Source organism: Bos indicus x Bos taurus, chromosome 18 (assembly GCF_003369695.1).
Source record: "Bos indicus x Bos taurus breed Angus x Brahman F1 hybrid chromosome 18, Bos_hybrid_MaternalHap_v2.0, whole genome shotgun sequence".
NCBI lineage: Eukaryota > Metazoa > Chordata > Mammalia > Artiodactyla > Bovidae > Bos > Bos indicus x Bos taurus.
The window spans coordinates 47958310-48102488 of record NC_040093.1 but is presented as its reverse complement, the minus strand read 5'-3'; the positions used below and the strand labels follow the sequence as shown (position 1 = coordinate 48102488).

Here is a 144179-nt window from a genome sequence, read left to right as displayed (position 1 = left end):
CCTTCAATCTCAGTTTACAGGGCATCTCCTTCTTTTACCCACTTTTTCTGGAGGTTAAGTGTCCTTGTCTGAGCTTGTTGAACACAATGTGAGAACTTTGCTTTCATCTCAATGTCTCCAACTAAATCACATGAGCTTTTTAAGAAGAGTGAGTCTTTATCTTGATGTTTTTATACCCTTAACAATAGCATGGAGCCTGGCATGTAGCAAATGTTTAATAAGTTAGTGGCATGCATGCATGAACTGAGTGAATAAGAGACAGCTGTGTAGTAGTTAAAGAGTTTGGACTTTGAGCCAGGCTGCCTGGGTTCATATCCTGATTATGCCACTTAATAATAAACTTTGATAAATTCCATTATCTTCTCTATACCTCAGCTTCCTCCCCTATAAAATAGGTACAATAATAGAGGCTGTTGTAACAGTTAATTGAGCTAAAATATAAAGAAGAAGAAAGTGTTAGTCGTTCAGTCATGTCTGACTCTTTGGTACCCCAAGGACTGTAGCCTTTTAGGCTCCTCTGTCCATTGGTTTTTCCAAGCAAGGATACTGGAGGGGTTTGCCATTGCCTCCTCCAGGGGATCTTCCTGACCCAGGGATCAAACCCATATCTCCTGTGTCTCTTGCACTGCAGACAGATTCTTATAGGTAAAAGGTTAAAAAGTGGATAGTACATAGTAAGCACTCAACTCACATTAGCCATGAGTCCAGATCCATTCCCATTTGAGCATAGTCAGTGATTCTGAAGACCTCTCTACTAAGTCAATGCCACAAAAGAAGAAGCAAAAAGGGACTCTACTTGCCCTTTGGGTCCTGTAACAATCCCTCTTCTGTGGCCCCTTCGTCTAGGCTGAGTGGACTTATTTACAAGGGTCTAGTTAATCATGTCCATCTGTAATGTAAATGTGCTTCTCATTATGCTAATGCAAGCACTAGACATGCAAATCCATAAGCATTTGCATGCCTAATGCAACAGTTCTTGTCCATCCTGTTCTGTTGCTATTTACTATCTAGTTTTTATGACTTATGGATTTCCAACCCTTTAAATTTATATCAGCACCGTGACATATCTGCAAGCAGAGACAGTTTTACGAGCACTAAAAAAGCTGCAACACACCGCCACTAAATACTAATGACATAAATGGTAGCTGTAATGGCCTCTATTTTTATTACAATACCAAACCTCAATATATTGCAATTACCTCTACACTCAAGCCAGACCCAGCCACACTGTACAGGAGCCAGCCCAGGGAGAGAGATGTGACCCCAGTAGAGTTCCCGGGTCAAGCCTGTCTGTGGCGCTGAGGAGGTACAGTGGCAGGAAATGTCCTCTGAGGGTTTACTGGGGATCAGAGATCCTCATCAGGAAGAGATGCGCCTGGATTCTGAGGTGGGTCTCACAAACCTCAGGGATTGCTTGGAGATGGTTCACAGGTTTTAGCCCTGCCACTTCCTGTCTTCCCCATGAAAAAGAAAAGAACAGAGGAAAAGCTATCAGTACTACCAGGTCCCAGTCTCAACTGAGCCAACAACTTGCTGTGTGACCCTGAGCAATCCCTGCCCTCTCTGGGCCTCAGTTCCCCATTGGGAGGGGAGGAACTAAATATCTCTAAGGATGTTTCCAACTCCAACATTCTGGGACTGACTCTGTGGAAAATTCAAGCCCAAGACATAGACATTAATTTTCTCCAGAACGAAAATACATCCATCAGGACATTTTTATGCCCGATTTTATAAGTTCTGATTTTACACCTTAAAATAATAACACCTTGAATTTATTTTATGGCATTTTCCATCTGAAACACTTTTCTGTCTGTTACGGCATTCATTCTGTGTCCCGGGAGAGTGAGCCAGACAACTATTCTTTCCATTGTGCAGGTAGAGAAACTGAGGTGTGGAAAGAAGACAGTTATATAATACACCCATGCCAACATATCTAAAACCCATATTTTGTGGATGGCCTTCTACAAAGCCATTTCTCCACGCTTCCAGTGGCATCCCTGACAAAATTTGTAAGAATGACACCTTAGTACAGTGAGAAGGAAGACAGAAAGGATCCTTGAACCAGCCCGTCAGCAATGCCTTCAACTCTACCAGTGGGTTGTTTGTTTTTTTTTTTGGCTCCTGCGCTGTGTTCCTAGGAGAGGTAGTTCACCAGTTATCCATCACTACCCTCTCAGTGTGGACTAGTATACAGGATCACTTTTCCTGGGGATAGATAGTCAAGGGCAAGCTTGGGGGACAGCTGTAGGGTATATCAGTTAGTAAGTTACATTGGTTCTGTCCATGGGGGCACTTTTTGGGAGTAGGAGGCCTGAATGGAAGGTAGTGTATGGCCAGAAAATAGCAGGAGTGGAACAGGCCAGAGAGAGAAGGTCAGTGAGGACAAACCACCCAGTCGAAGGCCAGTTGTCCTTTTGTTTGTGCTCCAGGTCATGATCTATCCTCAGGGTGAGAGGAGGGCCCCACTGGCTCAGCAGAGTAGCTGGTACAGAGAAGGTGCTCAGCCAATGTTCACTGAGTGGAAGAACTTCTCCTGATCACCACTCAACTAAGACAATTAATTAAAATCTATCTGAAATGAAAAGAAATTGCCAGGACTGGCTGAAAAGTGGTGTTATAGACTGAGTTATGTCCTGCAAAATTCATGTCGAAGCTCTAACTCCCAAAATGACTATGTTTGGCACTAGGGCCTTTAATGACATGGTTAAGGTAAAATGAGGGCTCCCCTGGTTGCTCAGACTGTAAAGAATTCACCTGCAATGCAGGAGACCCAGATTCAATCTCTGGGTTGGGAAGATCCCCTGCAGAAGGGAATGGCTACCCACTCCAGTATTCTTGCCTGGAGAATTCCATGGACAGAGGAGTCTGGCAGGCTACAGTCCATGGAGTTGCAAAGAGTCAGACATGACTGAGTGATATTCACTTTTACTTTAAGGTAAAATGAGGTCATAAAGGCAGAGTTCTAATCCGATATGAGTGTTTTCCTTTTAAGAAGAGAAAGGTGCTGGGGAGGCAACCACAGAGGGAAGAATTGTGAGCACACAGCCAGAAGGTGCTTAGCTGCAAGAAAAGGAGAGAGGCCTCAGTTCAGTCACTCAGTCATGTCCAACTCTCTGTGATCCCACAGACTACAGCACACCAGGCTTCCCTGTCCTTCACCAACTCCCAGAGCTTGCTCAAATTCATGTCTGTCGAGTCAGTGATACCATCCAACCATCTCATCCTCTGTCATCCCCTTCTCCTCCTGCCTGCAATCTTTCCCAGCTTGGGGTCTTTTCAAATGAGTCAGTTCTTCGAATCAGGTGGCCAACGTATTGGAGCTCCAGCTTCAACATCAGTCCTTCCAATGAACTTTCAGGACTGATTTCCTTTAGGATTGACTGGTTTGAACTCCTTGTGTCCAAGGGACTCTCAAGAGTCTTCAACAACATAGGTCAAAAGCATCAGTTCTTCAGCACTCAGCTTTCCTTATGGTCCAACTCTCACATCCATATATGACTACCGGAAATACCATAGCTTTGGCTAAACAGACCTTTGTTGGCAAAGTAACGTCTCTGCTTTTTAATATGCCGTCTAGGTTTGTCATAGCTTTTTTTCCAAAGAGCAAGTGTCTTCTAATTTCATGGCTTCAGTCACCACCTGCAGTGATTTTTGAGCCTAAGAAAATAAAGTCTCTCACTGTTTCCATTGTTTGCCCATCTATTTGCCATGAAGTGATCAGACCAGATGCCATGATCTTAGCTTTCTGAATGCTGAATTTTAAGCCAGCTTTTTCACACTCCTCTTTCACTTTCATCAAGAGGCTCTTTAGTTCCTCTTTGCTTTCTGTCATTAGGGTGGTGTCATCTGCATTTCTGAGGTTATTGATATTTCTCCCAGCAAAAGAGAGGCCTCAGGAGAAACTAAACCTGCCCACACCTTGATCTTAGACTTCCAGCCTCCAGAATTGCATGAAAATAAGCTTTTGTTTAATGCACTGAGTCTGTAGGTAGCTCCTTATGGCTGTGGTTGGCTCCCTCAGAGTAAAAGCTGCAGCAATAACCTTCACCCCACACTGTCAGGAAGATCCCCTGTAGAAGGAAACGGCACTCCACTCCAGTATTCCTGCCTGGGAAATCCCATGGATAGAGGAGCCTGGCAGGCTACAATCAATGGGGTTGTAAAAAAGTCAGACATGACTAGTGACTAAACAGCAGCAACAGATGGAGATACGTCTTGAGAGGGTGAGGATATAAAATGACAGGGAGAGGCAGACTTATCTTCAAGAAGACATCTTAGACATCTCAAAATCTAACTCATGAATGAATAGGATATGGGGAGACTGTCCAGTAAACTGTAGGTAAAGAGCAGATAATAAAGAGGTGAAGACCCCCAATATACAACAAGTACTTGCCCCAGTACCACATACTGGGAAGTAGTTACCCGGATATAGGCATGTATTTTGTGGGACTTATTTTTTCAAGGGGTGGGGGACTTCCCTGGTGGACCAGTGGCTAAGACTCCGCACTCCCAATGCAGGGGGCTGGATTCAATACCTGGTTGGGGAACTAGATCACATAGTCTGCAACTAAGAGTTCTCATCCCACAACTAAAGATCCTGCAGGCCACAATGAAGATCAAAGATCTCGTGCGCCGCAGCTAAGACCTAGAGCAGCTAATAAATGATTTTTTTCAATGTTGCATCTCCCCTATGGGGTCTGAAATTAATGGTCCATCTCTTTAGTAAGGCATTGTACTCTGGCATCAAAACAGTTGATTGACTGAAGGTTTCTATATCACTTAGGGTTTGAGGTAGAGGTCATAAGCAGCAGAAGTAATCCCTGCCCACATGGCTTAAACAATATGAGAATCCTGTAGCAAAAGGATCCTGTCCACAAGTCTGTTTTCAGCAGGGCTGGAAGCAGAAGCTTAAACCATATCACCAGGATGTGGTTTTCCACTGTGCTATCCTCTCAAATCCATTTTCCTCTTTGTCAATGTGGTTGTCTCCTTTCTGAGCCCAGAATGCCTGCTAGTAGCTCCAGAACACATTTTTTTTTTCTCACATGTCATTGGCTAAAGTGGGATCACCGGAATATCCCTGAACCAACCCCCCAAAATTTGAGACTCTGACTAGTCAGACCAGAGTCACATGTATGCCTGGAGTCCAAGGAGGAATCTGCTTCACCTAAAGCATACAGATTACTGCAGGAGGAGGGGAAATGGGGTTTATCTCTAACTGAAAAATGAGCACTGTTACAGAAGCCTGGCGTGTTGCAGTCCACAGGGTTGCAAAGAGTTGGACACAACTTAGCGACTAAACAAGAACAGAAGACAAAGCGAATGAATGGTTGGGTGATGAAAACACAACTAACGTCCACTCTTTTATGACTTTCACAGGGGAATTCCTGGTGACAACTCCCCAGATGAAAGCGGAAAGTAGAGGAAGACGAGTCTGGGTGAATCCAGGTGCTCTCAGTTGCTTGTAACCAATCAGCTGCACTGTTGGGAAAATCATCCTTGTCTTTCAGGATCCAGCTCAACAGCCACCAGGAAACTTCTGGTTTCAGGTCTGATGTGGGAAGATCTTAGGAATCATCACTCTCATCCTTATAATAAGAAAAAGCTAGACAAGCTGAAGATATATTTTCCTGCATCCCTTAGGGAATATTGTTAAGATTGCAGGGCAAATGGACATCTCAAAATCTGAGGAGACGGGTAACAGTGAAAGTCAAATCATTGGGGTACACGTGTCTCTTTCCCTTCTGGTTTCCTCAGTGTGTATGCCCAGCAGTGGGATTGCTGGATCATAAGGCAGTTCTATAATAGCCAGGACATGGAAGCAACCTAGATGTCCATCAGCAGATGAATGGATAAGAAAGCTATGGTACATATACACAATGGAGTATTACTCAACCATTAAAAAGAAAACATTTGCATCAGTTCTAATGAGGTGGATGAAACTGGAGCCTATTATACAGAGTGAAGTAAGCCAGAAAGAAAAACACCAATACAGTATACTAACTCATATATATGGAATTTAGAAAGATGGTAACAATAACCCTGTGTACGAGACAGCAAAAGAGACACTGAGGTATAGAACAGTCTTATGGACTCTATGGGAGAGGGAGAGGGTGGGAAGATTTGGGAGAATGACATCGAAACATGTAAAATATCATGTATGAAACGAGTTGCCAGTCCAGGTTCGATGCATGATACTGGGTGCTTGGGGCTAGTGCACTGGGACGACCCAGAGGGATGGTATGGGGAGGGAGGAGGGAGGAGGGTTCAGGATGGGGAACACATGTATACCTGTGGTGGATTCATTTTGATATTTGGCAAAACTAATACAATTATGTAAAGTTTAAAAATAAAATAAAATTTAAAAAAAAAAAAGAGTCAAATCAGCTTCCTTGAAGCAGAAGCCATTGGAGCCATAAGTTTTGTAGGACATGTAAATGATAATTTTGGTGACTTGCTGAAGAAAAGTGTGGACTAGTTTGAGAGTAAGAAAATCATGGGGCCAGGAGTTTACAGAGGTCCACACATTCTCACGGACTTTAAGTGCAAGAACCCCAACAGATCTTCACTGTGAAGAGTGAAGGCAAATCCCTCTTATTCCTGGCAAAGAGAAGGAAATGTAACATTCTGATATGTGCCCAGTGTGTTCTCCGTAACAAAGGCCTACTCTCTAGTTAAAAGAACTTTGAAAGTGAAAGTCGCTCAGTTGTGTTCAACTCTGCGACCCCACGGACTATACAGTCCATTTTACCAGAGCCTTATCTCACAAAGGCAAGCAGGTGATTACTCAACTACTGCCCCATGTATCTGTGGCTCACATATAGGGAAGGAGAGAAAAAGAAAGACACCAAATCCTTGTGAAGATCACAGGCCAGAGACACAGGCTCACATAACAGTGGATTCAACCATAAAACTATAAAACACCTCCCTTCCCCGTACCTTACCACCGCAGTTAACAGGGCTCTAGTGAAATAATAGTGGGTTATATCAATAGCTGAAAGACCCACAAGGCTCAGATTCTACTTAAGAAGATTTTAGGAAAACACCAAGAAAACAGGAGAGGCGAAAAACAAGGATACTAGAGGAACTTGAAGTCCTTGGTACCTATGTAAACACTAAACCTAGACAAACACTTCGCCAGGTTAATACAAAACCTCAACAGTGATAAAGGCCTCCGTTTCTATTTTCTAGCATATAATGTCTGGACTTCAAGAAAAAACTACAAAACATTGTAAAAGGCAGGAGGAACACAGTCTGAAGAAACAAAGCAAGCATCAGTACCAGACTCAGATATGACACAGATTTTGGAGTTATCAGACAGGAAATTTAAAAGAATTATAACCAATAGGTTAAGATCACAAATCAAAAAAGTAGGCAGCATGCAAGAACAAATGGGTAGTATAAGCAGAAAGATGTAAACTCTAAGAATAAAACTCACAAAAGGAGAAACAGATTATCTGAACAGACCTATATTTACTAAAAAAAAAAATTTATCAATTAATAACATTTCAGAAAGAAAGAAGCAGGCCCAGATAGTTTCACAAGTGAATTCTACCAAAGATTGACAAAATGTAAAGAAAAATCCCAGATCTCTATAATCTCTTCCAGGAAATGAAATGCTGCTGCTGCTGCTAAGTCGCTTCAGTCGTGTCTGACTCTGTGCGACCCCATAGACGGCAGCCCACCAGGCTCCGCCATCCCTGGGATTCTCCAGGCAAGAACACTGGAGTGGCTTGCCATTTCCTTCTCCAATGCATGAAAGTGAAAAGTGAAAGTGAAGTCACTCAGTTGTGTCCGACCCTCAGCAACCCCATGGACTGCAGCCTACCAGGCTTCTCCATCCATGGGATTTTCCAGGCAAGAGAACTGGAGTGGGTTGCCATTGCCTTCTCCAAGGAAATGAAATAGAGGGAATATTTTCTGACATTATACGAGCAGAGCTATTGTTGTCGTTCAGTCGTTAACACGTCTGACTCTTTGCAACCACATGGACTGTGGAATAGGTGGCAAGAATACACAGAAGAACTATGTAAAATGACCTTAATGACCCAGATAACCATCATGGTGTGATCACTCACCTACAGCCGGACATCTTAGAGTGCAAAGTCAAGTGGGCCTTAGGAAGCATCGATATTACCAAAGCAAGTGAAGGTGAAGGAATTCCAGCTGAGCTATTTCATATCCTAAAAGACGATGCTGTGAAAGTGCTGCACTCAATATGCCAGCAAATATGGAAAGCTCAGCAGTGGCCACAGGACTAGAAAAGGTCAGTTTTCATTTCAATTCCAAAGAAAAGCAATGCCAAAGAATGTTCAAACCACTGCACAATTGCACTCATTTCACATGCTAGCAAAGTAATGTTCTAAATTCTCTAAGCTAGCCAGGCTTCAATAGTACATGAACCAAGAACTTCAGATGTTCAAGCTGGATTTAGAAAAGACAGAGGAACCAGAGATCAAATTGTCAATATCTGTTGGATCATAGCAAAAACAACAGAATTCCAGAAAAATATGTACTGCTTCATTGTCCATGCTAAAGCCTTTGACTGTGTGATCACAACAAACAGTGGAAATTTCTTAAAGAGATGGGAATACCAGACCACCTTACCTGCCTCTTGAGAAATCTGTATGCAGGTCAAGAAGCACAGTTAAAACTGGGCATGGAACTACAGGTTGGTTCCAAATTGGGAAAGGAGTATGTCAAGGCTGTATATTGCCACCCTGCTTATTTAATTTAAATGCAGAGTATATCATGCAAAAATTGGGCTGGATGAAGCACAAGCTGGAAACAGGATTGTCAGGAGAAATATCAATAACCTAAGATATGCAAATGACACCAACTTCATGGCCAAAAGTGAAGAGGAACTCAGGAGCCTCTTGATAAAGGTGAAAGAGGATAGTGAAAAAGCTGGGTTGAAACTTAATGTTCAAAAAACAAAGATCATGGCATCCTATTCCATTACTTCAAGACAAATAGAAGGGAAAAAATGGAAACAGTCACAGACTTTATTTTATTAGTCTCCAAAAATCACTGCAGATGGTAATTGCAGCCACAAAATTAAAAGATGCTTGCTCCTTGGGAAAAAAAGCTCTGACAAACTTAGACAATGGATTAAAAAGCAGAGACATTACTTTACAAACAAAGTTCTGTATAAGTCAAAGCTATGGTTTTTCCGGTAGTCATAGATGGAATTGAGAGTTGGACCATAAACAAGGCTGAACACCAAAAAATGGATCCTTTTGAACTGTGGTATTGGAGAAGACTCTTGAGAGTCCCTTAGACTGTATGGAGATCAAACCAGTAAATCCTAAAAGAAATCAGTCCTGAGTATTCATTGGAAGGACTGATGCTGAAGACAAAACTCCAATACTTGGGCCACCTGATGTGAAGAGTCAACTCATTAGAAAAGACCCTGATGCTGAAAAAAATTGAAGGCAGGAGGAGAAGGGGATGACAGAGGACGAGATGGTTGGATGGCATCACTGACTCAATGGACATCAGTTTGATCAACCTTCAGGAGATGATGAAGGACAGGGAAGCCTAGCCTACTGCAGTCCATGAGGTCACAGAGTCAGACACACCTGGGTGACTGAACAACAGCAATGGACTGTGGCACACCATGCTCCTCTGTCCTCCACTACCTCCTGGAGTTTGTTCAAATTCATCTCCATTGAATCGGTGATGTCATCCAACCATCTCATCCTCTGCTGCCTTCTCCTTTTGCCTTCAATCTTTCCCAGCATCAAAGGTCTTTTCCAATGAGTCGGCTCTTCACATCAGATGGCCAAAGTATTGGAGTTTCAGCTTCAGCATCAGTCCTTCCAATGAATATCCAAGGTTGATTTCCTTTAGGATTGATTGGTTTGATCTCCTTGCAATTCAAAGGACTCTCAAGAGTCTTTTTCAGCATCACAATTTGAAAGCATCAGTGCTTCGGTGCTCAGACTTCTTTATGGTCCAGTTCTCATATCCTTACACAACTACTGGGAAAACCATAGCTTTAACTATCCAGACTTTTGTCAGCAAAATTATGTCTCTGCTTTTTAATACACTCTCTAGGTTTGTCATAGCTTTCCTTCCAAGGAGCAAGCATCTTAATTTCATGGCTGCAGTTACCATCCACAGTGATTCTGGAGCCCAAGAAAATAAAATCTGTCACTGCTTCCACTTTTTCCCCTTCTATTTCCCGTGACATGATGGGTCCAGATGCCATGATCGTAGTTTTTTTGAATGTTGAGTTTCAAGCCAGCTTTTTAACTATTACTTTAATGCTAAAACCCAAGAAAGACATTACAAGAAAGATCAAAGACCAAGATCATGAGCATAGATAAAAAATCCTTAACAAAATATTAGCAAATCAAATCCAACAATGTATAAAAAGAATTGTAGACCAGGGTGAGTTCAGTTCAGTCACTCAGTCATGTCCAACTCTTTGCAACCCCATGAACCGCAGCACTCCAGAACTCCTGTCCATCACCAACTCCTGGAGTTGCTCATTGAGTCGGTGATGCCATCCAACCATCTCATCCTCTGTCATCCCCTTCTCCTCCTGCCTTCAATCTTTCCCAGCATCAGGCTCTTTTCAGATTAGTCAGCTCTTCACCTCAAGTGGCCAAAATATTGGAGTGTCAGCTTCAACATCAGTCCTTCCAATGAACACCCAGGACTGATCTCCTTTAGAATGGACTGGTTGGATCTCCTTGCAGTCCAAGGGACTCCCAAGAGTCTTCTCCAACACCACAGTTCAAAAGCATCAATTCTTGGGCACTCAGCTTTCTTTGTAGTCCAACTCTCACATCCATACATGACTACTGGAAAAACCATAGCCTTGACTAGACCAGGGTCAAGCAACATTTATTCCAGGTGTGCAAGCTGTTTCAACATTCAAAAGTGAATTAAAATAATCCATCACTTCAATAGGTTAAAGAAAAATTATATACCTGTATCAATTGATCCAAAATAAACAATTAACAAATCCAACACCCATTCACAATAAAAACTCTCAGCACACTGGGAATAAAGGGGAACTTTCTCAATTTGATAGAGAATACTTACAAAAATTCTACAGTTAACATCATATATAGTAGTGAGAAATTGGATGTTTTCCCACAAAGACTGAGGCCAAGGCAAGTACATTCCTTCTCACCACTTCTACTCAATATTTTACTGGTAGTCCTAGCAAATTAAATAAGACTAGAATGAAAAGTAAAAGGTGTGAAGATTGGAAAATAGACTTTGTTTTCCAATATGATTTTTTATGTAGAAAATTGCAAAGAATCAATACAAAGACCACTGAAACTCATAAGGTTGGAGGTTACAAGGTTAATGTTCAAAAATCAGTTGCTTTCCCTACACTAACAATGAATAGAATTTAAAGCTAAAAACATGCTGCTGCTGTGCTCAGTCATTTCAGATTCTTTGTGACCCCATGGACTGTAGCCCACCAGGCTTCTCTGTTCATGGAATTTTCCAGGCAAGAATACTGGAGTGGGTTACCACTTCCTTTTCCAGGGCATCTTTCCTACCCAGGGATTGAACCTGGATCTCTTATATCTCCTGCATTGGTAGGTGGATTCTTTATCACTGAGCCAAGTGGGAAGCCCATGTTAAAACCATAATACCATTTTTAAAGCGGTCAAAAAAGACTTGAGTATAAATCTAATAAAACATAGGTAGTATCTATGTATAAAACTATAAAATTCTGATGAAAGAAATCAAAGATCTAAATAAATGAATATTCCGGTACATGGATTGAAAAACTCAGTATTATTAAGATATTAATTCTTCCCAACATTATCTACATATTCAATGAATGAAATCTCATTCAAAATTTCAGCAAGTATTTTGTAGATATTGATAAGCTGCTTCTACATGAGCAGGCAAAAGATCCAGAAGAGCCAACATAATGCTGGAAAGAACAAAGTTGGAGAACTGACACTACCCAAATTCAAGAGCTACTATAAAGCTACAAAAGTGAAGGCGATGTGGTATTGGTGAGTGAATAGACACATAGATTAACGGGACAGAATAAAGAGCCCAGAAATAGACAGACACAAATATAGCCAACCATTCTTTATAAAAGGAGTAAAGCCAAGTCAGTAAAGAGAGTCTTTTCAACAAATGGTCCTGGAACAATTCAACATCCAGATGCAAAAAAAAAAAAAAAAAAAAAATCTAGACATAGACTTTATACCTGTTTCAAAATGGATTATAGACCTAAATATAAAGCGTAAAAATTATAAAATTTCCACAAAAAAGAAACCACAGAGAAGAAAATCTAAGTGACCATAGGTTTGGTGATGAGTTTTTAAACATAGCTCCTAAAGCACAATCCATAAAAGAAAAAGATGGTAAGTTGGATTTCATTAAAGTCTAAAACTTATGCTCTACAAAACATATTATTAACAAAATGAAAGGACAAGCCACAGACTGGGAGAAAATATTTTCAACAAATATCTGATAAAGACCTTGTAACCAAAATACATAAAGTTTTTAAACTTAACAATAATGCAACAAATAAGCTAAACTTGAAATGGGCAAATTATCTGAATAGATACCTCGTTAAAGAAAACATGAAACCAAAGTTCCAACTAGTTCTTAAACAACCATTGACAGGAGGACACTGGAACCCACCAAAAAAAAAAAAAAAAAAGATACTCCACATCCAAAGACAAAAGAGAAGCTGCAATGAGATGGTAGGAGGGGCACAAATCACGATAAAATGAAAACCCATACCCTCCAGGTAGGCAACCCACAAACTGGATAAAAACACCAAAGAAGAAGAATACCCCACATCAGGCTTCCCAGCCTGGAGATCCAGCAAAGAGACCAGGAATCCCCAGGGAATCTGACTTTGAAGACCTGTGGGATTTGATTACAGGACTTCCACAGGACTGGGGGAAACCAAGACTCTACTCTTGGAGGGGACAAACAAAATCTTGTGCAAACCAGGACCCAGGGGAAAAGAGTAGTAGTCCCATAGGAGACTGAAAAAACAGAGATGAGCAATGCACTAGAAGGAATCAATAGCAAACACCCTCTTCCAACAACACAAGAGGAGACTACACATGGACATCACCAGATGGTCAATACCAAAAGCAGATTGATTATATTCTTTGCAGTCAAAGATGGAGAAGCTCTACACAGACAGCAAAAATAAGACCAGGATCTGACTGTGGCTCAGATCATGAACTCCTTAATGCCAAATTCAGACTTAAATTTAAGAAAGTAGGGAAAACCACTAGACCATTCAAGGATGACCTAAATCAAATCCCTTATGATTATACAGTGGAAGTGACTAATAGATTCAAGGGATTAGATCTGATAGAGTGCCTGAAGAACTAAAGATGGAGGTTCATGACATTGTATAAGAGGCAGTAATCATGACCATCCCCAAGAAAAAGAAATGCAAAAAGTAAAAAAATGGCTGCTGAGGAGGCCATACAAATAGCTGCGAAAAGAAGAGAAGTGAAAGGCAAAGGAGAAAAGGAAAGATACACCCATTTGAATGCAGAGATCCAAAGAATAGCAAAGAGAGCTAAGAAAGACTTCCTCAGTGATCAATGCAAAGAAATATAGGAAAATAATAGAATGGGAAAGACTAGCGATCTCTTCAAGAAAATTAGAGATACCAAGGGAACATTTCATGCAAAGATGGGCTCAATAAAGGACAGAAATGGTATGGACCTAACAGAAGTAGAAGATATTAAGAAGAGGTGGCAAGAACATACAGAAGAACTATTCAAAAAAGATCTTCATGAACCTATATAATCATGATGGTGTGATCACTCACCTAGAGCTAGACATCATGGAATGTGAAGTCAAGTGGGCCTTAGGAAGCATCACTACGAACAAAGCTAGTGGAGGTGATGGAATTCCAGTAGAGCTATTTCAAATCCTAAAAGATGATGGTGTGAAAGTGCTGCACTCAGTACGCCAGCAAATATGGAAACTTCAGCAGTGGCCACAGGACTGGAAAAGGTCAGTTTTCATTCCAATCTCAAAGAAAGGCAGTGCCAAAGAATGCTCAAACTACCACACAACTGTACTCATCTCACACACTAGTAAAGTAATGCTCAAAATTCTCCAAGCCAGGCTTCAACATGGTATGTGAACCATGAACTTCCAGATGTTCAAGGGAGATTTAGAAAAGGCATAGGAACCAGAGATCAAATTGCCAACATCTGTTGGATCATCAAAAGAGCAAGAGAGTTGCAGAAAAACATCTACTTCTACTTTATTGACTATGCTAAACCCTTTCTCTGTGTGGATCACAACAAACTGAGGAAAATTCTTAAAGAGATGGGAATACCAGACCACCTGACCTGCCTCCTGAGAAATCTGTATGCAGGTCAAGAAGCAACAGTTAGAACTGGACTAGGAACACCAGACTGGTTCCAAATCAGGAAAGGAGTCCGTCAAGGCTGTATATTGTCACCCTGCTTATTTAACTTCTATGCAGAGTACATCATGAGAAACGCTGGGCTGGAGGAAGCACAAGCTGCAATCAAGATTGCTGGGAGAAATATCAATAACCTCAGATATGTAGATGGCACCACCCTTATGGCAGAAAGCAAAAAAGAACTAAAGAGCTGCTTGATGAAAGTGAAAGAGGAGAGTGAAAAAGTTGGCTTAAAACTCAATATTCGGAAAACTAAGATCATGGCATCCGGTCCCATCACTTCATGGCAAATAGATGGGGAAACAATGGTAAATGACAGACTTTATTTTGGGGGACTCCAAAATCACTGCAGATGGTGACTGCAGCCATTAAATTAAAAGACTCTTGCTCCCTGGAAGAAAAGCTATGACCAACCTAGGCAGTATATTAAAAAACCTAGGCAGTATATTAAAAAAGCAGAGACATTACTTTGCCAACAAAGGTCTGTCTAGTCAAAGCTATGGTTTTTCCAATAGTCATGTATGGATGTGAGAGTTGTACTACAAAGAAAGCTAAGCGCTGAAGAATTGATGCTTTTGAACTGTGGTGTTGGAGAAGACTCTTGAGAGTCCCTTGGACTGACAGGAGATCCAACCAGTTAATCCTAAAGGAAATCAGTCCTGAATATTCATTGGAAGGACTGATGCTGAAGCTGAAGCTCCAATAGTTTGGCCACCTGATGTGAAGAACTGACTCATTTGAAAAGACCCTGATGCTGGAAGAGATTGAAGGTGGGATGAGAAGTGGACAACAGAGGATAAGATGATTGGATGGCATTACCAACTCAATGGACATGAATGTGAGTAAGCCCCAGCAGTTGGTGATGGACAGGGAAGCCTGGTATGCTGCAGTCCATGGGTCGCAAAGAGTTGGACACGACTGAGTGACTGAATTGACTGAGCAGAATAACAGATGCAGAAGAACAGGTAAGGGACCTGGAGGACAGAATGGATCACTGCCGCAGAACAGAATCTAGAAAAAAGAATGGAAAAAAAAAAAGACAACCTAAGAGACCTCTGGGACAACATTAAAAATATCAACATTTGCATTTTAGGGGTCCCAGAAAGCGAATAGAGAGAGAGAAATGACAAGAGAAAATATTTGAAGAAATAATAGCTGGAAACTACCTTAACATGGAACAAAATAGTCAGCCAAGTCCAGGAAGCACAGAGTCCCAGGCAGGATAAATTCAAGGAGAAATACACCAGTGAAAATGGAAACCGCTCAGTCATGTCTGACTCTTTGTGACCCCAAGGACTATACAGTCCATGGAATTCTCTGGGCCAGAATACTGAATTGGATAGACTTTTCTTTCTCCAGGGGATCTTCCCAACCCAGGGATTGAGCCCAGGCCCCCAGCATTGCAGCCAGATTCTTTACCAGCTGAGCCACAATGGAAGCCCAAGAATACTGGAGTGGGTAGCCTATCCCTTCTCCAGCAGATCTTCTGACTCAGGAATTGAACTGGGGTCTCCCACATTGCAGGTGGATTCTTTACCAACTAACACATAGTAATCAAACTGACAAAAATGAAAGACAAAGATGAAATACCAAAAGCAACAAGGAAAAAACAACAGATAACATACAAGGAAACTTGTATAAGGTTATCAGCTGATTTCTCAACAGAATCTCTACAACCCAGAAGGAAATGGCATTATATGTTCAACCTAATAAAAGGGAAGAACCTATAACCAAGAATATTCTAGCCAAGAAGACTCTAATTCATATTTGATGGAGAAATCAAAAGCTTTCCAGACAAGCAAAAGTTAAGATAGCACCATCAAACCAGCTTTATAACAAATACTAAATGAACTTCTCTTGGCAGAAAACACAAGTGAAGGAAAACACCTACACAAAATAAACCAAAAACAATTAAGAAAGTGGTCATAGAATCATACATATCAATAATTATCTTAAATGTAAATGTAAACCCAAAGGCCAGAGAAGGCAGTGGCACCCCACTCCAGTACTCTTGCCTGGAAAATCCCATGGACAGAGGAGCCTGGTAGGCTGCAGTCCATGGGGTGGTGAAGAGTCGGACACGACTGAGCGACTTCACTTTCACTTTCATGTACTGGAGAAGGCAATGGCAACCCACTCCAGTGTTCTTGCCTGGAGAATCCCAGGGATGGGGGAGCCTGGTGGGCTGCCATCTATGGGGTCGCACAGAGTCGGACACGACTGACGTGACTTAGCAGCAGCACAAGCAGCAAACCCAAAGGCATAGACTGGATGGATGAGTAAAAACATGTGAATATATGCACTTTCACTTACACATCACCATACTTAACCCCCACCCCAAGTTGTATGCAATTATATTGTTAGGTTAATTATGTTTCCACATAGCTTGCAACTGTATCTTGGGGGTCTAGCTATTGATTGTGTAAACTGATAAACATCTTTTACTATTGTGATTATGCAACTGTGCTATGCTGTGCTTAGTCGCTCAGTCATGTCTGACTCTCTACATCTCCATGCACTGTAGTCTGTCAGGCTCCTCTTTCCATGTAACTATTATTGTTTTAATACCATTGTATCATGATTTGCTTACAGAAAATAATAGGATTCTATATCACTAAAACTACCACTTAATAGAAAAATCTGTAATCACGTTTTAAAATTCAGATGTATATTAAAACATCTGACAAACCTAGACAGCATTTTAAAAAGCAAAGACATTACTTTGCCAATAAAAGTCTGTATAAGTCAAAGTTACGGTTTTTCCAGTAGCCAAGGATGGAATTGAGAGTTGGACCAAAGAAGGCTGAGTGCTGAAGAATTGGTGCTTTTCAACTGTGGTCTTGGAGAAAACTCTTGAGAGTCCCCTTGGACTGCAGGGAGATTAAACCAGTCAATCCTAAAGGAAATCAGTCCTGAATATTCATTGGAAGGACTGATGCTGAAGCTGAAACTCCAATACTTTGGCCACCTGCTGCAAAGAGCCAACTCATTAGAAAAGACCCTGATGCTGGGAAAGATTGAAGGCAGCAGGAGAAGGGAATGACAGAGGATGAGATGGTTGGATGGCATCACTGACTCAAAGGACATAAGTTTGAGCAAGCTTGGGGAGATGATGAAGGACAGGGACGCCTGGCATGCTGCAGTCCAAGGGGTTGCAAAGAGTCAGACATGACTCAGTGACCAAACAACATTAGAATTATCTTGGAATTTTTTGAAGAATACAAATGCCCAGGTATTGTTTTTTTGTTTTTGTTTTTGTTTTGCCAAAGCTCCAGATGTGATTCTAATGAGGAACCTTGTTTAAAACAACTGGACTACATGATGATCTTTTACTTATATCTAGTTTGTTTCACTTTTTCTATTTTATATTCAGGACTCCCATTTCATTTAGTTTGTTTTCCAATTTTTCCATCTCTTTTTTTTTCTGTTTTTCTTTCTCAAGCCTTTTTCAAGTTTAGTAGAAATGTTTATGTATACATACAGACAGACATATATATAGTACGTGTGTGTGTCACTCAGTCATGTCCAACTCTTTGCAACCCCATGGACTATAGCCCACCAGGCTCCTCTGTCCATGGAATTCTCCAGGCAAGAATACTGGTGCGGTTTGCCATTCCCTTCTCCAAGGGATCTTCCCAAGCTAGGGATCGAACCCAGGTCTCCTGCATTCAAGCAAATTCTTTACTATCGGAGCCACCAGGGAATTTTATATAGTACGTAAAATATATACATTTTAGAAAACTTACGCATTTTTACTTAGCTAAAAATTTATGACATTTTAGTTCCACTTGTTTGACTAAGTATGAATAGAATGCTAGATTTCTAATTTATACTCAACTGAAAACTTGATATAGTTCCATTTATTCTGGCATCTAGTATTACTGCTAGAAGTCTAGAATGCTTATTTTAGTGATTTTTTTTTTAAATTGAATGAGTCTTGAAACTTTTAATCCAATTCTGAGAATATGAATAAATGTAAAAAAGAACAAGAAATTAATATGTGATACAGTACAATTAATTAAAGTAAGATTTTGTTCAAACTTCACAAAATTTTATGCTAGTATCCATTATTTGTTTTCATACCTTATTCAAGATTCCACATTGAATTTAGTTGCATTGACCAGCTTCACCTGCGTGCAACAAATTCTGATAAATTCTCTTTTTATTTATTTTTTTCTGTTACAAGTGTTTTCTAATTTCCCTTGTGTGGCTTCTTAGATACACACATCTTTTTTTAAATTAATTAATTTATTTTAATTGGAGGCGAATTACTTTACATTATTGTGGTGGTTTTGCATACATCGACATGAATCAGCCACAGGTATACATGTGTCCTCCCATCCTGAACCCCCACACACACATCCTTCCCCACCCTGTCCTTCTGAGTTGTGCCAGATCACTGGCTTTGAGTCCCCTGCTTCATGCATCGAACTTGCACTGGTCATCTATATCACATATGGTAATATACATGTTTCAATGCTATTCTCTGAAATCATCCCACCCTCGCCTTCTCCCACAGAGTCCAAAAGTCTGTTCTTTACATCTGTGTCTCTTTTGCTGCCTTGCAAACAGGATCATCGTTATCGTCTCTCTAAATTCCATATATATGCGTTAATGTACTGTATTGGTGTTTCTCTGACTTACTTCACTCTGTGTAATAGGCTCCAGTTTCATCCACCTCATTAGAACTGACTCAAATGCATTCTTTTTTTATTGCTGAGTAATATTCTATTGTGTATATGTACCACAACTTCCTTATCCATTTGTCTGCCGAAGGACATCGAGGTTGCTTCCAGGTCCTAGCTATTGTAAACAGTGATATAGATACACCCATCTTTTAAAAGTGAACATTTAATTTCCAAATACATGGGGTTCTTAAAGTATCTTTGATATTAATCTCTCATTTTGATATTAATTTCTCATTCAAATACTTTAATTTCTCATTCAAATACTTTCTTCTCTGTAATCACCCTTTGTGTTTTTTCAGTCTTTTAATTTTTTTTTTTTAATATACAGCAAAAGAGACACAGATGTATAGAACAGTCTTTTGGACTCTGTGGGAGAGGGAGAGGGTGGGATGATTTGGGAGAATGGCATTGAAGCATGTATAATATCATATACGAAACGAATCGCCAGTCCAAGTTCAATGCATGATATTGGTTGCTTGGGGCTGGTGCACTGGGATGACTCAGTCTTTTAATTTTATTGAGGCTTCCAATAGCTAAGTCAAAGATCTGTCTTGGTAAATGTCACATTGCACTTGAAAATATATGGGTTATTTTCAAATATTATTCGATATTGATTTCTAACATAATTCCACAGTGTTAAGAGAAGAGACTCTGTATGATTTCAGTACCTTTAAACCATAAAATTTTTGCATCTCAGTTTATGTCTCTGGATATGTTCCAGTGTCTCCTGATTTATAGTCTATGGGAACTTGAATTGAATTTATATCCTGCTATTGTGTGAAAAATGTATACATTTTAATTGTGTTGAATTGGTTCATAGTGCTTTTCAGGTCTACTATATACGTCTACTTTCCTGCTCATTCATTCTATTAATTTTTGAGAACTTGATATTGAAATGCCAACTAAAAACTTTATCTACTTAAAAAATAATTATAATATATAGTGGTGCTACCTGTAACTTTGTTCTGTATTTTCCAAGTCTCTTGCAAATGTATTATTACACTTTCATAATTTAAAAACTAAAAATTTAAAGACAAATAAATACATCCTCAATGGAAAACTATGCAGCCACAAGAAAGATGAAACTTCGCTGAATTTCACAAAATGCTAGACTTAGAATGTGTAGTATGGTCACAGTATAAGTCAGAAGCAGAAGGCAAATATCTATTATTTAAATGGTGTGGTGGATGACTTTTTTTAAAAAAAGAAAAAGATAAGCTAAAACTTTTATGAAGTAATAAAAGTAAAAAAATATTTAAGTTTCCTAGAGATAACTGTAATTCTACTGGGAAGATTCTCAAAGGACACGCCCCCATAAGAAATGGAGAAAAATAGTATGACATCAGAAAGAAATAAACTTTTCTTATGAGCATGTGTATGAAAAAGAAATTCCAATAAAATGTTCAACAAATGGAAAAAAAGAACACATACAAATGACAAATAAGCATATTAAAAAAAATGTTCAACATCATTTCCCATTATGGAATAGCAAATTAAAACAATAGCACCAAGCTTCCTGTATCCTGCATCGAACATGGACTGGTGATTCGTTTCTTTCATTACAAAACTCTTAGGATGTCTAAAATCCAAAAAACTAGCAACACCGAGGATTAGTAATGATGCAGAGCAGTAAGAACTCTTTCATTGTTGGTGAGAATGCAAAATGGTGCAGCCCCTTTAGGAGAAAGCTTAGCAGTTTCTTACAAGACTAAACATGATCTTACCATATGATCTGTCAATTGCCCTCCTGGATATTTACCCAACTAATTTGAAAACTTAAATCAACACAAAAACCTGCATATGAGTGTATACAGCCACTTTATTCATAACTGCCAAAAACTAAAAACAACCAAGATGCCCTTTTGTAGATGAAGAGAGAAACTGATACATCCATGCAGTGAAGTATTTTATTCATCAATAAAAAGAAATGGGCTATTAAGCATGAAGAGACATGGAATCTTAAAAACATATTGTTCAGTGAAAGAAATCAGTCTGAAAAGGCCACAAACTGTATGATTCCAATTTTATAATGTTTTGTAAATGACAAAACTATAGAAATAGAAAAAGGGTCAATGTTTGCCAGGGTTTAAGGGAGAGTAGAGGGGAATGAATTAATATACAATGCACAGTAGATTTTTAGAGCAGTAGAACTATTCTGTGTCATACTTTAATGCTGGATACATGACATCATGCATTTTTTAAAAAACCCATAGAAATTTACAGCACAAAGAATGAACCTTAATATATGCAATTTTTTTTTAATCAGGAGGTTAGGGGAGCATGGGATGGAATATAGAGTTTTTAAATACACAAGCCATAAAAGGAAAAAAAAAAGGTAAGTTGGACTTTATTAAAGTTTAAAACTTATGCTCTGCAAAAGATGCTATTAACAGAATGAAAAGACAGGGAGATTCTCTCTTGTTTTCTACGTATATTATAAATGGATAGCACAATCTTGGGAAAGAGGGTGGAGAGAAAAGGTGCTGACCTAGTGCACCTGTAAAACGAAAGGCAAAAGGAACTTCACATAAGCACTTGACTCAATAAAGTTACTTCTTATAGGAGTGTTGGAAGTTAATAATTCTGAAGCCACTATAAATGTATACTGGGATTGAACAAGTCAGAATATAGATGTTGGGAGCCAGATTTCACTCTGTTAGAGTGGGAATTTACAGGGAGGAGGCCACAGTAATCCATGTGGTAATGAGTTAGAGCTGGAGATGTCAGTATGAACTCATCTTTAGTTTAATATAGATATAGATACAGATGGTTACATATAGAAATACTTACAGATGTCTGTATATATAGGAGCTAGCATACCTCATACATTTTCTTGTTCTATCAGCCAAGAGGCCCTAGAAGCAGTGACCACCACCCCCACCCACTGCCCGCACCAGTAGCACTGAGCACATGTAGTACTAGATCTTGGTTTGGATACCATTTTCCAACAGAAGAAACCAGCATTCCTTAAAGGAATGTCTCATTCTAGGACTGAGGCAAGTAGTGTCCAAGAGCATCTGTAGTGCCAAAAAATCAAGGAAGTTAAAAAAAAAAAGGAAAAAACTACATTAAAGAGGTTATATCAAAGAGATAGGAGCCAACTGAAAGGGTTTCTAACGTCTAGAGCTGAAACAATTCTGGCAACAACAAAAGTAGTATTGGATTATAACCCAAACTACAACATAAGTACCCATGAGTCCATCAGTTCAGTTCAGTCGCTCAGTTGTGTCTGACTTTTTGCGACCCCATGGACTGCAGCACGCCAGGCCTCCCTGTCCATCACCAACTCCCGGAGTTCACTCAAACTCATGTCCATCGAGTCGGTGATGCCATCCAGCCATCTCATCCTCTGTCGTCCCCTTCTCCTCCCACCTTCAATCTTTCCCAGCATCAGGGTCTTTTCAAATGAGTCAGCTCTGCGCATCAGGTGACCAAAGTATTGGAGTTTCAGCTTCAATATCAGTCCTTCCAATGAACATTCAGGACTGATCTCCTTTAGGATGGATATGAGTCCATAGTGATACACATAAATGACTGAATAAGTGAATGAAGGAAATCTCCATGTCAGAGGAATTTCAAAATATGTATGTAGATACTGAGCTCTCAAGGCGAGGAAGAATAACTCCCACCCCTTCAATGTGGGCTGCACATGTTGACTTCCTTCCAAAGAATGCAGTGTGGCACAGGGAGCAGGAAGAGCAACTTTACCACGGAGAAGCCTGACAAACTCCGCCTCAGCAAGCCTACTCAGGTCGGTACCAACAGTGACAAATCAAGCTGATGGTACGCATCCTTGATATAACGTGAGGAAAAAGTTGCTTTACTTCTCCCCAAAACCCACAACTCTACTCCAATCATGAGAAAAACACCAGACAAATTCTGGATTAAGGACATTCTACAAAATACCTCACCAATACTCCTAAAAACTCTCAAGATCATCAGGAACAAGGAAAGTCTGAGACACTATTGTAGCAGGAGAAGACTAAGAAAACATGACTACTGAATATATGTAATGTGTCATTCTGGATGAGACCCTGACATTAGGTAGATACTAAGGAAATCTGAGTGAAACACGGACATTAGTTCGTAATAATGTGTGAATATCAGTTTGTTAATTGTAATAAATGTACCACACTAATGTAAGATGTTAGTAATAGTGGAAAGTGGACAAGGGCATATGGAGGGATTCTCTGTACTATATTCTCAATTTTTCTCTAGATCTGTGGGCCCATGGATTGTAGCCCACCAGGCTCCTCTGCCCATGGAGTTTTCCAGGCAAGAATACTGGAGTGGGGTGCCATTTCCTACTGCAGGAGATCTTCCTGACCCAGGGATCAAACCCACATGTCTTGCATCTCCTGCATTGGTAGGCGGATTCCTGACCACAGTGCCACCTGAGAAGCCCCAGATCTAAAGCTGTTCTAAAAAATCAAGTCTATCTGGTTTACTTCACTCTGTATAATCGGCTCCAGTTTCATCCACTTCATTAGAACTGATTCAAATGTATTCTTTTTTTTTTAATTTTATTTTATTTTTAAACTTTACGTAATTGTATTAGTTTTGCCAAATATCAAAATGAATCTGCCGCAGGTATACATGTGTTCCCCATCCTGAACCCTCCTCCCTCCTCCCTCCTCCCTCCTCCCTCCTCCCTCCTCCCTCCTCCCTCCTCCCTCCTCCCTCCTCCCTCCTCCCTCCTCCCTCCTCCCTCCTCCCTCCTCCCTCCTCCCTCCTCCCTCCTCCCTCCCCATACCATCCCTCTGCGTCGTCCCAGTGCACTAGCCCCAAGCATCCAGTATCGTGCATCGAACCTGGACTGGCAACTCGTTTCATACATGATATTTTACATGTTTCAATGCCATTCTTCGAAATCTTCCCACCCTCTCCCTCTCCCACAGAGTCCATAAGACTGTTCTATACATCAGTGTCTCTTTTGCTGTCTCATACACAGGGTTATTGTTACCATCTTTCTAAATTCCATATATATGCGTTAGTATAATGTATTGGTGTTTTTCTTTCTGGCTTACTTCACTCTGTATAATAGGCTCCAGTTTCATCCACCTCATTAGAACTGATTCAAATGTATTCTTTTTAATGGCTGAGTAATACTCCATTGTGTACATGTACCATAGCTTTCTTATCCATTCATCTGCTGATAGACATCTAGGTTGCTTCCATGTCCTGGCTATTATAAACAGTGCTACGATGAACATTGGGGTACACGTGTCTCTTGGAGAACAGTGTGGAGATTCCTTAAAAAACTGGAAATAGAACTGCCTTATGATCCAGCAATCCCACTGCTGGGCATACACACTGAGGAAAATGTATTCTTTTTAATGGCTGTGTAATACTCCATTGTGTATATGTACCACAGCTTTCTTATCCATTCATCTGCTGATGGACATCTAGGTTGTTTCCATGTCCTGGCTATTATAAACAGTGCTGCGATGAACATTGGGGGATGATTTGGGAGAATGGCATTGAAACATGTATACTATCATATAAGAAATGAATCACCAGTCCAGGTTCGATGCAGGATACAGGAAGCTTGGGGCTGGTGCACTGGGATGACCCAGAGGGATGGTATGAGGAGGGAGATGGGAGGGGGGCTCAGGATGGGGAACACGTGTACACCGTGGCAGATTCATGTTGATGTATGGCAAAACCAATACAATATTGTAAAGTAATTGGCCTCTAGTTAAAATAAATAAATTTAAATTTAAAAAAAGAAAAAAAAATCAAGTCTAATAAAAACAAACTTACCTCTTCCCTGAAGCCCTGTGCTTCCTCCAAGATCCAATGGGACTTGGTACCTCCCCGTCCATGGCCCTGAGGGCATTTCCCCATGCCTATCCCCCACCAGACCCTAAATCTCTCCACAGCACACCAACCCTGCAGTTCTCAACTTTGTAACCCTCAGATCCCCTGAGAAGGGGAGTTGCATCTTCTAGAAACTCTTTGGAGACAACCAGCTGTGCTTGTACACAGATGTTTTGATCTGTTCCAGAAAAAACCTGCCCTAGGGCCCTTCTCTGGAGACTGCTGTCTGCAATAAGTCTCCTTGTATTCTGTGGTCTGGGGTCTCTTTTCAGAGGCAGAGAACAGTTTGATCACTCCAGACAAAGCTCCAGGCCCATAATCCAGTTATGCACCCCCACTCCTGTCCAATTCCTTCTCTGGGGCTCAGGGGGCCCTCTGCCTCAGTGGGGATCAGCTACTTAGAATCAGGAAGGTTGGCTTTTAGTTGTTTGCCCGCCTGAAGCAGTGAAGCCATCCTATTTTTAAAGCCCTTGGTTTCTCAGTGTCTTGCTCAGAAGGTGGCTGCTGCTCCAGGACTCTGCTCGGGATAAATGCTCTGTCTTTTGCTCTTCCCCCTGTCCTCCACTTTTATGCCATCGCCAATACTGTGTCCTCCCCCTGGCGCTGTCAGGGCAAGCTGTGCTTGTAATTCTTCCAGGGAAGGCTTTAGAAAGAAAGAAATTAAGCCCAATCAAAGTGTCAGGTCTGAGTTGTGTGTATGTTGGGGTGTAGGTGAGAGGAGCTTAACACAACTCCCTTCTGTGCCTCTGTTGTCTCCCTCCCCTCTCCCCCGCCCCCCACCTCATCATAACGTAGAGGCTTGTGGGTCTTAAGCTTTATTAGGTGACAACAGGAGCTAATCATGGAGAAGGAGATGGCAACCCACTCCAGTGTTCTCGCCTAGAAAATCCCAGAGATGGAGGAGCCTGGTGGGCTGCCCTCTGTGTGGTCACATAGTCAGACATGACTAAAGCGACTTAGCAGCAGCAGCAGGTGAAGCCCACCCAACCAGAAGCCAATCATAGTAGCAGCCTTGTCAGGTGAGATTTGGCTGCAGGTACACACACACACACACACACACACACACACACAGAGCAATGGTTGAAGTCTTTGTAACATGCCAGCATTTCCTCAGAGCTTTCCCTGCACTGTCTGCGTGCTTCCCTTCAACTTGTTCATCTCAGGGCTCTTGACCTTCTTCAATGCCTATGAGGCCCAAGTTTATGCCTCCAGCTCAGACTTGTCCTTTGACCTCCAGACCCTCCTATCTAGCTGTCTGTTTGACCTGGACACATGCTATCTCAAAGGAACCTCCAGAGCAACACATCCCATGTTAACGCTCACAGCCTTCCTGTCCCCAGATCTCACTCTCCAGGAGTGGTGATGCTGCCTATCCTACTATAGAATCACCAGAAATCCTGCAGAAATCAGAAACCACCCTTGATGGTCTATCCTTCACCTCTGTGTCCTGATCCATCACTAAATCCTAAGCCCTTAACTCCAAAATACCCCTTTAAAAAAAAAATTGAGACTAAAATTGCTTTACAATATTGTGTTGGTTTCTGCTGTACAATGATATGAATTAGCTGTGTGTATACATATATCCCCTCCCTTTGAGCCTCCCACCCGCCCAGCCCCATCCCACCTCTCTAGGTCACCATAGAGCACCGAACTAAGCTCCCTGTGCTATACAGCGGTTTTGCACTAGCTAACTATTTTACACATGTTAGTGTTGGTTGCTCAGTCATGTCTGACTCTTTGCAACCTCATGGACTGTAGCCCACCAGGCTTCTCTGTCTATGGAATTCTCCAGGCAAGAATACTGGAGTGGGTAGCCATTCCCTTCTCCCAGGGATCTTCCTAACCCAGGGATCAAACCTGGGTTTCCTGTATTTCAGGCGGATTCTTTACTGTTTGAGCCACGATGGTAGCGTATACATGTCGATCCCAATCTCCCAATTTACCCCACCCACCCCACCATGTCCACCCATCTATTCTCTGCATCTGCATCTCTATTTCTGCCTTGCAAATAGGTTCATCCATACCATTTTTCTAGATTCCACATATACGTATGTGTGCTAAGTTGCATTAGTTGTGTTGGACCATTTGCAACCCCATGGACTGCAGTCTGCCAGTCTCCTCTGTCCGTAATCCCTCTTAAATCCATCTACTGGTCTCCAACCTTGCTGTCCCTGCTATAGTCCTAGCTGCCTTTATCCCTAAGCCCCATAGCTGTTGCAGCCTTGTTACTGGACTGCTGCATCCTCTCCTACCGCCTTCCAGGCTTTCTCCTCCCAGCAGCCAACCCGATGTTCTGAAAATATAAAAACAGTTGTGATTAAGTCTTTTAAGAAGGACCCATCAGTCTCAGAATGAAGGCCTGAATCCCCTGAATCCTCGCCCTGAACTATCAGGCCTCACAGGATCTGGCCCCTCAGCTCGCCAGCCTCCCACCTCGATCCCCCATCCTTCCCTTAATGAGGGTGGCATTGACCCTTCCTCAACCCCCAGATGCATGCTTCCCACTGTGGGGTTCTACACATGTGATTCCTCTGCTTGGAATGCTTTCCCCTCCCCCAACTTTGGCCTAGCTCATTCCTGGTCAAACTTCAGTTCTCAGCTCAAAGTCAGATCCCCCTCACAGCTCACGGCTCCCTGAGTAGGCAGTTTCTCCAGAGCCCTTATTACTCTGTAATTATGCAACTCTGAATGATGCTCGGACTCAGGTACGCCCAGTCACATGGGGGCAGGGAGATATCTCCTTGATTCAAGCTCTCATCCCAGCACTAGAACAGTGTCTGATTCCAGCCAGAGCTCAATAACTGTTCTTTACATGAATGAGTGGACCTTCCTAACAACCCTAAGAAGTAGGTTTTTATTATCCTGATTCCTGCACAGCTCAGAGACACTCAACAACCAACCTGGTCATACAGCTCTTTGTAGCAAAGCCATAATTTAAATAGGGTCAAGTTACATCTAAAGCTCTCGATCAATATTTTTTCCTGACCTGTCCCTCTGTATCGGTGAGACCTGTAGGCCAGAAAGCTCCCAAGGCTTCTTTCCTCCCACCCAGGCACTTTCCACATTGGAGGAGAGGATAACAAACCATGTGGAAACCTGAGTCAGGGCTTGGGAGAGGGAGAGAGCACGTGAATCCCTGCCTTTCCAGCACCCCACCTCCATACCCTTCCTTTTGGTCTCACTACTAATAACATTGATCTGAGTGCCTACTGAATGCCTGGTATTATTTTAAATGCTTTACATATGTCTGTTTAATTAATGAAGTAGATATTATTATTATTTCCATTTTTCAGATGCAAAAACTGAGGTCCAGTCAAAAATAAATAACTTGTTGAAAGCTACACCACAGATCAAGGGAGAGCTGGGACACAAACCAAGGCAGCTTGCCTCCAGAGCCCACATTCCATCTTGAGAAAGTTTCTCAGCTATGTGGTCTGCAGCCTTGGTGTGATGGACAGTCAGGATGCTCAGCACTCCCCCTAGATGAGGGGTGAGCTTATGAGGCAATCTTTTCTCCAGGGCTGTTCAGTGTTGAGGGACACGAGAAGGGAAACCACACTCACCACTGCATCCTGAGGGTGAGCTCCCAAAGGGATCGTCATCAGTTCCTGCTCCTGAGTCCCTCACCTCAGGGCTGTCCCAATGCCAGGCTTTTCCCAAGCCTAGTTCTCCAGGCTTCATGGCCATTCTATGGGCTTCCATAAGGCATATGAAGAAATTCCTCTTCTGCTTATGATAGCCAATTTCTGTTTCTTACAACCAAAATGACCTAATACAGTAATACCCAACCTTTTTGGCACCACGGACTGATTTTATGGAAGATAATTTTTCCACACGCTGGGGTGAGGGGAGCAGGTGGAGGGTGGAATTGTTTTTGGATGATTCAAGGGCATTACGTTTATTGTGCACTTTATTTCTATAATTATTGCATCAGCTCCACCTTGGATCATCAGGCATTAGATCCCGGAGGTTGGGGACCCCTGATCTAATAGACACTCTGCAGAACTCCAGCTCAGAGCCTGTCACAGGGACAGCTGAAGGAGCTGGTGGCGGCTGGGCAGGGGCTTCCAGGACCAAGCCAGGGAGTAGGGGTGAGGGAGGGAAGAAGCTGGTGTTTGCATCTCAGAGGCAGGCAGCCCCAAGAATGGCAGTGGGCAAGAAGGGACAGCAGGCAAGGTAGCTTTGGCACTGTGAAGGGCCAAATTAAAATGACACAAGTCAGGCGGGCAGGCTTTCTGGCAGGTACAGTTTGTACAGGGGCTCTTGTGAAGCTGCCTTCATTATCAGCACAGAAGCTGGGCAGAGACACTGTATGCTGCTAGGGGCTGTCACCATTAAATGCAAGTGAGGGATGCGGTCACCAAACAGCCTCCCAGGCATCCCACTGAGGGGCAGGCACGTTAGCCAACAGGGCCGGGACAGCCCTCCTTCTGCAAAGTGAGCTGATGCTAATTATACTCCTCAGAAGATCTCTGCCAGTATTATACAAGTGACGACCTTTATATAATCAGATTTCACGATAGGAATTCATAAGTAATCCCGCTCCCCTCCCACTTTCTGCACCACCCTAAAAACCACACACAAGCACAGAGGGAGGATGAGATGCTGACTCGACAGACATTTATGCCTGTGCCAGAACCCAGGCCAGGTGTTGGGAGCAATTGTTTGCAAACCTGGGCAGCACATCAAAATCACAGGTGGGACTTGTAGCAACACAGAAGCCCCCCCTCCCGCCCCGCCCCCAGGCCCAGCCGAGGGCTTTACTGAATTAGAATATCTAGGGGCAGGGAATGGCAGGTAAACTTTACATAAGCTCTCAGGTGAAAGGTCAATGAGGTCAGAGAAGCAGTCAGGAGGGGTGGGCTGTGATGGGGGACAAATAGTTTAGATTTTATTCAAAATGAGCACAGAACCCATCTGGAAGTTTTAGCATGAAAATGGCATGATCTGACTCACCACTTAGAAGGGTCATTCTGTAGCTGCCGTGATCATGCGTGTGTGTAGACGTAGTGAAGCAAGACTGCCAGCTGGGAGACTAACTGGGTGACTGCAGTTGTCCCAGGGAGACAATTGGCTGGTGGCCTGGATCAGCTGACTGTTGGATTATTTCGAAGGTAAAGTGATAAGATTTGCTGATGGATTAGATTTTGGGTATAAGAAAGGAGTAGTCAAGGGTGATGCTGGGGTTTCTGATTTGAATTACCAGGAGGATGGATTTTCCAGAACTGAGATAGAAAATGCTGTGGCAGGAGCAGATTAGGGATCCGTTTTGAAGATACATGTCTGAGACGCCTGTTAACTATGAGAGTGGAGAATTGGGTATAAGAACCTGGGGCTGGGATTGGAGTGGGGTGGCCCTTGACTTTCTGTGCTAGCTTTCAATTCTAGTTTGAAAATCCTCCTCCTACACACACACACCACATGCACACTTTATCCTGAATGCTTCAATGAAGTGGATTTCATTTCCTGACCTCACACGGGGAATAAAACTTATGCTGACCAATCAGAGCCTGCATTGCCTTTCCATGGAAATGGATCTAGAAATTGCCCTGAGACTCCTTTAGAGCCAATGAGATGCCATAAGAATTTTGCAAAGACTTCTGGGTAAAGAATTTGAAGCAGAGAAAATGAAAAGGCCAAGGCTCCTGAAGCTGTCCTGTGACTGTGAGGAGTGAAAGGGGCTGAGCATAAGAGAGCAGGAGATAGAGACCAGGCACTGGTAATCAAATTGTGACTGAATCATTCTTCATTGCTCATGCTTACTTTGTGTTATGTGAGCCACCAGTAAATTCTCTTCCCCCCCAAAAGTCCCATTTGATTCTGATATAACACATCTGTGGACAAATATTTAGGAAATAGCCATGGGATACACATGATCCTATACCATTGCTACTCAAATGTCATCTGTAGTGAGTTTGTCATGTAGAATTTGGCCAAGATTATTAAAATTGAAAAATTCTTTTAAAAAGTCAATTCTAAAAAGCTTATTAGAATTGGAAAATCTCAAACCCCAGCCCAGATACAAAGAATCAGAATCTGCATTTTAACAAGATCTCCACATGACTGGAATGCACAAATAAGCATGAATAGGCCATGAGTTGTTTGCTTGTGCTCTTCCCGGAGGAAAAAAAGATATCTTTGTGATATAAATAAGTAACAATGCCAGAGTGCATGGGCACTGGCAAAATTGTCTCAGGAGCAAAAATAATAACTACAATTTACTGTGCACTTACTATGTCCTTCACTCTATTAAATCTTTTGTATATATTGCCTCATTAATCCAGAATTAGATATTATGGCTCATCTCACTTTAACAGACAAGGAAACAAAAACTCAGGGGAATTAACCCCTTACCTGAAGTCACACTTCCCTTATAGGAAGTGGCTTCTGCTCACCTCACCTGCAGTCCTCCTTCATTGGCACCAGCTGGCCCCAGAAAGGACTGCCTCTCCCCATCCTCACCCCCACTCCCAAGCAGGACAGGCTCCATGCCTGACCAGTTAGCTCACTTTATTCCTCTGCTCAAGGAAGCTAGTTCCAATCTGCACTAAAGTCAATCCAATACTCACCAGCTCTAGAATTTTTTCTGGACCTATGGAGAAAGAAAATGTTATCTTTCTGATGGGGAAACTAGATAAAATGTGAGTCCGATATTGCTGCCACAATTAGGGGCCTGGAAATGAATCCAGTTGTAAAAAGAGGCAGATTCCTAATGACATTGCTTGAGGCGTCTGGATTGAATACACCTAAATTTAATTATCCTTGTTGTTTTGTTGCGTTTTTTTTTTTATTTTTTAGTGGGATTCAATAAATTCTTTAGGGAGGATGGCATCAAGGCCAGTTTGAGTTGGGATTCTATGATTTGAAGCCATAAGAGTCCTGATGAATATAGCAACAAAGGCAGCCCACAAAAGCAGCTCTACTTAGCTCAAAGCCTGTTCTCTTAACCAGTGCCCCCTTCTCTGCCACAGAAAGGCAGGTGAAGCCCAAAGGTCATAAAAGTTGACTTGGACCAGGAGGAGTTCACAGTGGTGTGGCAGCGAGAGGGTTAAGTCAAGGAGCTCAGACAGCTTAAGCCCCTTACCCTAATTCCTATCCTTCTCTGTACTGTTCTCCCTTCAGCTGGACTTCGGGCAAGGTTGGCCCCCTGCCTGGGCTTTTCTACTGGGCCTATAGAGCAGAGCCGGTGCTGGGCCTGCATGCAGTGTTGTGAGTATTGTTGAATAAATGTGTGATTGAGAGCTCCAGGCTAGCTGGGTGTTTCAGCAGTGAATATTTTGCAGTCTGAACATACATGTCCTTTCTCTACAGCCTTAGATTCATACTCTTGTCATTTCTGCCCCCAGTGCTGCCTCTTCCCATCTTGGAGAGAGTCAAGACCCTGCCTTCTGTCTTGTGCATATGATTCCCCAGCCCTCATTCTCCTTTCTTAGTCCCCACCTCACTGCCCACTTTGGCTCCAAGCAGAGTTACAATTCCAGGAACGGTACCCTGGCTGCTTCCCACCTCTGCAGCAGACCAAGGCCTCTTCTCTCCTTGTTCTCTTGTTCATGCTTGTCTGTTGCAGGACAACTTCAGTGGGGAAAAACCCAATCATTCACAGCTCACTTCCGTTTTCCCTAGTGCACAGCATGGTTAACTGAATTAAACAAAAACAAGCAAGCAACAAAACAACATCTGAAACATTCTTTGGGCCTGTAAATGATAAGAGGTCAATTTTCCAGCCCCCATCTTTAACCCCAAGGCTTCCAGGATGCTTTTCTTCTGAATGGATATGCTTCTGGTGGGTGACATGTTTAATGGTTCCTCTGAACTCCTGAGGAGAGGGGACCAATGAGAAGACACCTCTGCTCTAATGGATTATGATCGGATGGCTAATTTCTAATCAGCCATTTGTATATTTGCATCAGGGAGGTAAAGAATCCGCCTGCAATGCAGAGACCCCGGTTCAATTCCTGGGTCAGGAAGATCCGCTGGAGAAGGGATAGGCTACCCATTCCAGTATTCTTGGGGTTCCTTTATGGCTAAACTGGTAAAGAATCTGCCTGCAAGGCGGGAGACCTGGGTTCGATCCCTGGGTTGGGAAGATCCCCTGGAGAAGGGAAAGGCTACACACTCCAGTATTCTGACCTGGAGAACTCCATGGACTACAGTCCATGGGATGGCAAAGAGTCGGACATCACTCACTCACTCATTTGTATATTAAGCCAGCCCCTACCATTCTAGGTTCTATTCCAAACCCTGCAGACAAAGTGACACCCAGGATAGACCAGGTCCATATTCCTAGGGAGGGAGAGAAACAGCAAACCAGCAAACAGATAAATGAGCATTTCAGGGCAATGAAATAGAGCTCAACTGGTAATAGAGGAAGTAGTTTAGTATCAGAGAGAGTAATCAAAGGTGGCCTGCTGAGACCTGAAAGAGAAGGAAATGGCCCCAAAGGATCACCTGGTGCAGAGGTTCTGAGACAGGAGAAAGCTTGGCATATTCTAGGAGCTGACGGAAAGCCAGAACGAGTTCCTCTGCAGTAAAGAAAAACAATAGAAGGTGAGCTCCTTGAGGTCAGCTGGAGCTGGATGAGAGAGGCCCAGCCACAATAAAAAGGCACAGTGCATTGTGGAAGCACAAGGTGGTTTCACGCGGTGTGGTTTTTGGTTTATGCTTTGAGAAGCTCACTCTGGCTACCGAGGGAAGAATTAATTATGAGGGGCCCAAAGAAGATCCATGTGACAGCTTTGAAAGCTAGTCACCAGGTGGCTTTCTCTGCAGGCTGAGGCTAGAAGACAGGACTCTGGTGACAGATGTAAGGTGGAAATTCAGACATGAAGACCCCCACTGCCCCTATAGAGGTCACATCTGGAGGTGCTATGGTCTCCCTCCTGGGGGAACAGGCGTGCTTCTGTCCTCAGACTGGATCCCAACTTCTTATGACAAGAGATAGGGACACATTTAGGCAACCAAGAAAAACAACTACAAACTTCACAGCCTCAGAACACACCACTGTCACTCATACTGATGCTGGAGGTAATTTAGGTAGACCTGTAAGGCAAAGTCCCACTTACGAAGCACAGAGAACCCAGAGGGAAAAGAAGGAAAAGCAACAGACACTCAGATGCCACATGAAGGCTGAGCTGCAAGCCTGCACCCACAGCTCAATTGATATTGCTAACACACCCTTTCCCTTGGCATCTTCAGAATAAGTAAATAATCTGTCTACCTGAAATGAACTCCTTCAAAAAGAGAGAGTGAGTGAGCATTTGGAACATTGCTGAGACTTAAATTGACCAACTTTGATCAAGATGAGTTAGTAAAATTGTAGGCTCCTCATCAGCTGCATTTTAATTCCATATTTGGAGTCATTATAAAATCATCTGAACTTCTCAGTGGAAGTACACTTTGGGGAGTTTATTTTTGAGCCTCTCAGAATACAAAGGAAAGTCTTCCAATACAGGATCTGGGAAGAGCACACGGCTCCCTTTTAAATGAGGAGGACACGATGCCCAGTTGTATCTCCTTTTAATTCCCTCTTCCCTCTGTGTAAATTTCCCTGAAAGCAGGCAATTTCTGATGATGGAATGAAGGGCTCTTAGAGCCTCACCTGAGGAAGCAGATTGCTGCTGGCAAGCAGAGTATTCCAGAAAACTCTTTGTTGGGCTGAACACCCAGCTGGACACTGAGTCAGAGAGAGGAGGGGGATTTGGGAAATCTTTGATTTTCTTTAGATGAAATCAACTCCACTTCCATGGTCTGCTTGTGTGCCTAATCACTCAGTTGCGTTCAACTCTTTGCGACCCCATGGGCTTTAGCCCGCCAGACTCTTTTGACTATGGGATTCTCCAGGCAAGAATACTGGAGTGGGTAGCCATTTCCTTCTCCAGGGGATCTTCCCCACCCAAGGATCAAAACCCAATCTCCTGCATTGCAGGCGGATTCTTTACCATCTGAGCCACCAGGGAATCCAAAATGTGAAGGGACTTCAGAGGTCATTCTGCATTTAGCTAGAGCAAAACCCCAGAAATCCCATTCCCAGCCACAAGCCAGGGTCTGCTGGGGAAATACCAGCTCCCCAATTGATCAAGATGCTGCGTGGCTACTGCTTATACCTGACTACTCTGTTAGAACCATGGAAAATCCTGCTGGGCTTCACCAGCTGATTGGTGCCGTCACCAGGGGCTTTAACCCTACCCACTGCCACAGACTTGATGGCTTAATCCTTGATTAAGCAATCAATCAACCAATAGTGAATCATGTTATTAGGTGTTGCCCTTTAAAATAAAATATGGTCCCTGCCCTCTAAGGAGCTGACCATATGTTGGGGGCAGGATGGGGCAAGCTGCATGCAAGAAAGACTTGTGTTGTAATATCAACTGCAGACAACTAGTACAATTCAATTTCACTCTATAAAATGTGACTGTTCATGAGGATAGTGGGAATCTCAAGAAGTGTACAATGTTTCAAGCCTGCATTCCAGAATCCCATGGTCCAAAGTACTGTAATTCTTTGTTCATTTGTTCAGGAAATACTGTTCATGCTGACTCTATTCCAGGCAGTGTGCATTGAGAACGTAACTGTAAATAAGGCAATAACAAGGTGGATACTTTCATGGAGTTCACAGTCTGGTGGGTCAGACAAACGCACTCACCACACAACCAGTAATCCCTCCCTCCTTCTCCTCACCCACTCACAGGTTCACTCATTCAATCAGGGAGCATTTATTGAGCATCTACCAACCCTGACATTGTGCCAGGCTCTGGATGCTCTGTGAGAAACCACAGATGACAGCTGATGCCCCATGAAGCTTAACATCCAAGTGGTCAGGGTGTGACCTGAATAAGAGAGTACAGGGAGTCAGCAGAGGGCCAAGCCCTGATGGGTGGCATTCAGAGAGGACTTCGTATATGGGGTGGACCTCAAGGTCAGATTGGAGCCTGCTCCCTTCCCCTGCTCCCTCCTTCTGCACCTTCTCCCTGACCTCTTCAGGGTTGAGAAAGATGAACAAAGACCCCTCTGGGTTCTGGACTGTGGTCACACACCTGGAAATTCTTTCTTTATAATCATAAAGTTCTCCTTCCTGACTTCAGCTGCACAGTGTCTTCTCACTGCTGCCAGAAGTATTTCCTCAGCATTAAGACCTAGCAACAAATCCAAACACCAACCCATATGTCTAATCTTGGCCTTTTCCTCGCTGTCCCTGCTCACTACTTTCCCAGAGTCAAAGGTGGGATTTCCAGGGACAGGCTGAGCACAGAACAAAACAGGAAGAGATGAGAAGTGCAGCTGCCCAGGAAGGTTTCCGGGCCAGTACAGGGTGTGGACGCACTTCTGCATCAGCATTCCTATCAGTGATGGGGTGCTTCCAGGACTGAGAGGTCCCCTGAAGGGCAGTTTCACTGGCTGGGTCCATATCCTGCAACCAGGCCAGTCACAGGTTGCTTTCACTGCTGACAGTCACAGGAGTCCTGCTCTGTGCCCACCACAGGGGGCACTGGGCCAAGCAAGATGAGCGGGATGCAAGCAGCTCGCCCTCTTAGTGAACACAGGTATGCTGTTCTCTCAAATCATCCCACCCCCGCCTTCTCCCACAGAGTCCAAAAGACTGTTAGCATTGAAACATGTATATTCTCATATGTGAAACAGATCGCCAGTCCAGGTTCAATGCATGAGACAGGGTGCTCAGGGCTGGTGCACTGGGATGACCCTGAGGGGTGGGATGGGGAGGGAGGTGGGAGGGGGGTTCAGGATGGGGAACACATGTACACCCATGGCTGATTCATGTCAGTGTATGGCTAAAACCACTACAATACTGTAAAGTAATTAGCCTCCAATTAAAATAAATTAATAAATTAAAATGGCATCATTTTTTAAAAAATTAACACAGATATGTAAACAGCACTCATACCCAAAGGGAAAGCAGACATGAAGCTAGAGTATTCGTCCACAGTGGTTGACACAAATATATGAGCAACAGGGATGGAGATGAAAGACACTTCCAGGGTAAAATCCTCCTGTTCTCATGATTAACTGGAGGTGGGTGGGGTGATGAACGTGCAAGGAGAAGAAGGACGAGGGATCCTAACTCACATGTTCTGTGTCCCTTCCCCTCGTGGTTTTAGCTTTCCTGTCTGCTTGATGTTCCTTCGAGTCTTGCTTCTGTGATAGTGATGGCTCTACTGTGGCCATTGTTCCTCATTGTTGCTTCCATTTATTCAGCACCTACCTTGCCACAGGCAGTGCTGAGCATTTTTATACCTTTTAGCAACCACGCTGCTGTGTAGATACTATTGTTCCCATTTGAAATGTGAGCAAACTGAGGCTCAGATAGAGTGTGCGTGTATCTTCAATGAGGAGCCCTGTGCAAAGAGGCCAAGAGACCTTTGTCATCGTCTCCAGAAAGCTTTTCTTTCCTTGAGTTGGCTCAAAGGAAGGGTACTTCCACTTTCCCTCCCAGCTTGACCTTCCCGTTCAAGGGCACCGCTGGCCTCCGCAGACCCAGTAAAAGGTTGCACTGTTTTGTCTGAAAGCTAGCAGGGGTGACAAACGCAGCCTGGAGGTGTGTGGCGGGTGGGGGACGGGGAAGACGACTCACCGACGTGCTGATCAGAAAAGTCAGATCACCTGGAGGATACCCTAGACATCTAATCCACCCCTTGCATCTAGGAGTTGAGGAAAACGCGGTTCGGGCTGGGGGAGGAAGTAGTATCAGGACGCACTGCGCGCCAGGGGTCGAGAGCAGGGCGCCAAGCCTTCACCTCAGCTGGGTGTGCCGGTGGGGGCGGGGGGTCCCAGGACCCCGCCCTGTATGCGCGGAAATGCCGGCCCCATAGCTCAGCCCAGCACTCTCTCGCCTCTCCACTACCCCATAACGGTAACAATTAAGGAGCGGGGTGAGGCTCCCTCTCCATCTGGGTAATTATGTTCTCATTAGGAACCAATCCGCCCGGGGTACGAGCATCAGCTCCAGCGCAGCTTGGAGGGCGCGCTCCCAGCTCTGCTAACAGTGAAAGCCCCGGCGAGCTAGCGAGCCCTGGGACCTTGCGCGGAACGTCGCGCAACCCCGCGCTGCGCAGCAGACTACACGGGCGACAGTGACCCTGGCACCTGGCCAGGGATCCAGCGCTGGTACGGAGACACCCAGAAGCTCAGGGTGCTGCCTGGAACACCTCGACCTACGAGTCTGGTCTGGGCTCGTTGGGTCTTAGAAACCACCCCTCCTACATCCCCCCATCCGGCCACCCCTTCCCCGCTTCCCCCTCCCCAACACTCCCACCGCTCCCCACTCCCCGCCCCCCACGCCGCTTCAGCCCGCTGGCTCTCGGTAGTTCCATAGTTTCCCTCCACCAGACCCCTAACTCAAGCTCTGCACTCGGGAACTGGGTGGGGGAGGAGGCAGTGTGGTAAGAGAGACCACACTCCAAAGCAGAAGGCCTGGAAGAGGTAGGTTACCACTCTCCTATCTAGGGTGAGGAAGTCTCCCGGTGGGAGGTGACCACTGAGGCAGAACAGAAGGAAGTAACCAAGGTGACCCGGGCAGGAAAGGAGACTTTTAGACAGAAGATGAAGCTGAATGAAGATGTGGTCCTGAAACTCCTACAGCCTTGATTCCGATCAGGTTTATTTGAGATAAAAGCAAGAAACAGGACCCAGATCTAGAAAGGCCTAGAGGATTCTAAGCTTTAAAGAAAGCCACTCTGAGGTGGGTTAGAATAACACCCTCCCCTTCCTAGCCTCTGGTTGGGGGCAGGAAGGTAGTCCCTATGGAGCTAATAACCCCCTTTTTCTCTAACCCTCTCAATCCTCAACGCACACTCCTTGAAGCTGGAACACAATTTTCAGATGAAGGTCATTCACTTGCCTCTGGCAGAGTAACAATCACCTCCACATTTGCCCCAGAGGTGAGGGAGGTGGCCCAACTGCCAAGTGCCAGGCCCCAGATGGTCTTAAAGAAAGAGCTGTCCACAGCTCAAAATTGTCCTCCCTGCCAACTCCAGGTAGGGCCTGGTGGAAGGTTGAGGAGGGGGCTGTGAGCCTGGGGAAGGCAGGGTCTGTGCTGTATGGACAGGACCACTTCCCAGAGGACAAGGCCTTTTAGTTGAACTGCTTAGATCCCCAGAAAGAGAAGATTCTACCAAGTGGGGAAAGAAGAAAAAAGGTGCTTCAACTTGAAGCCAAGAAACGGCAGGTGCAAAGGCACGAAGACAGGAGATGGAGAGAAGGAAGCAGGAGATGAAAGAAGTGGCTGAAACCAGCTAAGCAGGATCCCCAAGGCCAAGGTCAGAGTTTGGAGAGAAAGCGCTCCAGCCAGGAAGGGGCCAGCTGGAGCCCCAGCAGAATCAAGGGATAACTTCGCACTCTTGTCCCACTGAGGGCCCCTTCACTCCCTATCTGTGTTGACCTTTCAGGCCCTAGAGCAAGGGCTCAAAGTGAACCTGAGTTCCTGGATAGGCTGCTTCTCCCTGCCTCCGGGCTAGCCTACAGGCTCCAGATCACCTGGCTGCAGCCAGGACTCCCTAAAGCCAGGCAAAAGACCAGAGAGAAAGGCTAGAACCTCGGGGCAGGAGGACTCTTGGAGATGTTCAGATTCCTCCCTCTTTATACAGATGGGCAAACTGAGGCCAAGCAGGAGGACTTGCCAAAGTATCCCTGCAGAACACCGCCTGGAGGTCGCACCGCTTGGACACCCACAGTGCGGGTCTGCTCGCCGACCATCCACTCACAGGCGAGTCAGTTTCAAGGGTGCTTGGGGCTCAGTTCCCGTGAGCGGTGTCTACCCCACCTGCGCGGCGGTGAGCCTTAGCTTGTGCGGTATGCGGGTGCCTGGCGGGCTGGCTCTGCTCCCGCTGAGCCGGGGTCGAACTAGTTCCGCTGCCCGGCGCTCCAGTTCTCTCAGATTTCTCCCTCCCAACTGGAAGAACGCGGAGAAAGTTGGGGAGGGGGGGAGGTTAGAGTCTTGTTGCTTTTCTTTAAGAATGGTTTAAAAATTCCTTTAGGACTCCTTATCCTCACTTCCCTGGGGACTGACTAGGGTGGAGAACTATGGGGCAGGAAAAAGACCGGTTCCCCTCCTCAGTCCCAAGTCCCTGCTTAACCCCTGAGGGGTCCGGGGCCGCTGGGGCCGCTGAGGGCACCAGCTAGACGCCCGAGCTCCTGGATTGCGTGCGGAGAAGCCCGGGCTGAGTTTCAGCTCAGGTCGCTCGCTTGTTGACTCTAAATCAAAAGGAGCCGCAGGAATAAATCGAGAAACATTGTTTACGGTGCTGTTATTAACCTCTTTCCCGCTTCTCTCCATCTCTAATTAAATTCATCTCTGAATCTCGGGCCAGGAGAAGCCTCCAAAAGGACCAGAGCCAGAAGGGCCCATGCAGGCCGCGGCTCCCGCCCCTTGGCCGCCCACCTGCTTTTCCCGGCCCGACCTCCCCTCTGCCGAAGCGACTTGGTCAGACTTCCAGACTTAAAACGAAGTCGTTTATTTCAATTTTGCTTTCACATTATGTTCCGATACAATCAAAACTCCTGGACGAACCTCTTGAATAAAAGTCCTGCGATGAGCGCGATCACAAGTCCCCGGCGCCCGGTAATACCGCCGGCGCAGACTCGGGATTCAGAGGAGGCGGAATAAAACAGACGCAGCTTCGGAATCTGTGAGCGGACGGTCCGGAGGCAGAGGCGTGGGAAGCGTGACGAAAGGGCAGAAAGGTTCTGGCTCCTCGAGTTGGAATTATTCCTGATGCACTTGGACTGCGAAAAGCCTTTTTCGCTTCCAGGCCGGCTGTCGGGCCTCGCCTAGCAACATTTCAACCATATTTCTTACGTTTGCGCCAAAGCAGGGAGCACAGGGCGGAATGCATGGTTGGCCCTAGGCCCGCGCAGGAAGGAGCGAGGGCCGACACTGCCTTAGCCTTTCTCGGCTTGCACGCCGCCAAGTCCCCTACACCTCTGAATCTCACCCTTCCGCACCCCTGCCCCCAGACCTCGCAACTAGGGGAGGTGCGTAGTTTAGAAAGCTGTTTCAGAAAAATAAAAGTTCCACTTGAACTTTATTGGATTAAAGCAAAATTAAATCTTGGCTATTCACAGGTATGTTACAGAGGACGAGGAAGCGTCCCGAAGAACCTCCTGGCGTTTAGTGGAGCCACAGAACACTAGGGCATTGACAAGCATCAGAACATCAAGCAGCCTTAGATTTCACGATCACTCCAAATGGGACATAGAAATACGGAAATACAGCCAGTTTCCACTGGGAACAGTTCTTCGTGTACAAATGATATATATTTATATATATATATATTTCTTTTTTTAAACCAGTCACCACTAAGGTGAGTCCTTTCTCTGCTAACAAGCAGCCGAGGATACATACAAAGTACCTTCAGCTAATTAATTCGAGCGGTGTTTTAAGAGCAGTACTTGCCAAATTAAAACTACTTCCCCATCCAAAAAAAAAAAAATCCTTCCCCCCTCTCCAAAATAAAAAAAAAAGGGGGGGGGAGGGACATATCAGATTTCAGCGGATGAAAAGATTAAGAGCGGGACTCAGAGGAGGAAGATATTTCACATTATACAGTGAAATGCAAAGTTTCTTTTATATAAATTGTAGGGAACATGAACACGGGGTAAGAAACAGTGACAAGGCAGTCTGTCTTTCTTGATTACTGCAACTGGAGTTGGGGGCGAGTTTATTTTGGAAATGGGAGTGCGCAGAGCTAAGCGGAATTTACTTCTCCTAAAGAGGAAATGGACTAAGTTGTCCAACCGCCGGGCTGCGCTTCGTTTACCGGATACAGCTGGGGAACAAGTAGGAAGTTTCAAGTCGTGCCGCTTTCTCGTCCTCTAAAGTTCAGCCTCTTTATAATTTTCCCCTCCTGCCTTCGCCCTCTCCCTGCCTCCATTCCCGAGATGAGCCAGTCAGAGGGGAAATACGAGGAATCCGGAGAAGGTCGAATACTTCCAGCCCCCCATCAAGTTTCCCCGCTCCAGCTTGAGGTATGCTCGGTCGCCTTTCTCCATCTGGATTAGAACTCCGTTGCTGGCGGCCTCCCGGGTCACGTCCTGGTCACCAGCGAAGGCTGAAATCACCGGCCACCCGTTTAACATGAGGCTCACCTGAGAAAGAGAAAGGCCGGCTTCAGAGGGGCAACCCAGTGGGGTACAGAAGCGTAGATAAAATAGCGAACCTTCACCACTTGGCTGACTGACGTAAAGCTTGGAAGCAGGGGGCGGCGGGTGGGCGGGGGCGGAAAGAAACGGGGCTTTGTAATTTACTACCGAGGGCCCAATGAGGCGAAGGCGACCCATCTGGGTGACAGAAAGGGTCTGCTCCCCAAACGGGAGTAACTTTCACTTCTTGGGCCCGCCAATCGAACCCTGACGGCGCTCTTTTATCCGGTTTAGTGAACCCGTAGGTGGCTCAGGCGCCCAGAGACCTTCGGCCCTGCCCTCCCCGCCAGCCTCAGAGAGAAAGTCAGACAACTGGCGCTTCCGGGAACACAAACAAATACAAACAAAAACCCTGGCTCCTCCCGATTCCAGATGCCGGGACACAGCAGAGATGCAGCGGAGTAGCCAGGCAAGATTTCGGCAGATGAGAAATCTCTCTCAGAGCTGCACTCCGTGTTTCATCCCCAAACTCCGGGCTCAGTTTTCGTCCCAGATCCAGCCTTGCCCTCCACCGCCTGGCTTTGCCCTTGCGGTGGCATCAGCAGATAAAGGCCCATGGCCCTCTCCCCAGCCGCGCGTTCTGCCTTCTGTGTCCGCCCAAAGCAAACCTGAAAACCTTTGGGAACCCTGGAGAGCCAGTGAGTGCTGGCTGGGGCAAGGCTGGAGCCAGGAGGGTGTGGTACTACGCCCCTCCCTTTTCTCTCCACCTTTCAACTGATATAGTTAGGCGCTACTTGTTCAGAAATCCGGAGTGGGTCCCCAGAGGGACGCCAGGACTCCCCCGGAGCGTGGCACTGAAGGCAAGCGCACAGGTTTCTCGCCCGCTTCAGAGCTGGGACAGGAGTCGGGGATACTGTCCGTGGTGCTGAAGGAGAGGATCCGCGGAAAGCTTCCGGAAGCGGGAACTGTCTGGGATGCTAACAGAAACTCTAAAGAGAAATCCCCGGGCTTCCGTAGCGGGAGGACCTCTTTGGAGGGTCCCACAAGGCGGAGGCAGAAAACTGTGCCTGGAGGTGGTTTCAAGAACCCATGACTGGAAAACAAGGGAGAGTCCAAGCCAGAGAACCGTGAGGCCCTGCTACCCGTTCCTCCAAGCTGCCTTGGGCACATGCGGCTGCCCCTTCTATTTCCCACCCACGCCGGGCCGACTCACTCCCGCGGCCAGTAGCCCCCTACCGGGGCTGGGGCCTGGCCCTGAGGCGGAAGCTGACCTGGATGGTCTGTCTGTTGTAGACTTTTACCACGTGGAAGTTAAAACTGTAGATTCCTTTGCGCGGGGCGATGAAAGTGCTGCGTTCTGAATCAAAGTTGTTCCCGATGTTCACTAGTACCTATAACGAGACGGGAACGAAGGGGAGTGGGCAAGAATCTATCTGAACTCTTGTCCCCACGTTTCCGCTGAGACCTCGGAGAGGGTCGAATATCTACCTACTACCTCTCCCCCAACCCCCACCCATCCAGTCTTCCTGGAGCACTCACCTGGTCGAAGTAGATGATCATGGTGCGATTACTCATCTCGGACGGCTCGTGGTTGGTGCTTCTGATGGCAGAGAAAGCCACCTTGGCGCTGCCGGAGCGCACAGAGATGCCCAGAGCTGTGCCCGTGGGATCGGACGTAGGATTGGAGTCGCAAACCACCAGGCACTTGCCTTCTAGCACGATGGGCTCCGTCTCGTTCTGCCCGCGGGCCGGGCCCGCCAACCATGCTGCCCCCAGCAGCAGCAGCTCCACGACGCCCAGCATCGCGGCGCCGGCGCCCACCCCGCCCCCCACCCCGGGGGCTGCCTGCGCCAGCCGCCCCCCCGCCCCAGCCCGGCTCCGAAGCCCCCTCCTCAGATCCGTGTTCAGCTCTGCCGACGCCGCTCTGGACACTTCGGGTCTTCTTGCACTCCTGGGCGAGCGTGCCCCTCGAGCGATGCTCCCGGAGCCCCGCCCGGGCCTCAGGGGTACCGTGGCTGCCCAGCCGCACTTGGATGCATAGCCGCTGCCGCTCGATCCCCGCTGATTCCGCCGTCTCCTGCCCGCACCGGCCGCTGCCGCCGCCGCCGCCGCTCTGAATTATTGATGCAGCCGGCGATGCAGCCGGAGCCGGCGGAGAGCGCGCGCCGGGCACAAAGGCGCGGACCGCGGCCTGGCCCCGCCCCTACCATCTCCCTCCCCGCCTCCCTCTCCAGCCCCGCCCCCGCACCGGCAGAAGCTCCACCCCCCGACCAATCCTGGCGCGCCGCGCTCCCCGCCGAGCCAATGACGGCGCTGTCCGCGCGCGGCCACCTGACCCTGGGCGCCGTTGTTATTAGGCGAGGCAAGGCCGGCGGCGCGCGGCAGCAGGGTTGGGCTCAGGAGGAGAGTCGACGGAGGGAGCGAGGGCCGGGAACGCGCGCGCGCGCGCCCGCGTTTCTATGCCGTCTGCGGCGGCCACTCGCTCTCTTGTCTCCCGCCTCCCGATACGGTCTTGTTCAGCCCCCTCAGCCCTTCCGCCCTCCTCCCTCGCCGGCCCTCAGGTAGGAGGCGGCGCGCAAGCCCAGGTTCCGGAGTAGAGTCGCCAGAGACCGAGAGACGCGCGAGTGTGGGCGCGTGGGGCGGGAGGGGAGCGCCCCCCAGTGGGTAAAGGGGTGAGGGGCAGCGGACGCGCGGGTGAGCCTCGGCAAGCGGGCCGACCCGGCGGCCAGGCTTCAGGGCGCGTGCGTGCGTGGTGGGGCGGGGCGTGCGCCGAGGCCTGGGTGCAAGGAGGCGCACGTGCAGCGGCTGGGAGCTGGCGCCGCGGGGCATTGATGCCAGTGTCCACATCCTGGCCTCGCGGCCGAGAGTATGGCGCTGGGCCGGCCGTTCTAGCCCGCTTCTGCGGGTCGCGGAGTCGGATCGAGCGAGCACTCATTTATTCTTTATTTCACTTATTCGAGATAGAGCATTGAACACTCGTGGACGCGAAGTGCCAGGCTTCCAGGCGCTGAGAGCATAGTGATGAGCAAAATCGGACGAGGCCTGCCTTCGTGCCTCATACAGTCTAGTGCAGGAGGCACTGGCAAGTACAGTGGCATCGCAGACAGGTTCATTTCCCTGATACCATTTTTATCTTTTGCACTTAAAATTTTATACTTTGCATCGGCATTTTATTTACTGTACACCTTTGTGGCATGTTCTATCCACGTGTACTTACGTACTATTGCCTTGCATATAGACACCAAATCTTGTGATTTATGGGCGAGTTTTCAAGGGTGATTTTGAAATTTCAAGGCGAATGAATTTTTACCTCACGCGTTAACTTAGAGCTTTACACAAACGTGGTCAATACAGTAAAACACAGCTTTGCTAAGTGACAGAGAGAGGGGAGCTACAGAGGTGGTAAGAGGAAAGGCGTGGAATGCAGGCCGTTAACCTGCCATTAGGTGGAAGCTGGAGGGCGATCAGACCTCTCTGTCAAGTCCAAAGCAAGAGGCTTCGGACCCGAACGAGAGGCGAGCGGGAATGCTGCCCTCCGGAGCACCTGGCGCTTGGGTCCCCGCCGGGCGACTTTGAACCCGCGTGCTCTGCCAAACCAAAGCAGACGTGTGGCAGGCGGCGGCCCGGCGCGAGCTCGGGGATCTGGACAAATCTGGATCGCGGGCTGACAGCACCTCCTTTCGGTCTCCCGGCTTGCCGCCGGCGAGGTCTGCCGCCGCCTAGGGCAGGCTCTCCCCTACGCAGGAAGACTGCTTTGGAATAGCCAACAGCCGCACATTTCAGCTTTGTGTCTTTGAGACTTAGATGGCTGTTTAAAGACTCATCTGGAGGTACCCATCTCGGAACCTCGCCTCTGTTGGGATGCCTGCTGGGGTCACTGGGTTCGCCCAGGAGAAAGAGAAGGGGCGGGGGAAGAGGCAACAATTCTATCTCAAGTTAATTGACAGAAAACTGTTTTTTCAAGTCAAATCTGTTTGAGACATCCCCAGAAAGCGTTGCCAGCTGTGATTACACCTAATGTGAGAGCATGAACTAATTTAGGAGGTGAGATCTGAATAATGACACTGTACCCTGTATAGCCGCGAAGCCTGGCAGCCCCAGCAGTGGAGGGTACCTGGCGAAATACCCGTGTAGAATCAACAGCATGTGCTCAGTGCCCGGGGTCTACACACTCCGATATTGCACAGATTTTTACTGAAACCTATCTGGTGAGGAAGCCCGTTCTCATGGAGCTCACAAACAGGACTGAGATTATCTAGAGGGAGATGGTGGGTCTCCAGCCTTCTCTTCTTTTGTGGGGGAGGCTCTAGTGGGCGTTGCCCAAGCCTAAACTGCCATCCCTATGCCACTGGGGATCTTGTATGGCCAGTCTCAGCCTACCTGCATCCCAGGCCTACCATTCTAAGGGCCTGCTGGATCGCTTTCCTTTAGATATCCTGCAGGCATGTTTAACTGACCCATACTTTGTCTCCTTCCGTTTGTCACCCAAACTGTCTCTTATCCTATGTCAGTGACGACAGGTACCACCTAGAGAGCCCCACATCTAACTTGACTCTACTTTATGTCCTATTTGTTTGAGTCTGTTTGGGCCTAGGATACTGCAGAAGCTTCCTAATTTATCATTCAGGGAATTAATATAAGGATCACTCCTGGCTCTGCTATAAACTGTTTATTCTTTCATTTGATGGATAACAATTCAGTTCTCTGAAATATGTAATCCCTGCTTTTCTTCCACCTAAGGAAGACTTCCCTGACCACCATATTTCAGAATGATCACTGGCGTTGCTTGTCCCTCTTCCACATCCTATGTGTTTAAAAATAATGAATTTCATGTTAATGGATATATGCTTTCCTGAATTGTGAGATGAAATGTGATAATGTATAGGCGGAGGAGAAACTTGAAAAGCAGTCGTGTTTATTGTAAATATTGTCACATTGTTACACTCAGGATTCTCTTAGCTGCAAGTGACAAAACCAATTCAAACTGGCTTGAGTATAAAGGACTTCATTCATTTGATGAAAAAGCCTACAGGTAGGTCTTGCCTGTTATAGCATTGTTGGCTCCATCAGGCAAGGTTATCAGGATCTGTTTTCTAGTTTTGACTTAAATCCCAATAGTTCCTCTGCCAACTCAGAGCAAGGAAAGGATAACACTGTTTCTTCAATATTTTCTGCTAAAGTTGTAGAGCTGTTCTTACAGGGGTGTCAGTCACTTGCCCCTCCCCGAATATGAAGAAGAGACTGTTCCGTTGACTAAGCTTGGATTCATATGTCATCCTACAGAAAGGGGTTTGATGTCAGGTCCACATTATCTGGAGTAGAGGAGTTCTCCAAAGAAAACATAGAGAAAGCACGCTGGGCAAGCAGGAACAATACATGTCTATTTTAGTCCCTCTCAAAGGGTCAACTGCAATATATGTCATCCCAAAAGAATAGTGATGAAGAGTGATGAAGTAGCCAGAACAGTATGTATGTGTTTATCTTGGTCCTTTGGGATCCTCAAGATTTCAGCTAAACCTGCCATGAGGTACTATCAACACTGATGTTACTGAAGGGTTTGTTTTGAAGTCTGAATGCACTTTGAATGGTAGAGCTGTGAGAAGTATAAATAACTAACATTCTGTTTTAAAATATTTCTGTGGCAGCATTTTGTTTTGTTTTTTTTTTCTCCTTTTCATTTCTTAGGCTCCTAAAAAATGAAAATCTACTTTGTGTATAGGTATGTAAAATTCCTCATTATTCATTGATTAATGAAAACAAATGAGAATTTGAGCAATAAAAAATGAAAGAATTGAGTCAGGTCATGTTTGAAATATTAAGACTAGAGGTTTAACTTGTTGAGGCTTTTCAGGTGTTGAAACGTTGGTAAAGCATTATAAAATCATCTGTCTGAGGCTTTTAAAGCAAGGTGTTAGAGAGATTTGGGGAATGTCGAGTTTGCAAATAATGAATTTGTACTGTTGCTGTTAACCCTTTACCAGCTGCCCTAAATGCAGCTTTATGTTTTGGTAAAGTCCAGGCTTGTTTCCCCATCCACACTCTGAATTTTTCGTCACAGTACATTTTAATAAAGGAATATAACAGCTATCTTGATTCCTCTACCCCTACCCTGGAGGAGAAAAAAAAAATAAAACCCCCTATTGTTAAAATGAGAGCATTTTCAGAAAAGAGGGAATATTGTGTCACAGGATATGAAACAAACTCATCCTTTTATTAGCTCAAAATGGGTTCTCTAATGTTTATACACATCAGATAGCATTTCATCTCTTTTAGCCTTGGTTCAAAGGCCCAGGCAGTACCATTTCCTAGCATTTAGTTCATTTGCCCATAAAGCAGAAGAGAAAGGCTATTTTGTTCTAAAGAGTGTTAAATTTAGGATTTCAGTGGCCAAGGTAATTTCAAATTAATATTTCAATCTAGACTATAAAATTTGGGAATGATTCTAAATTAAATTAATTCTAAATTTCAAAGTATGAAATATTTTTCATTTTCACCAAACCCTTGGTCTTCCTGCATATATGTCTTTTGGGGGGCTATAGAGATTCATTTTGGATGTAACATTTTTGCTGTTTAAATTTAAAAAGTATGTTACAGAATTAACTTTGTAATTGGACACTTTCATTCAATGCATAGAAATGCAGAATTATTTTTTATTGAAGACTAAGTTTGTGGTAACACTAATTCTTTAAAAAAAAAAAAAACTCTGATCTTAAAAAAAAAAGAATATATTCAAAATATCTTTAGCTCTTTAGTTAATACCAAATTATGCATTTCCCTAGCCATTGTCATCTGCTAAATTGAAAGATGCTGTCATCACCTCTAAAATGATGCCTTGAATCTGCTGTGGTTGTGCTGGGTAGCAATTTTGTATAAAGCTGTTATTCACATGTATTACATTAAGGCCAAAGGGGGAAGAAAGAAACATAAAATTATGTAATCCTACAGAACTGCTCTTGAGAGAGAAACCACATAGGTGACATCAAACACTAGTTGTTGGAATTTTTCCAAGAAATAATTATCTGTGTGCTTTTTGGGTAGTGATTACAGGACAAACGAAGGTTCGGCCAATTCAGCAAATATTTATCGAGTGCATGAAATGTGCGAGACACTGTTTTAGGGCCTTGGCTACTGCAAAGATGAATCATCCATGATCCCTGTCCCCCCCACCCCAGACTTCATGTTTGACAGTGGTCAGGGCTGCACCCCAGGGAACCTCCATTTAAGAACTTTTGGTTCTGCTGAGAAGGCTTCTTAGTATGTGTTCTTACAGTGTAGCTTTGATTAGTCTCTGTCTTTGTTTACAGTTGCCTTATAACCAGAAGTTACACAAAAATTATGCACATGTACAAAATTAATAGATTAGAGAACATTCAAACTAAATACTTCAAGTTTTACTTCAAATGCATTTGACATTTATCAAAGAAATGATGAATGCTATCATCTGTGGGCGGCTGGATTGACTTTTGGGAAAAGTTATCACCAACTTTAATAGGGATCTTAGGGAAATTTCCCAGATCTTGACAGTTGTATAAAGATTTCCTACAGTTCAGAAGGCTCTCAGGATAGAAACAAAGTCTGCCAACTGAAGGGCTTGTTGAACCAAATACCTCTGTGTTACTAGGAGGTAAACGAAAGGAAGGATTTAAATAAAACTTGAAGAGGGGGAGGAGTGCAGAAGAACAAGAGGGTTTTGTATTTTTTTTAAACAAATTATTTTCCCAAAATGGTATTTCCTGGTAGACTTCTGAGGAATGAGATCAGAGGCTCACACTTCATTCTGCCACCCGGAGTCACACCCCAGGGACAGTGACGTAATTGAGTTTCATAGTGTTTTTGCCACCCCGCCCCCGGCCCCCAGCCCCTCCCTGGAGCCATTCCCTTTCCTCCTGTTCTTGCCCCTAAAAGCTGACTCCTTCCAACTGGCTTCTGGTTTGGCCGGCAGAAAGAAGGCACAAGTAGGGGATCAGAGATGAGGGAAGAGAGAAGCTGGGGTGTTTCTTCCAGCGCTCTCCCTGCTTCAGTCTTACCGTGTAAAATCTCGGGTGGTGCTTCCCCCTTCCAAGATTGTACCTTCTTGCCCAGCACCCCTCCTGCCTTCTGGGCTCCAGCTCTCCCTCCTGTAATACTCTTCCCTCCCCCTGTATCTTCAGACTGAGGATAGGAGGTTTGCCACTCTCTGGATTCTCAGCATCTTCTGCTGATTCTCCAGACCCTGCCAACACTTCTGTAGGTTGTCCCTTCATTAAAATCCCTCCTTCAAACTGAGTTTAATTCTGTTTCCTCCTGGGATCTCAGTGATAGGCTGTATCATTACTACATCTTGCCTCACCTTCAGAACCAACAGATTTGGTATATTTTATCCTCTTGTGGAACTGTTAGCTGTTTAGTAACTAGTTGGGTCATATTAAAAGTCAGTATGAATTAAAACCCTGACACAATTTGAATTCAATTTAGGTGCATGATGTTACCAAGTTATATATTTCAAACAAAACTATTCATCTTGAGCTTTAAAATTTAAATGCTGATAAATGTAACTGTACTGTTTTCAGAATGTTAACATGAAAAAAAAAATCAAAAGAAGAGTATCTTAAAAAAGCAAATACTCCAAGTAAAATACATCCAATGTTTACAATATAGATCAGATCAGATCAGTCGCTCAGTTGTATCCAACTCTTTTCGACCCCATGAATCGCAGCACGCCAGGCCTCCCTGTCCATAAGGATATATTAATAGCTTGAGAAAAATACAGTATTACTTTGTGAGCTCATAAAATTATTTTTGAGTTTTTAAAATATAAAAACCTTTTAAGATATGAAAATGAAATGTGATTTTATTATTGAAAAGCATGATAATTACTGTTATTCAATTTTTAAATTTTTATCTTGCATTGCTTAACAAATAAGGGCTTTACTATTGTTCTCTGAAATAGGTAATGTTTTAAGTTTTAAAACAACAGTTTGAAAGCAAGCCATAATAAAATATGTTTCAATATATAGGTACTTATGAGGGAATCCTTTAAGTCATCCATTCAATTTAGCTATCCATTTCATACCTGCTGCCCAGTATTGTTTGAGGTCCTTACCTAAACAGTATTAAAAGCTAGTTAGGAAATATAGAGCAATTAGAAAGTAAGCTATTCACAAATGGCAATAAAAGTTAGGATACCTACTCAATTCTTGTGTTTACTGGTCTAGGAGAATAGGCTAGTTAAATTCCTGTTTCTTTTGGTTATTGTAGTAACATGCTGATATGTTTTAAGTAATTATAGATGCATTGAAATTTATCTGATTTTGTCAGTATATTGTAAAATTGCAGGAATATGTTCTTCTGTCCTCATGATGAAATTGGTCCTACTATTTAATGCATCAAGATGATAGGGTATTAATGCAGTGAGACCTCTATGGCCTTTTTAGATCAATAAAGATCAGGATTTTGTGTCTTCATCCTGGAGTATTTTGAACCTCAATGCTGCTGCTGCTGCTAAGTCGCTTCAGCCATGTCCGACTCTGCAACCCTGTAGACGGCAGCCCGCCAGGCTTCCCCGTCCCAGGGATTCCCCAGGCAAGAACACTGGAGGGGGTTGCCATTGCCTTCTCCAGTGCATGAAAGTGAAAAGTGAAAGTGAAGTTGCTCAGTCGTGTCTGACTCTTTAGCGATCCCATGGACTGCAGCCCACCAGGCTCCTCTGTCCATGGGATTTTCCAGGCAAGAATTGAACACTAATTCTTATAAGTCAGCTGCTTTCATTTTGCAGACTGAGGCCCAGGGAGGGTGCTAAGTCACTTCAGCTGTGTCTGACTCTGCGCCCCTATAGACCAGTCCCTTCTGTTCATGGGATTCTCCAGGCAAGAATACTGGAGTGGATTGACATGCCCTCCACCAGGGGATCTTCCCGACCCAGGGATCGAACCTGCGTCTCTTGCAACTCTTGCATTGGCAGACAGATACTTTACCCTAGCACCACCTGGGAAGCCCAGGGAGGGTACGTTCCTCCAAGACAGTGCCTCTCACACAGGCTTTAAAGTCAGGGTGCCTCATAGTCAAGAAATCTGTGTCAATTGAAACAATTTAGTGGCGCTTCATAGGCAAGAATCCTTTGATAAGGGGCGATCTGCCTTTAGCTCCCTCATTCGCAAAGCGGGAATAACAGTCAGTATTTACCTTAAAGGCTGGTGTTCAGGATGGAATGAGCTAATCCACCCATGTGATTAGCCTACACCTGGCCTGGGCTCTCCACCCCCTGTGCACCTCTCCTCTCCTCCTCGGCAGGTGCCCAGGTAGTTCTAGAATGAGATGCCCAGGTGCATTTCCCACTGCCCCATGCTTGCTCCAGACTTTTCTTGACATGAGCCAGCCACTCCCATGGTTCTGTGCCAGTGATTTTTTATTCTCTTGCCACATAGAAGTCCAAGCAAGAATGTCTTTGTTTGATTTCAGTAGATATAGTTCCTGTAAAGTCCTCATTCCCAAATTAAAACAAAGACTAATGTACCACGATACATACAGTTGGCGTGGTTTCACAGGCATACCGTGCACTCCTCCTTCTGTATTCATTCAACTGATGTGAACTGACCGCCTCAAATACTAACAGGTATTTGTTGTGGTTGCCTGGGATACATCAGGGAACACCACCAGCCAGACTTCCTGCTGTCTGTGGAAGTTATCTGTGGGAGAGATGTGATGTTGTGACAGCCACGTTCTTCCTGTTATGAGTTTATCCCTGTAATACTAAAGCTAAATCACTCTGATGTCATTGGATCACCCAGTTACGAGACCACAGTTTTTTTTTCCTGCTTAGACATCACACGACTCAGGAGTTGGCTATCTTTTTGTTTTACTGACATTAATTTTTCTCCTATCATGAGATTTAATTGGGAAATCATCAACATTATAAACTGTATGTTGTCATTTCCATTTTTGAAGTGAAAGTCGCTCAGTCGTGTCCGACTCTTTGCGACCCCGTGGACTATACAGTCCATGGAATTCCTCATGCCAGAATACTGGAGTGGGTAGCCTTTCCTTTCTCCAGGGGATCTTCCCAACCCAGGGATCGAACCCAGATCTCCCGCATTGCGGGCAGATTCTTTAATAACTGAGCCACAAGGGAAGTCCATTTCCATTTTTAAATGTAAGCAAATTTGAGGACTGGGAATCTGGCTGCCCGTCAGTGAAAGGTGAAGGTAATTATCATGTTGCCTTGGCATATTTTGTCAATGGAGAATGGTCGGCTTGGTGTTCATCTGTGAGAAGTTTTTAAAATACATTTTAATGTGCCCTTTAAATATGTCTTGTTTTAAAGCTATTCCATTTTAAAACATGCTAGGAGAAGAATTTGATATCTGTGCTTGCGGTGAAAAATAGGGCACACAGAGCCTGGGTGTCTGCTTTAGGCTCCTTCACTCCCTCCCTCCTTTATGTTAGTGCCTCGTCACACAGCACACTCTTGGGCTCAAGGAGTGTCTGTGCACTTGTCTTGGGAAGAACTTCCATTTTCCCACTCCCATGGCTGCTTGACTACTTTCTTGTACGCCTTTCCTCACAAATGAGCTCTCTCCTCCCCATCCTCTCGGGGAACCGGAAAGGGAGGCCCTGACATTGTGCTTGTGTAAACATCACTGAAAGCTTTCCCTGTCTCTTGCATCTTCCTAGGTGATTTCTTTGTGTTATGCTGGGACAGTAGTTCTTTAAATAGAATATTCTCCCCTGGTAATCGCCCACAGTGCTGAGAGTACACCCTGCGAAAGGTGGGTCTAGGATGTAGGGTGCTTCTTCAGCATTACCTGAAAGCTGAAGTTAGGGCTCTCTGGCATGTCACAACAAATTTGTAGCAGTTCATTAGTGTAAGGAATCAGGAAACCAGGGCGCCTCCATCCCCCGTGGAAGAAGCAAAGGCTTTTCACACCAGCGGAGACGTGAAGCTCTGAAGATGAAGCTGTTTACATGAGCTCTCGTTTATTCTAGAGAAACCCACTTGCCTAGTTCGAACCTGTTTTCTTCATAGCATATGTCTCACTGTCTGACCAAAACGGTGTTTATATCCTAGTTACTTGGCAAAAATTCTGTCATTGCTTCAGAGAGATTCATTTTAAGCCTAAAGCATGGAGCTGGTATATAAATGTGCTTTGGTAGTCTAAGGAAACGACCTTACTGCAAATTGACACAGGTTTTGTTTTGTTTTTTTCCCTTTAGTTGCCCCATAATATTGTTCCTAGGTGGGGCTACCTTTTTAAACTAGAGGATAAATAGAGGCCTAAATCAGTTTGGTTATTCCCACTCATTCTAATTAAGAATCTTTGTTTCCACTCAACAAGATATGGGAAAAAATAGGGCCTCTTCATGATATTTCTATTGTCCATTAAATTATTTCAATTGAAATGGATTTCACCATGTATCTGAGACAGTTTCCAAGTTATTGCCCTTTAAAGTCTGTTGATATTAAATGGGAAGACAACATGCAAAATTATATTTATAGGATGTATGTACAGGAATTATGAAATTTCTATGAACTATTTACAGGAGATGCCTGGTAGAATATATTAATCAGCATTTTAGTTGCTGTCTTTGGTTAGGATTATGGGGTTTTTTTAGCTTTCTATAAACTTCAATAAAGGTGTTTTCATACAACTTTGTTAATGCCTTGAAAGAGAATTTCCTTTTAGCAATATTAAAGTCCACATACTGTCCGCTGTCACCACTTTCCCTCTTCGTTAACCAGAGAACCACACCTGAGGATGCTCATAGCAGTGCTTCTCAGGCAGGCTGTGATTTGCATTCATCAACGAATCATCTGTAATTAGAAGTAGAAATCTTTTCTTCCCAGCACACATACATCTCTTTCAGAAGTAGTTCTCTTTTATGATTGATGTTTGACATCTTAGAAATTAGGATAACCTTTATTATGTACATTGCTTTAATCAAAGCATTATTTTGTGGGTTGGACTCAAGGTTACATGTTTAAGAAAAGCATCAGGTGAATGCCGGAAGGAAAATTGTCTTATTCATAAACCCTCAGCCATTGAAAAGACCATTAGGAGCCTATAGGTATGTAAGTTGGATAGAATTAAATAGTATTTTAAATAGTATATTTGACAATTGACCATGCAAAGCAATAGCTTCATTTGCACAGTGCCATCTATTTAAAAACCAGTAAACCTTTAACAGACAAATAATCCCCTCAACGTGAGGCTTTCCGATAGTTATTATGTCAAATTTTTGGATGTCAAAATGTAGTCTGGCAGACATATTTGCCTAAGACCATTCAGCTGGCAGAGGTGGGATTATTTTCTGTTGCCCAAGTTCTAAAAACCTCCCCACTTTCTCTTGCAACATTGCACCTCTAAAAAGGTGCCCCTGCTGTATCCAAAGTGTCCAATGATGTTTCTAGCTAGGGGTTAGCTCTAATTAACTTTAAATTTTTTCCTATTATGCAATGAAGTTCAGATTTTAAAATTTCAAAGATGATAAGCCTCTCTCCATTTTTTCTTCTTTCTCCTAAATGAGGAGGAAAAATATATATGAGATGCCTTTAAATAGTGTCCCACATATATTACTGTCAGAAACAGATTATTGGCATTCATGTTATGCTTTTCCATACCTTTTAATCATTTTTACAGCTGTTCACATGACAATTACATTTCTACTTTTAAAACATTGTTACAAATATGCAGAGAGAGAGGTTCAAGAGGGAGGGAGCACAGACTGATTCATGTTGATGTATGGCAGAAACTAATACAACATTGTAAAAAAATTATCCTCCAATTAAATAAATATTTTTTTAAATGCACAGAGAAAAGAGGAAAGCAAAGGAATAAACTACAAGCAATTACGTAAGTGATAACTTTTGTGATCTGACATTTGGGGAAATGAGTTATTACTACTGCATTACCTTTTAATATCTCGGTTTTAACCTTTCACTGGATAAAGGTGAAATTCACATGTTTTAAACTTGGTAGGAACATAGCAGTAGGATGTTGCTTTTTCTAGTTTTTACACCAACCACATTTTTTAACTGGAGGAAGAACCTGGAACTTGGCACCAGGTTCCACGATGGTACCTAGAAGGAGACGTGTATAGTTTACCAATATGTCCTTTTGCAAAACTTATATTAATAACATACTGAGAAGTAAGTAGAAACTGTGCAGTGAGCCAGTGGGGTTAAACATGTAGAGAGTGAACTCACTGAACTTCTCGATTGGGCATTTAATAGGATTTGACCTGTTGGGTTTATTTGTGAATCGTTTGTATTTTATTGTGATTTTGAAGATTTAAGTTCAGATATTTTTAAAGCTCATTTTATTGAGATACACTATTAGTGCTTCTTTCTCATCACCTAACAAGACATCCTTTATTCTGTTGCCCCTTTCCCGTCCCCACTTCTGTACCGATCAGTGTTCTTTTTACAGTTGCAAACTGATTAGCCTGACACATCTCTGACACCACTTCTGAATCATCTTCTAAATACCAGGCTCATTTCCATAGACTTTCTGAGCACATGGCGTAAAAACACAGAATTTACATGGAATATGACCTTTCCTCCTCTGATGCGCTGAGATGGGTAACTTTGGAAAGTGTCATGCGATTGTTGTGTACCATGGACCCAGAAGTCCCCAGAGATCAAGAAGCACCCAACATGCAAACTAACCTAAAGAACTTATTAAATTTTAAAATTTAGTTCATCATGAGTTTGAGATGTCTAAGATTTTGCTGAAGGTGTGTTTTTGTTTTAGTCCTGTTTTGATTTCAAAAATGTGTCTGCCTTATTTTCATATTATGTTAGAACCTTAGCATGAAGGAATGTGCCCATGAAGAGAGCATGGGTAAGCATATGTTAGCAAAACTTAGCATAGTCCCATCTGTGTGTTTAGTTTATAATTTTATAAATTCTTTTATAATGCTTAACATTGGTTTGGCTATATTATGATATCTTCTTTTGTTAGTAAACTCTAAATTGAAAGGTACTTAGAAATCAGAAACTCTTAAATCAGAAAGGTGCATTTAGCCTACTGAAAGTAAGGGGAAAAGAGAATGGCAACAATGTCCCATGTGTTTAAGCCAGAATGATTGGATCGTAAAAAATACCTAAAATAAAGTCCTGTCTCTTCCACTCAATATTTCTTCACCAAATAAAGTTGAGTTTACTCTTTAAATTCTGTGCCACCAAGCACAGTCTTATAGTGAACCATGGTTTTAATATCCTTTGAGAAATGGCACATCTGTTCCATAGTCAGGCTATCACTTTTAGCCTCTGTACAAAATACAAAGGAGACCTGACCAACCAGAAACATCTAGAACCTGGTAATTCAAATACCATTCTGAGCAAATATTTAATCTAATAACTGGCACTAAATATTAGGCCTCATGGCAGCTCAATATCCACTAAACAAGTTTTAATAACAGGGTAAGCCCACTGTATCCAGAGCAAAGAGAGGCATGCCATGTTTACAGAGCCAAATCATTAACCTTGTCTGTTCTGACTTTAGCCCTCTGAAAGGACTCAGGACTATGGCAGCAAGCAACGAGTTTATTTTCAATGCCTTAAACATCTAGATAGTACCCTGTATTTTACATATTGCTTTTAATAGTTAATATGATAAGTACCAAAGATCAGGCTAAATTCTCTACATGCCTTGGGCTTCCCCGGTAGCTCAGTGGTAAAGAATCTGTCTGCAAATTCAGGAGACAGGGGTTCAATCCCTGGGTCAGGAAGATCCCCTGGAGAAGGAAATGGTAACCCACTCCAATATTCTTGCCTGGAAAATCCCATGGAAAGAGGAGCCTGATGGGCTGCAGGCCGTGGGGTTGCAAAGAGTCAGATACGACTTAGCTACTAAACAGCAATGACAAATTGTTAATTAATCATTGTAATAGTCTTACAGTCTTATGACTATGCAAGACTTACATATAGTCTTATGACCATGCAAGACCGTACAAAACTTACGACTATAATTTTTTATGATTTTTGAAAATCTCTTCACAGATGGGGAAGCCAAGAGTAAATAGACTGCCTAGGTTCAGTTGCAACGTGTTAAACAGTGATTTCAACCTGTTAGACGATTAAACAGCACATCTTTCCCAGAGACGCATCACATGAGCCCTGTACTCAACTCTGAGATATGCAGGATTCTGCACCCCTGTTTCACAGATGGCAAAGTCAATGTCAGTATATTGCAGGTGACCCACCAAAATACAGGATAATGAGCAGTGGCACCGGACCATGGACTCTATGTGTAACCCTTTCCTGCATTGCTACTACTCAGGTTTCTTCTGACACTAGTGACGGTGTGTTGTCTACATTTGTGTTTCTGGCTTGGAATTTAACACTATGTGGGTGGCTGCGTTGATCAGGGACCCCTACACACTGCCACCCACTGCGGCAGGAATGGCATGGGATACCCCCATATACAGCATCTCTGTCCCCGTTCCAGCCCCAGAGTTGTAATAGGCAGAGCTGTTGGCCAGACCTAGGTGAGGGGCTTGGTCTTCAGCACTGCTGCCTTCCCCCTTGTCTGCCTTTTATTTGACAGGGACATTCCTTCCCATTTCAGTTTAGTAGTGCCTTTGTGTTCTTAAGCACCTCCCCCACCATAAAAATAGAAAAGAATCTATGAGTCATTTAGACTTTAGTATGGCTGTCTGTGCCTAACTTTTGCTCTAACTATAAAATGAAAGCCTCTGGAATATCCTGGCTTCCTGCCTGAGAAGAATGAGCTGGGAGTTGGTCTCAACATCAGGATCCCCAGAGACCTATTGCCCAAGACACTTGGGCTGTAGAGTTGTTGCACATCAGGCATCCTGAGCAATGGGACTCTTAGCCTGAGCTCGCTCTCTCTTCTCCCCTTTCTGCTCAAGCCAGAAGGCCTCTACTCTCTTCCAAGTTGTCAGGAAGCCAGGGAATAGTCTCCATTTCCCCAGTGATCCACCTCCCAATAGCAGACATCCAGCAATCAGAGTTGGAATACATTGAAGGTGGTCAAATTCTATGGGCGGAGCACCCATATGCTTCTGCTTCAGGCGTCTCGGGTAGTAGAGGGAGGGTGGAGAGCCTTACCTGCTTGAGACTTAGTAAGGGTTTCTGTATCTGTGCATCGAGGATTAAATTATTCATAGCATCAGAGAAGCCCATCCTTACTGATCGTAAAGAATCTACCTGCCAATGCAGGAGACACAGGGTCAGTCCCTGGGTCAGGAAGATCCCTTGGGGAAGGAAAGAGCAACCCCATCCAGTATTCTTTCCTGGAAAATTCCGTGGACAGAGGAGCCTGGCGGGCTACAGTCCATGGGGTCGCAATGAGTCAGACACAGCTTAGCAACTAAACAACAACTGATGTATATGGTAGGTGTGGAGAATTACTAAGAAGAGAAGGAAGTGCTAAGCAATTAGTTTGGCTAAACACAAGTAAGGACTCGTAAGTCATTGTTGTGTGTTAGTCGCTCAGTCATGTCTGACTCTGCGACCCCATGGTCTGTAGCCCACAAGGCTCCTCTGTCCATGAAATTCTCCAGGCAAGAACACTGGAGTGAGCTGCCATTTCCTTCTCCAGGGAATCTTCCTGACCAAGGGATTGAACCCAGGTCTCCTGCATTGCAGGCAGATTTTTTGACCATCTGAGCTAAAGGGAAGTCCCAATAGGCACTTACTAATGCCTGATTACAGTACTGCATGATGATTATGCATGTCATTGAATATGTATCAAATAAAGTTTGTCATAAAATTTTTGACAATATTAAGTTTTATTCACATGATCAACCTTCATATTTCATTGCTTATGTGGCATAGTTTTGACTTTAAAAAAAAATCTCGTAAGACACTGTTGCTTTGATGACTGCATTACTTATCCATGAGTCTTGTTTTTCCATTCATTTGGGAGTTTCATATTGCATGGTGATAGTCACTGACTCTGCCTCTAGTTTGCTAGAGGCACAGCAGTTTCACTTGCCCACTTACTGTAGCTGAAATCCCCTCTTGGTGTGAGTTCTCTTGCCATATATTATAGATTAATTAAGTGAACTTGTATTTGATTCCAGCCATGTAACATTCATTGTGCCATGTGAATTTAGATATAGATTAGAAGCTTATCCTGTCCTCAGGGAGCTCATGATCTAGCAGAGAATCATACCACCTTATAGGTGATTGTCCAAAAAGGGAGCAAAAGGGAATACAGGATCATGCATCTTCTGATTCTGTAAGGTGTGGAATAACAAAACTTTTTCTGTATTTGGTTTCCAAATAACATCTCTAAAGCTACCAGCCATCGTGTTGTGCTTTCAGAAATGAGGAGTGTTGTAGGATAGTACTCACTGCATGGCCTTAGCTTTTTGTGCTGGTGGCGAATTTTTAAGTGAAAGTCATTCACTAGTAAAATGTGTTTCCTTTAGCCAAGTACACAGTGGTAGTGCCTTTTTAGAATCCACGTCTAAAGATGTTGTCAAATCCCAGGTCCACTTAACAAAAAGCCAACCAGAAGAACTTTGCTATTCACAACAAAGGCAAAATGCTATCAAGAACGAGGCTTAGTACCACAGGGATGAGAGCCAATTACATTCTTGAAGTTTGTAAGTTTACATGAAAAGGATGTATTGGGAGTGTATTGGGAAGCCAAGCTTGCTATTGTCAGCTCTTAGAATTACACATGGTAGGAGAAGTCAGGGTCAGGAATGGAATGAAGATGTCAACAGCGGATGAACAAGGGAGACAATTAGTGTTGGCCCAGGGGTCCAGTGAACTCCCAAGGGTTCTAACATGGGTCTGGCAGTGGGCTTGGTATAAGTGTATCTAGGTCACCCTTATATCAGAGGTGAGAAAGAGGATAGTGTGGGGAGAATTTAAATAGCTTACTTTTACCCCTTCTAAAGCATTATATTTTCCTAAATGCCGTCCCAGGGACATTCCAGATGATTGTGCGGTTTAAGGCTAGGCTATGGTATATCCATAGCAAATAGAATAGCCCCATAAATAGCAGGGAAATCAAATAATAGCAACCAACTTTGAAACAACTCCATCCTTCCTTTGTTTGTAGCAATGTTAGAAGCAAAATCCCAGCATATAAAAATGCATGTATTACTACATTCTTAAGAAAGAATCTGGGCATGTTACTTTCTCCCTCCATACCAACCAAAGTTATACTAATTAATGAGTGTCCTACATTAGTAGGAATTGTTGCTGCTTACCCACTCCTTCAAGCTAGAACTTTAAGACCATCTTGGAATCCTGCTTGGCTCTCCACACCTAGCAGAGCAGGAACTCTCACTTGTATCTTTTTAAATGCTTTTTAAGCCTCTACCTGCCTTCTCAATACCATGGCCTCTGCTGTGGTCATAGCCCTTTGTGAGATAATACCCTCATTTGTATCTTTTTAAATGCTTCTTAAGTCTCTACCGGGAGAAGGCAATGGCACCCGACTCCAGTACTGTTGCCTGGAAAATCCCATGGATGGAGGAGCCTGGTAGGCTGCAGTCCATGGGGTCGCTAAGAATCGGACACGACTGAGCGACTTCACTTTCACTTTCCACTTTCATGCATTGGAGAAGGAAATGGCAACCCACTCCAGTGTTCTTGCCTGGAGAATCCCAGGGACGGAGAAGCCTGGTAGGCTTCAGTCCATGGGGGTCACACAGAGTCGGACACGACTGAAGCGACTTGGCAGCAGCAAGTCTCTACCTGCCTTCTCAATACCATGGTCTCTGCTGTGGTCATAACCATCTGTGAGATAAAACTGTCACTTGTATCTTTTTAAATGCTTCTTAAGCCTCTACCTGCCTTCTCAATACTGTGGTCTCTGCTGTGGTCATAGCCCTTTGTGAGATCAAATGGGTTTCTTGCTTCTGTTCTTGCTTTCTTCAACCCATCTTCCAGAGCCTATGGCTGTGGCTGCTCCTTCTTGCCTAGAGAATGAAATTCAGATGGTTTGTAGCTGGTTCTTGACTCACTGTCCCAGCCTTACCTCCAGTGGACTCTTTGCTGTGCTCTACTCAAGCTTCTCTGAGCTCATTTACATTCTCTGGACATGCCAAACATTTCATATTATTCCTGACCTGTACCCATGCCTCTGTTCAGCTCACTACCTTACAGAAACTTGACAAAATCCTCCTAGGTGGAATTAATCACTTCTGCACCTGTACTTCAGATGTGAAGGATCCATTGTAGTATTTATCATTTGATTATGGTTATTTAGTTTTCCCTCTTAATTAGCTTTGTAACACCTAGCACAGTAATTGAAACATAGTAGATACTCACACATGGATTTATTTTTAACTTAAAATGAGATGAAGATTTTAGGATGCCAGAATCTCACAGAATTGGCTTGGTTTTTTTTTTTTTTTTATCAGAGTTCTTAGTTTCAAGCAGTATAACCAACTCTAGCTCGTTCAAGCAAGAAAGGGATGAATTGAAGACTGTTGGGTTACTTGAAGACATCCCAAGGGGTCCACAGAGACAGATGTTGAGTAATCCAGAAACAGGAAACTGAAAGTGAAATTTGTGCAGTTGTGTCCCACTCTTTGAGACCCCATGGACTATATATACAGTCCATGGAATTCTCCAGGCAGAATACTGGAGTGAGCCTTTCCCTTCTCCAGGGGATTTTCCCAACCCAGGGATCAAACCCAGGTCTCCTGCATTGCAAGTGGATTCTTTACCAGCTGAGCCACAAGGGAAGCCCAAGAATACTGGAGCGGGTGGTCTAAATACTGGAGTGGGTGGTCTATCCCTTCTCCAGTGGATCTTCCTGACCCAGGAATCAAACCGGGATCTCCTGCATTGCAGGAGCAGAATACCAGAAGCAGGAGCAATTCAGAAAATCTCTACAGGGAACCAATGTGCTGCCACCACAGTGTGTGCATTCCTTCAGATGCACCCCCGGTACCCCGAGCCTGACACTAGGCTCAGCTGCTCCCTCTGCAAACTGATGTAGCTCCCAGTGCTGCCACCACCTCAGCCAAAATGGGTTCTCTGAAGTCCACTTTGCCTTAAGTCCTGACAGGAGTCAAGCTCCATCTGATTGGTTGAGCCTGGACCACATGTCTGAGCCCTAGCTGCAAGGGAGGCTGGGGAAATGAGCATGTGTCTTCCATGTGGTTGTTGGTCTCCATCTCTCACTAAGAGCCATGAGGTAGGGAAATCCCCAGACAAGAAAGTTAGCTCACAGGTTGGGGGTTAGGATGGGGGTGAAGGATTTAAGGAAGGTGCAAAAAGAGTGGCATATGTCCTCTAGAATTTTCAAGACACAAAGAACCTAATTAAGAGCTTTCTTTGTTGGTGTATCTGAGTCTTAACAACAGCAACAACAACAACAAAAATGGCATGATCAAATTGGGCAATTGGAGGAGAAATGGATAAAGGGGATATTTACAAAGGACGGACAGGGTGTAGAGCAGTACCTCAGGACTAATAACAGTTGTCACCACCCCAGGTCTGAAGGAGCACTCTCTGACGAGAGCCAAGACCACGTAAGAGATGCTGTCTGCCCTGGACGAGCCCTTAGGGAGAGAGCCAGAGGTGTAAATTCCTCGACTCTCCCCCTTCCTTTCCTGCTGAGGCTCCCACTGGCACCACACAGAAACCAGCACCCACAGAGCCCATTCAGGCTGTTCTCAAGCATCAGTCATGAGGGCACCAAGCACATTGGTGAAGGGTGAGAACACAGCTGAAGAAATGTAGCACCTGAAGCTTAATCAATACATCGCCAGCATTTTTCTTTTCACTTTATTTAATATCTCCTTTAGGGATGTCACTGTACATTTTCACTGTACACGCCAGCCTTAAAAAGTGTCCTCATATTGAGAAGGAAATTTCCTGCCACTCGCTAGCCTCTGTCTTCTCCTCATTAAAATCTAGCCTTCTAAAGAAAGTAGGTGTAAGAATTGTCATTGAAATGAGTCCCATGCCCCTCAAGAATTTGTGCAATGTAACCCATAATCCTTTTGAAGTATATGGTGACTTGTACAAAAATAACCAGTTCTTGGCTGTTTCCTCTGGAAAAGAATGTTGAGAAGAAAGCATCATCATTGAGTATATTATGGGTTGCTGCTGCTGCTAAGTCACATCAGTCATGTCCAACTCTGTGCGACACCATAGACGGCAGCCCACCAGGCTCCTCTGTCCCTGGGATTCTCCAGGCAAGACTACTGGAGTGGGTTACCATTTCCTTCTCCAATATTATAGGTACCTTCACAGAATACAGGCTTCCTTGATAGCTCAGTTGGTAAAGAATCCGCCTGTAATGCAGGAGACCCCAGTTCGATTCCTGGGTCAGGAAGAGCTGCTGGAGAAGGGATAGGCTACCCACTTCAGTATTCTTGTACTTCACTTGTGGCTCAGCTGGTAAAGAATCTGTCTGCAATGTGAGAGACCTGGGTTCAATCCCTGGGTTGATAAGAACCCCTCTAGAGAAGGCAATGGCACCCCACTCCAGTACTCTTGCCTGGAAAATCCCATGGATGGAGGAGCCTGGTGGGCTGCAGTCCACGGGGTCACTAAGAGTCGGACACGACTGAGTGACTTTACTTTCACTTTTCACTTTCATGCATTGGAGAAGGAAATGGCAACCCACTCCAGTGTTCTTGCCTGGAGAATCCCAGGGACAGAGGAGCCTGGTGGGCTGCCGTCTATGGGGTCGCACAGAGTTGGACACGACTGAAGCGACTTAGCAGCAGAAGAGAAAGGCTATCCACTCTGGTATTCAGGCCTGGAGAATTCCATGGACCATACAGTCCATGGGATCACAAAGAGTCAGACACAACTGAGTGACTTTCGCTCACAGAATATAGAGACTGGTTGTTTTCCATCCTCCCAGAAATCCCTGCTAGGGAATTGAGGTATATCATGAGATTGGGGCTTCCCTGGTGACTCAGATGGTAAAGAATCCACCTGCAATGCAGGAGATCCAGGTTCAATCCCTGGGTTGGGAAGATCTCCTGGAGCAGGGAGTGGCTACCCACTCCAGTATTCTTGCCTGGAGAGTTCCATGGACATAAGGAGCCTGGCAGGCTACAGTCCATGGGGTCACAAAGAGTTGGACACGACTGAGCGACTAACACTTGCACTTTTACGTTTTTTCATGAGATATTTAGATAAATGTAGAGTGTTATTTTTTACTTTAAAAAGTTACATTATCAGAATTCTTACTTTAAAAATGCAAATGATAGAGAAATGTGAGGAGTTAAGGGCAGATGTCATCCTTTCTGTGTGTCCACTTCCTCCTCTGCTCTTCTCTTCACCTATACCCATACCAACATTAGCAGTATGGCAGAAAATAAAAAGATTTTTTTCTAATCACATTAAAATGACTGTGTCATCCTAGGTTGTTGAAGGTGAGGTCTTGAAGCAGTATTTACTCTGTCAAGGCCCATGTAGCCTTGAGAGAACATAGAATCTGCATCTCACTCTGTGAGTACAAAAAACCATTTGCAAAATCACAAACCTGAGATGTGCCATGCGGCAGCCACTTACAAGGAGTTCCTGAGCTCCTTCTATCCATTTATTTAAGTGCTAATGTAAGTTTCTAACTTGCCAGTTTCCTACCAAAATAGAGATTTGCCTTGTTAATTTTTTTCCTTTTTTTTTTAAATTTGGATGAAGGACTCTACTGCTAATGAATACTTGAAATCTCTTGGTGTGGTTTTTGGCATTTTTAGACATCAAATACCAAGAGTGTTTGCTGGCCAAGAACAGAATATTTATACTTTTGTTAGGTGTTCAAGAAATAAGTATGGTTGATACTTGATGGGAGCGTAAGAATGCAGGATTACATCAAACATACTGAATTTTCCATGTGGATTTTAGAGATGTGTCTGGAGGACTTTGAAAGCTGCTCACATCTCTCATCCTGTAGAAAGAATTCCCTGACCTGGCCCTCCCTAGTCCTTCCCTTCTCTAATCTGTCAATATCAAAATCCAAAATCTCGCCACTTCTCACATGACGCCCACTACTACCGCAATAGCCCAGCGCCCGCGTCTGTCCCAGGGGTTGTTACTGTGGCCTTCTCCTGTTGTCCCTGCTGCCACCCTCCACCCACCGTGGGCATTTCTCAGTACAGTAGCCATCGCGACCCTTTGGAACTTAAGTCAGATCCTGGTACTCTTCTGCTCAAAACTACGCAGAGGACCCCATCTCAGTCTGAGTGGAAGCCAGGTCCTACAGTGACCACCAGGTCTCTGTACGGTTGCCTTCCCACCCTCCTTATCCCCAAGCTCTCTCCCCCTCCTTTCCTTCTCGCTCACTCATTCCACTCGGGCCTCTTTGCTGTGTTCTTGCTTCAGGGCCCTTGCACTGGCCATTCCCTCTGCCTTGAGGGCACTTCTGAAATCTGGAATATTCACTCTCTCACCTCCATTAAGTAATTGCTCCAGTCTCACCTTCTCAGTGAGCCCTGCTCTGCCTCCTTTTACAATTCCAATCTGACCTCTTCTCCAAATTCAGATTTCCTGTAGCTCCTCTACTTTTTCCACAGGACTTACTACAATCACACTGTGTAATTTACTTGTATATCATATTTCTTGCTTATATCCTCCATTAGAACAGAAGTCCCACAAGTGTCGGGATCCTTATCTTTTTTTGTTCACTGACATATTCGCAGTGCCTAGAACATTCAGTTCAGTTCAGTTCAGTCACTGAGTTGTGTCTGACTCTTTGCAACCCCATGAATCGCAGCACGCCAGGCCTCCCTGTCCATCACCAACTCCCAGAGTTTACCCAAACTCACGTCCATCAAGTCGGTGATGCCATCCAGTCATCTCATCCTCTGTCGTCCCCTTCTCCTCCTGCCCCCAATCCCGCCCAGCATCAGGGTCTTTTCCAATGAGTCAACTCTTCGCATGAGGTGGCGAAAGTATTGGAGTTTCAGCTTCAGCATCAGTCCTTCCAATGAACACCGAGAACTGATCTCCTTTAGAATGGACTCCTTTAGCTTTAGAATGGTTGGACCTCCTTGCAGTCCAAGGGACTCTCAAGAGTCTTCTCCAACACCACAGTTCAAAAGCATCAATTCTTTGGTGCTCAGCTTTCTCACGTCCATACATGACCACTGGAAAAACTATAGCCTAGACTAGACAGACCTTTGTTGGCAAAGTAATGTCTCTGCTTTTTGAATATGCTATCTAGGTTGGTCATAACTTTCCTTCCAAGGAGCAAGCGTCTTTTAATTTCATGGCTGCAATCACCATCTGCAGTGATTCTGGAGCCCCCCCAAAATAAAGTCAGCCACTGTTTCCACTGTTTCCCCATCTATTTCCCATGAAGTGATGGGACCAGATGCCATGATCTTAGTTTTCTGAATGTTGAGCTTTAAGCCAACTTTTTCCACTCTCCTCTTTCACTTTCATCAAGAGTCTTTTTAGTTCCTCTTCACTTTCTGCCATAAGGGTGGTGTCATCTGCATATCTGAGGTTATTGATATTTCTCCCGGCAATCTTGATTCCAGCTTGTGTTTCTTCCAGCCCAGCGTTTCTCATGGTGTGCTCTGCATATGAGTTAAATAAGCAGGGTGACAATATATAGCCTTGACATACTACTTTTCCTATTTGGAACCAGTCTGTTATTCCATGTCCAGTTGTAACTGTTGCTTCCTGACCTGCATATAGGTTTCTCAAGAGGCAGGTCAGGTGGTCTGGTATTCCCATCTCTTTCACAATTTTCCACAGTTTATTGTGATGCACACAGTCAAAGGCTTTGGCATAGTCAATAAAGCAGAAGTAGATGTTTTTCTGGAATTCTCTTGCTTTTTTGATGATCCAGCAGATGTTGGCAATTTGATCTCTGGTTCCTCTGCCTTTTCTAAAACCAGCTTGAACATCTGGAAGTTCACGGTTCACGTATTGCTGAAGCCTGGCTTGGAGAATTTTGAGCATTACTTTACTAGCGTGTGCTGCTGCTGCTAAGTCACTTCAGTCGTGTCCAACTCTGTGTGACCCCATAGACAGCAGCCCACCAGGCTCCCCCGTCCCTGGGATTCTCCAAGCAAGAACACTGGAGTGCGTTGCCATTTCCTTACTAGCATGTGAGATGAGTGCAATTGTGCTGTAGTTTGAGCATTCTTTGGCATTGCCTTTCTTTGGGATTGGAAGGAAAACTGACCTTTTCCAGTCCTGTGGCCACTGCTGAGTTTTCCAAATTTGCTGTCATTTTGAGTGCAGCACTTTCACAGCATCATCGCCTAGGATTTGAAATAGCTCAACTGGAATTCCATCACCTCCACTAGCTTTGTTCATAGTGATGCTTTCTAAGGCCCACTTGACTTCACATTCCAGGATGTCTGGCTCTAAGTGAGTGATCACACCATCGTGATTATCTGGGCCGTGAAGATCTTTTTTGTACAGTTCTTCTGTGCCTAGAGCATTGCCTGACACATAATAGGCAGTAAATATTTGTTGAATAAGTGAGAATGTTCTGAATTCCAATGGAAAAGGTTACCAAACTATAACTCAGTGTTGCATAAACTTTCAGTGACATATTCACCAACAGGCCTCCAAGTGAACAGGGATCTTTTCCCAGTGACCAGAGCATTGCTTCTTCCTCTGCTATGTCCTGGTACTCTGAAGTGAGAAATGATGAGACCTATGTAGCACTTTCCTACCATCAGTAAGACAGCTCAAACATAATAATAGCTTACTATTTATATGATATCTATTGCTTTACATATATTAAGTCATTTAATCTTTACAGAAAACGAGTGAGGTGGGTTTTATGATTTTCTTCATTTTAAAGATGAGGCCAGAGGCGTAAACAGATTAAGAAGTTTGCTTACAGCCAGGTAGTTCATAAGTGTTAAAGATGGGACCAGGATCTAGAGTGGTTTTCTCTAGAATTCATGCTCTAAGCCAGTGCTATGTGATAGAATATTCTGTGATGAAAGAAATTTTCTGTATCTCAGCTGTCCAGTATGGTAGCCTCTCGCTACAAGTGGCTATTGAACATTTGAAATGTGACTTGTGGTCCTGATGAACTGAATATTTAATTGTGTTTTTTTTTTCCCTCCTGCCAGTCTCCTCCCCTCGAGCAACCATCTCTTTGTTCTCTGTATCTATAACTCTGTTTCTTTTTTGTTATGTTCGTTCGTTTGCTTTGATTTTATGTTTCTATAGAAGTGAAATCATACCATGTTTTTCTTTCTCTGACTTATTTCACTTAGCATAGTATCCTCTAGATCCATCTATGTCATTGCAAATGGCGAGATTTCGTTGTCTTTTTGTGGTTGAATAACAGTCCACCATAATAGTTTGAAATCAGGGCGCATGCTGTCTCCAGCTTTGTTGTTCTTTTTCAAGATGATTTTGGCTATCCAGAGTCTTTTTACACATTTTATTATGATTTGTTCTAGTTCTATGAAAAATGGTATTGGTATTTTGATGGAGATTGCATTGAATGTGTATATTGCCTTGCTACCATCATCATTTTAACAATATTAATTCTTCAAGTCCTAGAACATGATCTGTCTTTCCATCTGTTTGTTTCATCTTCAGTTTCTTTCACTATTGTCTTATAGTAAGCAGGTGCACATCTTTTACCTTCTCAAGTTTATCCCTAGCTAGGTATTTTATTCTTCTTGATGGGATTGTTTTCTTAATTTCTCTTTCTGATAGTCTGTTGTTAGTGTATAGAAATGCAACAGATTTCTATATGTTAATTTCATATCCTGAATCTTTACATTAACTGTAAAGTTTACATTCATTGATGAGTTCTGTTTGATTTTTGGTGGCATCTTTAGCATTTTCCATGTGTAATATGATGTAATCTGCAAACAGTGACAGTTTTACTTCTTCCTTTCCAATTTGTGTTCCTTTTATTTCTTTTTCTTGTCTGATTGCTATGACTAGGACTACCAATACCATTTTGAATAAAAGTGTCAAGAGTGGGTATCCTTATCTTGTTCCTGATCTAAGAGAAAATGCTTTCAGCTTTTTACTGTTGACTATGATGTTAGCTCTGGGCTCGTCACATATGACCTTTACTATGTTGAGGTATGTTCCCTCTGTATTCACTTTGTTGAGATTTTAAATTATAAATGGGTTTTACATTTTGTCAAAGTTTTTTCTGAATCTATTGAGATGATCATATTTTTATTCTTCAGCTTTTTAATGTGGTATATTGCACTGATTTGTGGATATTAAATGATCCTTGCATCCCTGGGATAAATCCCAGTGGCTCATGGTGTGTGATCCTTTTAAGGTATTGTTGAATTCAGTTTGGTAATATTTGGTTGAGGACTTTTGCATTGGCAAAATCCCTATGTTCATTGGCAATATTGGCCTGTAATTTTCTTTTTTGTAGTGTCTTTATCTGGTTTTGTTTTCAGGGTGATGCTGGCCTCATAGAATGTGTTTGGAAATGCTCCATTCTCTGCAATGTTTTTTTTAAATAGCTTAAGAAAAATAGGTGTTAATTCTTCTCTAAATATTTAGTAGAGTTCACCTGTGAAGGCATCTGGTCCAAGACTTTCGTTTGTTAGGTGTTTATTGATTACTGATTCAACTTCATTACTGATAATTGATCTGTTTATAGTTTCTATTTCTTCCTTATTCAGTCTTGGAAAATTGTACATTTCTAGGAACTTGTCCATTTCTTCTAGATTGTCCGTTTTATTGATGTATACCTGTTTATAGTACTCTCTTGTGGTCCTTTGTATTTCTGTGGTGTTGTAATCAACATGTTCTTTTTCACTTCTGATTTTGTTGATTTGGGCCTTCTCTCTGTTTTTCTTGATGAATCTGGCTAAAGTTTTATCAATTTTCTTTATGTCTTCAAAGAACCAGCTCTTAGTTTCATTGACCTTTTCTATTGTTTTTGTAGTCTCTTTTTTATTCCTGCTCTGATCTTTATCATTTCTTCCTATCTGCTAAGTTTGGGTTTTGTATTCACTTTTAATTAAGTTTAAATAAAAGCGTGTTGTTAATGTACTGGACAGTTGAGCTCTAAACCACTTATAATAGTGCCTCTTAGATGTAACTGTCAGAGTGGCAAAGATTTCTTTAACTCTTTGTTAATAACTGTTATTTAAGGATCCATCTCTGTGGGATTCCATGAAATGATGCAACCCATGAACTTGATGTCTTCCAAACAATGCCATCCATAACTTATGAAATGAATGCCTCTCTTATTTCAAAGCTCTCTCAGACAAGAACAAAAAAAAGAGTGTTGTCCAAATGCATTATGTTCTTTTTTGTTGTAAAAAAGTGGTGGATCAAAATGTTCTGACTCTAATTTTTCCTTATTTAAGAGCATAATTGTGTAAGATAAAAATAAAGAGAAACTAATGACAAAAGATAGATCATGACACCACAGGTTCAGCTAAAAATCACAGTCACATTTCTATTGATTTTTGAATTACTTCTTTTATTTTTGAAATTTGAAAAAATATAAAACTAATTTTTTAAAAGGGAGAAAGGCTACCAGAGATAATTCCACCACCTGAAATTAATCACTGGCATATTTGATCTAGTCTTCTTTATATGTATATATTTTTGCACTATACAAATTATATATGAGTAAATTCTCCCTTTACAAATAGCATTTTATTAAATTAAATCACCCTTTGCATATCCATCCAACTACAGTCTTCTTTCCTTACTTTTCAGAAGTAAACACTATTCTGAACTTGGTGTATATCCTTCCAGTCATTTCATATAGTTTTACATATATACACATATGCATATACTTGGAAACACATAAGATTATTTGCATGGATTTTTGACATTTATGTAAATAATATCACACTGTATTTTGTTCTACAACTTTTTTCATTTTTATCATTGCTTTTTAGCTTCATGCATTTTTGCTACATTTAAATCCGTATTAGTGTCCCTAACTATTAAATCAAATGAACATACCACAGGTTAGCTACCCATTCCCTTGCTAATGGATATTTAAGTTACATCCAGTTTATTTCAAATAATGCTGCAACCACTGTCCTTACCCGTATCCTCTAGTGCATCAACACAAGTGTTTCTCTGGGACAGACAATTTTAAAATCACAGAATTTGCTTATTTTCTCTTTCACTTAGGTACTTAATACTTCCAAACTGTGCCATTTATAACTCCCACCAGGTCAATCAAAGCATTCGTTTTCCCACACTTACATCAACATCTGATATTGACCAACTTAAAGATTTTGTTCATCTGAGATAGGTAGCTTCTTGTGGTTTCAATTTGTGTTCCCATAATTACTAGTGAGGTTTCTCATCCTTCCATGTTCATTATCCACTTGAAATTCCTTTTCTTTGACAGTCTTGAATATATCATTTATGGTTTTTCCTTATTGAGTTGTTTATCCTATTGACTTGGGGCTTCCCTGGTGGCTCAGCTGATAAAGAATCTGCCTGCAATGCAGGAGACTCCAGTTTGATTCCTGTGTTGGGAAGATCCGCCAGAGAAGAGTTAGGCTATCCACTCCAGTACTCTTGGGTTTCCCTCGTGGCTCAGTTGGTAAAGAATCCACCTGCAATGTAGGAGACCTGGGTCCAGTCCCTGGGTTGGGAAGATCTCCTGGAGAAGGGAACAGCTACCCACTCCAGTATTCTCGACTGGAGAATTCCATTGATACAGTCAGTGGGGTCGCAAAGAGTTGGACACAACTGAGTGACTTTGACTTTTCCTATTGACTTTTAGAAGTTGTTTGTAATTTCTGGTTAACAATACTTCATTTACTAAATATTAAATGTTATGAATATTTACTCCCTATTTATAACTCTTTTTTGCCCTTTTATGATTTATTTTGTCATGTAGGTGTTTTAAGTTTTAGTACAGTGGCTTTTAACAAGCTTTCCTCATTCTTACTGAACCATTTGTAAGTTTTACTAGATCTTCACGTGTTAAGTTCTAGGAAAAGAAAGGAAAGCAGACATGTATGACTTGGTGATTTATTGGCTGGCTGCCATTTCTAGGAAAAGAATGTTGTCTTCTGAATATTTCTACCATTTTCCTTAAGGGACAAAGTTCATTTTTATGTCTTTGTGAATGTTGTGGTAATTATTTTTCTTATATTTAATAATAAAATCTTGACAGTGGTAAAATCCTTGTAATAGATTTTTTAAATCAAGAATTGATTTTGCCTTTCATTGTATACTTTTAAAAGAGTGCTTTTTTCTAGGCTCTTTTCCTCTTTTTCTTTTCTAGTTATTGGGTTCAGCTATTTATAATTATGCCAAAAGTGATTTTAGATGTTTAAAAATTATTTTAAATAATGCCCCTCTTTAGACAGAAATCATACATAAATCATACAGACTGGAACCAGTCTGCCAGGTTTGAATCCCAGCTCTACCACTTCTTACCTAGAAAACAGGCAAATCACTTTTACCCTTTGAGTCTCAGTCTCCTCATCTGTAAAAGGAGGTCATATAGCACAAACCTCTGGGGACCAGTGCGAAGATTAAATGAGCCATAACCCATCAGAGCATCCTACAGCAGTGGTTGGCACAGAGAGCGTATGCTACAGATAAGGACAGGCATTGTCCCTCAAGTATTTTAAGATTCTTTTTATTTTACTATATTCTGTTTTTTAAATATTTTAAAAATTTATTTAAAATTGAAGTGTAATTGCTTTACAGTGTTATGTTCATTTCTGCTTTATAACACGAATTAGCTCTAAGTATACATAGATGCCCTCCCTCTTGAACCTCCCTTCCACCCCTCCATCCCAGCCCTCTCGGTCATCACAGAACTGAGCTCCCTGTGCTGTACAGCAGTTCCCCACTAGCTATCTGTTTTACACATGGTGGTGTATATATGGCAGTGCTGCTCTCTCTCAATTCATCCCACCGTCTGCCTTCCCCTGTTAAGATTCTTATAATGAGGAAAAGCACTGTACATTTAATGCTCTCTGGAAAGTATACTGAAGTTAAAGAGCAGCTCATTTCTCTCATTGTTATATTATATGCCGATAGCGATACACAAAAACAGACAAACACTGCTGAGAGCAACTGATCAATGCAGAACTATCGTTTATAGATTCTCCATGGCACACCTTTAACCACCCAAGCTCAGAGTTTGCCTTCTCCAGACACTTAATAACAATTTAAAAACCAAAAAAAAAAAACACAAAAGATATAACCTTGAATCACATCTCTCAAACTCTGGTTCTTTACAAGTGTAACTATATGGTTATCTGTGTAAAAATGTGTTCACTTCCTCCCCCACTAGTCTGTAAGCTCCATGAAGTCCAAGGCAGTGTAGATACCAAATATATATTGGTTGAATTCACTTATTAATACGTATTGAGTCAGTTTGGGTGGATTCTTTGTTCTTATCAAATGCTGTGTAATTTGTTCTGCCCACTGTCCCTGGCCAGATGCCCTTCCACAAGCTTCCCAGAATGCTGGGTTGAGTGAAGGAGCCAAGTTTGAGACCTGGCCCCCCACAGATTGACCAGTAATTGACATAACCTCCTAACACTTCAGTTTTTTCAACTATAGATATGTGAGATAAAAATATAAGGCTTTTAAATGGTGAAAGTGGAATTTCATCAGAAATTCCTTTGAGGACTGCACTGGATATTAAAATGAAGACTGGTGTATACATATGACAAAATATGAACTTGAAGTATTTTATTTTTGCAATTTACACTCTCTCCTTGCCTTGGTAAATCATTTGGAAACAAGCCCCCCTCTCCCCACCATCCCCAGCTCCTCATTCAAGAATGATGGCAATGCTGAGCTGTGATGTTTTCAGAAGTGTTTTCTGAGCACTGGCAGCTGAACTGAAAGCATCCTCTCTATTTTGTTCTTGCTACCGCATTTGGAATATCTGTCTCACCTGTTAACCCCCTAGCAGAAAATCCACCTACCAAACAATAGCTTGCAAACACAGCTCGGCACTTGGTGCGTGAGGCATAAAGGAGTCAGTGGGCAGAGCATGGGGTCAGCCTTCTGTTGGGGGCAGCCTGTTTCTGTTGGCACGTTCCTTTTGTGAAGGGTGTAGTCCTTGTTCTACAGTCTGTACAGGCTGCACATCATCTGTTTACTTTCCATCCTTGAACTAAGGGGTATTTTCCCCCAGCCATGAATGGGTTGGTGCGAGCGGAGCTTCTCCTGCTGAGGGACTCACTTCTGCACTGAGTCCCCTTTGTTAATCTTTTGCAAAATAAGGCAGTCTTCTGTTGAAGAGAAAGCAATCATTAATTTTTCATAAGAGCAGCAAAGTTGTGAATAGCGGAGGACCTCTTGAATAAAGAGCTTAGAGGTTCCAAAGAGAGACAAATAACAAAGCCCAGGGGAAAAAGGAAAAGTATATTTTTTCTAATACTATTTATCATCCTCCTCCCACCCCATCTGCCCTGTTAAGAAGAAAGAAGCCATTTATGCAAGCTAACAGTTCTTCAAATCTCATGAACCTTAATTTTAATCCTTATCAATGCCTTTTTAAATGAATAATACAGTGACCTTCAGCTTTGTCCTATGTTATGTGAGGTTGATTCATAAAGACGGCTTTAGTTTTTTAAATTAAGGCAGAAGCTCTATGTATTCTACTCAATTCTAGCATTAGAGTTATCCCAAGTGTGGCATTTATGTTCTTTTTCTTCTTTGCTATAAATAAATATCAAAGTAGGAAGGCCCATGTGAACTCTACAAGGAATAATAAACTAAAATAATATGGCATTGATTTTGTTCAGGGTGTCTAAATGCATTTTTATGATTGTGTATGTTTATAGCTTCTTCACACAAGTGACATGAATTCTGGGCAATTAAAAAGGACATGAATTTCAAGACATTTAGGAAGAGGATCTGCTTTCTAATAGCTCTGCATTTTACCAAGGAAAAACGCTGCAGATTTCAGACCTCCACCTTGTAGAATTGCTGCCATTTTGTATTGTTTTACAATATTATTACCGGGAGACCACATTAGGGAGCTTTATCTTGCCTGCTGAAGTGCTGGGTGTGGATATAACAATTTAATACAGAAGTAGAGGGATTCCTTTACACTGCATGTGTATTTTCTTTTTGAACTTTCACCCATCAAGGGTTCTTGGACTGCAGCTTTGGGTCTTGTTAGTGAGGTGGGCTTCCCGGATGGCTCAGCAGGCAAAGAATCCACCTGCAATGCAGGAGACGTGGGTTCAATCCCTGGGTCAGGAAGATCCCCTGGAGGAAGATATGGAAACCCACTCCCGTGTTCTTGCCTGAAAAACTCCATGGGCAGAGAAGCCTGGTGGGCTACAGTCCATGGGGTCGCAAAGGGTCAGACATGACTGAGCGACTGAGCACCTGCAGCAGTGAGGTGAGGCCTTTTGTCATGTTGAGTGAAGAAGACATGGGCCCCAGGAACTGGGCGCCCTGCAAGGTTACAGAGAGAATCCCTTCCTAAAGGAAGGGACCCCCACATGGACTCCTTCCTCATCGTGAATTAAGATGATTTTCTCATAAATTTCAATAAAAGCATCGACACTCCCTGCTCTGCTGCCCTCCCTTCCTGGCCTTTCTCTCCGTCCTTCGTCCTTCGTAGGGGATTGCTAAGAAGTGATCCTTTTCAACGTTTTTTTTTTTTTTGGTATTATCTAGGTTATTCAGATCAGATCAGAACAGATCAGTCACTCAGTCGTGTCCGACTCCTTGCGACCCCATGAATCACAGCACGCCAGGCCTCCCTGTCCATCACCAACTCCCGGAGTTCACTGAGACTCACGTCCATCGAGTCAGTGATGCCATCCAGCCATCTCACCCTCTGTCGTCCCCTCCTCCTCCTGCCCCCAATCCCTCCCAGCATCAGAGTCTTTTCCAATGAGTTAACTCTTCACATCAGGTGGCCAAAGTACTGGAGTTTCAGCTTTAGCATCATTCCTTCCAAAGAAATCCCAGGGCTGATCTCCTTCAGAATGGACTGGTTGAATCTCCTTGCAGTCCAAGGGACTCTCAAGAGTTATTCAAGTAATACATAAATATCAACTCCTTAAAACATTACAGATAAGTTGAAGTCACCTTGGACCCCTACCACCAATACAGGTTCCTCCCACTCTTGTAGGAAGCACAGTCAGTTTAGTCTGTATCCTCTGAAATGGTTTTCATACTTTCAAGTGAAGTACCTGTGATTCAGTAGCATTAAACCAACTAGACAGCATTGTTTTTAAAAGATTTTTCCCCCACGTCAGTATAATATTATATGTATCTTTCTGTAACTAGATTTTTTACTCATTAATATTCCTTGGAGATCTTTCCATGTTGATTAATATAGATCAACTTCTCGTTAATATAGACCTAGCATCTTGTGGTGCGTGCCTGTGCTATAGCTGTTTAGCTTTTCTGGCATACAGGGGCATTTGATTGTTTTTCCAGTTTTCCACTATTAAAAATGCTGCGGTAGTATATGACTTATTGGGCACAGAAGCACTTCTCTAGGTTTATTCTTGCTGGGCCAGAGCATATGCACATTCTACAGTTAGGGCCAACTTGTTCTCCAAACTGGAGGTACCAATTTACATTCTAGCCAACAAGGGATGAGGGTTGGTGTTTTCCTGCATCTTCACTAACTCTTAGTATTATCAGACGTTAAAATGTGTGCTACTTTAATGGGTGCAAAATAGTGTCTAATTATTTAAATGTACATTTCTCTTTTTTCTAATGAGATTTAACCATTTGTTATATGTTTGTTGGTTATTGGCATCTCCTCATTATAACTGGAACATCCCACGGACAGAGGAGCCTGGTGGGCTACAGACCATGGGGTCGCAAAGAGTCAGACATGACAGAGCGACTTCACTTTCACTTTTCACTTTCATGCATTGGAGAAGGAAATGGCAACCCACTCCAGTGTTCTTGCCTGGAGAATCCCAGGGACAGGGGAGCCTGGTGGGCTGCCGTCTATGGGGTCGCACAGAGTCGGACACAACTGAAGCAACTTAGCAACTTAGCAACAGCATTATAATTTGCTTATTCCAACACTTCGACCCAATTGGGTCATTTGTCTTACTGATTTGTAAAAGATTGTGTGTGTGTGTGTGTATAACATAAATATACACAATATACTGTATTGTAATCTTGTATCTGTTAAATATGTTGCGATTTTCCAGAACATGGCCTGTGTTTTCAATTCCTTTGTGATATCTTCTTGTCACCATTTTTTTGTGTGTGACTTATTTTTCTTAATGTTGTTTTTCTTTTCTTCAGACTTCCTTGTAAACATCAATGATCATCATCCTGAGCTTACTGTATGCTGGTCGTGTGTGTGTTAGTCGCCTCAGTCGTGTCTGACTCTCTGTGACCCCATGGAGTATAGCCTGCCCGGTTCCTCTGTTCGTGGATATTCTCCAGGCAAGAATACTGGAATGGGGTTGCCATTTCCTCCTCCAATGCTGGTTACGTTTACTAATAATCATATTCAAGTGAAGTTTAGAGCTGAAACTTCCACGGTGACCTTGTTGCCATCCACCATCCACAGCTGTATGAAAGGCTCACGTGGGAAAGAATAGTGACTGGGACTAGAATCTCTCTGCAGCTGCCTAGCTTTGATGTGAAACTTCTCTTCTACATGTTTATCTCGGTTGAGGGCTTAAAGTTTGAGGCAACATATATGTGGAGTTAGTGCAATCTTCTGTGGGAGTTTTTCTTTAAGTGTAATTGGAAAGGGAAAACAACAGCTCAGCAGTTTACCTGCCATCTACTTTTCAGAAACCCACAATTCCCAAGGCTGTATTCTGGGTTTTATTGTACACTTCAAATTGGGGTTTATCTCACAACAGCTGTATTTAATTGGGAGATTATTAAAAAGCATGAGCAGATTCAGGGTTTTTCACCCAGAAAATGCTGTTCATGTTCGGCCTAAATGAGGCCATTCTTCCCTTGTTTCTCTGCCCTGCAAGGAACCACATGAAGAAGGTAAACTGGGGCAGAGCTTCCTAGCCTGGAGTTCCCCAAACCTCGGTGATTTGGAAAACGCATTTACAGATACTGCCATGATTTCATCCTATGCTGTTATTTACTCAACATTCTTCTTAAATCACCTTCTTTTTAATTGTAAATAACTTTATTTAAAAGGATAAATTTTACCTTTGTCTCTACCACAAATGTTTCATTTGTCACATGTAAAAGACAGTAGCTATGAAAATAAAGTGCAGTAATTTTTTTTAGATTTTTTTGTTTTGACGTAGACCATTTTTAAAGTCTTTATTGAAGTTGTTACAATATTGCTTATTTTTTTTTAACGTTTTGGCTTTTGGCCTTGAGGCATGTGAGGCATTAGCTCTCTGACCAGGGATCGACACCCCCTGAATTAAAAGGTGAAATCTTTGCCACAGAACCACCAGAGAAGTCCCAAGCACGGTAATTTTGTAGTGATGGAAAGCTCTGTGTCTGAGGTCTGCTATCTGTCGTCTAAAAGGGAGATTTAGTAACTATTACAGAAAGGTGTTAAATACATAATGGTACTAAGATTTTCTCCTTGTTGTCAACAGAATAAAGAGAAAATTGAAAATGGAATACATTTCTTTAGTTTGGGAGAGAGCATATGACATTCTTTACCACCCACTTTGCTAGTAATTCTGAAGTCAAGTTGTCTCTTTCTCCAAAATACTTCCTTTGTCCCATCTCCCCTTGGCATGCATTTGACTGAGCACATCATCTCAGGATGAGCTGATTGATGCACAGAGCTTGGGTGTGAGGTCACTTGTCTGTATCCAGATCGTACACTCTAGATGGTTTAGCTCGGTCATAGACCAGTCAGCCTCATATATAAGCACTGTTCCATCAGAGTCGTACCCCGGCAAGTCTGTTTATCAAGGGACCGTGAGAGGGGCTGAGGGGAGAGAGACAGACAGAGAGGGAGAGAAGAAATACATTCTGTGGAGTCCATGCATATTTTATGAAGAAAACAACTGCTTCCTGGCAGTAACATAGGCTATAATGGCCATATTTTGAAAAGTGCAGCAATGTTAGTCTAGAATTCACTTACCTTGCTTTGGGCTCTGAGGTCAGCATGTATCCAGTGTATTTTTAAGCTCATATTTTGAAATCATGCATACGGTTTTAAAAATTAAGTGATACAAATAAGACTTTTAAATGATTGCATTTGTTTTCTACCCCATCATCCTCTTCCTCCAATCATACTCCCGAAGGCAGCCAGTTTTAACCCGTCCTATTTACAGGCCTTCTGGTGATAAGCTCCATATTTCTGTATAATCAGTTCAGCTCAGTCAGTCAGTCATGTCCAACTCTTTGCAACCCCATGGAACGCCAGGCTTCCTGGTCCATTACCAACTTCCAAAGTTGGCTTAAACTCATGTCCATAGTCAGTGATGCCATCCAACAATCTCATCCTCTGTCATCCTCTTCTCCTCCTGCCTTCAATCTTTCCCAGCATCAGGGTCTTTTCCAACGAGTCGGTTCTTCACATCAGGTGGCCAAAGTATCGGAGCTTCAGCTTCAGCATCAGTCCTTCCAATGAATATTCAGGACTGATTTCCTTTAGGATTAATTAGTTTGATCTCCTTGCAGTCTAAGGGACCCTCAAGAGTCTTCTCCAATACCACAGTTTAAAAGCATCAGTTCTTTGGCAATCAGCTTTCTTTATAGTTCAACTCTCACATCCATACGTGACTACTGGAAAAACCATAGTTTTGACTAGACAGATCTTTCTTGGCAGACTAATGTCTCTGCTTTTGAATATGCTGTCTAGGTTTGTCATAGCTTTTCTTCCAAGGAGCAAGCATCTTTTCATTTCATGGCTGCAGTCACCATGTGCAATAATTTTGGAGCCCCCCAAAATAAAGTCTCTCACTGTTTCCATTGTTTCCCCATCTATTTGCCATGAAGTGATGGGACCGGATGCCATGATCTTAGTTTTTTGAATGTTGAGTTTCAAGCCAACTTTTTCACTCTCCTCTTTCACTCTCATCAAGAGGTTCTTTAGTTGTTTTTTTGCTTTCTGCCATAAGGATGTCATCTGCATACCTGAGGTTATTGATATTTCTCCCGGCAATCTTGATTCCAGCTTGTGCTTCTTCCAGCCCTGCATTTCACATGCTATCCTCTGCATATAAGTTAAATAAGCAGGGTGACAATATACAGCCTTGACATACTCCTTTTCCTATTTGGAACCAGTCTGTTGTTCCATGTCCAGTTCTAACTGTTGCTTCCTGACCTGCATACAGATTTCTCAGGAGGCAGGTCAGGTGGTCTAGTATTCCCATCTCTTTCAGAATTTTCCAGTTTACTGTGATCCACACAGTCAAAGGCTTTGGCATAGTCAATAAAGCAGAAATAGATGTTTTTCTGGAACTCTCTTGCTTTTTCCATTATCCAGCGGATGTTGGCAATTTGATCTCTGGTTCCTCTGCCTTTTCTAAATCCAGCTTGAACATGTGGAAGTTCACAGTTCACGTACTGTTGAAGCCTGGCTTGGAGCATTTTCAGCATGGCTTTACTAGCATGTGAGATGAGTGCAATTGTGTGGTAGTTTGAACATTCTTTGGCATTGCCTTTCTTTGGAATTGGAGTGAAAACTGACCTTTTCCAGTCCTGTGGCCTCTGCTGAGTTTTCTGTATATTATGCTCATACTTTTATTTAGTGATTTACCACCTTTAAACAACATCTGTCAGCTTCTTGCTGTGTTAGATGAGCATTTAATTAGTGCCATCACAACTTCCCTTTTGCTCTTGCTTCATTATATTTTGGCTGTTGAGAATTCTAATGCCAATCTGATTTTAAGTCCTGTATGGGTGATCTATTTATTCCCTGGAGAAGCTTTCAGGATTCTCTCTTCACCTTTACAGTTCTGAAATTTCACTGTGATGTACAGATTTTAATGAATAAGTGTTTCAGATTTTCTTAAAGATGTCAATTCAGCAATCTTCGGCAATTTCTTAATACTTTCTATCTTTTCATGGTGTTCTGAAATTTCAATTTCTGATGATTCATTGTTAGCTTATACAAATAAAATTGATGTTTGCATAGTGATCTCATATCTTGCAACATTGTTAAACTCACTTGTTAGTTATAGAAGCATTTTTGTACAGTATGCTGGATTTTCTACACTGACAATCATGTTATCTGTAAATAAAGACAATTTTACTTCATCTTTCCAATCTAGCCTTTTATTTCTTTTGTAAAAGTCACTTCAGGCATGTCTAACTTTGTGACCCTATGGACTATAACACTCCAGGCTCCTCTGTCCATGGGATCCTCCAGGGAAGAATATTGGAGTGGGTTGCCATGCCCGCCTCCTGGGGATCTTCCCGACCTGGGGATCAAACCCATGTCTCTTTTGTCTCCTGCATTGGCAGGTGACTTCTTTACCACTAGTGCCACCTGAGAAGCCCAATACAAGCATTTTTTTGTACATTATATTGGATTTTCTACATTAACAATCATGTTATCTATAAATAAAGACACTTTTACTTTTTCTTTCCAATCCAGCTTTTTATTTCTTTTCCTTACCTTATTCTTTTGGCCAGGAGCCCCCATGAACTATTGAACAGTAGTGAGAGTGGATGTCTTTGTCTCATTTCTGATCTTAGAGGAAAACATTCAATCTGTTACTGTTAAGTATGATGTTCAGTTCAGTCACTCAGTCGTGTCCGACTCTTTGCGACCCCATGAATCGCAGCACGCCAGGCCTCCCTGTCCATCACCAACTCCCAGAGTTTACCCAAACTCAAGTCCATCGAATCAGTGATGCCATCCAGCCATCTCATCCTCTGTCATCCCCTTCTCCTTCTGCCCCCAATCCCTCCCAGCATCAGGGTCTTTTCCAATGAGTCAACTCTTCCCATGAGGTGGCCAAAGTTCTGGAGTTTCAGCTTCAGCATCAGTCCTTCCAATGAACACCCAGGACTGATCTCCTTTAGGATGGACTGCTTGAACCTCCTTGCAGTCCAAGGGAATCTCAAGAGTCTTCTCCAACCCCACAGTTCAAAAGCATCAATTCTTCGGCACTCAGCTTTCTTTATAGTCCAACTCTCACATCCATACATGACCACTGGAAAAATCATAGCCTTGACTAGATGGACCTTTGTTGGCAAAGTAATGTCTCTGCTTTTGAATATGCTGTCTAGGTTGGTCATAACTTCCTTCCAAGTAGTAAGCATCTTTTAATTTCATGGCTGCAATCACCATCTGCAGTGATTTTGGAGCCCAGAAAAATAAAGTCTGACACTGTTTCCACTGTTTCCCCATCTATTTCCCATGAAGTGATGGGACCAGATGCCATTATCTTAGTTTTCTGAATGTTGAGCTTTAAGCCAACTTTTTCACTCTCCTCTTTCACTTTCATCAAGAGGCTTTTTAGTTTCTCTTCACTCTATGCTATAAGGGTGGTGTCATCTGCATATCTGAGGTTATTGATATTTCTCCTGGCAATCTTGATTCCAGCTTGTGCTTCCTCCAGCCCAGCGTTTCTCATGATATACTCTGCATAGAAGTTAAATAAGCAGGGTAACAATATACAGCCTTTACGTACTCCTTTTCCTATTTGGAACTAGTCTGTTGTTTCATGTCCAGTTCTAACTGTTGCTTCCTGACCTGCATATAGGTTTTGCAAGAGGCAGGTCAGGTGGTCTGGTATTCCCATCTCTTTCAGAATTTTCCACAGTTTATTGTGGTCCACACAGTCAAAGGCTTTGGCATAGTCAATAAAGCAGAAATAGATATTTTTATGGAACTCTCTTGCTTTTCCCATGATCCAGCGGATGTTGGCAATTTGATCTCTGGTTCCTCTGCCTTTTCTAAAACCAGCTTGAACATCTGGAAGTTCACGGTTCACATATTGCTGAAGCCTGACTTGGAGAATTTTGAGCATTACTTTACTAGCGTGTGCGATGAGTGCAATTGTGCTGTAGTTTGAGCATTCTTTGGCATTGCCTTTCTTTGGGATTGGAAGGAAAACTGACCTTTTCCAGTCCTGTGGCCACTGCTGAGTTTTCCAAATGTGCTAGCATATTGAGTGCAGCACTTTCACAGCATCATCGCCTAGGATTTGAAATAGCTCAACTGGAATTCCATCACCTCCACTAGCTTTGATCGTAGTGATGCTTTCTAAGGCCCACTTGACTTCACATTCCAGGATGTCTGGCTCTAGATGAGTGATCACACCATTGTGATTATCTGGGTCATGAAGCTCTTTTTTTTTTCAATGTTAGCCTATATTTTTTCATTTATCATATTGGGGAAGTTCCCTTTATTTCTTAATTCCTTTATTGAGAGCTCTTACCAGAATCTATGTTAGATTTTATCAAAGCCTTTTCTTTATCTAGTAAGATGAAAGTGAAAGTGAAGTTGCTCAGCTGTGTCCCACTCTTTGCAACCCCATGGAATGTAGCCTACCAGGCTTCTCCGCCCATGGGATTTTTCCGGGCAAGAGGTCGCCATTTCCTTCTCCAGGGAATCTTCCTGACCCAGGGATTGTAGCCGGGTCTCCCACTTTGCAGGCAGACGCTTTACCATCTGAGCCACCACTTTTGAGATGACCATACGTTTTTTCATTACAGCTTGTTAACAGTGGATTCTAGTGGTTAATTTTTTAATAGTAAACAACTTTGCTTTCCTAGGATAAACTCTACTTTATCATGTATATTATACTTTTTATGTATTATTGCCTTTGACTTACTAAAATTTTGTTTAGAATTTTTCTACGTTTGTGAAGGATATTGTTCTGTTTTCTGTGGTTGTAATGTCTTTGTCTAGTTTTGGTGTTGGGGCAATGCTGACCGCATAGAATAAATTGGAAAATATTACCTCCTTTCCAATTTCCTGAAAGAGTTGTGTAGCGTTGACATTATTTCTTTCTTAGTGATTTATATAATTAGCTAGTAAAGAAGCCATATGGCCTGGACTTTTCTTCATAGGAAGATTTTTTTATTATTATTAAAAATGTCTTTAATAGGTACAGGGCTATTAGTTTATCCATTTCTTCTTGAGTGGGTTTTAATAATTTTTTGTCTTTAAAGGAATCCATCCATTTCATCTGAATTGTCAGATTTGTTGGCTTAAAGTTCTTGACAATATCCCCCTGATTATCTTTTTAGCATCTGTAGAGTATATAGTGATGTCAGTTCTCTTAGTCCTGTTATTGGCAGTTCTGTCTTCTCATTTTTTTTTCCTGAAAAGACTGTCTACAGGTTAATCAATTTTATTGACCTTTGCAAAGAACCAGCTTTGAGTCTCATTGGGTTTTTTTTTTCTATTGTTTTTCTTTTTTCCTGTATTATTATGGTTTTATGTTCCTATCTTTATTATTTCCTTCCTTCTATATACTTAAATTTTAACTTGCTCTTTCTAAGTTTTTTTAAGGAAGAAACTGAGAGTTTTCTTCCTTTCTAACACAGGCAGCTGGTACTATAAATTTACCCCTAGGTACTGTTTTAATGGCATCTCTAAATTCTGATATGTTGCTATTTTAATTTATATTCAGTTAAAAATACTTTTTAAATTCCCTTTTGAATTCATCCTTGGCCCATGAGTTATTATAAGTGTGTTATTTCCTTTCCAAAATATGAATATTTTCTAGAGATCTTTCTGTTGTTGATTTTTTAACTTAATTCCATTATCATAGAGAATATACTTTTGTGTACCTGGAATCCTTTTTAATGTACTGAGCTTGTTTTATGGCCCAAAATATGGTCTGTCCTTGTAAATGTCCATGTGAAATGAAAAGGATGTTTATTCTGCTGTTGTTGGGTCAAATGTTCTGTAGTGTGAATTAAATAAGTTTTTTGAAAGTGTTGATTAGATATTCTATTTCCTTGTTGATTTTTTTGTCTATTTGGTCTATATATCATTGACCAAAGTACCTTTGATACAGGAGTATCAAAGTACCTTCCTATATTTGTGAATTAGTCTGTATCTTCTTGTAATTATTCCAGTTTTTGTTTCTCGTATTTTTAAGATCTGTTACTAGGTGCATAAACAGTTATGACTTGTAATTGTTATGTCCTTTTGATGAAGTGACCCCCTTATCATTATGAAAGCACATCCTAGGTAATATTCTGCTCTGAAATATCCTTTGTCTGATGTTAACATAGCTCTCTCTCTCTCTTTTTTTTTTCTGCCCATTTTTTTTATGGCTGATTCATGTTGAGGTTTGACAGAAAACCACAAAATTCTGTAAAGCAATTATCCTTCAATTAAAAAATAAATAAGTTTTTTAAAAAGACCTTATCTCTCTTTTGATTGGTTGTTAGCATTTTATTTCTTTTCATCCTGCAAGCTTTTAACCTATTTGTGACATTTTATTTGGGATGTATTATTTATAGGCAACATATAGTTGGGTCTTTTTAAAATTCAATCTCTGCCTTTTGATTGTGGCATTTAGACCATGTGTATTTAATGTGACACAATTTGTTTCTATTAAGTGCTGTTTGTTTTCTATTTGTCCTAGTCTCTCTTTGTTCCTCTTTTTTCTTTTTTTTTCCTAAATTTTATTTTTATTTTATTTTATTTTTTTAAATTTAAATTTATTTATTTTAATTAGAGGCTAATTACTTTACAATATTGTGTTGGTTTTGCCATACATCAACATGAATCCTCCACGGGTGTACACGTGTTCCCAATCCTGAACCCGCCTCCCACCTCCCTCCCCATACCATCCCTCTGGGTCATCCCAGTGCACCAGCCCCAAGCTTCCTGTATCCTGCATCGAACCTGGACTGGCGATTCATTTCTTATATGATATTATACGTGTTTCAATGCTATTCTCCCAAATCATCCCCTCCTCCCTCTCCCACAGAGTCCAAAAGACTGTTCTATACATCTGTGTCTCTTTTGCTATCTCGCATACAGGGTTATCGTTACCATCTTTCTAAATTCCATATATATATGCGTTAGTATACTGTATTGGTGTTTTCCTTTCTGGCTTACTTCACTCTGTATAATAGGCTCCAGTTTCATCCACCTCATTAGAACTGATTCAAATGTATTCTTTTTAATGGCTGAGTAATCTCCATTGTGTATATGTACCACAGCTTTCTTATCCATTCATCTGCTGATGGACATCTAGGTTGCTTCCGTGTCCTGGCTATTGTAAACAGTGCTGTGATGAACATTGGGGTACACATGTCTCTTTCAATTCTGGTTTCCTTAGTGTGTATGCCCAGCAGTGGGATTGCTGGATCATAAGGCAGTTCTATTTCCAGTTTTTTAAGGAATCTCCACACTGTTCTCCATAGTGGCTGTACTAGTGTGTATTCCCACCAACAGTGTGAGAGGGTTCCCTTTTCTCCACATCCTCTCCAGCATTTATTACTTGTAGACTTTTGGATCGCAGCCATTCTGACTGGCATGAAATGGTACCTTATTGTGGTTTTGATTTGCATTTTTCTGATAATGAGTGATGTTGAGCATCTTTTCATGTGTTTGTTAGCCATCTGTATGTCTTCTTTGGAGAAATGTCTATTTAGTTCGTTGGCCCATTTTTTGATTGGTTCGTTTATTTTTCTGGAATTGACCTGCAGGAGTTGCTTGTGTATTTTTGAGATTAATTGTTTGTCAGTTGCTTCATTTGCTATTATTTTCTCCCATTCTGAAGGCTGTCTTTTCACCTTGCTTATAGTTTCTTTTGTTGTGCAGAAGCTTTTAATTTTAATTAGATCCTATTTGTTTATTTTTGCTTTTATTTCCAATATTCTGGGAGGTGGGTCATAGAGGATCCTGCTGTGATTTATGTCAGAATGTGTTTTGCCTATGTTCTCCTCTAAGAGTTTTATAGTTTCTGGTCTTATGTTTATATCCTTAATCCATTTTGAGTTTATATTTGTGTATGTTCCTCTTTTTTCTTGCCTTATTTTGGATTACTTGAATATTTTTTTACAGTTCCATTTTGTATCAGTTATTGGCCATTCAGCTATGACTGTTAATTTGCTGCTGCTGCTAAGTCTCTTCAGTCATGTCCGACTCTTAGTGACCCCATGGACTTCAGCCCACCAGACTGTTAATTTAGTTTTACTTAAAGGTGTATGTGTGTGTGTATTGTTTATCACAGACTACTTCAAGTGATTCTACGCTCCTTCACATGTAGTGTAACGATCTTGCAACAGTATATTTCAGTTTCTCCCCCTCTAACCTTTTTGTGCTGTTATTGCCATACATTTAACTCTATAGATATTATTAACCTCACATTATTTATTACTTTTGTTAAAAAATATGTTTTAAAAAATAATTGTTTTCAATTAGGCGCAAATTTTATTTATGTACCCATTCGGTGTTCTTCATTCCTTTGTGTACATTCCATTTCATATCATTTCCTTCTGCTTGAAGGATTTTCTTTAACATTTCTTACAGTGCAGTCTGCTGGTAATGAATTATTTTAGCTTTTGTTTGCCTGAAAAAGTGTTTATCTTTTTTGAAAAAAATTATGACAGATTTCATTGCTGTAAAACTGAATGAAGTGTCCAAATGAAAACTCGTGTCCACACAAAACCCTGGACGTGAATGTTTTAGCAGCTTTACTCATAATTGCTAAAACACGGGAGCAACCAATATATCTTTCAGTTGTGAATAAATGAACTGTGGTACATTCATACAATGGAATATTATTCAGAAATAAAAAGAAATGAGCTATCAAATCACAAAGAGACATGGAGGAAACATAAATGCATACTACTAAATGAAAGAACCCAAACTGAAAAGGTTACATATTGTGTGATTCCAACTATATGACATTCTGGAAAAGGTAAAGCTATGGAGACAATAAAAAGATCGGTGGTTGCCAAGGGTTAGCAGGGAGGAAAGAATGAATAGGCGGAACACAAGAGTATTTTTAGGGCAGTGAAACTATTCTGTGTGGTACTGTAACAGTGAACACATGCCATTATACATTCATCAAAACCCACAGAATGTACAACACAGACAGTGAACTCTTATGCAAACTGTAGACTTTAGGTAATAGTAATGTATCAGTCACTTCATGGGAAATAGATAGGGAAACAGTGGAAACAGTGTCAGACTTTATTTTGGGGGGCTCCATAATCACTGCAGATGGTGATTGCAGCAATGAAATTAAAAGACGCTTACTCCTTGGAAGGAAAGTTATGACCAACCTAGACAGCATATTCAAAAGCAGAGACGTTACTTTGCCAACAAAGGTCCATCTAGTCAAGGCTCTGGTTTTTCCAGTGGTCATGTATGGGTGTGAGAGTTGGACTGTGAAGAAAACTGAGTGCCGAAGAATTGGTGCTTTTGAACTGTGGTGTTAGAGAAGACTCTTGAGAGTCCCTTGGACTGCAAGGAGATCCAACCAATCCATTCTAAAGGAGATCAGCCCTGGGTGTTCATTGGAAGAAATGATGCTAAAGCTGAAACTCCAGTACTTTGGACACCTCATGAGAAGAGTTGGAAAGACCCTGATGCTGGGAGGGATTAGGGGTAGGAGGAGAAGGGGATGACAGAGGATGAGATGGCTGGATGGCATCACCGACTCGATAGACATGAGTTTGGGTAAACTCTGGGAGTTGGTGATGGACAGGGAGGCCTGGTATGCTGCGATTCATGGGGTCGAAAAGAGTTGGACATGACTGAGCGACTGAACTGAACTGAACTGAATGTAGTGCTTCATCAGTTGTAACAAATACATCACACTAATGCACGGGATAATGCACGGGGTAAACTGGGGTGAGGAGTGACAGAGTATATGGGAATTCTGTACTCAGTTTTTCTGTAAACACAAAACTAATTTTAAAAGTCCATTAACTTTTTCTAAAGCTGAATGAGGCAATATATGTAGTAGTTTTATAGTATAACTGTTATATAAATCTGTCTTCAAATCTTGACCTTGCCACTTAAAAACTTGGTAACTTTTGGGCAAGTAACTTAATCTGCGTCTCTGTTTCTCCATATAGAAAATGGAGACAATAATAAAATCCACTTCATAGAGTTCTTATGAGGATGAAATGGCATGTGAAGGCTTTAAATAGAGCCTGGTATGTACTAACCAGACAGTGCGTGCTAAGCTGCTTCGGTCGTGTCCAACTCTTTGTGATCACATGGACTGTAGCCCACCGGGCTCCTCTGTCTACAGGATCCTCTAGGCTGGAATACTGGAGTGGGTTGCCCTGCCCTCTTCTAGGGGATTTCCCCAACCCAGGAATCAAACCTGCATCTCTTATGTCTCCATTGACAGGTGGGTTCTTTACCACTGGGAAAATGATTATTCGTTTTAATAGTAGTGCCACCTGGGAAGTGATTATTTGTTCGTGAATACTCACTTGAAGAAGAGGAGATGGACATATTTTGGAAACCATTCCATGTATGCACTCTACACGGTGAGGAGTGGGGAATTAAATGTGAGAATTTTCATGTGCAAGGATACAAAGTATGCCAGTCTGATGTCATTGCCACTTTGCATAAGTCCCTGGCTTTGGTACTGCCTGATTGTTAACAGCCAGAGGCCTGACACCAGATTCTTGCTCTGGGCAGGCACCAAGCTACTGAATATCTTGCAGGAGCTGGTTGTGTCTCCCTGTGCCAGTCAGCCATTTAGGTTCACAGCACGGGTGCTGGAGAGATCTCCACAGTGGATGAGGCACATGGCTGGGCCCCACTCTCCATTCTCTGCCCCAAGAGACCACACCTGCATGCTTGGATCCAGGCCACTCAACTGCACCAGTCCAGCCCGTTCAGCTTCTCTGCTCTCTGTCTTCATTTTTCAAAGATACTTTTTACTAAATATAGAATTCTAAGTTGACTGTTCTTTTCTTTCAGGAGTTAAAAAACGTGACTCCACTCTTCTTACATGCATTATTTCTGTCTAGAGAGCTACCTTTATCTTACTTTGATCCTCTCTATGTGATATGTCTGTCTGAAGCTGCTTTTAAGGTTTTCTTCTCATCACTGGCTTTGAGCAAGTTAATTATGATGTACTTGGCTGTCATTTTCTTTGTGTTTCTTGGCTTGAAGCTTATTGAGCTGCGTGGATCTGTGGTCATATTGTCTTTATCAAATTTGGAAATTTTTAGCCATTATTTCTTCAGTTTTTTTTTTTTTTTTTTCTGTCCTGCCCTCTCTGCCCCACATTTCAGGGACTCCACTTTCCTATGTATTTAGCCTCTTGAAGTTAGCCCACAGCTGACTGATCATCTGCTCATTTTATAAAATTCCCTTTCTCCTGGTCTTTATTTCTAAATGCTCTCTATTGCCATGTCTTCAAGTTCAATAAGCTTTTCTTCTACAAGGTCTTGTTGTTTTTTGTTGTTTAGTCGCTAAGTCATGTCCAGCTAATTTTGACCCCATGGACTGCAGCCCACCAGGCTCCTCTCTTCATAGGATTTCCCAGGCAGGAATACTGGAGTGGGTTGTCATTTCCTTCTCTAGGGGATCTTCCCAACCCAGGGATTGAACCTGGGGTTCCTGCATTGGCAGGCGAATTCTTTTCCATTGAGCCACCAAGGAAGCCCTCTACAAGGTCTAAGCTACCATGAATCCTATCCAGTATAGTTCTTATCTTAGATATTGTAGTTTGCTTTAAACCAAAAAAGTGTTTGGTTTGGGGGTAATTATGTCCCACAGTTGAAGCAAACTGTTCTGTGGATGTACACACAGCCCATTAAATCTTGAGGTTTCTGATCTGAGTGTTTTGGATTAAGGACTGTTCCCAAGTCTGTGCAAGCAGTCAACACTGTTTTAATTCTTTAATTTTTTTTTTTTTAACCTGACCTTGGGTAGTTTCCTCTGAGCATACTTTTCAGTCCTCAGCTGAATGCTTATAGAGGACCATCTTCTGGTCTCTGGATCTCTCTCACTATGCAGCACATGCTTCTCTAGGACTGTCCTCTGTTAACTCTAGCTGCCTACATCTCCAGCACTTAGCTTCAGCCACTCGACTCCAGGAGTCCACCAGGCCTCACCTGAGTTGCCCTCTTCCTGCTGTGGCCTGGAACCTCCTTTGTATATCGTTTGGCTTAGGGCTCATCTCATTGGTGTCCTTTTTCTCAAAGACCATTGTTTTTGTTGGCTGATGTCCAGTGTCTTCCAACCTGTTATTTCATATATTTTGCTCCCCACCCCCCTGCTTTTTTTTTTTGGTTGTTTTAGATGGGAGGGCAAGTCAAGTCCCTGTTACTCGGTATTGGCCAGAAGTAGGAATTTGGCATTTACTCTCATTTTAGTGGTGTTTTAGTCAGAGAAAACAATGCATGTCGTCATTCCACCATATTGACCCAGAAGCACATTACACATTGTTTAAAAGATACTGTTTCTTGTGGTTTTGGAATCTCTGTTAACAGGAACTTGTGGCCTTGTAATTATTTATTCCAATTCATAATCTCTAAATGGATTTCCTGAAGAGTGGATGACTGTCTCTCACTTGTTCTGGAATTACCTCCACTGGAGCTCTGTAAAGGTTTGATAAATGAATGAGTGAGAGGGTGATGTTCTTATTGGTAAGGCCGTGAATATGAGTCAAGACTGAACATAAGCGTCCTTATAGTTAAGCCTTTGTAGGGAAATACAGTTTACCCTTCAAGACATTATTCTTTGAGGCTACAGCTTTTTTGGAGCTGTTAACATTAGCACTTCTGTGGCAGGAAACACTTCTTTAAAAATGCTGTCACAGACTGTTCTGGTAGAATGTGTCTGCACATTTGGGGGAATTTTATTTGTGGCCATTTATCCTGATCATTTTCTAATCTGATCTCAGTGTGAAAATTATTGTGGAATAACAGAAAAATATATCTTTCCAATTCTCTACTCTCTTGTTTTATTTTTGTGTAATAACGATTTAATCCTTTAAAGAACCCTTCAGGTTCAGTGTATAATTAAAAAGACAAATGGACCTCAAAGGCCAAATTTCCTCAACTTTTTCTAGATAGTGTGGAACTGTATTATATATTCATGAAATCTTTCAAAGATTCAGAAGCTAAGAAATTTGAGCATGTTAATCACAGCATGTTACTTACTAATTCCTTGCCTTATAAAAGCAGCATGGCATAGTGGTCCCATATACTGTGGAGCCTAATTGCTGTGGACAGCCTCATCTCTTACTAGTGGTGTGATCTTGGGCAAGTAACTCGATTCCTCCGAGCCTCAGTTTTCTCATCTGCAAAATAGGGTAACAACAGTATTTTCTCAGTATTTTTGTTTTGAAAATTAAATTGGACACAGATGTATAGAACAGTCTTTTGGACTCTGTGGAAGAAGGCGAGGGTGGGATGATTTGAGAGAATAGCATTGAAACATGTATATTATCATATGTGAAACAGATCGCCAGTCCAGGTTCGATGCATGAAACAAGATGCTCAGGGCTGGTGCACTGGGATGACCCAGAGGGATGGGATGGGGAGGGAGGTGGGAGGGGGATTCAGGATGGGGAACACATGTACATCCGTGGCTGATTCATGACAATGTATGGCAAAACCACTACAATATTGTAAAGTAATTAGCCTCCAGTTAAAATAAATAAATTTAAAAAAAAAACACTCTCCAACATACATCACAGCAGGATCCTCTATGACCCACCTCCCAGAATATTGGAAATAAAAGCAAAAATAAACAAATGGGACCTAATTAACCTTAAAAGCTTCTGCACATCAAAGGAAACTATCAGCAAGGTGAAAAGACAGCCTTCAGAATGGGAGAAAATAATAGCAAATGAAACAACCGACAAACAACTAATCTCAAAAATATACAAGCAACTCCTACAGCTCAACTCCAGAAAAATAAACGACCCAATCAAAAAATGGGCCAAAGAACTAAATAGACATTTCTCCAAAGAAGACATACAGATGGCTAACAAACACATGAAAAGATGCTCAACATCACTCATTATCAGAGAAATGCAAATCAAAACCAGTATGAGGTACCATTTCACACCAGTCAGAATGGCTGCCATCCATAAGTCTACAAATAATAAATGCTGGAGAGGGTGTGGAGAAAAGGGAACCCTCTTACACTGTTGGTGGGAATGCAAACTAGTACAGCCACTATGGAGAACAGTGTGGAGATTCCTTAAAAAACTGGAAATAGAACTGCCTTATGATCCAGCAATCCCACTGCTGGGCATACACACTGAGGAAACCAGAAGGGAAAGAGACACGTGTACCCCAATGTTCATCGCAGCACTGTTTATAATAGCCAGGACATGGAAGCAACCTAGATGTCCATCAGCAGATGAATGGATAAGAAAGCTGTGGTACATATACACAATGGAGTATTACTCAGCCATTAAAAAGAATACATTTGAATCAGTTCTAATGAGGTGGATGAAACTGGAGCCTATTATACAGAGTGAAGTAAGCCAGAAGGAAAAACATAAATACAGTATACTAACGCATATATATGGAATTTAGAAAGATGGTAACAATAACCCGGTGTACGAGACAGCAAAAGAGACACAGATGTATAGAACAGTCTTATGGACTCTGTGGGAGAGGGAGAGGGTGGGAAGATTTGGGAGAATGGCATTGAAACATGTAAAATATCATGTAAGAAACGAGTTGCCAGTCCAGGTTCGATGCACAATACTGGATGCTTGGGGCTAGTGCACTGGGACGACCCAGAGGGATGGTATGGGGAGGGAGGAGGGAGGAGGGTTCAGGATGGGGAACACATGTATACCTGTGGCGGATTCATTTTGATATTTGGCAAAACTAATACAATTATGTAAAGTTTAAAAATAAATAAAATTAGGAAAAAAATAATAAATAAATTTTAAAAAATAATAATAAATTGGTTATTGCTTATGAAATACCTTAAATGGTGCCTCATATATGGTAAGTACTATATAAACATTTTTGTTGTTGTGTTTAGTTGCTGAGTTGTGTCCGACTCTTTTAGAGCCTATGGACTATAGCCCACCAGGCTCCTCTGCCCATGGGATTTCCCAGGCAAGAATACTGGAATGGGTTGTCATTTCCTTCTCCAAAGAATCCTCTTGACCCAGGGATCAAACTCACGCTTCCAGCATTGCAGGAAGAGTCTTTGCTTCTGAGCCACTGGGGAAACCCATATAAGTATTAGTAAATTAAAAATAAGATAAAATGAAGTGAAATGGAATAAAATAAAGATAAAGCTTTATTCCATCTTTCAACATTTTATCTAATGTGCCTTTCCCAAGAAGTAAATATTCTACTCTCTGTTTTATGAAAATATTTCCTACTTCAGCAGGCTTCATTTTTGGAAACAGTTGAATATTGAGGGAAAAGAAGCTTTCCTAATTTCCTCTTATAGATCTTTTATGCAGCCATGCTTCCTGTCTCCCTGCCTTTCTCACTGGGTCATGTTCAGTAGGATTTTTCCTTGGTGCCTTTAGTAGCAACCTTCAGTTTTCCTCAATTCTACTTAAAACTCTGCTCTGAAGCAGCCCCTTCTCATCACCAAGTTAATACTAGGAATCATCCATCATACCATTCTGCATCTACTCTCACCTTTGTTATATAGCTAATGCCTCGGATACCTTCAGTTCAGTCCAGTCGCTCAGTCATGTCTGACCCCTTGAAACCCCACGGACTGCAGTACGCCAGGCTTCCCTGTCCATCGCCAACTTCTGGAGCTTGCTCAAACTCATGTTCATTGATTTGGTGATGCCATCCAACCATCTCATCCTCTGTTGTCCCCTTCTCCTCCCGCCTTCAATCTTTCCCAGCATCAGGGTCTTTTCCAGTGAGTCAGTTCTTCGCATCAGGTGGCCAAAGGATTGGAGTTTCAGCTTTAGCATCAGTCCTTCCAATGAATATTCAGGATACCTTAACACCATAAATATATTTTCCAACTGTGGAGTTCTTCCTAACTTAACATTTTATTTTCTATAGTGTTCCAACTTCACAGGTATCTAAGGCTTGCAGAATTATTTCAAGTTGTTAGAGAACTACTTTTGACTTATCATTCCTTTTCCATTTTTAAGTTATTTGGTGGTGGTTTAGTCACTAAGTTGTGTCTGACTTTGTGACCCCACAGACTGTAGCCTGCCAGGCTCCTCGGTCCGTGGGATTTCCCAGACAAGAATACTGGAGTGGGTTGCCATTTCCTTTTCCAGGGGATTTTCTGGACCCAGTGATCGAACCTGCCTGCCTTGTAGGAAGTTTCTTTACCCCTGATTTATTTAGATATTGCATTAATTCATAATTTATATTATACATTTTATATAAAAAGATACATTACTTTCAGTTCAGTCGCTCAGAAGTGTCCAACTCTTTGTGACCCCATGAACCACAGCACGCCAGGCCTCCCTGTCCATCACTAACTCCCTGAGTCCACCCAAACCCATGTCCATTGAGTCGGTGATGCCATCCAGCCATCTCATCCTCTATCGTCCCCTTTTCCTCCTGCCCTCAATCTTTCCCAGCATCAGGGTCTTTTCCAATGAGTCAGCTCTTCACATCAGGTGGCCAAAGGATTAGAGTCTGAGCTTCAACATCAGTCCTTCCAATGAACACCCAGGATTGATCTCCTTTAGGATGGACTGGTTGGATCTCCTTGCAGTCCAAGGGACTCTCAAGAGTCTTCTCCAACACCACAGTTCAAAAGCATCAATTCTTTGGTGCTCAGCTTTCTTCACAGTCCACTCTCACATCCATACATGACTACTGGAAAAACCATAGCCTTGACTAGACAGACCTTTGTTGGCAAAGTAATGTCTCTGCTTTTTAATATGCTGTCTAAGTTGGTCATAACTTTCCTTCCAAGGAGTAAGTGCCTTTTAATTTCATGGCTGCAGTCACCATCTGCAGTGATTCTGGAGCCCAAAAAAATAAAGTCAGCCACTGTTTCCACTGTTTCCCCATCTATCTGCCATGAAGTGATGGGACCAGATGCCATAATCTTAGTTTTTTGAATGTTGAGCTTTAAGCCAACTTTTTCACTCTCCTCTTTCACTTTCATCAAGAGGCTCTTTAGTTCTTTTTCACTTTCTGCCATAAGGGTGGTGTCATCTGCATATCTGAGGTTATTGATATTTCTCCTGGCAATCTTGATTCCAGCTTGTGCTTCCTCCAACCCAGCGTTTCTCATGATGTACTCTGTATATAAGTTAAATAATCAGGGTAACAATATACAGCCTTGACGTACTCCTTTTCCTATTTGGAACCAGTCTGTTGTTCCATGTCCAGTTCTAACTGTTGCTTCCTGACCTGCATATAGGTCTCTCAAGAGGTAGATCAGGTGGTCTGGTATTCCCATTTCTTTCAGAATTTTCCACAGTTTATTGTGATCCACACAGTCAAAGGCTCTGGCATAGTCAATAAAGCAGAAATAGATGTTCTTCTGGAACTCTCTTGCTTTTTCGATGATCCAGCAGATATTGGCAATTTGATCTCTGGTTCCTCTGCCTTTTCTAAAACCAGCTTGAACATCTGGAAGTTCATGGTTCACGTATTGCTGAAGCCTGGCTTGGAGAATTTTGAGCATTACTTTACTAGCATGTGAGATGAGTGCAATTGTGCAGTAGTTTGAGCATTCTTTGGCATTGCCTTTCTTTGGGATTGGAATGAAAATTGACCTTTTCCAGTTGTGTGACCACTGCTGAGTTTTCCAGATTTGCTGACATATTGAGTGCAGCACTTTCACAGCATCATCTTTTAGGATTTGAAATAGCTCAACTGGAATTCCATCACCTCCACTAGCATTGTTCGTAGTGATGCTTCCTAAGGCCCACCTGACTTCACATTCCAGGATGTCTGGCTCTAGGTGAGTATGAGTGATCACACCTTCGTGATTATCTGATAATAATAAAGAATATAATTAAGTAATTAAATAATTAAAATGATAATAAAAAGTATTTATTACTTTATTACTTACTTAATTTAATAACAGTATGATATTATTATTTAGCATCATCTGTCTGGCTCATTGCCCTAGCATCTTTTGTCCTGACTACTAAGAAGTTGTCGAGCAAAGCTTAAGCAACAGTAAATGCTTGACTTTATTTTGTAAATAATGACTTTAACTAATCAGTTTTTGTGAAAGGCTAGAATTTTTTAAAATTTATTTTTAATTGGAGGATAATTGCTTTACAATGTTGTGTTGGTTTTGTGCTGTAAAACAGCATGAATCCGCTATAAGTATACATAAGGGCTTTTCTGAAATTTATATTAACCTATGTCTTTTATTCCATGCTCTCAGTCCTTATAATGCCATCTTTGGGGACTTCTGTGCACAATGCCATATTCTTGTATTTGTTTCTGGCTGGATATCTGGGGCAAGGGAGGGAGACTCACAAGTAGTTTTCAGAAACAATGATGTCTCTAAGACCTAAATATCCTAGTTAGGCGTGCTGTTAGTGCTGCCCAGTCCTGTTCCGCATCAGAAGACCTGACAAGGGGATCTCAAACCACACTGCACAAACCTCTGCCTCCCTCCCCACACTGGGGCTGCCATTGCTCTCATGTGTTGAAGGCAAAGGCGCTGGGGCTGTCTAGCTAGAGAGCAGGCTGCACTTCATCACACTGCAGCAATCACTTATTATAAGGGTCAGATAACATGTAGATGAAATAGTCACATTATGACCAGTCCCAATCCCTAAATATATCCTCCTGACTTATTGGGTCTAACAGATTGGGTCTGACACAGCCAATGCTGCTCTTAGTACTGAACACAATCATGTGGAAAGAATAAGTGAAGATAGAATGATGGAATTCTTGAGTGGTTTAGCTTAAAAGTGTATATTCTCTTCTGTGTGTGGGTATAGACATACATATCCACACACACACACACACACACACACACACACACCCCGGACACACATCCACACTTGTGCACATAAGCTGTCCCCAGGTGCGCTTTCAGTATTTCATCCAGTCTAACTTTGGTAGATCCTGCTGTGGGCCTTCTCTAGACTAATTCTCTAAATATTTAGAGAAATAAGAGGGTCTTTTATGTGTGTGTAGTAGTTGATTTTGCTGGCTCTCAAAGCATTATCTTTTATAAATCCCTAAGTGTTAGAAGTGGGAAAACCATCTTTCTTTTAAATTTAGCAAATAGCATTTATGTGCATATGTGCTTATGCCATCTACACACTTACACTGTAATAGAAATACCATGGAAAAGCAAACCATAAGCTTTTAGCACTGTCAGGCATGAGCTTTTTCCCTCTCATCTCTTCCTGAAGAGATGTTTAGAAGCATGAGAGGCCTCTCTGCCTCTGCGTTTATAAGCCACACCAGAAAAAAATGTCAATTCTTTTTTAGGCACGGGATCACACTGTAATAAATGTGAATCGAAGCAATTGCTCAAGTGCTTTCTAAGCAGTGGTTCCATCTCTCATCACACACATAGCCTTCTTTTCTTTAGGAAATGCCAATAAAAGTTAATACGAAGGCAGTGGTATTTGCATGTTTCATAGTTTTACTCAGTATGGAGACCAGTAGTTGAATAGTCTCACTTGGGAGCCGAGAGAGGTGAAGAGAGTTGATTTCCCGCATCTCACGTGGACTCTGTAGATTTAGAGAGCAGTGTTGTGGGTGTGAGATAAAACCGAAATGGTTTTACTAGTACAGTGACCTGGGCGTGCTGCAGGAGAAACCAAATGTGGCCCTTGGGAAGCTGAAGCTTCTCTTCTCTTTGAATGGCTTTGTCCTAGGACATTTCATGTGAAGGTGTTATACTTACCATGGAATAAAATGTCAAACATCTTCACAGTCTTGGGCTATAAGCAAATAGGACAGGATTTATGTTTATCAAAACACTTGGTTATTAAAGAAATAGGACGCGTGGAAGAAAAAGAATGCACAGATGTGGGTCTGGAATCAGAATACCTGGTTTGAAATCCTAACTCCACTTGCTGAGTGAGCTTGGGTTAGTCACTTAACCCCTCTGAGCCTTAGCATCTTTCTGTGTTAAATTTGGGAAATGATAGCTAACCATATGTTTGTTATATTTGATAATACATACAAAACAGTTCATTAATAATGACTAAATAAATGCTAAATAGTGCAATTTTTATTATTATCTGTTAAGAATGGATTTTCACAACTAAGATACCCAAAGAAGTAGAGACACTGAGGAATTCTTTGGCTTTAAAAGATAAATTCTAGTACATAATGAGGTCTTGACAACCAGACCCAAGGTGACAATCAGAATGTTCCAGCACACGTATATTACCTTGGGCTTCATCTGGGGAAAATGTTTAAAGGTACCAAAAGTATTTGAGGCTTTTTTTTTTTTTCAAATTATAATAAATGAAGTCTTCATTTCCCTCTGCCCTTCTCTCCTGTCTCTGCACTGTCTCTTACTCTATGGTCTGTGAATGTATTTCTTTTCTGAGTTTGGCTCTTTTTATAGAACTAGTTGTGAATTCTTTATTCTCTCACATAGACATATGACAGTGGGGGAGGAGGGCATGTGTATTTCCTAAATTTTAGCAAGAAATCTGTCTTGCTGTCTCCATAGAGTGGAAAATTCAGCAAAGAGTCTAAGTTTCATTCCCCTTTCAAATCACATTCAGCAGTGTACTCAATGCCCAGTGTATGTCTATCAGACATGTTTATCATGAGTAATGGTGGAGCTTCCGAAGTTTGGTGGGGGACTGTGGATCTTGTATCCACCAGAGGGAATCCTTAGCCCTGGGGGTGACTTCTGAAGCCAGCTCTGCTAGTGCTTCACCCACGTACACTTCACTTTGTCAGACAAAGTACCTGGGAATTAATACGTCTCTGGGACATCCTTAACCAATGACTGTGGAATATATGGGGATAAATAACCTGCGCCCTCACCCCCCTTGACCAAGGTCATTCCAAGGCATGTGTTTAGCACAGTTTTCCAGTTTCCCTCTGAGGTTAAATTGCAGTCACCCACCATGGTAGGTGACTTAGGAATGTCCCCTCCCCTATGTTGTCCATCCACCTTCTCTTCCCTGTCTCCCTGTTTCCTTCAACTTTCCAGGCTCCCTCTACTTCCCAATAAACCACGTGGTTCTCACATCCTTGGCTCTGGGTCTTTTCTGGAGTTTCCAACCTAAGATGGTGCACACACTTAAAATACAGAAGGGAATCTGTTAAGCCTGGTTTGAACTGAAGTGAAGTCATTCAGTCGTGTCTGACTTTTTGCGACCCCGTGGACTGTATCCCACCAGGCTCCTCTGTCCATGGGATTCTCCAGGCAAGAATACTGGAGTGGGTTGCCATTTCCTTCTCCAGGGGATCTTCCTGACCCAGGGATCGAACCCAGGTCTCCCATATTGCAGGCAGATGCTTAGTCTTCACCAGAACCACTGTGGGTCTCAGGTTGGCTGGGCACACTTTGGCAGACCCCTGCTTCCCCTGGGTTTGGAGTTCTACTCACTCAGAGCTCAGCTAGTCATGGATGCAGACCTGTCAGGGCTTTGACTGCTGGGGAGGTAGGCATGGACCATAGCCAGCCATTCCACTCACTCAGCCTTCCTTCTGCAGCACAGCCAATTTGTATGGGAGGAGGAAGATTTTAGTAGCAGTGGTCAGGCTTGTAGCATCAAGCCTGCTGTGAATGCTGGCTTCTAAGTACAAGTGGGCCTCAACAGATGCTCCTATCCATCTCATCCACTCTCTTTACCGACCCATCAGACAAGCGCTTGACTGTTTTCCCAGTACCAATCAAGCTAAACCAGTCAGCCTCCCCACCAGTGTTTCACAGGACACACCTGCTTCCCAGAAGGTTTTCTATCTAGTGGGGAGAAGAAAAGATTGGTTCCCACGGCCTCTCATTGCAAACCAGCTCATCCTTTGGCAATCTGAGACCAAGACTGCACGTTTAGCCAGGTGGGTCTCTTAAAAGCATCTCCTCTACCATATTCTCCATTTCAGACTCTAATCCCTTTCTTCTTTCTTGTTTTGCTTTATCACCTTTGTGATGCTTTGATGCTCAGCCCACCAGCTGAAGCTATGTGAAATCTGTATCATAGTATATTAGCATTCCAAAAAACATGCAGTCCCTCAGTAGACAGTAAATTTGATTTTGCACAAGTGGTGTCCTTTATACTTTGTTCATAAAGCAATCTCTCAAGTGTATCTGTTTTTTTTTTTTTTTTTGAAACACAACACAAATAGTCTGGTGGATAAAAATGGATTGCGTGATGGGTTTTGTATTCAGCAAAAAAGAACTTGGACAAAGCAGCCATGCTGATGTTCTTATTTACAAAGGTTGCCGTCTGGGAAATTAATGTCTGCTGTTGCTCAGTAATTAGGAAAATTTAGGACCCCTAGTGCTCCAACATCTTGCATTAAAGGTTGTATGTCATCGGTGTTTTCATGAGAATTTGCTGGATTTCTGTCATTAATAACAGGCATAAACCCAGCAAGCAGTAGAATATGCATTACATTTAATCAGTTTGCTATTTGTATTCATTATGTATGTCCTCCATTTTGAGTCATGAAAAATTGAAAGACCGTTACAAATAGAAAGAGCGTCGTGGATTACAAATGATGTAACAAAAGCATAAGCACTATTAATTGGTCAATTGTGCTTGTCAGTACATTTAAAGTGATTAAGGCAGAAAGATTAGAAGGGACACGAATGTGCTGGGCAAATAGAAGCCTAAGAATCCTAGGACTCTCCCAAGTCCCTCATGCTCAAATGGAGGCAGCAAAAATCCGATGGTGTTTATTCCCAGAAATTTATTTTCTAAGTGTTTGTTGTGCCAGAGATTATGCTGAGTGTTGGGAATATAGCAGAAAACAAAATATAAACAAAACAAAAAATATAAAGCAAAACAAATGAAGTCTTTGACCTCAAGGGCTTATATTCCAGTGGGGAGGGGGAAGTCTGAAATAAACAGATGTATAATATCTAGTAGTGGTCAGACTTGTAAAGACCACCGGAATGAGAGTAGGGAATTTAGAGAGATGCATGGTAGGGAGGACAGGCCTCTTTGGGGAAGCGACATTTGAACAAAGGTTTACATGAAGAGAGAAGACAAACCATATGGCTATTTATGGGGAAGAGTGTTTCATTCAGGTGAATTGGCACAACACCCCAACTCCCATTCTGACACTCCAGAAGAAAAGAAAATTCTTGTAATAACTTCTGTTGGCTTGATCCAATGGAATGGCTTCCCAGAGCTACAAAACTCACACAATCAACCTTCTCACTGTAGCCCCCTTCTGTGGTAGCGACTCTGTTACAGATAAAATTGATGAGATCACTGACCATCTTAATCGCATCCACCCAAACTCCCTAACCCTTGGAGGAGGGCATGCCAACCCACTCCAGTAGTCTTGCCTGAAGAATCTCATAGATAGAGGAGCCTGCCAGGCTGCAGTCCATAGAGTCACAAAGAATCAGACACAACTGAAGCGACTTAGCATGTATGCACACAAACTCCTTACCACGGTGCACAAAGCCCTATGTGATCAGGCTCCCGCTTCACATTTCATACCACCCCTTCCTAACTTGCTAAGCTCTAGCCCCTGGCCTTTCTGCTTCTCAAGCTGCCAGCCACTTCCAGCCTGTGCCTTTGCACCTCCTTGCCCAATATATTCTGCGCTCTGACACTCAGACCTCACCTGCCCAGTCACCTCCCAGAGAAGCCCTCCCTGACCACCAGGCAGAAGTGGACCCCTGGCCCCTCAGTGTTAGGTCCGCCTGCTTTGTTTTCATCATGGCAGTTGTTACCTGCTGCTGCTGCTGCTGCTGCTGCTGCTCAGTCGCTAAGTCATGTCCAACTCCGTGCAACCCCATAGACGGCAGCCCAGCAGGCTCCCCCGTCCCTGGGATTCTCCAGGCAGGAATACTGGAGTGGGTTGCCATTTCCTTCTCCAATGCATGAAAGTGAAAAGTGAAAGTGAAGTTGCTCAGTCGTGTTTGACCCTCAGCGACCCCATGGACTGCAGCCTATGAGGCTCCTCCGTCCATGGGATTTTCCAGGCAAGAGTACTGGAGTGGGGCGCCATTGCCTTCTCAGGTTGTTACCTGAATTGCGTGCTATTCACTTCTGTCCTGTCTAGTTCCCGCAACTGAATATGAGCTCCCTGAGATCAGACACAAGCTGCCTGTTTTCACCACTGTTTCCCAGTGCTTAGGGCACTGCCCAGCACCAAGAGGCTCAAAGGCCTGAGACAAATGAAGAAACACACGACTCGATCCATCAGTCAGCCAGCCAGTCAGCTAACCAGCCAAAATGAGGCCAAAAATTGACAGTTCGGCTGCTTGCTTTTGAATTCAGGAAGCTATTTCAAAATTTTGCCTGAAAGCCACGTGGAAGAAATGGGTGTTTATTCTGAGTAGTGTTCTCTACAGTTTTGGGTGAATGAAAGTAATTAGGTACCATTGATATTTGTGCTGCTTGGGTTTATATGTGTAGGATCTATTGCTGTGCCTTTTTAAATGACTTAATAATTCTTTTCAATATATTGACTCATTTTTTTAGGCTAAATGCTATGTTATTGTCTTTGAGTGTTTGCAAGTAATGGCATGTGACCCAGAGTGAACCACGACACATTAGTATGACAGCAATCCTGCCTCTTTAGAATTGATGACCCTAAGACTCCTTGCTTAATAATAGCATCTGGGAAATACATCAGAAGAGGTGGTATTGTGGTGGTATCGGGATTCCAGCTTCCATTTGGGATATAATTCACAGCAGACTTGTGAATGCTTGTCATGTACCAGACTCTGTGGCAGATGCTGGGGTACCAGGTGAAGGAGGTAGTGTTGCTACCAGAATGAGCTGACGTCAACCACAGCTGTTCTAAACCCACCTGCATGTTTCCATCCCCTAGGGAACTACTGTGTACACCTAGGCTGAGCTGCCTCCCAGGCCAGTTGAATCAGAACTTCCAATTCTGTGGCCAGGGGCTTACACACCCATATATTTTTAAGCCCCAAGTTCTGGGCAGACAGAGTTGAAACCCACTGATGTAGAAGAAGAATGAATGCATAAAGAAAGAACCACAGGCAATGGGACAAGGGCCATAGTAATACCTGATATCTGTGCACCAGAAAATGGCAATTATTTCTCTGTGGTACATAACTCCAACTCAGAAATGTTTTTCAGGGTCAAGAGGCTAGATGACCTGGTATCATACAGTACATAAATGTTGCATATATTCACTCCCTCCCCCACCAAATTGATAAAAAGTGGCAGATACCATTTGTCAAATGATTATTTTTTCTACATAGGCTCAAATAAGTGATTTTATTTTTCTATGTAAGCCAAGAATTGGATAAAGTATCTTTAATCAAATAAAGAAGCAGCATCTTTCTTAACTGGTAGACATGAGAGAAAGGAAAATATGAGAATCCACAGGGTAACCATCAAAGAGAAGGAATTAACACATCCCCTAAAATTATTTTAAAGGGTCAGAATTTCCTGAAGTGTGGTGGTGGAGGTGATCTGAAACTCCCTCAGACTACCTGTGCCTTTGATAGAGGGCATTAAAGTGTTTAGACTGAGGGGGGAATGCAAATCTTTCTAGGTAATTAATGGAGGTTTATGTTATTCAGCTAAAGATCAAGCTTTGCTTTTTCCTCCCTGAATATAGATGAAAAGAACAGGAAAGTGAGAATGATTTTGAAAAGGCTAAATTGTTGTTCAGAGTGGCACTTCTGACTGCCTTGGTAAAATATTTCTGTCTGATGTCTAAGTGATAAACTGAGTTTTATAAAAAAAAAAAGCAATCTTTGCAATCCAATAGGCTTTTCACAGGTCTTCCCAGGTGGCTCAGTGGTAAAGCATCCACCTGCAATGCAGGAGACACGGGTTTGGTCCCTGGGTTGGGAATATCCCCTAGAGAAGGAAATGGCAACCCACTCCAGTATGCTTGCCTGGGGAATTCCATGGACAGAGGAACATGGCAGCTATAGTTCATGGGGTCTCAAGAGCTGGACATGACTAGCAACTGAGCATGAGGCCCTTCAAAAGAGTAAACCAGCATGTTCTAAAAAAGTCTGTAAGCAGAGTGTCTAAGCCTCCCCGTTAGGCCCTCCTTCCTTTAAAACACTCTCTGCTCCTCTGCTCATCAGGAAGACACAAGTTTCCATCAAAGCATAAGTTCAGGTGACGCTTGACACTGGGAAGAATGCCTTTTTCCCCATATCCATCTTCAGACTCTGCTTCCTTGGATATTATGATGACCAACAATTGATGATCTTCAGAAATGCTCACAGTTTCAGAGAAGCCCTATACTTGAATATTTAAATAAACAGACACTTTACAAAGTAGAGGTAGGACCTAGGAGATCAGCAGGAAAGAAGCCAGGAGCATCCAGCAGCTTCTTATCCAGAACGAAGGTGACAGCGACCCCAGGTGGAGAGAAGCCTGGTCCCTTAGCAGTGACTCCCCGAGGACACACTCCTTCCTGCACAGCAGCAGTTCTCAGTCCTGGCTGCACAGCAGCAGTTCTCAGTCCTGGCTGCACACTGCAGTCACCTGGGCAGGGGGCAGGGGGGGTGGCGGAGGTTGAAGAATGCTGACGCCTAAGCCCCCTGCCCAGTGATCCAGGAGGGGAGGACAGTGGGGGTAGGTGCATTTAGAAAAGCTCCCAGGGGAATCTAAGTAGCGTTCAGGATTGGGAACCACTGATGTAGTCCCAGATTAGTGACCAAAATGTGTAATCAGGGAAGTAACGTTGGTGGCACAGTCTGCCAAGCTCAAGGTCTTAGCATGTCCCAGGGTCAGCAAAGGGCAAGGATTGATTGTGAAGGGAGAAACTTTAGCAGGAAATGTTAAAGACGTCTGTATTGGAGCAGATGTCCCCTTCCTTCTGTGACTTCCTGACTGCTTCTTGCCCTGCAGAAACCGCATCGAGCAGGACAGACATCACTGTCAGATAAATGCCTGGCTTTCAGGTCCCTCCTGGAGTTAATGACATTATGGTGAGGAAAAAACACTTGCAAATGAAGTAAGTACTTGAGAGAGGGTCAGGGGTTGGGCAATAGTGGACCTGGGTGGCTCCACCTCAGAGGAGGGGCAGTGAGGGAGGTCTGTGCTAAGGTCAGGGGCAGTTGAGAGACCACAGGCTGGTGCTGGCCAGGGCTCCCAGGTACAAAGACTCCAGAAACCTCTGCCAGGTGATTCACACCGTCATCGCCTACAGTGCTCCCCAGAGGCAACAGAGTGGGGTGGGAGCAGGATGGGGAAGGGGAGGAAGCTAAACCAGTTTGGTGAAATCCAAAGCAGTTGAGGTGAAATCCCAGATGCATCCTGGTCACAAGAGGGGCTTAGGCACAAATGGCATCTCCGGGTTTGTCCAGCCTTGGGACAGAGGATGCGAGGCTTGTTTGTTTTCACAGGGACTGGACATTGGCTAAAGGCCACCTTGAGTGCTTCAGGCTCTCTGCAGAAGGGGTGCAGCTCTAAGGCACAAGGAGTATCCCCTGAAGGTCACAGGTGGGAAAAGAGCCTATAGAAGCTGGAAGATGGGTACACAGTTGATTAAGGGACCTGGGAGGTCTGGGCTAGAACTGACAGCATTTGCTACACAGGCCACAGCAATGTCTCCTAAATCCATTAGCTTAGTGCCCTGTATGTCTATCACCAAACAATAGAGCGTATTTCTTTATTTTAACTAATCTTTACTGGAGTACAGTTGTTTTACAATATAGAGCATATTTCTACATTTTCCTCCTCTGATTCACTAGATTTCCTCTCAATACCTTTCTCTTGCTTATTGCCCATTCCCTTGTTGTCTTTGTTTTGTGTCTCTTGTTGCCATCAGGGCGGAAATTCTAGAAGGTGAGGGGAAGGATGTGACTAAGGCATATGAGACAAACAGACCTCTTTAACTTGTTCCTTAGTTAGGATGCTCCTGGGAGCCAGAGACCAGATGTCCAGCCAAGGGGCTTCATAATGGAAGACCTCCTCACATGAAGAAGCCTGGCAGCAGGTGACCCAGGTTTGACCCAGGTGTTCAACAGTGTCAAGGCTCTTAGTAAGGGTGTGATACTGTGATTTATATGAAGAAATATGTTATTTGGTCCTGTTTCCTGCACAGAGCTCCTAAAACTCTTGGAATCTCCCAAGAAATAAGAGCAATAAAGATGCCTCGTTATGTTAGTGAGGACGGAGGCTGGTTGCCAGGAGAACCACCGCCCCAACCCCCATCCCCATCCCTAACCTCCAAGGAGGGCAGAGAGTCTGGAGATGGAGTGCAGTCTCCAAAGGTCAATGAATGAATCAACCTTGCCTATGTGATGAAGCCTCCATAAAAACCCAGAAGGTTGGGGTTCAGAGAGCAAGCACATGGCAATTTGGGGAGAGTGGTGTGCCTGGAGAGGGTTTGGAAGTCTCCTGCCCTTTCTCAACGCTGCCCTGTGCGTCTCTTCTGTCTGACTGTTCCTGTATTTTATCCTTTTATAATAAATCTGTAATCTAGTAAGTAAACTCTTTTTTCTGAGTTTTTTGAGCCACTCCAGCAAATTAATGGATCCAAAGCAGGGATTCATTGGAACCTCTGACCTACAGCCAGTCAAGAGCAAGCTGGGCTGTGATTGGCATCTCAAGTGTGATGTGAGGCAGCCTTGGAGGATGGAGACCTTAACCTATGGGATCTGATGCAGCATCAGGAATTATGGGACACATGCCTGGTGTCAGAGTATTGCTTGATTATGTGGGAAACACCTGGGCTTCCCCAGTGGCTCAGCGGTAAAGAATCCGCTTGCAGTACAGGAGCCGCAGGACTTGCAGGTTCGATCCCTGGGTCAGGAAGATCCCCTGGAGGAGGGCATGGCAACCCACTCCAGTATTCATGCCTGGAAAATCCCATGGACAGAGGAGACTGGCAAGCTACAGTCCTTGGGGTCGCAAAGAATCAGACATGACTAAAGTGACTTAGCATGCATGTACATATGGGAAGCCCCCACAACCATTGGATTTGGGCACAGAATTGTAACGGGCTGCTCTGCCACCCACTTGGCCTTCCCTCCATCATGGTGGCAGCATGGCTGCAGTAGTCTCTGGCATCATGTCTATTGACTTAAAAAAATGCACAACACGAGAGTTGCGAGTTAAGTTTTATTTGGGGCAAAATGAGGCCTGCAGCCCAGGAGACAGCACCTCAGATAGCTCTGAGAGACTGCTCCAAAGAGTCCAGGAAGCTGTCAGTATATATATGATTTTGGTGAAGAGGTGCTGTGCTTAGTTGCTCAGTCGTGTCTGACTCTTTGCGACCCCACAGACTATAACCTGCCAGGCTCCTCTGTCCATGGAATTCTCCAGGCAGGAACACTGGTGTGGGTTGCCATGCCCTCCTCCAGCGGATCTTCCTAACTCAGGAACAGAACCCAGGTCTCCTGCGCTGCAGGCAGATTCTTTACCATCTGAGCCACCAGGGAAGTCCAAGAATACTGAAGTGGGTAGACTGTCCTCTCTCCAGGGGCTCTTCCTGACCCAGGAATTGAACCGGGGTCTCCTGCATTGCAGGTGGATTCTTTACCAGTGAGCCACCAAGAGAAGAGGGAGTACATGCAATCAAGCACATATTTTTCCAGAAAGTTTCTACTTGTCTTATGAAGCTTTTCCTAGGCATGAGGAGCAGTCTTCACCATGAAGGATTTTGGTACTTCTCTAGAATGTATTTCCCAAAGATATAAGAATTGGTCGCATAAAATCAGCTCCTGAAAATACCTATCTGAAGTCCCCCCTGTCCCACCCACCCACCCCAAGGAGCACGGAGTGCCTCATTTCTATCGTCCACCCTGAAGTCCTTTCAGGGTGGGGTGGGGGTTGAAAATCAGCAGCCGCAGCAGCACATGATTTAATCCAGGTGAAGGTTTGGTCAGGACGATGTCATTTTCCTGTGACTTAGCCTTAGGAGAACTGAAAGAAATGAGTATCTGCCTGCCCGTTGCTGGAGAAGGAGGGAGCTGGTCATTCTCCGGTCTCTTTGAATCCATCCTCCGCCGTGCTCCCAGCTTCATGCCCTTGGAGGCTGATGCCCACAGATTTCATCATCAGGCTCTGCCCTTGGCATCTGAGTGGGTTCAGCCTGTGGGAGGCACCAGGAAGAGACAGGAGGGAGCAGGAAGAGAAATGGGGCTTTTCTTCCTTCCACTCCATCCCTGCCAGGCCCCATGTACCCTGACTGCCATTTCCTACTGAAGGCCAAGGGCAGGAAGACACTGCCTTTGGTGGCCTCCTAAGGTACTGGTTCCACCTTTTGTACTTAGATCTACAGTCCAGTTTTAAGTGGCTTTTCCTCCTGCTTTTTATTTTGAAAGTTTTCAAATCTACTGAAAAGTTTAGAATAACTTAATAAACACTCGTGCCCTTCAGCTAGATTCCCCAGTGGTTAATGTTATATCACATTTTCCTTATGTCTTTCAATATATGGATATAGATATAAATAGATGGAGATGTACATATAGACAGATAATGCATTGGGCTGTGCAATTTTGGATTCTGCTGAACAATTTGAATGTTCTAGACATCTTAACATTTCACTCCTAAACACTTTGGTATGTGTCTCCTAAGGATAAAGACATTAACACACCCCTTAGATGTTAGCTAACACGTTAGTTAATGAATTAACTAACATTAATTCCATAATATCTTCCAGTTATTTATCTTTTCCTTAAAAAAATACTTTTTTGATAATCCTTTCATTTAATAGTGCTTTGCAGCTGATAAAGCACTTCCACTAACATTATTTCATTTCATACCCACAGTCACCGTCTGAAGCAACTGTTATCATCCCCATCTTAGAGGCAAAAATAAATAAATAAGAATCAGAGAGGCTAATGACCAAAGGTCACACAGCATGAGTGGGATTCATGTGTAGCCTTCCAACTCCAAATTCCACACACTTGCCATGACATTATACCTCATTTTGGACAGAGTTTAGAAAAAGTCAGTTTTTCTAGAATTTATGCCCCAAAACATTTCCCTTATTCCCTCCCCTCAAAAAACCTTCTCATTCACTAAAAATAATGAGGATGCCTTTCTCCAGCTTCAAATAGTGATACTTTAAATATGCTGGTTATCCACCCTGGCCTCTGCTTGATATGGAAAAAACGTTAGGCAACACGTTTGAACACTGCATTTAATTTAAGCTAGCATGATTGATTACATAGTATTTCTTAACTGCATTATGCTTGATTCACCCCTTCCTTCCCTGGGCACGGGGTGAAAGAAAGCTTCTCTCCTGGATGAGGAGAGCCTGGTTTACACTGCTCAAGAAGCAGGGCAGGGCACGTGTCCTTGACACCCAGCCAAGACAGAATCTCAGGCTCCCTGCTACCAGATCGCTTCCTGAGGACCTCTCCAGTCAGGCCTTTTCTCTCCTTTGTGATTGTCACTGCACTGCACTGCTCTAAGCCACCTCACCTCCAGCTGGGAGACTGCAGCAGCCCCTCACCTCGTCTACCCTCCATCTCCTTTCCCCTCCCCTCCCCTCCGCTCCCAGGCTCACCAGTGATGTCTGCTACCCTGAGAATAAAGCATAAAGCCTCTGCTGTCCCGCCTCCTGGCTTGGGCTCCCACTGATCTCGCTGCCTTGTCTCCTACCACGCACCACTCCCCACCCCTAGTTCATGCCAGGCCAGCCTTGTTTTCCTCAAACAAGCCTGCCCAAGGTCTGTCTACCTGCTTTTTTCTCTCTGCCTGCAACGCGTCCCCATTTCCACCTCCAGCTGCCCAGTTGTGCATCCCTCAAACCTCACCCTTCAACCTTAGTTTAAAGACCCAGCTCTAAGCCCCACAGCCAGATCCACACCCAGATGCCTGCATCACATCCTCTGCTTTTCCTGCATGTATCCTGCCATCTTCAGGTAATAAGTGTCCAACAAATTGGTCAATGATCGGATCCTCCCAATTTCTCTCGAGAAAGTAGTGAGGTCCATGGGACAAATTGAGAGAGTAGCATTTACATATATTCACTACCATGTGTAAAATAGATAGCTAGTGGGAAGTCATTGTATAACACAGGGAGATCAGATCAATGCTCTTTGACAACAGAGAGGAGTGGGTTGGGGGCTGATAGGAAGAAGGCTCAAGAGGGAGCGTGTATGTATATATATATATATATGTGTGTGTGTGTGTGTGTGTGTGTGTGTGTATATATATATATAAATTTATTTGTAGCTGATTACTGTTTTTGTATGGCAGAAGCCAACACAACATTGTAAAGCAGTTATCTTCCAATTAAAAGTATAAGAAAGAGGGGCTTCCCTGGTGGTCCAGTGGGTAAGAATCTGCCTTGCAGTGCAAGAGACAGCGGTTCAGTCCTTGGTCTGGGAAGATCACCCATGCCACAACTGCTGAGCCTGAGCTCTAGAGTCCGGGAGCCACAACTCCTCAAGCCCGTGTGCCTAGAGCCTGTGCTCTGCAACAAGAGACACCACCGCAACGAGAAGCTCGTGCACCGCAACTAGAGAGCAACCCCCACTAGAGACAGCACAACAATGAAGACCCAGAACAACCAGAGATTAAAAAATTAATAAATCTTTGGAAAAACAGTGGTGAGACCCAGGGAGCAGAGGTAATACCTAAAGTCGGTGTCAGAGCCCAGGTGAGCCCCAGCCTTTCTCACCCAAAGCCAGGGCCCTCGCTGCCTGGGATGGAGTCCCTCCTGCTGTATCCCAGCTCCTTCTGGGAGCGGTCCATTTGCCCTGCCATCATCACATGGCATGCCCCACTGGAGGGGGATGGGAAACCTCCTCACTATCTCTTCGCATCTGCTCTTCAAATCACAGATGTTCATTCATGCACTCGTTCAGTCCCTTTATTATTCCCATTCACTTATTCACCAGATATTTATTGAGCATAATTATATGTGTGATACTGGGCTATTCATAGGGATACAGGGGTAAGCAAAACAGACTGCTGCCCTTGGGGAGTCACCATGTAGACAGACCAAACTGCATGAACAGACAGTGGGTGTTAAGTGGTGGCCAGAGGGAGGTGCAGGAAGGAATCTAGAAGGCAGAGCAACAGAGGAACAGCGGTTCCCACCCAGCATCAACCCTCCTTCTCTCCTAACAGAACTCTGGCCATTGCGTTCAGCAGTCCACCCCCTCGAACATCCCCTAAGCCTCTGGAGAAACCACCTCAACCCCCAGGCCCCAGGGTGGACCTGACTGGCCCAAGGGTAATTCTACCCCCTTGCCAGGGACAGGCTCAGGAAGCAGCATGTGACCTACATCAGGCCAATGAGACAAAGATCATCCTGCTAGGGTAGACAGGGACCTAGGAAAGTGTCCCAGCTTTAAAGAGAAAGGCCCAAGAAGAGATGCTGGCTCCAAGTGCCACAGCCTCCTGTTCCCAGCCCGAGGGTGAAGCCAGCCCCGTGCCTGGCTGAGCAGAGAGGTGGAAGAACCAGGTGCATGGTGCTAATGAATTGTGAGGGTCCTGGAGCCCTCTGATTTCCTGTCCACGTGAGATTTCCTTTTTTTTTTTTAATAGTCCATCTAAAGTACCAAAACTGACACAGAGATATGGGCCGTATCTATCAGTACTCCCTCATTGTCCTGTCCCTAAGTGCTATCACAGTGCCTGGAGCACAGGAAAGACTCCATAAACAGACACAGGGAATGGGTGGCATGTGCAGAGTCAGACTTGGAGCAGACAAGGCTTCCCATGCAAGTGCCAAGTATGAAGTGCTCCTGGGGGTCCCCTGTGGGGGAAGCAGAAGTAGGCAAGAAAGTGGGGAGGGGAAGAACAGGAGCAGGATCAAAGCCGGGGGCAGTTTCCAGCTGATACCTCAGGAGCTTGACCCAGGGAGCTGGGCTTTCCTACGCCCACTCCTCAGTCTCTGCCTGGGGACCACTCCAGGGGGACAGAAAACTCAGTGCCTTCAGCTCTCAACTCTCACAGTTAAAGTGGTTCCAGAAGCACAAGAGTGGCACCTGCTGACCACTGGAGGCAAGCGTACAGCGAAGCTAGCCGAAGGGTATGCAGAAGTGATGAAAGGGATTGAAGAGGGTCTGGATATGGTCCAGCAATGGGGGCCACAGGGTAGATAAATGAACAGGCCTAGAGCATGTCCACGACTGAGCCTCAAACAGCAAAACTGAGGCAGCTTTCTGGTCTACAAATGCTCCCACCATATCCCTCCTCTAGCCAGAGGGGTCTTTTCCTGCTGCCCACACAAGGATGGCTAACAGAAGCCCCCAACTCTTATTAAGATTCTCTTTGCAAAACATCAAAAGCCAGATCATAATTTGATGATGAAATATTGATTATGCATCTGTATTTGTATGCAGAGGTCTACAGTGTGTAGATAGAACACCCACACTGTAATATCTTCTATTTAAGTCAATATGAAGATGGATGTTCCCCCCAGGCTGGTTTTGATAAAATACTTGTGTCGATACAAAAAGACATTAATGCCAATGCAAATCAATACCCGCTTATTGGTTTGGGTCGCTTCTTCTTCACACAGCAGCCGCCCCCAAGAGGGGCTCCAAACACCAGCAGCTCCCAGCCCTGTTTGCATATTTCTTCATTTACACCATGTGAGTGGGAAATGTCAGGGGAATGTGGAATGGCAGGGGGCTGCCCATGCCTGCTCCTGAATTGAACCGGGAAGGAAATGAAAATAAAAGCAAACACAACCTGTAAACAAATCTGGGAGATGCTTTATTACTGTCATTAGCAATGTGCTTATCCTGTCTCCCTTTCAAAAAGAGTAATATCAAAACAGCAGAGCAGCCAAGAATCATCTCATCCTTGCCAGGTTCTCAGCATACAAAAGGAACTAGGTCTCATCTTAACTGTGGACACTTGCTGTGTCTGCCCGCCCAGCACTTGTTGTCACCTGAAACTCCATGTATTTACTACTTTCTAAAAATCTCACTTATTCTCTGCCTTCGCCAACCATAAAGTGAGGTTCCCAAAGGGCTGAGTTTTTAATTTGCTTTATTTCCAATGTGTAGATGTTGAATTGATTTCTTTCTGCTTCATTCATTCACCCAACAAATTGAGCAACTGCTATATGACATGACTCTACTAGGTCCTTGGTGAAAAAAATATTGTCCCTGATGAAAAAATTTTGGTGAATGAAACAGACATTCCAGTGGGCTAGAGGACAATGAGATAGTAACTACCATGTGGAGTAAGTGAGAAGGCACTCATTGCTATGGAGCAGGCAGAGGATGAGCAAGGTAAGGACTGCGAATGCTAGGGAGAGGCAGTCCAGTTTTAAATTGGGTGGTCAGGTGCAGCCTCAGAAGGTAAATCTGAGCAAAGCTTTGTGGGAGGTAAAGCTTCCCTGGTAGCTGAGATGGTAAAGAATCTGCCTGCAATGCAGGAGACCCAGATTCGATCCCTGGGTCAGAAAGATCTCCTGGAGAATGGAATGGCTAACCACTCCAGTACTCTTGCCTAGAGAATTCCTAGGCAATCCTGGACAGAGGAGCCTGGCAGGCTACAGTCCATGGGGTCACACGGAGTCGGACACAACTGAGCAACTGCCACTTTGTGGGAGGTAAAGGAATGTTATACACAGCTGTGAAGCAGAGAAGGAAGGGATTTCTGGGCACTTGGAATAGTGCAAATATCCTAAGGCAAGAGTATGCCTGGCTGATTTAAGGAACATGAAAAGGGGTGGCAGAAATGGATTGAGCAACATTTGGACAGCTGGACTAGATGGAGGATGTTAAGGCTTCTAGGGGCCACCTTTCCCCTAACAGCTGCCACATGGGGAGACCCCATGAAAAGAATCATACAGAGTCCCCTGGATCCAGCCATGCCTGAAGCAACCCCTACTCAACATCTTTTCTGTGCCTGAACCAATATATTCCTTTTAAAAGTCACTTGTAACTGAAAGAGTCCTGACAAAACATTCTGAAACCAAGTGCCTAGGACGCTTGAGTTGCTGTGCCAACAGTGGGTCTCAAAGATACCGGTGGGCTGGCTCAGGGGCAGTGGGAAATCCCACCTAGGGGAGTGAGGCCTGGGAGCCGTCTGTGCAGGGGAGGCCTGGACTCCTGACAAGTGAGAAGGAATCTTTCAAATTGGCAATTTTCAAGTGTCAGAAGGATGCGGTGCCGCTCCTCTGACACTCTGCACGTTAGGAAGATTCTCCCCATTTCCATCAACAGGTCTAGTGTGCGAGATGCAGCCTTTGCACCCCCATGACCCGGAACCCACAACTGAGAATGAGAACGCCAGGTGTTGGTTTGTCCAGCAAGGTACATTCAAAGGACCAGACAGGCCCTTCTTCCTCAATTACCAAAGTGGACGCAGTACTTTCAAAGGATTCTATTCAGTTCAGCAGGCGCTTTGAACAGCTTCAAGATGCTGGGGAGTCAGAGAAACACACAGCTTGGTCTGTCCCCTTAGAAGGTAATCTAGTGGGTGAGGGGCCCTTTAATTTACTTCATTCACATGTAGTGGCTTATTCGCTAAGTTGTGTCTGACTCTTTGCAATCCCATGGGCTGTAACCTGCCAGGCTCCTCTGTCCATAGGGTTTTCCAGGCAAAAATAGTGAAGTGGGTTGTCATTTCCTTCTCCAGGGGATCTTCCCAATCCAGGGATCGAACACAGGTCTCTTGCACTGCAGGCAGATTCTTTACCAACTGAGCTACCAGGGATATTCCATGCTAAAGGCAAAACAGGGGTGCTGGGGTAGAAACTCCCCAAACAGGGGAAGGACAGACATCTGCAGATGATACTGGTGTGTGATCACCCTACCGTTATTCATTCATCAGAAGTGAAGTGCTTCCTGTGAACCCAGCACTCTTGGGCATTAAGAATACAGCAAAACAAGATGAGCAAGATCCCCGCCCAAGTGGAGGATGAAGACAACAAAGTGAAACTAACTTTTTAAAGAAAGGCTTTCTGAAACTGGTAAGTGCAGCAAGAAGAATGTACCAGGAAAATATATTCCAATAGAGAGACACTGGGCAGTGTGGACAAGAGGGAGAAGGCTGAGCTGAGCTGAGCTGAGCCCACATGCTGGGAAGGAGCCAGTCTGCCAGGGTGCAGGGCAAGTGCTGTAGGCAGAAGGAATGGTGGGTGCAAAGGCCGGAGCAGAAGCAGGCTTGGCACACCTGAGGACCAGAGGCCAGGTTGTGTGACCCGAGCTTAGCTGGCGATGAGGAGAGATGGGAGATGAGGTCAGGGTGAATGGGGGCTGATCATGAGGAGTTCGAGTTTTATTCTAAGTGCCAGCACCCTTATTGCAGGGTGATATTGGCATATTCCCACTCAGATAGATAAATTAACATTCTCACCTTGGCAGGTCATTTGGGTAGGAACAAGAAATGTACCCAGCAGTGCAGAAAGAAGAGGAGGGTTCTATAATTTCTCAAGATACAGACAATAGTCCTTGGTGTTGTTGTTGGGTTTGGTTTTGTTTTTGTTTTTAGGAGAAGAAAGCCTGCAAATAAACAGAACCCAAGACTGAAATTAAGGGGCCACAATAGAGGAGAGAAACACACAACGCCCATCATAAAATGAACCAGGTAGGAGCAGTTCATCCCCGGCAGAGGCCATGGGAGGGAGAGGGTGGCCTGGAAGGACATGGGGACGCTGAGCGCTGGAGGTAGGAGAGTCGTGCCTGGTCTGGGAGGCAACAGCCCCGGTTGGGGGCAGAGTGAACTGGCCAGGAAGATCGGGGCAATGGCTGGGATTGAGAGCAAGAGAGGAGACCAGGCTGCTGGCAGCAGATTTAAAAGTTAAATGGCTGCTGTGGGTCTTGTGTAGCCCTCTGGGCTTCTCTCCTTCTTGTGGAGCTTTAGTCCTGGACCCAGGGGAAGTCTCACCAGGCTTCTGCTCAGCATGTGGGCTGTGGCAGTGGCAGGCGGCAGGAAGGGTGAGGTCCCAGGCTCACAGAAGATCACACATCTAGTCCTCACCAACAGCTGCTGTGTTCTCGGCAGTTGGAAAAACATAAAAGACGTTCATTTTTCTGTAGCAACTACAGTGATGAGCAGAGAGAAGTGACTGGAAAGGTCAGACCGGGCCTCCACCTACTCAGCTCATAAACCAGGGGAGCAACCGAGCCCTGAGACCTTGGGAGGAGAGCAGATGCTCTGCTGTTCTGAGACTGCAGAGCCAGAGGCAAGATCAGACCACCCTGGGGGATGACTCCTCCTGCACCGGGTCCCTGGCCCCCTGGCTGAGCTTTCTGAACAGGGCAGGCTAAGAGGAGCTGTGGCTCTAGAGTTCAAGGGCCAGGTGCCTTAGAAAGGCAGGATAGGGTTGTGGTCAAGAGAATGGGCTTTGATGTCAGAATGACATCAGTTCAAATACAGAATGGCTGTCATCCTAACTTGAGGTGGCACCATTGAGGCTGAAACCCACTGATACTACAAAAGGAGGCCAGCCACATGAAGAAGGAGCCAATGTTTCCCCATACTAAGAGAAGCTTCACTGAAGCCCACCAAGCAGGTAAGAACTGCAGCAACTTGAGTATCTCAGGGGGTTCCCTGTTAGCAGGTCAAGTGGAGGGCAGAACCCAAAGGTAAAGCATTGGTGGGTTGCTTCCAGCACGACCTGGGACAGAAGGGGTCTCCATTCCTGAAAGGGCCTGAACAAAACCTCCCAGAAGTTATATCCCAACAGCCATCATAGTTTGAAGACAATGCCATTAAAATTACAGATTCCCTAACTCTAGTTTTATACCCACCAAACATCCTTCTTATTTAAAATCAGCTTCCTATGTTGTGTGCAAGAGAGTGTTGACAGAAAGGGAGGCAACTGTTTTCCTTGGCAAGCATGTTTTCATTAATAAACCAGTTTTCCAATCTTTCTGTGTGTGTGTGTGTGTGTGTGTGTGTGTCACTTGCTACATCCTTTGTGAAGGAAGTAGTATGGATTGTACATTCCATATCCCAGATGTGCATTAAACTAAATGCCAGGGGATGTCCCTACAGTTCCGATCCCCAAGGTACATGCTGCTTCTCCACAACAGCTTCCTATCCTTCCTCTTCTCCCAGGCCATTCTGCTCCCTGCTCCAGGTATATCAGAGCTCAACAGAATCAGGTCAGGGCTTGAAGGATCCTGAGAGCCCACTGAAAGCAATGACTCCTGCACTGAGGTTCACAGAAGTAGCATTGGGTTCCATGAATTCCTGGCAAAAATTCAGAAAACCTAAGGGAATCCACACATTAGCCGATAATGAGGCCACACAGACTAACTAAAGCATCAGCCACCTCATTAAACGGGGAAGCTTAATACTGTTTTTATTGCACAATCACTTCTAAATGTCTTTTATTAATAAAATTGGGGAAATGAATTAGTTATTCCTTAATAGGCACAGTGTGTTTAGTTGACAAAATCTTTACAAAGAAGAGGATCCATGAGTGGTGAGAATACTAAAAGGTGTCCTTTTGCAATGTGGTTGGAAAAAACCAAGTTGCCACCAACCACCCCCCGCCACCCCACTTTACAAATGAAGAAACTACAGGAACAACAACAAAAAAACTTTCCCTCAAATTTCTATTTCCATTAAATGTTAGAAAATTCTGTAACTCTTTGTAGCCTATAGCAGCTAGAATCATGAGAGATAGTCTCTTTAGAATCTGGTCACTTTTCTCCTCTTAATCCACTCAAACTCAGTGAATGATAGAGCTGACCCTTGAAGTCGGGATTCACCTAAGTGTGAACTGTCCTCAGCTCACCTGCTGTTCTTGGTGAGAGGGGAGGGAGGAGATGAGATGGTTCAATAATTTTTAAGTGGGGAGGGAAGGGATATAAAATGACACCCCTACTGCACCAGTGGTTTCTCCACGTTATTTAATCTTCACAACACTCTCATGAGGAAAGTATAGTTTTCCATTTTACAGATAAGGAAATTAACATTTGGAGAGGTTAAAAGACTTTCCAAGGGAACAAATGTTTAGAAGTAAACCCCAGTTCTCAGGTTTAAGTCCAGGGTGATTCGGTGGCAAGGCTCTTTAAACCCCACTGGATTCAACACCAGGGACAGAGGCAGAGCCCCTAGAGTCTTCCCCGGGAAAGGACTGGGGACAGAGAGGGTGAGAAGATGGATGCTGAGTCCCATGGACGAGCTCTAACTACAGACGTGTGTGAACTATAAGAAGGGGGCCAGGGCCAAGGAAAGAGTCATCATCATAATCTCTTCACATCTGCATCAAACTGCTCTTCTTAGAACCATTTTCTGTTCTCCTGCCAACCACTTAAGCTAGGAAAAGCATTGTCACCTGTAAGATGGCAAAACCAATACAATATTGTAAAGTAATTAGCCTCCAATTAAAATAAATAAATTTATATTTAAGAAAATTAAAAAGATGCCATTCCCAGACTGTCACCCAGAGATTTTATAAAACACAGATGGATCCACGCATGGAAAAAAAATCCAATTGTTAAATAACGGTAACAGATCAACCCCAAATTCCCAGTGACTTAACACAACCTAGCTTGTGTACAGCCCCAAACAGGAATTCCTGATAGCCATGAAGCTCACTTCCCAGAGCGATTCTGGTACCCAGGGTCCTTCCTCCTCATGGCTCTGCCACCTTACAACACAGCTTCTAAAGTTCCCACGTTTATCTGCATCAAGCCAAAAGGAAAAACCATGAAGAATACCTAGGGAGATTTTCATAAGCTGAGTCTGGAAGTGGTACACATCACTTCTGCTCACATTCTATTCATCAGAACCAAGCTCATGGCCTCACCAATCTACAAGAGGTTATAGGGGGTGTGGTCCAGCTGTGAGTACAGGAAGATGAGGAGATGAGTCTTGATTAACACAGAGCAGTTTCTCGTTTCTGTGCTAAGTTGAGAAGCTGTCCAAATCACATGATTCTTAATGCTATTTGAGGGCTTGAGAATGGGAATAAACCAAGAACCAACCATGTAAAACATCTTGACTCCAGGGCTTGTGCTGGATAAATTCCACATGTGAATAATCTTGGAATCCCCTGCTGGGCATCTTGTACCCTCAATGGTATAAAGGCAGGAGAAATGATCACAACTAGAGCTTTTAGATCAGACCAGTCAGCCCTAAAGGAAATCAGTCCTGAATATTCACTGGAAGAACTGATGCTGAAGCTGAAGCTCCAGTACTTTGGCCACCTGATGCGAAGAAGTGACTCTTTGGAAAAGACCCTGATATTGGGAAAGATTGAAGGCAGGAGGAGAAGGGGACGACAGAGGATGAGATGGTTGGATGGTATCATCGACTTGATGGACATGAGTTTGAGCAAGCTCCAGGACTTGGTGATTGGCAGGGAAGCTTGGTGTGCTGCAGTCCATGGGGTCACCAAGAGTCGGACGTGACTAAGCAACTGAACTGAACTGAGAGCTGTTAGATCATTAGATTACCTAGGAAGATATGTATATCTACATATAGATAGATAGATAATCAATCTATACTTCTGGAGATTCTAATTCAACTACCTGATGTGGACCTGGGAATGTGTTTTTAACCACAGAGGGTGTGTCAGGACTCTTTCTGTTACCAGTGTCAGGAATCCAACACACATGCTCTTAAGCAAGAAAGGAAATGCGTTGGTCCATGTAACCTTGCAGGGGTAGGACTACTCTGAGTCATAACTGGATGTAGTCTCAAACAGCCTCACTGGGACACCCCAGCCCTCTGTCTCTCAACTGATCTTCTCAGTAGAAGATTCATTTTCAGGCAATCTCCCCTCATGGGTCAAGATGGCCACCAGCAGCTCTGAGCATACTGTTTTTTTTATCTACATCTCCAAGAGAACTGCTCTTTCTCAGGAAAAGTTCTATCGTTTATCCCTTTGGCACTAATTGTTCTGGCTTGGGTCCCATGTCTGTCCCTAAACAAGTCATGTGACCTGAAAGATGGTAATCCTCTGACTGTCCAGCATGAGCATGGGTCATGAGCCTGGGTCATGAGCCCGACCTGACCAATCCATACCACACACAGGGTGGTTTCCCAAGGACAACCAGGGTTCTATACCCAGAAGGGACACGGGGGATGGGTGCTGGGCAAGCAGCAGCAACAGAGACTCTCCTGACTAGGCTAGGGGGGCTCTAAGAGATGTCAGAGCCCTGAGCTTCAGGCTCCCCACAGGTCTTTGGGAAGGTCCTCAGAACTAGAGAGGGGTCTCTGCTCACCAAGCTGCCTGGTGCATTCTGCACCCACCCCAGATCCTGTTGAGGTCTCTATACATTGAACACATGGACCTGGGACCACCCTCTAGCCTTCCTTTTTCAGAAGGACAGGGGTATGCTTGGCCCTTTCACCCAGACACTCTCAGCAGCCCTGCCTCAAAAGGCCTGGCCCTCTTCCCAGGACCAAGTGTTTGGATGCCAATGGCACCAAGGACTTTAGTTGGTGATAACTTAAAACAGGTTCATGACCTGAGGCCTCTGGGCAACAGAGAACCCATGAACCCCTAAAACTGAAATTAACACTCAAGTGTATGTACATGATATACATGTATGCATCTCTCCACCTGGGGAAGAAAAAATTGAGAATTTCCATCAGGTTACCCAGAGAGACTAATCCTAAAAAGACTGAGAACCACCATTCTCAACTGTGGCTTCTCTGAGCGTCTGCTTCAGGTATTTAATGGTGAAGTCTCATGTCCCATAATACACTTGTTGGAGATGCAGGGAGCTTCTCCAAGCTGTTGGCATGGGCCAACTTGAAACACTCTTTGATCAGTGTTTCCCAAAACAGGTTCCTTGGAAGATAGATTATTGTGATCTTGTGTCTAGTGAGAGAAACACAAACATTTCATATTCAAATCAGTTGGGGAAATGCTAGGTTAAATGAGACTAAACAGGCTTCTTTTCTGCAGGACTTCTCAAGAGACTAAAATTCCAATGTTTTGTGACTCCTCAGAAGCCGTTATGGTAGGCAGTGTTTCCCAAACTTATATAACACAAGCACGATCTTGAATGAGGATTTTTTTTTTTTTTTTTTTTTTGCAGCATCCTGTAAAAACATGCCCCTAAACATGAACTCAGGGGTTATCCATTTGGGGACCTCCCTGGTCCCCAGGGATGTGTGTTTGTGGTGTGACTTTGAGTTTCTGCTGCTATGAAGAGAACTGGCAGCAAGCATCCAAAAGCTTCAAAGAGAGGGTGGTATTTAGAAGAAGTCATTCTCTGTTCTTTTCCTGAGTCAGAACAAAAAAGATGCCAGCATGTTTGAGAGATCCCTGGCATCTCTGGATGCCTGTGAGCCATGTAGTGTCAAGAAGAGCAAGGGACGGGAGTCAGCACGCCTGGGGAGGGCTCCTGGCTATCACTAACTGGCTGAGCAATTCAGGCATGGATTTAACCCCGCTGAGCTCAGTCTGTGATCTGTAAAGGTGTTTGATGTGAGGATCGGATGAGCTCGTGTAGGGAATGCATAGTGTTTGGCACTCAGGAATGCTCACCCATAGGTAACCGAGGTGGAAGTCTGTTTGAAACCTGCAGGGCTTCCTTTGACTGTCCTCCCACAGCTGCAGGAAATGTCCCAATGATCTTTACCTACCTTCTCCTCTTGCCTTAACCTTCTCCCCCTTGCTCTTAACAGCTCCCCATTTTCTCCCATTCAGGCTCCTTGGCTGCTGCCCATGCGTGCATGCTAAGTTGCTTCAGTCATGTCCAGCTCTTTGTGACTCTATGGACTGTAGCCCACCAGGGTCCTCTGTCCAGGGGATTCTCCAAGCAAGAATACTGGAGTGGGTTGCCATGCCCTCCTCCAGGGGATCTTCCCGACCCATGGCAGGCGGGTTCTACCTCTAAACCCTGCTGTCCCTTTTCCCTGCCCTCTTGTGGCAGTTGAGGGGGTAGCAATGGGACCATGACCTCTGAGACTGGCTCCCTCCCACCTCCCCCAGCAACTCCACTGGCACAGTCCTGGGCCAACACACCGCATGGAAATGGATGCAGAGTCCCCCGCCATTGGCTGACACTCAGGCTGCACTTAAGGTCACCCTTCGTGATGTGTCACGGAGAGCGAACAAATCCGCACCGTGTCTGTTCTATCGGAGCTTGTTTCTATCTGCATCTGTCATCGCTGATTGCATTTGAATGGGTTTAGTCTCTATTTTAAATAAAAGATTTATGCCTTAGCTGTCAGAGCCGGCCTTTATTTGAAAATTTAATCTTGTTTCTAGGAGTCTAGATTAACTTATTAGATTTAGGCGTCCCTCGTGTGTCTCTGAGCGAAAAGGAGAAGATTCTCCTTTGCACACAGCCCTCCACATGCCACGCAGTGGAAGCCAAGAGCTGGGTTGGCTTCACCATCCAGCGAACGAGGCAGGACGGGGGCCTCTGTCTGGACAGCTTTATTTGATATCCTTATGTCCAGGGAGTGTTCTTCTGGGTTCATAAGTCTCTGGACCAGCTCCACAAACATTAACTAGGAAGCCTGTGTTCCCTGCAAGCGTCCTCCACCAAACTTGCCCTTTCTCCAGAGTTTTCTGGAAGCCCCGGCAGAGATCCCCAGTGGGAGACCGACAAGTCCACCTTAGCCGTGCCAAGGAGTTCCAAGTTTCCTTCACATCTGTGTTGTATCTCCTGCCCTCTCAGAGCGCTCACCCGACTGACTAGACCCCAGGGTCAGAAGACCTGGGTGTGACCTTGGGCAGTCACCCAACTTGCCTGACCTCATCTGAAAGGTGGAGGTAATGTTAATGCCCATCTCATAGGGCTGCTTTGTCACTGATTGGGAAAATAGTGGGCAAGCGGGGAGAACCCTTAAGAGTTGCTTTCTCTGAGCTTGTAGCTACTTCGGTAGGTATGGGGTGGGACACACATCTACCTCCTTTGCAAGCGAAAATGTGGCTGCTCCGAAGGAGAGAAGTGTCTGCTTGGGGTCACAGCAAAGTTAGGGGTAAAGCTGGGCCAGAACCAGGAGTTCTGATCCCACCCAGTGCCGTGGGCTCTTCCCTCCTCCCCACCCCCACCCCACCCCCATCTCTGTCTTTCTCTCTCCCCCTCCCCTTCTTTCCTTCTCTCCTTGTCTCTCTCTGCAATGGATGGAATTGTGCCCCCTAGAATTCCTAGGCTAAAACCCTAAGCCCCAGTGTGACTATTTGCAGAGAGGGTCTCTAGGAAGTAATTAGGTTAAATGAGGTCATAAGGGTGGGGCCCTAATCTCGTAGGACTGGTTGCCTTACAGGAAAAGCCACCTCTCTCTCTGCCCCGCCTCACACCACCGCGTGCATACACTAAGGAAGGCCTTGTGAGCACACAGTCAGATGGCAGCAGCCTGCAAACCAAGATAAGAGGCGTCAGAAGGAAACCTACCTTGCTGGCACCTTGACCTTGGACTTGCCAGCCTCCAGCACTGTGGAAAATTTCTTTGTCAAGCCACCCAGTGTTTCGTTATGGCAGCCGAAAGAGACTAACATACTCTCTCTGCCTCTACAGACGTCTCTCTGTTTTTCTGTGTCTGTCTCTGTCTCTCTGCTCGCTCCCTCCCCGCAGTCCCTGACTTTCCCACAGCACTTTCGCCCTCTGCTGGTCAGTCTCGGCTTAGCAGGCAAGGTCCGGGCCTCAGAGAGGGTCTGTCTCATCCAGGGCAGCGTCTTCCCACCCTCCCCACAACACACACACGGCACACACTCCCCAGGATGAGAGTCGGCTGGCATCTCACCACCCCTTCGTTTGCCCGCCCTCACACCCAGTAACCCAACACACCGTAATCCCTGATACACGAGCAAACACTGTTTGTTCTAAGCTCCTGAGTCAGGGCCACAACTGACCCATCTCTTTACCAACCCTCATGCCCACCTACTCACTCACTGCCCGGCACACAGCAGGTGCTCTCTAAATGTTCCTTGAATGACTAAGGGAAGACACTCACTTACGGGGATTTCATGAGTTCTTGTATTTGGGGAGGCGGGGAGGCTCTGACTGAGGAAGGGAGCGTCTCTTCCTCCCGGTGGGGCCCCCCGTGTGCACACTGCACATGATGTCTGGGTGGTGCCCATGCTCACTCCCTGCACACAGTGCCAAGCAGTGCCCGCCCGGGCTGCAGGTGACGGATGGGGAGCCCCGACTCCTGCCTCGTTAAGTGGCCTCCCACCCAGCTCCACCAGCCAACTTGGAGCAGGGGACATGCATCTCTTGGTTTGTCACTCGGCAAAACAACTCAGAGGAAAGGAAGACGAAGCAACTGTCTCCATAATTCAGCCCCCTCAGCCTGGGAAGGAACTGTATCTGAGGTGGCTAATTAAGATGAATCTATCCAAGGGGAGAGGAAACCCCAGCTTCAGCTTTCTAGCTTAAAGGCTGCTCCATCACTCTGGTTCCTAAATCAGCCGTGGGAGGCAGGGGTGGGAGGTAAGGGAGTCTCCTGGCCCAGTGTGCTCAGCCAGGCTCCTTTCATCCCCATCAGTCCAGGATGAAGGTGAAGAGAGTGAGGAACTCACCTGGGGCACAAGATTTTAGGGGGCGCCACGAGCAGGATCATACAGGGTGAGTGTCAGCCATCCTTCCCTTTGCCTCTGGCTCTCCTGCAGCTCAGCACTGTGCTGCTCCTGATCTCGTCTTTCACTTTTTGATAGTTTATTCATTGCAGACTTTTTTTGCATGAATTTTGATTTTTTTTTTTTAAATAATGAAAGTGGGGACTTAGATATCTGTATATCCGTGTTCTTAGCAGCATTATCCACAATAGCCAAAGAATAGAAAACAACCCAGGTGTCCACTGATGGATGAGGGGATATATGGAGTGTGGCATATCCATAATGGAATTGTATTCAGCCTTTAAAAGGGGAGGAGATTCTGACACGTGCTGCAGCACGGAAGAACCGTCAGGACATTTTGCTAAGTGAAATGAGCCGGTCACAAAAAGTGAAGTGCTGCATGATTCCGCTTACATGAAGTACTTAGAGTAGTCAAATTTAGAGAGACAGAAGGTAGTGTTATCCCTGGGGCTGGGGAGAGCGGGGACTGGGAGGTCAGTGTTTAGAGGATACTGGCTTTCATCTGGGGAAGAGGAGAACATTCTACAGATGGATGAAGGTGATGCTTGCTCAACAGTGTGACTATACTTAATGCCACTGAACTGAACACATAAAATAGTTAAAATGGTAAATTTTTTATATTTTACTACAATAAAAATACTGCATTAATATAATTGTTGAGTTGTTTTTTTTTTTTTTTTTTTTTGACACCCTTTTAAATGTTATGCCTGAATTAAGTACCTCCTGCCTTGTCCGACCCTGAATTCCTCACATTGTCCCTATCTTACACATGGTAGAAAGAGCCTGAGGGATGTTAGAGGCCTTCCGAAGGTTAGTGAGAAAATTCCAAGCGAGCCAGGAACTTGAAAGCCAAGGGCCCAGCTCCCAGCTAAGGATACAGGCCAATACAGTTTCCCATGCCTGCCCACCCCCAAGACGCTTCCAGGGAGCTCTGTCAACACCACTGTCCTTCTGGAGTCAGTTGTTCCTTGGGTGGAGTCTTATCCCACAAATAAAGGCCTCAGGGGACCCAGAGATGCTGTTGCTCAGCCCCAACCCACCCCTCCTCTTGAGAAGACCCTTCTCCCAACAGCTGCAACTCTCTGCTCCTTTGTAGGGAAATCTCGAGGACTGCGGTCAGGCTCCTTTTCACATTCTCTAGCTGCAACAGTGGGTGCTACTTTCCTTCCAACAGCCATCCCCTCTCCTTCTTCAGTAACAGAACCCAAATGTAGCTGGCACATGTTGCCTGGAATAAAACCTTCATTTCTGAGCTTTCCTTTCTAGCTGGGGGTACCCACAGGCCTTGACGCACCCCTTTTCTTCTCCTTTCCTCCTTTATGTTGGCTGGAAAGATGGGCTTGATGGCTGGAGCCTGTGTTGCTATGTTGGAGGATGGAGACGCACAGGATAGAAGGCAGCTAGGCCCCTGACATAGGGAAGGCCAGAGCAGCCCTGGCCCACCCACCTGCGCACTTCTGTGAGAGGTTCAGGTCCCAGCAAGACACAGACCATGTGAGCTCACCCAGACTCCCCCTCCACAGAGGCAAGGCCTCTCTCTGTGTAGATCACTTCCAGCCCCTCCTGGTCATTTCTGAAACATTTCCTAATAAATTACTTTCTTGGGAGTCTTGGGTGCAGTCTATTTCTGGAAACCCAACCTATGACTTCCCTCCCTCTTCATTTGATCTTTCACAGCCTGCGTGGGGTCCAGTTGGGCTGTAGTCCAGCTGGGTCCAAGAGTCATTCTGGACCATTCACCACATACTTTCTTTAAGTGAGAGGAACTTCTAGCAAGCTTAAGCCACTGCTGTGGGAACTTGGGCTAGTCTCTTGGCCCCTCTGGCTTTAGGCTTCCCCTCTGTGAAATGCAGATAAAGCTCAATGAGAAAACAGACATGAATGAATTTTGTAAACTTGTAAGAGATATGGACTGAATGCCTGTGTCCCCCACCCCACCAAGTCCATGCTGAAATGGACTTGAAAATGGACTTTCCTTCAACTTGTAGGTTGAAATCCTAACCCTCAGTGTGATCGTATTAGGAGGTAGGGCCCTTAGAGAGGGAATTAGATCATGATGGGATTCGTGTCCTTGTCTGAAGAGCACAAGAGACGCTTGTGTTCCTCCTCCCTCTGCTCCCGGCCACGTGAAGACATAGCAAGAAGACAGCCATCTGCAAACCAGGAAGAGGGTCTCATCAGAGCCCCACCATGCTGACACCCTGATCCCAGAATTCCCAGCTTCCAGATCCCTGAGAAATAAATCTCTGTTCTTCAAGTCACTCGGTCTGTGATATTTCTGTTATAGCAGCTGGAGCTAAGACTTACTTACTGAATTATCTGATGGATGACCAGTCCTATGAATAACCAAGAGTTCCCCCAAATCAATGATGACCCCCAAGCCCCAGATGTTTTTATCTAGGAATTCTGGCTGAGAAATTAAGTCCCTCTGACGTTGCTGTAGGGAATGTGACCTGAATGTCCCTTATTCCAAGGCTGTGGGGATGGGCTCATGCCCTTCATACCATCATCACACACTGTCACTCCCCAGACCCCTCAACCCCACCCTGGCACCGCCTTGGCCCTCAGCCTCCCAGACACCCTGCACCTGCCCCAGTCTGCTGACTGTACAGCTGTGTCTCCTGTGGGCTAGGCAGTGACGGGGCCATGGGACAGGCTCCCATGGCAGCACTCTCAGCAGGAACACAGGTCCCAACCCCAGGCTGGGGATGGGGAGAGGGCAGAAGGCACTGGAAGGACAGATGCAGAACGGGAGGGGAGCAGGACCGACTTCAAAGAGCGGAAACAGGCAGCTCCTTCCTAAGCCATGAGCAGAGATAAAAGCACTCATGAGTTATGTGGGCCAACACTTCATAGTTTCCAAAGAGCTTTCTCATCCATTATGTCTCTTACTCCCAGTGAGAACAAAACGGTTCAGAGAAGGCAGAGATCTCTCCCACAGTCACATAGCAGCCAGAGACAGTGCATCGACCCACTTTAAATAGCCCTCAGAATTTGGAGAACATCCCAGATGCTTGAGCTTTGGGCAACAGATCTGGGGGCAACAAGAAGGAACACTTACCTGCTGGTTCCCAGTGGTGGCCTGGCCCCATAGGGGAGGGCAGGACAGATGCTGGGGTGGAGGGAGGGCATTGTTCAGGGGTTCCAGCTGAGCGCCGCCCCCTAGACACTAGACCCGGTGCAGTGGAGGGGACACATCTGTTGGTTTTTCCCACTTGTGATACAAGCACCCCACTATTACTTTTGGAGACCATCTCTCCCCCAGGACACACTTGGAGTGCTTAGTCAAGCATCTCTAGTAGCAGACAGGTGATCACTGACGCCAGCTCAACCAATCAGATTGCTCCCTATCACTTTCACACACAGCCTGGATGCATGGTCAGTTTCTGAGGACCCAGCTTCCCCGCTTGGACTTTCACAGGCCATGTGATGTCCAGCCAAGCTACAGCACAGCTGGCCCCAAGGCAGGTGAGTCTCCCACCTCACTCCAGTGAGGGACAATGGCGCTATCATGGGCCCATTGCTGCTCTTCCTCCTATGCTGGTTCTCACCTCACTCTCCTCCTGGCTCCAGCCTCCTAGACCTTGGTCAGCTCCATGGGCTCCCCCAGCCCCTTCCCATCATAGGACCTCTTTCCAAAGCAGCACACCACGCAAGAGAGAGACAGAGACAGAGACAGAGAAGAGAGAGAGAGAGAGAGAGAGACAGCAGTGTATCTCTGCAGACAATGCTGTCATTTAAGGCGAGGATTCAGATTTCCAGAAGCGAAGTGGGAAGATGGTAGACAAAGCATTCCTTAGCAGGAAGAGAGTCAGCCAAGAAAGTGGCAGCTTCGGGGTCTGCAGGCAGCAGGGAGGTAATGAGAGACAGAAGCAGAAATAGAGGCTGGAGCAGATTCCGGGCCCTGTAAGCCAGGTGGGGAAAGTATGAGCTTCTTTCCTGTTGAGTCAGAGGGAGTCTGGGGGCCAACATTCAGGATGTCCAAGTCACAGCTACTTGCAGTCCTGTGGGGTCACCCTGATGGGCAGGGTCAGAATTGGGAGCTGGGGAACTGGGCCCAGAAGCATGACAGAGGTGGTAAGGTGCAGCCTAGGGAGCAGCAGCCCAGGGCACTCGGGGAAATGCAGCTTCTGGAGGCGCTCCCCGAGTTCCACTTCCTGAGACCGCAGCCTGCCTTTCTCTGTTTTTTGACTGTGCCAGGTCTTAGTTGCAGCACGCTGGATCTCTTTAGTTGCTGCCATGTGGGGTCTAGTTCCCTGACCAGGGATCTAACTGGGGGCCCCTGCATTGGCAGCACAGAACCTTAACCACTGGACTACCAGGGAAGTCCCACCCCAGCCCTCCCAGCCCCAAGCCTCCTGGCTTTCAAAGTCCCCAGGCTTCTCCTAGGGGAGGAGGGGGAGGGGTTGCCTGGTACATTGGAGCCAAAGCCACTTCACTTTCATGGCCTTCGTTTCCTCACCGTGAGGAAGTGGCCCTCTGCTACTAATAGCGCCTGTTAATATTTTCCATGTGCTTATTGTGTTAGAAATCTTTCACACGAATTAATCCTTGCCGCAACTCTGGGAAGCAGGTATGGTTATTAACCCCAGATTTTACAGGTAAGGAAACTGAGGCAGAAAGGTTGAAAACCACGTCCAGTCACACAGGCAGTAAATGACACAGTCATTCCTGAACCACTGTGCCACACTGCCCTGAAATGGACAGGGGTGTCCATTCCCCCCTTCCCTGAGCTAGCCCAGGACTCTGCCCGACCCCTGTGACCGACCCCCTCCCCGACATCCCACCTCACTGGTTCCAAGAGCCTGACAGCGCCCCCTCCCCGCCTCTCCAGCCCCACCCCCACCCCATCCATCGCAGTGACGTCTCCATCTTCACCCGCCCACCCAGGTTCCCTTTGCCTCTTTCTCCTGGGAGCTTTAAGCTGGAGAGACAACTGGGAATCTGCTCTTCAGACTCCTTGGGATGTCTACACTGGGGCCACCCAAGCCCCCTGCTGCCTTGCCGCCCTAGGCCAGACATTTGGAGCTTCAGTTGACTCCCGCAGAGAAGTCGCCACATCATCGCCAGCTGCCACCATGCTGTGATTAGTTAATCACTAAGTGCATGGGGCTTTTAATTAACTGCCAGCCCTGCACGGGCAGCTGTTCCACAAACCACATCTGATCGTGGCTCCCCCCCACCCTCCCCCGTCTGGGCTGATGGAACAGTTCAATCACGCAATTGCTGCTTGGATATTTTGATGCTGCAGGCACGGCAGCTGCCAGTACTGCAGCCCTGATGGAAGCATCAGCCACAAGAAGAGAAAAGAAAGCAGCTATTAGCTGGGGGGCCATTGGGTGTGTAAGGCTGAGGGGAAGTCTGCACAAGATCTGTGAGTGTACAGACATGGCTGTGATATTTATCTATAGAGTAGAAGTAATTCAACTCATACAAATGTAAGAAAGAAAGAAATCTGTAGGTGCCACATAACCAGGGTGTACTTCAGGCATGGCTGGATCCAGGAGTTGTTGTTCAGTCGCTAAATTGTGTCCTACTCTTTGTGACCCCATGGATGGCAGCATGCCAGGCTTCCCCAACTCCCAGAGTTTGCTCAAACTCATGTCCGTTGAGTCAGTGATGCCATCCAACCATCTCATCCTCTGTCGTCCCCTTCTCCTCCTGCCCTCAATCTTACCCAGGGGATCCAGGAATACAAATGAAATTACCAGAGCAGACAGGGCCTGAACCATCAGAGGAACAATACTTGGACCCTAGATGGGAGCACAGGGAGCACATATGAGACAACTTGTCCAGATAAGGACTTCCCTTGCTTCTTGCTGATTCATTTATTTTCTCCCATCTCTGGACCTCAAGATAACTCTGGGCAGACTTCTATTATAGCCTTATCACATTTGATTTTAACTATTTGGTCTCATATCTGTGTTGTCCAAGAGACCAAGATTTCTCAATTTCAGTGCTATTGATTTTGGGACAGAAAGTTTTTGTTGTGGGGGTATTCTGCACCTTCCCTGGTGGCTCAGACGGTAAAGCGTCTGCCTGCAATGCACGAGACCTGGGTTCGATCCCTGGGTCAAGAAGATCCCCTGGAGAAGGAAATGGCAACCCACTCCAGTATTCTTGCCTGGAAAATCCCACGGACGGAGGAGCCTGGTGGGCTACAGTCCATGGGGCCGCAAAGAGTCGGACACGACTGAGCGGCTCCACTTTCACTTTCTGTGCCTTATAGGATGTTTAGCAGCAGCATTTCTGGCCTCCAGCCACTAGATGCCAGTAGCACCCCTTCCCCCAGTTGCCACAACCAAAAAAGTCTCCAGAAATGGCTGAACGTCTGTTGCAGGGGCAGGAGCCGCCCCTCTGAGAGTCCCTGGGACAGAAGATGAGACAAAGGAAGTGTCATGGCCTCCAGTGCAGGGTCTGAGACCTCGTGGGATTCCTGCGATACTTGGAGGGCAGAAGCAAGAGTGGGGGGAAGAAGAAGGTGATGGTGCACAGAAGAGCTGGCGTGGGCTCCACACGTGAGAGGGCAGTCATGTGCTGGTGTGGGCACCACGGCGTGCAAGGGCCGAGTGTCCGTGCAGGGTGCTGAGGGACCCCTGGGGCACACCAAAACCCCACACTCGGAATTGGAAGTAAGTGGGCACTAAGAAACTGAGCAGAAGGCTAGAAAACCCAGACCCCTAGAAGGAGGGCCCAGGTGGGGCCCAGCCCAGTGTTCACCCTGTGCCCCCACGGAGCTGCCTACGTGCAGCAAAGTACCAGCAGACAGCCCTTTCCTGTGCCAGGCACTGCTGTGAGGCCTGACCCAATAATTCCTCAGGGAAACCTATGAGATCCATCACGCCGTTTATCCCACTTCACAGGTGAGGAAAGAGGCACTGAGGGTTTGGTGGTGGTGGCGGTGGTTTGTTTACTTGCAGAAGATGCCAAGTGGCAGAGCCGGGATTCGAATCCCACTAGTCTGGCCTCTGAGTCCACTCTCCTGCCTGGAATGTTCCACTGACCTTACCAGAGGGCAGAACAGCTGTCCAGGCTGTCCTCAGCATTTGCAGGGCTGCAGTGGAGGAGACAGCTCTGGGAGCGACATGGAGAAAGCACCTGCAGAAAGTTCTTCACAGAGGGACCCGGGTTTGCACCCTGAGAACCTCCCCCAGCTCGGCTACCTGGAGAAGGTGTTGGATTCCAAGGCTGAGGGCTTGTTTAAATTCTTGACCCTCCAGTGCCCAGCAGTGGGACCGCTGGGTCCCTCCATTAACCCTAGGTTCCTCTTTCTACCCAATGAGAGTCACACCCACTTCCCTGGAAAACAGAAGGGACCCAGGCTTCCCTGCCTGCCAGTGGTGGGACCTTCACAAGAGACTTCAGCTCTTCAATCATGGGGATGGTGGGAGGACCTCATGGAACAATCAAGGGTTTTGAAAAGTTGCAGTAACTTGGGGTGTAAGATAGTGTCATGGTTATAGCCTCATAATTAAGAGTACAGACCCTACAGGGGAGTCCACCATGTGCCAGCTGTGTATCCTTGGGGAACTTGCTTAACCTCTCTGGTCTAAGTTTTCTCTTCTGTAAAATAAAGCCCATCGTAGTTCCTACTCCTGTCTCCAGTATCACAAGGGATTAATAATACCTTTGTGGCTGGTTTAGTGGGAGAATGAAATGAAAAAATACCTGTTAACCTCGAGATAGTGCCTGGCACATGAGATAATAGTGTTCAGGAACCCGTGTCAGCCCTAGGATCACATCTGAGATGCTCCCCTGGGGATGGTGGGCCTGAACACCCCCTCCTCCTACCCCCAGCACATGTATCAGAGAGTTAAGTGGCCAAATAGCTGTTCCTCGGAGCAGGTGTCAGCCTAGCCTCCCTTCCCACCCCTGGGCATGCACACTCCACATCCAGGGCTCTTTGAAAATCTAGCTGCTGCAGGATTGCTTCCTGAACAGCGGAGGGGAACGCAGCTAGTTCTCATAGCATGCTCCCCCTTCCTGCAGCCCCACAGGCTCCTGACACTCCCCTGGGAGCAGGGGATTCATTCTTTTCTGTATTATAATGATAATAACTGAGCTGGGACAGCAGAGGGAGGCTGGAACTCACCACAAACAGGCCCGGGGTAGGGAGCAGGACAACTTTATCCTAACCAGGCTGAAACCGCCCCCATCTGGAATCAGCTGCCCATCATATGCAATCAGCCACCTCCTGTCCACCCGCTGGGCCAGGCCTCCAGGCTGGCTTTCCTTGCAGGCAGCGGGCGGAAGGGGGAGTAGAGAGGAATGAGCCCTGAGCTGTCCTTCTGGGCAGCAGGACAAGCCCCCAGAGCCCAGGCCAAACCCGTCCTCCTTGCTGATTCTTGCCTCAGTGCCCCTGTAGAGGAGGAAGATGGGGAGACCATGGCCTGGCTGCTTCCCTTGCATTGGGCCCCTTGGTCTTGCCCTTAAGGGTCTTGCCCATTATTCTTGGGATCAGTGTTACTACACCACTCCCACCTTTGGCTATCATAGACCCATGTATTTGTCCACTGCATACACGTGGCTATCATGTATTAAGCACCTACTGTATGCCTGGAAGTAAGCACTTTACTCAGATAGTTGATCAAATGCTTACAGTTACTGGAGCAGGAATTATAATTGGCTTTATTTTATAGAAGAGAAAACTTAGACCAGAGAGTTTAAATGATTTGCCCAAGAACACACAGCTTGCACATGGTGGATTCCCCTACAGAGTCTATACTCTTAATTATGATGCTATAATATGACACTCTCTTATGCCCCAACTTTCTGCAAATTTTCAAAACCCTTGATTGTGCCATGAGCTCCTCCCAAATCCCCATGATCAAGGTGAGGTTGAGGTTAATGCTATTTTACAGATGAGGAAACCAGGGTCTATGGAGAATCAGCCTCCCTGTGGTCATGCACTCAGGAAGCCTCAGAAAAGAGAAGGGACGTAGTCAACCCCCTGACACCCAGCCCAGCCTCTCTGGGAATCCCTCATCACAGGGGTCTCCTGTGCCCTCCTAGTCCCCTGGGGGAACACAAGACCTGAGTCTCAGAGAATATGCTACTTGTTCCCAGCCCCTCAACCCTTCCCCTCTCTCCTCCCAGACAGAGCAGTGGAGTTTGGAGGTGTCATTACCAATAAGATCTGGAAGAACCCTTAGCCTCAGTCATCCCAGGAAGCCCTTGGGGATCAATCTGTTACTTAATACAGACCTGGAAGGAGGGTGGGCTTGAGAGTGTGATCAGACAGGTGGGACCCCAGCCCTACTACAGAGCAATCAGACAGCCTAGGGCCCAGACCACTTCAGGTCTTCAAATCTTGGGCTCTACACCTATGGAATTGGATAAGAATCCTTACTTATCCAGATCAAGGATGTGTGTGTGCATGTATGCTCAGTTGCTTCAGTCATGTCCAACTCTTTGTGACCCCTACAGACCATAGCCCATCAGCCTCCTCTGTCCATGCGGGATTCTCCAGGCAAGAATACTGGAGTGGGTTGCCATGCCCTCCTCCAGGGGATCTTCCTGACTCAGGGATTAAACCCACATCTCCAGGGTCTCCTGCATTACAGGCAGATTCTTCACCACTGAGCCAATAGGAGGAAATACGTTTGTTTTTTTGTGACTTTGTAAAATGTTTATTTAGAATTACTGCCTAGGTCAGGGGCCACAAACTCACGTGTCATCAGGAGACAAACAGATCAGGTAAGTGGGTGAAGTTGACCAGGTAGGAGCTGTGGCCATAGATGGCACATACCTCCATCTCAAGGGGAAAAGATGCCAGCCCAGTCGTACCAGATCACCATTTATTAAACAAATCAGAAATCTGATTTTTTTAATGAAATGCCCTGATTTCTAAAACACTTTGCAGACTGAATAACAAACCTCTGTGGACCAAATGTCACTTGCACCGGTTTGTAACTCCTAATGGAGTCCTAGTTGCTAGAAGAGCAAAGAGGCCAAACAGCAAGCCCAAGGTTGCACAGCCAACCTGGCAGAGCCAGGCGAGCCTCAGCCCGCCCTGTGGCTCCCCAACCAGTCCGCTCTCCCCAGTTCCATGCTGCGTGGTGGTTTTCAGCACCCTCTGAGCCATCCAGCCTGAGGTCTGTGCCCCTGGGAAGCAGTGAACTCCTGGGAGCCCTGCAGAGCAAAGGAAGGACACTCCCAGGACAAAGGACACTGCAGGGTTCTGAGTATGTACATCATAGCACATCCATCCTGAGGCCTAATTGAGACATTTGCTTGGAGTGTCCTCAAAAACTAGGGCAGATGTGGCGCTCTGAGAGTCAGAGCCACCCGCCGCGGACACCCCGCCGAGACAGGGAACTGATGGCTGTTCTCTGGAACTTGAACCAGCAAGAGGGAAGCCGGTTCTCACTAATAAGATTATATATTTTTTAAATGGCCCTTGTGTATTGCAAGGAGACTGAGTCCTAAAATGCCAGAAAGGAAGACACAGTAAAAAAAAGACCATCAGCTCATTTCTGCAGGAATCGTTCAGCACCAGGCTAAAAACTCCCTGTGGATTTCACCCCCAGGCATCCCCTAGTCTGAGCCGGGAAGGTTGGAGTTGTGTTCCAACCTATCTCAGCCCTTGAGGCCTCCTTGACTCTTGCGGTAGGGAAGGGGGTGGCGGGGGGGCTGCGTGAGCCCCGCTTCTCAGACTCCTTTCTCCTGGAACTCCACAGTGCTCTCACGGTGCTGGGGGTCAGAAGAACTGGGTTCCGGTCCTGGATGGACATATTCCCAGCTCAGCAGATGTGAGCAAGTTGCCCTCCCACCCGCCTCAATTTCATCCTCTGTCCTCTGCGCTGACACACACCCAGCTGTGGTGAAGCTCCAGTGAAGCAGAGGCTACAAACGGGTATCCATCCCCAGGCGTGAGCAAGGCCACATGGGTTTTGCCCAATCAGCATTTCTTTTTAAGTTTGTCTCCAACTAATTTCACATAAACATCTGGATTTCTGGCTTCTCTTGAAAAATAAGAAGATCTGGCTGCACAGGGTTGACCTTCCCATGTGGTCACAACAGGCCATAGCTGAGTGACAGCTTGCCTGTTCCCCCGACACCACCCACTCCTGACTTCCAGTACCCAGCCAGCTTCACTTCTTTATGTTACCTCCTTCACACTTGAATTTGAGACCCCCGATTTAATGCAATAGATATGAGAAGTCTTTGGGGGAAGTCTACAGATTCTGGGTTTCATTATTATTAATGGAATTTCTGGATCCCACTGTTTGGCTTTGATCTTGGGCAGGTCTCTTGGGCTCTCTGGGCTCTGGTTGGCTCCACATCTGTGAAATGAGAGCGAGCACTGGAGGGCTCCAGGAGCATTTCCAGCTTTGACCCTCAGACTGCCTCCGGGAGCTGATCTTGCAAAGTTTTCTCTAATAGCAGTCCAAGAGCCTCTTGACTACTTAGGTTCTGCCATAATATTTGTTAAAGGGAGGGAGACAGGGAAAGAGGAGAGAAGCTGTTCGAGTCTCCCTGGGTACCAGTCACTGAGTCTCTGTCTCTCTTAACCCACCCACCACTTACTGTTCATAAGAGACAGCCAGGCTCTGAAGCCAGGAAGAGTGAGCTTAGGGGCTGGCCAGCCCAGAAGCAGGACTGCATGTTGCTTCTGATGACAGAAAGCATATAAAAACACTGTCTTCCCCTGACTATACTTTCTCTCTCTTCTTTTGCTTTTTTTTTTTTTTTTTCACCACTGTTCCTAACATCTTTTATTAAAGTCTTGATGAACATCATGCCAATGGTTGGGGGTGGGGGTCCAATGGCAGGGCATTATTCTCCACTTTACCCCCAAATTCCCAAGTTTCACTTCTTTCTGCCAACCCTCAACTCAATCCCAGGTCCAGTCTAGGCTTGGCACTTGGGCTTGCCAGCAACAGTGCTCTACTGGATGCTATCTCCACATATGCAAGGTGTCTTCCTGGCTTTCTCCAGCTCAGCCTCCCCACTCTCCTCCCTACCTGCCCCTATTTCCGTTCATATTACCTGGCCCATCGGAAGCAGTCCAGAGTGGTTGGTTGAATGAAACAAAAGCAGCACATTCTGGCGTCTTCATTCCCTTGTTGTTCAGTTGCTCAGTCATGTCTGACTCTTTGCAACCCCATGGACTGCAGCACGCCAGGCTTCCCTGTCCTTCACTATCTCCCAGAGTTTGCTCAAACTCATGTCAACTGAATCAGTGATGCCATCCAACCATCCCATCCTCTGTCAGCGCCTTTTCCTCCTGCCCTCAATCTTTCCCAGCATCGGGTTTTTTTCAATGAGTCAGCTCTTCATATCAGATGGCCAAAGTATTGGAACTTCAGCTTCAGCATTAGTCCTTTCAGTGAATATTCAGGGTTGATTTCGATTAGGATTGACTAGTTTGATCTCCTTTCTGTCCAAGGGCCTCTCAAGAGTCTTCACCAGCACCACAGTTCAAAAGCATCAATTCTTCAGCACTCAGCCTTCTTTGTGGTCCAACTCTCACATCCACATATGACTACTGGAAAAACCATCACTTCAACAATATAGACCTTTGTTGGCAAAATGATGTCTCTGATTTTTAATATGCTGTCTAGATTTGTCATAGCTTTTCTTCCAAGGAGCAAGAGTCTTTTAATTTCATGGCTGCAGTCACCATCCGCAGTGATTTTGGAGCCCAAGAAGATAAAGGTCTGTCACTGTTTCCATTTTTTCCCCATCTTTTTTCATGAAGTGATGGGACCAGATGCCATGATCTTAGTTTTTTGAACGTTGAGTTTTAAACCAGCTTTTTCATTCTCCTCTTTCACCTTCAAGAGGCTCTTTAGTTGCTCTTCGCTTTCTTCTATTAGAGTGGCGTCATCTGCATGTCTGAGGTTATTGATATTTCTCCCGCCAATCTTGATTCCAACTTGAGCCTCATCCAGCCCCTGCATTTCGTATGATGTACTCTGCATATAAGTTAAACAAGTAGGGTGAAAATATACAGCCTTGACGTATTCTTTCCCAGTTGCTCCAAACTAATTCTCCACTTGCTTCCCCAGGCCTTCATTCTTCAGACACACAGATTATTTCCTCCCTGTACATCTCCATGCTTTGGTGGGTGCAGTTGCCTCCAGTTGGAGTGTATAATCCTTGTTGTCAAAGTCCTCTGCATCCTTCAAGACCTACTTGGCTCCAGTACTACTTTGGTGGTGTCTTCTCTGATCCCAACAGACTTTACCATGCCCTCTCTTGGGCGCCCACAACAGTATTAACCATCTTGTCTGTTTTAGCTATTTGTATCACATAAAAGATTTTGATCACAAGTAACAAAAGACACAACTCAGGCTGAGTTACACTATGAAAAGCTTAAGATACTGGTTTAATTTTTCAGTGAGTCTGGTGGCTCTGCCCTGCTCTTTGAATGAGGTTCATTTCAATGGTAGCTTCCTTCCCTCATCAGCACAAAATGACCACTGCTATTTCAGGCTTCACGGTCAAAATCTCCCACAATTCACAGAAAGTCGGCTTCCACACAGGGCTGTCCCTATTCCATGCTGATTGGGCCTCTCTTGTGCCAATCACTGTAGGCTGGGGAATACTGCATGTTGATTGGCTTAGACCAACCTGGTTCCCTCCCTCAAGTTGGAGCAATGTTTACTCACCCAAACCACGAGGGGGAGCAGTGGAGAAAGCTTGGGGAGATACAACAGTGCCCACAGGGCTTTGTAAATGTCTCCCCAAGGAAACAATAATCTCCATGAGCGCAGGGGCTGACTCTACTTCATCTGGGGGTTCCTCCTTTCTCAGAGCCCAGCATGGTGCTTGGCGCCAGAGACACAAGTTTAAATATTCCTTGATTTGAACACGCTTCTGTCCCATAAGATGATACGCTGGGGCCTGGGGCCTGTCCCCTGGCCTCCGAAAACGACAGTGACGGCTGTCAGATGACTGAGAGCGCTAATACTTATGTTCACAAGAGTAGAGTTCTGCGACCCCAATTTCAACCTCCGAATTGGGCTTCTAGAAACATGTGGCCACCGACCTCTGCTGGAGATTTGCGGAAGAGAAACCTGGCATAAAGAGGTTTGAGATCAGTCCCCAGGTATTGTCCATTCACTTGCTCACTCACCTGCTCACTGTATTGATGCCTATTTATCATTGCCTCCTCAGCCCATAGCCCCCCTGCTGCAAGGGGACAGGCAGTGTGACTGTAGTGTGCAGTTCCCTCCAGCTGGAGTGTATAATCCTTGTTGTCAAAGTCCTCTGCATCCTTCAAGACCTACTTAGCTCCAATACTACTTTGGTGGTGTCTTCTCTGATCCCACCCCTGCCTGCCTCCACCCATCATGACCATTCTTGATTGATTGCAATTAATTATTTCATTGGTTTTCAGTGGAGTTGTACTATTACTTAAGAGGTATTTGGAAAATGGGGAGTGGGGGGTGTCTTCTATTTTAGTTGTGAAAGTGAAAATCACTCAGTCATACCCGACTCTTTGTGACCCCATGGACTATATAGTCCATGGAATTCTCCAGGCCAGGATATGGAGTGCGTAGCCTTTCCCTTCTACAGGGGATCTTCCCAACTCAGGGATTGAACCCACGTCTCCCGCATTGCGGGCAGATTCTTTACCAGCTTTTAGTTGTGAGAATGCATTAAAATACTGAAATACATCCAAAGGAAAATTATATCTTTTAAATTTTTCTCTCTTTTTTTGGTTTGGAAGATTTTAGTAATTTTTAGAAGTATGTATCTGCAAATAGGTTAAGTTGTATATGAATTTTATTGCAAGATAGCAAACCCCTTACAAAATGTGTTACATAAGGGCGCATTGGCAGAGCACTTCTGCCTCTGGCTGAGTGAAGAGATGGTAAATCCTCTCCCCAAAAAGCAATTATAAAGTTGGGCAAAATTGATGAAAACAACCATGTAGCACTCTGGACATCAACCAAAGGCACATAACAATTGGAGCAACATCTGTGCTTGGAAACTGGAAATCTGGGCAGTAACAGTGAGGATCGATATCATTTTAGCCTGAGTCTTCTTCTGTTCCCTTCCCCCCAGCTCGGTCAGAATGGAGTTTCCACCAGGGTGGGGCAGTTTCTCTGGTTTGGTTAAAGGGGGCTCAGTGGATTTTGATCAGTAAGTAGCACTCACTCTTGGCAACATTATCGGTTTAAGGGAAAATCTCCAAGTCAGAGAAACATGAAAACCAACAGTTCCACCGGACTAAGTTTCCAATTGTGATTGGGCATATATATTTCTGGCTAAAGCTGCATGCATGTGCCGCAGAAACTAGAAGAGACCGATCAAGCCACAAGCTCCTGGCCAACCCTGAGGCTGTGCATGTGTGTAAAGGAGACAGGAAATAGGCCAGCAGAAAGTAAAAGACAGGGAACATGTGAAGATGGCCTGAATGTTGAATGTGCTCCTGAGATAGGCTGCTTCTAAAAAGGTTTCCCAATAACCCTTGCCTCTAAAATTAGTGTCCTCTCTTTGGGCATAGTCTGAACATAGTGACTTGCTTCTAGTAAATAGAACATGGGAGAAGTGATGGATGTCACTTCCAAGGCCAGGCTATAAAAGACTGACTTCTTTCTTGCTCTCATTCTCTCTTTAGTTCTTCTCCCTTGCTGTTCTGATGAAGCAGGCTGCCATATTATAAAATTCCTTATGGAGAAGCACATGTCACAGGGAACTGAGGGTGGCCTTCTGCCAACAGCCAGCAAAGAAAGAACCCAGTTCAGTGGACTGCAAGAAACCCAGTCCTGCCAACAACCAAATGAGGAGCTTTGAAGCAGCTCCATTCCTAATCAAGGCTTCTGGGCCAAGGAACCTGGTCAACACCTTGATTTAGCTTGAGTCAGAGGCATCCCACTCCAGTACTTTTGCCTGGAAAATCCCATGGACAGAGGAGCCTGCAAGGCTGCAGTCCATGGGGTCACTAAGAGTTGGACACGACTGAGCAACTTCACTTTCACTCTTCACTTTCATGCATTGGAGAAGGAAATGGCAACCCACTCCAGTGTTCTTGCCTTGAGAATCCCAGGGACGGGGGAGCCTGGTGGGCTGCCATCTATGGGGTTGCACAGAGTCGGACACGACTGAAGCGACTTAGCAGCAGTAGCAGAGGACCCAGCTAAAGTGTACCCAGACTTCTGACCCTCAAAAGCGTACAATGGACTGCTGACCCACAAAAGAGTACAGTAGTAATGTTTTTTGTTTTAAGCCATTAAATTTTGGGTTGATTTGTTATGTAGCAACATGGTAACTGATACAGCTCCCCTACCCAGACAGACTAATCAACAGAGGACAGAAAGTTGGCATTTTGAGCACAATCTCTGTCCAGTCAGATATGCAAATATAGACACAGAGAGAATGTTTTGGAAGCTAGACTTAAATACAAAAACAAGAAAATAAAAATTTTAATCAGAGCTTCAGCAGCTTCACACCATAGAGAAAACAGGATATCAGCCAAGAATTGCCCGATTCATAGAGCCTGGAGAAGTTACTTTAAAAATAACCAAATGAAAAAGTAGCAACAATAAACCTGGAGTGAGGGTAGAGGTGAATCAGAATCCAAAGTTGCTACTATATTTCTTAATGTCCAATTTTCAACAAAAAATTACAAGTTACACAAAAAAACAGGTAAGTGTGAACTGTACTCAGAAAAGCAACTGCCATTATAAGCTTTCTCTGAGTGTTCCCAGATGTTGAAAGACTTTAAATAGTTATTAAAATATGGTCAAATAATTAAAGTAAAACATGTATTAAATTTTAAAATATGATAATAATGAATCAACGAAGAGAGATTCTAAATAAAAAGACAGAAATCATTTTTAAAGTGAAATTCTGGACTTGAAAAGTACAATTGAAATGAAAATTACACTAGAAAGACTCTCCAACAGATTATACATGGCAGAGGGAAGATTGATAGATAGATAGAAATTATCCAGTCTGAAGAACAGAGAAAAGAATGACTGAAAAAAAAATGAGCAAAGCTTTAGAGACCAAGAGGACAACATTAAAGCATGGGTGTCTAGAAGCAGAGAAATGGACAGAAAAAAATAATGGAAAAAAATGGCCAACATCTTCCAGAATTTAATGAAAGAACATTAAATACATATCAAAAAACTCAACAAATCCCACGTAGAATAAATATAAAGAGATTCACACTTAGACTCATCATAGTAAACATTTGAAAGACAAAAATAGAAAAATCAGCAAGAGAAAAATGACATATGTAGGGGAGCAACCACCCAACTAACAGCTGACTTCCCATAGAAAACGGAAGGCAGAAGACAACGAAATCATGCATCAAAGTGCTGAGTAAACTGTTAACCAAGAAGTCTATTATCCAGCAAATCTTTTTTTCAGAAACGAAGAGGAAAATATAGACATTTCCACATACACAGACTAAAGATTTTGTTGCTAAAATTCTGCAAATATAAAGCAAATGAATCCAGATACAAAAGATTACATGTATATGATTTTATTTATATAAAATTCCAACAGACAGAACAAATCAATGAAATTAAAAGCCAGGGTGGTGTTTACCCTTGGAGGGAGGTAGTGACTAGCAGGGGCCATAACGGGGAAATTCTGGAGCACTAGTTATTTATGATTCTGGCACGTTTCTGCATGTAGTTTAAATCAATAAAATTTACGAAAACAAAGAAGGAAGCTTGGCCATGTCACTCCCTCCCCTCTTTTGAATCCCTTTTCTTTTCCCTTTGCTTCCCTTTCCTTTCCAGACTCAGCAGAACAGTGGCCTCCAAGGCGCTGCCTGGTGTGGCCTCTGCCCGCCCACCAGCGTCATTTCTGACTGCCTTGTAATCTAGTGTGGGAGGAAAGGGACAGGCCAAGCTGCCTCCGTCTTGAAAAAGAAGGAAACTCCATCTCGCACTTTCAGTGAGCTTTGGACTATGTGTCTAGTAGCCATGAGGATAACATACCTACGGCTGAACTGACCTCCCAGACTGATAAACACCAGATCCCATACCAAGATTTCCCATCGCCAAAAAGAATGTGATAATCCCCTGTGCATTCAATCACCTTTGTAATCTTCATGGCACCCATTGGTGTAGGCTACAATGTATAACCAGCTGACCTGTCTGATTATGAATCATGGCTGTAACCTGATTGTATCTCCCTTTAACAGTTTCCAGGC

The 144179-nt window shown here is 44.2% G+C and overlaps 1 protein-coding gene and 1 long non-coding RNA gene across 3 annotated transcripts; one reads left to right on the top strand and one right to left on the bottom strand.

Moving 5' to 3' along the window:
- Positions 1-40357: 40357 nt before the first annotated feature.
- On the bottom strand, positions 40358-43803 carry CBLN1 (cerebellin 1 precursor). The gene is made up of 3 exons (XM_027513679.1): positions 43540-43803; positions 43272-43391; positions 40358-42006 (listed from the first exon to the last, which is right to left on the bottom strand). The coding sequence occupies exons 1-3, from the start codon at positions 43801-43803 to the stop codon at positions 41809-41811; spliced, it is 582 nt and encodes a 193-aa protein (XP_027369480.1). The 3' UTR covers positions 40358-41808.
- Positions 43804-44378: 575 nt separating this feature from the next.
- On the top strand, positions 44379-123190 carry LOC113875366. Of its 2 annotated transcripts, none has more exons than XR_003506227.1 (5): positions 44379-44561; positions 116383-116521; positions 117043-117138; positions 117954-118066; positions 123151-123190. It is a non-coding gene; the product is annotated as an uncharacterized LOC113875366 (long non-coding RNA). The 2 variants fall into 2 exon arrangements; XR_003506228.1 differs by lacking the exon at positions 44379-44561 and adding an exon at positions 115078-116016.
- The last annotated feature ends 20989 nt before the right edge of the window (positions 123191-144179 follow it).

Coding starts and splice junctions, on each gene's coding strand:
- CBLN1 (XM_027513679.1), bottom strand. CDS start 43,803: ATGCTGGGCGTCGTGGAGCTGCTGCTGCTGGGGGCAGCATGGTTGGCG. Junction 43,392..43,539: donor TGATCATCTACTTCGACCAG/GTGAGTGCTCCA, acceptor GTCTCGTTATAG/GTACTAGTGAACATCGGGAA. Junction 42,007..43,271: donor ACAACAGACAGACCATCCAG/GTCAGCTTCCGC, acceptor TCTCTTTCTCAG/GTGAGCCTCATGTTAAACGG.